The sequence below is a fragment of the Giraffa tippelskirchi genome, chromosome 11, assembly GCF_054371585.1.
Source record: "Giraffa tippelskirchi isolate mGirTip1 chromosome 11, T2T-mGirTip1v1.2.pri, whole genome shotgun sequence".
NCBI lineage: Eukaryota > Metazoa > Chordata > Mammalia > Artiodactyla > Giraffidae > Giraffa > Giraffa tippelskirchi.
In genome coordinates this window covers 28,128,088-28,254,753 of record NC_137285.1, presented here as the reverse complement: position 1 = coordinate 28,254,753, position 126,666 = coordinate 28,128,088, and the positions used below count along the sequence as shown (strand labels likewise).

Genomic DNA, 126,666 nt, shown 5'->3' with positions numbered 1-126,666 from the left:
CCTGTAATCTGCTGTGGAATGTGCCATTTCCTTCTTTCAGTTAGAACTGGGACAACCCCCACCACCCTACTCCACAAACCTCTTGTTCCCATTTTTCTTGCTCAACAGTTAAAGATGGTGGCAGACAAGAAAATAGGGAGTCAAGAATGGAAGTTCTCATGGATAAATGACCCAGCATCCTATTTTTCAGAAGATAATTCTGAAAAGTACCCTGCACCCATTTCAAAACATCCGCAAGGAAACCTCAACTTATCTACCTCCATAAGGAATCTTGGTTTTGGCTTTTCCTCCTTCCCTGCCTGTCTCACCTCCCCCACTCCTCACTACCTCCTCCTAGGACCCAGTTTCCATATAAGCTCCCCTTGCTCAAGCCCTTGCCTCAGGCTCTGCTTTGGAGAAAACCAAAGCAATATGGAGAACTCGTATTCATTATTAGATGCAGAATATTTAGGAACTGAGTAGTTACCTTTTTGTTTGTTAAAATCATTTTCCTTTCCAAGCAAAAAAAGTTCTATAAACATAGCAGCCATTCCACAATCCATTTTCATTGATTTACTGGGTGTGACAAATCGCCACTTGTTATATGAAGCAGTCTATCGTTGGTTGTTCTTGTATTGTTATTGTTGATGTTTTGCTGTAGTCCCATAGATGGAGTCTCAAGAGAATTAAAATGCATTTTAGCTGATATTTAAATTTAGTCATACAAGTAGGAACTATGCAAAGTCTACTTGATAAAACTTGGAAAAGCCATCAATAAGTAAATTTTGCTCAGTTGTAATTATTATGACAGACCCAAGAAAAAACAGAAAAGACACTATTAGAGCACCAATTTAAAGAGAAGGGGTATTCATGTTGCTAATTATGGATCAGTTAAGGAACTATTTCTTCCCTCTGTGTGAATTTGAGATGACTATGACCGCCTAGAAGAGAGCATAGGCAAAACATCCTCTGACATAAACTGTAGCAATGTTTTCTTGGATTGGTCTCCCAAGGCAATAGAAATAAAAATGAAAATAAACAAATAGGACCTAATCAAACTTAGAAGCTGTTGTGCAGCAAGGAAAATGATTAAAAAATGAAAAGACAATCTACGGAATGAGAGAAAATATTTAGATTTAATCTCCAAAATATACAAATAGCTCATATAACTCAACAACAAAAAACTAAAAATTCAATCAAAACGTGGGCAAAGACCTTAATAGACCTTTCTCCAGAGAAGACATACAGATGGCCAGTAGGCATAGGAAAAGATGCTCAACACCACTAACTTTTAGAGAAACACAAATCACAACTACAGTGAGGTACCACCTCACACCAGTCAGAATGGCTGTTATTATAATGTCTACAAATAGCAAATGCTAGAGAGGGTATGGAGAGAGGGGAACACTCCTGCACTATTGATGGGATTGCAAATTGGTACAACCACCATAGAAAACAGTAGGGAGATTCCTTAGAAAACTAAAAATAGAATTTCCATATGATCCAGCAAACTCACTCCTTGGAATTTACCCAGACAAAACTATGATTCAAAAAAATGCGTGCACCCTTGCATTCATAGCAGCACTGCTCACAGCAGCCAAAACATGGAAACAACATAAATGTCCATCAACAGAGGAATGGATAAAGAAGATATATATAGATATATATAAATATATATGAATACTACGCAGCCACAAAAAGGAATGAAATAATGAAAATAATGCAGCAACATGAGTTCAACTAGAGATTATCATACTAAGTGAACCAAGTCAGACAGAGAAAGACAAATACCATATAATTTCATATATGTGTAATCTAATATATGGCACAAATGAACCTATCTGCAAAACAGAAACAGACTCGCAGTCATGGAGATAAGACTTGTGGTTACCAAGAGGAGCAAGAGGGAGAAGGAGGGACTGGGAGTTTGGGGTTGATAGATGCAAACTATTACATTTAGAACGGACATACAAGGTCCTACTGTATAGCACAGGGAACTGTATTCAGTATCCTTTGATAAACCATATAGGTAAAGAATATTAAAAAATAATGTGTATATGTGTATATGTATGTATGTATAACTGAGTCAGTTTGCTGTACAGCAGAGATTGGCACAAGACTGTAAATCAACTATATGTAAATCAACTATACTGTAAATCACTATATCTAATTGGCATAAGACTGTAAATCAATATATATTTATATTTTTTTTATAATCCCATATATGAATATGTTAATCACTCTGTTGTGTCTGACTCTTTGCAGTCTCATGGACTGTAACTTACCAGGCTCCTCTGTCCATGGAATTCTCCAACCAAGAATACTGGAGTGGGTTGCCATTTCCTCCTCCAGGGTATCTTCCCAATCCAGGGATCAAAACTGGGTCTCCTGCCCCACAGGCAGATTCTTTATAGTCTGAGTCATCAAGGAAGCCCTATCTTTTATATATATATATATATATATATATAATAAAGAAATATAGTTCCAGGCCTCATAAAAATCAGTCAACCTCAGTTTTCCTAGAATAAATCATTCAGAAGCTAAACCTATTGCACCCAGGTCTCAACTAAGTGAAACACCTCAAAACACCAGATGGACATAAGGGATTCTCAACATTTAACTGCCCATTATATATGTATGTTCAACCCAATTATTTGTACAAAAAGTAGGTGTTTATGATGGCAAGGAAAATATAAAATTAAGTTGGTAATATTAAAGAAAAGGGTGCAATTAATGTTTCTACCTTCCCTTCCCATCACCCTTTGTTTAGGAGAGTCAAAAACCAATTTAAAAACTTAGCTATTTAGCAGAGAAGGAGCCTATTGATAGTATTTACAAAGGAGAGGCTAAACATGGTTAACCTTAGAAGAAAGTCAATGAACTTGGGTTTCAAATTAGGAATCTCAGGTACAATGACTTGTATATTTTGAGCAAATATTTACATATAGGCAGGTAAGTACATCAACATCTTGCTAAACACCTGCTCAGTAAAAGTTGTTCAGATGCAGTTAACCATGTTCTGTTCATTTTTAATTCTTCTGAGTTCAAAGTTTAAATCAGTCACTCCCAAATAATTGGCCAATCTGTGTGAAATGATTTCCAGGAATGGAGAGAAAATTCAGTAAAGAGAAAGAGAAAATAATTGTGTAGTTTTTGTAATGTCCACTACGCACCAAACACCGTGCTAGGGCTGTACAAAGGTTCATACGTTTTTGGTCCTCTGAGAACTGACGCTGCACATGCTGGTGGTTGACAGAGCCAAAGTATAACCCCGACTCTCACCCTCAGTCCTTGCTGTCTCTCCTACGTAGCCTGCCTTGTGTTTCCCAGCTGGTAGACTTCAGTAACATCTTAGGAGATAACAGGTCCTGGCACAGAGCTCTTGAAACCCTTATAATTTCTTAAGTGATTAGAGTGTTGAGACGGGACTTCCCTGGTGGTCCAGTGGTTAAGACTTCCCCTTCTAGTACAGGGGGCACAGGTTCTATCCCAGGTCAGGGAGCTAAGATCCCACATGCCTTGTAGCCAAAAACACAAAACATAAAACAGAAGCAATATTGTAATGAATTCAATAAAGACTTTAAAAATGGTCCATGTCAAAGGGTGCTGGGAACATATTTTGTTCTAATATTTGGCCTTTGACCCCAGCCCTGACACAGCTCCTGAAAGCCCTGTCATTTGCTGGATGACAGGAGTGTCTTTTGTTCTAATAAGGCAACTCTGGGTGGGTCCTGGCTGAGGAACGGTCACCAGAAAGAATAAGCCATGATTAGATGCTTGGGGTTTTCAGCCCCACCCCCACAATTCTCTTGTGAAGGGAGCATGGCTGAGAATGGGCTTAAAGATGGATCTTGCCGGTGTGATAGAGCCTCCACACACACCGCATTGTATGGCATCAAGTGAGGCTGCAGGTGGGTGACTAAGGGGAGGTGCTGCGAAAGTGGGGGACACTCAGAGGGTGCGAGGGCTCTGCACCCCTCCCCACACACCGTGCCTGACACGCCTCTTCATCTGGCTGTTCATCTGTGTATTTAAACAACCTGTAAATATAAGTAAGTGTGTCTCTGAGTTCTGTGAACTGCTCTAGGGAGCAATTGAACCTGAGGAGGGGGTCGTAGAAGTCTCCAGTTTGTAGCCAAATCAGACAGAAGCTGTGGGTGACCAGAGGAACTATGATTGCAATTGGTGTCTGAGGGGTGGGGAGCAGTCCTGTGGGGCTGAGTCTTAACCTGGGGAATCTGATGTGGTCTCCAGGTAGACAGAGTTAGAATTCAGTTAAGTCATAGGACAGACCCCTGCTGGTGTCCAGCTTTCTTTTTCCTTCCTTTTGGATGCTTTCTGTCCTTGCCCCCCTCACGATTTTTGTGGGGAGCTCTTGGTGGTCTCTGCACCTGTTGCTCTGGCGCAGAGACCCTGCCTGTGAGGACCACCCTCCACAGGAGCCCTGTCTGAGGAAACAGCCCGGCCCCTGGCTGGTCACCTCCCTTCTGCATAGTCTTCAGGTTAATTTGCTGCCCACCTTCTCTCTGCCCTGGCCCCACATCCAAGGTGGCGTTTTAAGTCTGCATTGGTGTAACACCTGTTATCAGTAATTCCAGAGGTAAAGAAGAGAACTGCTTGGGGGGAAAACCTGTACACAGTTGGTGACAGGAAGTAAACTGCTCTGTGAAAAGTAAAAGACACACAACAGGTGAAAAACAGAGTTTTTTCTTTTTATATACCTTTACTGATGTTGAAGCTGAAACTCCAATACTTTGGCCACCTCATGCGAAGAGGTGACTCATTGGAAAAGACCCTGATGCTGGGTAGGATTGGGGGCAGGAGGAGAAGGGGACGACAGAGGATGAGATGGTTGGATGGCATCACTGACTCGATGGACATGGGTTTGGGTAAACTCCGGGAGTTTGGTGATGGACAGAGAGGCCTGGCATGCTGCAATTCACGGGGTCACAAAGAGTCGGACACGACTGAGCGACTGAACTGAACTGAACTGAACTGATTCTCCACTTTATCAAGGATCAGGTCCCATGTTTCTCATTTCTGTAAATCTAGGAATATCTTTAGTTATCTTATACTAGAAAGAAATCAGTTTTCATGATAATGATTTGCTGATTTGACTTTGATTTTTAACCTTGATTATATTAATATTACATGATAAAATTGCAGTATCCAGAGTCTGACCTGTAAGGCAAGTTTATTAGTTTCTCCAGGAAGTAAGCCATGCTATTATTTTCTTTCAGTAGTTCCAAATTTGCTTCAAGGCTTGAGTCTGTCTAAACAGCCAAATTAAAAGTAATGCATCCAAACTGAATAGGATAAAATATCATTAGGACACCCAAAGATTTATAGCTCTGGTGTAAAAACTCATGTGTAGTATTTTCTACACAGAATTTTTATCTCATAAGATACTAGGTATTTAAAATACAGCCTGGGTTTCAGAATTTAAAATCACTTAGTTTATCATCTGTCCAACAGTGAAAAATCCTTTAAAATAGTGTACCAAAATAGAAAAAATCTTGTGTTAACTTAAACTACTTTATTATAAGTTTATTTAAAATTATAATAAAAATTCATTCAATCAGAATAGTGAGCATGGTGACTATGTTATAAACAGTGTTCTAAGCTCAAGAGTTAAAGTGATGAGCAGGACAGAAAATATCTATGTAATAATGTTAATACCCTTAGTAAGAAAAAATGACAATAAAAGTTAAGACAAATTTAGAAAGATGAAAATTTTAGATCACAATGGATAAAATAAAACAGGGTCATGAGACAGGGCTTGGGACACTTGATTGATAAAGCAAGGCCATCCAGGAGGTGTCATCCATGAGCCCAAATGGTACCAAGGTGTCAGCCAGGCCAGGATCTGGGTGGACAAAATAAATGTAAGGACGCTTGACTCTTGTATATTTTAACTCCAAAACAAATCTATAAAAACTTACACACAAGACTGTTCATATCCAAAAAAGTTAAATTCACACAGATAATGTAATATCTGTTGATAGCATGTGCTTGGCCTCAGGGTGACTGCCCACACTTGTTTCAAGGCAGGTCTTCCTGAGTGCTGCTTGTCAACAGTGACGGGGCTGCATGATGCCGCCATCCTGCCAGCACTTCTGTCTGTTCACACAATCGGGAAAGATCTGTTCCAGCAGAGCACGGGGATGGCATTTTTTTTTTTAGCTTTTACTCTTTTATTGGAGTCACACTTCATACATAACTGTGTCTGTTGGCTTTTTCACACCAACGTGGAACAGTGTTCCAGGTGATTAGATGTCCACAGTGTCCAGAAGTACTGTCTCTTACTCCATCACGGCCCTCTGCAGCTACAGATGGTGTTGTAGCGAGCACCTCAACAGTGCCCTGGTCACCAGGTAAGGAGGCTTGGACTCTACGTGCCTGGTGTGAACAAGTAGATACCCATGCAGTTCACCTGCATTCTTGTCTCATTTGCCCAGGACAGATGTAGGGTTATGGGTGATAACATGAATATAAACACGAACGCACTGCTCCCTGTATCATGGGGGAGATGTGAGCAGAGCCTTCCTCTGTTTGCATAGGAAGCATCTTCAAAGCTAGGATGGAAGGGTAAGAAGATTCCTCACAAGACTGACCTATCACAATTGAATGTTCTTTCCATGAGCAGCTGCAAGACAGTTAGCTGGAATTCTGAACAGAAAGAATGCAAAACTATTGCTGTTTAATGAGAATAAATAACTTCCTTTTCATAAACAGATTCTCAATCCTTTGGTATGCTATTTTCTGAGGAATTTAAGATATAAAAACATAATGAAGATGCCATTATAAAAAGAAAACTTCTCTGAAGCAATTTAAAAATCTATTTCAAACTACTCATTCCACTTCAGATGTTGAAACTGAATCATCAGTGAGTCTGTGTTTAGAAACAATAATTCTGATTAAATGAAAATTTCTTCTTAACAGCTCTGTAAGAGACGTCTGTTTAAATGGCCACCACACTGTGAGCTAACTCCAGTTGTCCAGTTTTCTAGCAGCCAATGCAAAGAAGGAAACTAGATAAGTACACGAGTCACAATTTTGTTAAAATAAAGATAAGTCAGTAAGATAAGACTGTTGTGGGAAATCCACAAACAGTCCTGGTAATGAAACAGAGAAACGCCCTTTGTTCTAGTAAACAGAGCTTCCCTGGTATAGGTAGGAAGCTGCTGGGGGAGGGGCTAAGCCAGGACTCATCTCCATTAGGAGATGTTTCATTGAGGGTTCTGAGTCCCTGAACAGCATATGAAGCTGTATTAATACCTTGCAGTTTCAACACATCACTTTAGTGGGAGTCTGAGACAGAACTGCCCTCACTGATTTCATGAGAGTCATCAAAATAAAGGTTTCGGTCATCAAATGCTGGCTGTATGCACGCAGGCTTAGATTCTGCAAGGCTTCTTTTTTTTTTAATCTGGACACACGGTGTGAAGGGAAAGGTGGGATGAACTGGGAGATCAGGTTTGACATAACTGCACTACCATGTGTAAAATATTTAATATATAGCTAGTGGGAAAAGATGCCCCATGTCCGGAGACAAAGAAGAAGGGATGAGCACAATCATGATAAAATCAAATCCCATTCCCACCAGGTGGGTGACACACAAACTATAGAAAAACAATAACAAAGAAGTTCTCCCACCGTTGTGAAGGTTCTGAACCCCATGTCAGGCCTCCCAGCCTGGGGATCTGACAAAGGGACTGAGAATCCCCAGGAAATCTGACCTTGAAGGCCAGCAGGATTTGATTAAAAGACTTCCACAGGACTGGGAAAAACAGACTCCAATCTTGGAGAGCACAAATAAAACCTTGCACACGAAGACTCAAAGGAAGGAGCAGTTACCCAACAGGAGACTGAACCAAAATTACCTGCTAATGTTAGAGAGAGTCTCCTGTGGAGGTGTGGGTCAGCAGGGGCTCACCACGAATGGGGGCCCTGGCAGCAGCAGTCTGGGAAGGTCCCCTTGGCATAAACCCTCTTGGAGGTCACCATTAACCTGATCATAGAGCCCATAGACTCAAGGTCTGGGTCACCTCAGGCCAAAAATCTACCAGGGAGGGAGTGCAACCCACCTGTTGGCAGATAATTGGATTAAAGCCTTACTAAGAAAGGCCCTACCCACCAGAGCATGACTCAGTTTTTCCCACTATAAGGCCCTTCCATCAGGAACTTTACACAAGCTTCTTAGCCTCCTCCATCAGAGGGCAGACAGAAGAAGCAAGAAGAACCACAGTCCTATAACAACTAAAACCAAAACCACGGTACAGAAAGTAAATCAGCACGAAAAAGCAGAAAGTTATGTCCCAGATGAAGGGACAAGATAAAATCCCAGAAACACAGCTAAATGAAGTGGAGATAGGCAATCTTCCAGAAAAGAATTCAGAATAATAATAGTGAAGATGATTCAGGATCTTGGAAAAAGAATGGAGGCAAAGATTGAGAAGATGCAAGAAATGTTTACCAAAGACCTACAAGAACTAAAGAACAAACAAAGAGAGAGAAATAATACACTAGAAGGAATTGATAGCAGAATAACTGAGGCAGAATAATGGATAAATGATCTGGAGGACAGAATGGTGGCAATCACTGCCACAGAACAGAATATAGAAAAAAGAATGAAAAGAAATAAAGACAGCCTAGGAGACCTCTGGGACAGCAATAAATGCACCAATATTCACATTGTAGGGGTCCCAGAAGGAAAAGAGAGAGAGAAAGGACCTGAGAAAATATTTGAAAAGATAATAGCTGAAAAATTCCCTAACATGAGAAGGGAAATAGTCAATGAAGTCCAGGAATCACAGAGAGTCCCAGGCAGAATGAACCCAAGGAGGAACACACCAAGACACATAGTAATCAAAGTGACAAAAATTAAAGACAGAGACAAAATATTAAAAGCAATGAGGGAAAAAAGATAAATAACATACAAGGGAACCTCCATCAGGCTATCAGCTAATTTCTCATCAGAAACTCTACAAGCCAGAAGGGAATGGCATGATATATTTAAAGTGATGAAAGGAAAGAACTTACAACCAAGAATACCCTATCCAGCAAGACTCTCATTCAGATTTGATGGAGAAATCAAAAGCTTTCCAAACAAGCAAAAGTTAAGAGAATTCAGCACCACCAAAGCAGCTTTACAACAAATGGTAAAGGAACTTCTCTAGGCAGGAAACAAGAGAAGGAAAAGACCTACCTATAGAAAATAAACCCAAAACAATTAAGAAAACGTAAGAGGATGATACATGTCAATAGTTACCTTAAATATAAGTGGATTAATGCACCAACCAAAAGAAATAGATTGGCTGAGCAGATGCAAACATATACATGTATGCACTTCCACTTACCACATCATCTGCTTGAATCCCAGAAAACATAATTATTTTACGTTGTTAGAATGATCACATTCCCAGTATGGCTTGCAATTGTTATTACCTTTTATTTTTTGTCTGGCTATTGACTGTGAGGATTCCCTGGTGGCTCAGAGAGGTAAGGAATCTGCCTGCAATGTGGGATACCCGGAAATAATCCCTGGGTCGGGAAGATACCCTGGAGAAGGAAATGGCAACCCACTCCAGTGTTCTTGCCTGGAAAATCCCACGGATGGAAGAGCCTGTCAGGCTATAGTCCATGAGGTTGCAAAGAGTCAGACATGACTGAGCCACTTCACTTTCTATTGACTGTGAAAACTGATAAACATCTTTTACTATTGTGATTATGTAACTATTACTCACTTAATACCACTGTATCATGATTGGTCAACAGAAAAATAATAGAAATCTATATCACCAAAACTACTATTTAACAGAAAAACCTGCAATCACTTTTAAAATCCAGATGCATATCAACATTATCTTGAAATTTTTTGAAAAATATAAATGCTCAGGTATTGATTTTTTTTCCTCCAGAGCTCCAGGTAGTTTTCTAATGAGCAGCCATGTTTAAAAACAACTGGAATACTTTAAAATCTTTTACTTTTATCTAGTTTTTTTCACTTTTTCTATTTCATATTCAGTGCTTCTATTTCATTTAGTTTATTTTTTCCAATTTCTCCATCTCTTTTTTTATGTTCTTTCTCAAGCCTTTATCAAGCATAGTAGAAAAGTTTTTGCATACATATATATAAATAATATGTATTATATATGTATTAGAAAACATATGAATTTTTGGCTAACTAAAAAATTTATGACATTTTGATTCCACTTTGACTTAGTATGAGTAGAATGCTAGCTTTCTAATTTAAAATAATAGATATGCCACAAGCAACAAAGGTTTACTGTATAACACCGGGAACTATAGTCAATATCTTGTGATTGACTATTGAACTATAGTCATACCTTGTAATAACTATAATGGAAAATAATTTCAAAAATGATATATGTGTATATGTATAACTGGATCACACAAAAAAGAATTCTACTTTTTGAAATTTAGTAGTGCTTATCTTTTTCCAGTTTTTGTAAATGTCCTATGGAAATCTAATAACGATCTATGAGATATAAAATTTTAAATATATTTATGTAGGATATAAGATTAATATAATATAAATATATTTAAATTATTAATGACATCATTCATGATATTCCTATTCTTATTTTTTCTGCCCTGATAAAATATTCTCAGGGAAATGTTAATATGTCTCACTATGATTATATTTTTTCCTTATATTTCTTCTGATTTTTGCTTTATATACCTTTGTTTCTTTGCTGTTAGATGCCTAATGGTTTATGAGGTCTATATTCTTTGTTAATTGTACCTTTCATCATTAAAAATATTCATCTGTTACATTTTAAAATAAATTAATTTTTTAAAAAGATACATGTACCCTTACATTCATAGCAGCACTATTCACAATAGCCAAGATATGGAAACAACTTAAATGTCCATCAACAGATGAATGGATAAAGAAGATGTGGTATAAATATATTGTACAGTGGAATATTACGTAGCCATAAGAAGGTATGAAATAAGGTCATATGCAGCAACATCTAGAGAGTATACTAAGTGAAGTAAGTCATATAGAGAAAGACAAACATAATATGATATCTCATATATGGAACCTAAAATATGACACAAATGAACTTATCTACAAAACAGAAATAGATTCACACACAGATGTGTGGTTGCAATGGTGAGGAGGGTTGGGGAGGGATGAATTGGAAGTCTGGGATTAGTGGATGTAAGCTATTACATATATTATATATAGGAGGCATAAACAACAAGATGTTACTCTGTAGCACAGGGAACTATGTTCAATATCCTGTGATGAACCATAATGAAAAGAAAAAATACATTATTTACATTGAAAAAATAATGGCAGCTTTAAACTTTTTGCTAAATTCAAATTATCATACAGACTTAAGCGTGTAGTGGCTCATTTTAAAGCTTTCAGTCACCTCAAGCTTAAAAGGCTATTGTAAAAAGCCATGGGCCCTGCAAACCATGGCTGCTGCCCCCAGCCAAGGGTAGATCTCAGGTCACAGAAGGGAAAGAACCATGGCTGTCTCCTCAATTGTGACATTAATTTAGCACATGGATAGAGACTCCTCAGCAGTCCTGAGAAAACACTGATACCAGCAGAGTACAGCTGTGGTTAGCCACCCGCTTTGGTGTTTTGTCTGTCCTGGTGAAGTCTGATTTAGCTCGTGTACAAAAAATGCTCAGGATTGTTGCATAAGGCTAGAAAAGCATGTTCCTTGACACTTTGAGAGTACCTGGCTGTTTCTGAAAATCAAACTGACAAAGACAGATTAATAGAAGAAAATTACACAAATGTTACAGAATTTATACATGTACACAGGAGCCTTCATAAGGGAGTGAAGACCTGGAAGGAATCACTTGTATTTTTTGGACCAAGAAACAATAAATTTGTGAAGAATTAACAAGACAAAGGGGTTTGGTGTAGTAAAGAGTGAAGAAGTAACTCAGGATAAAAGGGCTAAGGGAAACAGGTTTGTTTGCAGAGTCCTCAGCTGACTTTATCTGGGCTGATAAGAGTCTGACTCCAGCAAAAAGGGAAAATTCCTGCTTTAGGCAGAAAGTGGGGAGCTTTTCCTGCATTTACTGCTTCTTAATTGCCTTCAGCTCAACATAATTTTCATGTCAAAGAAGCATATTTTGGGATGACACAGTCTGGGGTTTCCTTCTTTATTAAATACTTGCTAACTGTGGCTCTCCTTTGTATGTATTATCTAACATGGTATTATACACACACACACAAACACACACAGGACAATGTTATTCAGTTATTTTTTAAAAATCCCATGTTTTCTTCAGGAGAGAGATTATATAAAATTAAAAGAACTCCAAAAAAAATAGGCTTTTGAATTTTTCTTTATTCCTACAAAAATGTACACATTGTGAAACAATATCAATACAAAACAGCAGCAACACAAAAATGAAGGTTACCAGGGCTCCACTTCCCAGAAAGAACCAATCTTTAACTTGAGTCAAATATTGCCGTGTCTAGAAAAATAATTATTTTTAATATTATAAATTTAGTCAAATCTGTTTACCTATGCTGAAAAATGCAAATACGTGTGTATTTGACTAGTTTTATTATGAAATTTTTCAGCCCCAGCAAAAACAAGCTCATCTCTTAAGAGCTGTAAGCAAACCATTGTCTCTTAATTAACTGGTTCATTTCACTGTCCTGAAAATCTCCCCAAAGTTACTCATCCCCAAAGAAGCCCTCTCCAATATGCCTGCTTTTTCTCTCTGCATCTCTTGCACCATGGCCAGGGATAGAAATACTACTCACTTTTTTAAATTTAATTTTTATCTTATATTGTAGACCACAGTTCAAAAGCACCAATTCTTCGGCACTCAGCTTTCTTTATAGTCCAACTCTCACAGCACATCCATACATGACCACTGGAAAAACCATAGCCTTGACTAGATGGACCATTGTTGGCAAAGTAATGTCTCTGCTTTTTAATATGCTGTCTAGGTTGATCATAACTTTCCTTCCAAGGAGTAAGCATGTTTTAATTTCATTTCTGCAATCATCATCTGCAGTGATATTGGAGCCCAGAAAAATAAAGTCAGCCACTGTTTCCACTGTTTCCCCATCTATCTGCCATGAAGTGATGGGACAGATGCCATGATCTTAGTTTTCTGAATGTTGAGCTTTAAGCCAACTTTTTCACTCTCCTCTTTCACTTTCATCAAGAGGCCCTTTAGTTCTTCTTCACTTTCTGCCATAAGGGTGGTGTCATCTGCATGGTATTGGAGAAGACTCTTGAGAGTCCCTTGGACTGCAGGGAGATCCAACCAGTCCATCCTAAAGGAGATCAGTCCTGGGTGTTCATTGGAAGGACTGATGTTGAAGCTTAAACTCCAATATTTTGGGCACCTGATGCAAAGAGCTGACTCATTGGAAAAGACCCTGATGCTGGGAAGGATTGGGGGCAGGAGCAGAAGGGGACGACAGAGGATGAGATGGTTGGATGGCATCACTGACTCAATGGACATGGTTTGGGTAAACTCCGGGAGTTGGTGATGGACAGGGAGGCCTGGCGTGCTGCGATTCATGGGGTCGCAAAGAGTCGGACACGACTGAGCGACAGAACTGAACTGAACTGAACTGAGTTACAATGTTTTGTTAGTTTCAGGTGTATAGCAAACTGAGTTATATATATATATATATATATATATATATATATAAGTTCATAAAACCAATTTCACCTGTTTCTCCTTTTTTAAAGTCTATAAGAAAAATTTTAAAGCTATATACGTGTTTTATTCTTGTGTCATTTTACTGAATTCACTTTAAAATCATCACCATGAACCTCAGCTGGGTTCTTCACATTATTTTCATCTTCTCTCTTCCCCAGCCCTAGAACACAGAGTTAACACAGAAGGAACAGATTCAATATGGAGTCTACTTTATTCTTTCCTGTCACACACTGACTGCCCCAGCATAATCCACACCATCTCCTCAGACTGAGGACCCTTGATCTCTCCTGCATGTGTTACCTCTTTTTCTTCTCTAGCACAGTTCCTTCTCTAACTCATTATGTAATTTACTTGCTGATTAGGTTTACTGTCATCTCCTGCTAAACTAGCACCTCCATAAAATCGGGCATCTCTGTTTTGCCCACGGATGCCTCTTACAGAGCTGAGAGCAGCATCTGAACCACAGCAGGTGTCCAGACTTTGCTGAATGAAGACAACTATCCCCACGGATTTAATGCTAAACCCAAGTATGGTGTAAACGTATTTCTCATTGTTCTTGACTTATTGAAAGGCGTACAGAGATGATTTGGGGCTTTTGCTATGGCATAGTTTTCCTGAAGGATTTCTCGATATCTTTAATAGCTTTCCTGGCATTCATCTGGATTGTCACATTTGTTTGCAAAGAGTTTCATCTCACATACAAACTTACTGTTCACTTCCGAAAACTAGGCTTTGTCATGAGGCTTAATTGCCAAGGAATCTCACAGCTCTTTTACCAATCCAGTGAAAAATCCACCAGATTTCTCTTCATTGTGTGTATGAGTTTGTTGTTGTTGCTCCTGTTTAGTGGCTAAGTCATGTCCAACTTTTTTGTGATTCCATGGACTGTAGCCTGCCAGGCTCCTCTGTCCATATGATTTTCCAGGCAAGAATACTGCAGTGGGTTGCCATTTCTTTCTGCAGGGGATCTTCCTGATCCAGGGATACCCCACATCTCTGCCATAGGCAGGAAGATATTTACCACTGAGCTACCAGGGAAGCCCACAAGTTTTTTAGGACTGCTAAAATAATTTACCACAAATATGGTGGCTTAAAAGAACAGAAATTTATTCTCACTCAGTTCTCCTGGAATCCTAATTTAAGGTGCTGCCAGGATCAGGCTCCCACCAAAGCTCCAGGAAGATTCCTTCCTGCCTCCTCCAGCTGCTGGGGGCTCCCAAAAATCCTCAGCTGAGGCACAGCGTCTCTCCAATCACTGCCTCTATCTCCCATGGCTTCCTCTCTGTGTCTAAAATCCTGATGATTTCATTTTGAGATCCTTAATGAATCACATCTACAAAGACTCTATTTCTCAAAAAGGTCATATTGAAGTTTCCAGTGGACATGAATTTTTCTTTTTTAATTTACCCCACTCTAGTGTGTGAAATTCACATGAGAAAAATTAAATCATTCCTATTATTCCTGACGATCTATGCCTGTTGAATGTTCAATTTTAAAAATTCACCATCTTTGAGTTTGTTTTGCCTTCTTTCTTGAAGATAGTCTAAGCACCCAACTTATAACCTTCTTTTAGAATAGTTGCTAAATGTATGAAAATTGGGAGGAACACTATTTTTCCTCCAAGTAGTTGGAAGACAGGTAAATTTCTCCCAAATATGCCATTGCACAAAGAAATAAGAGATCAGAGTTGAGAAAAGAAACAGGAACATAAAATCCCCAGTAGAATGTTTGGATAAGCTGACCCTATCCAAGTAACCTTGACCCCAACATCATGAACTATATGGACACAGAGTTTCACAACCTCCTGGGCCTGCAGGTTAAGCATTAGTAGAGTCCTTCTCCTACTTTGGCCAATAACGGGAACATGTTCAGTGCTGTGAGGAAAACCCAGAGGTGTTTAAACAGAGACCGTTTCCCTTGTGACGTGGCAGGCGCTGAGTGACAAACAAACCTCCCACAGACTGGGCCAATGGCAGGCTGTGGCAGAGCTGGAGTCCCCAAAGCCTTCCACTTTCAGCAGGTTGAACATACCAGCTGGGAGTGGGCTTTTTCAACATACAAACAATTAGGATATCATCGAGGTACATTTAATACATGTTTATTAATGATGGTATTACAGATATGTGACATTTTCCTGTCTATCTTACTGCTCTGTGTAGAAAACAGTAGCTTCCTATATGTAAAAATTGAAGGATGAGCATTTCATTCAATCTGAGCACGAAAATGCAATTTAGATTCGTTTGGATAACAAGGTCAACATCTTACTAAGTTTTAAGAGATAAAGAAACAGAGTCTGTGATTCAATTTTGTGTAGAGCCAAGAGGCTTTCTAGAAACAAAGGTAAATAAATTTACTTATCTTGATTTGATATAAAATAAAGACAGAAAAGGAAATTGAGTTACGTAAAAGGAACACCCAAAAGTTAGCATGTCTACATGTTACCTTACCACTCTTTTGATAGCCACCCAAATAACTGAGTGCTAAAATAATTACGATCCCTATCTCTTTCCTAAAGCTAAGTATTTTGGTGCTTTAAATTAATTGATCTGAGTAGAAAACATCATAAGTTTTTATTCTCAGATTAACACTTTTTTGTCCAAAGTGTATTTTTTAATTTAATTTTTAATAGATACTTATGGAAGATGAGACAGTAGTAAGTACAGCAAACATATTTCAATTAGTCCTTCCAGAGAAGTCATGAATTTAAAGAAGTTTTTTAAAAGTAGTAACCACAGAAATAAGCTTTAATGCGTACAACAATTCAAAACTAACTTTTTAAAAATAAGGGAAATCAGAAGATAAAGCTCTGCTTTATAGAAGAATGGTGACAAAAAATATAGCAAGAATAAAGAAAGGATCTCATTCTCTAAACACCATAGCTATAATTAATTCAGATGAGACTCACTGATTTATGCTAAAATCACTGGGTGAACTGTCGGGAACAAGAGTCTAACTTCCTTCAGGTTACTTATTAATTACAAAGGGAAAAGGTGCATTTACAAAGGAAGTATATGACTGGTGTCCCTTAACCAGGCGATCAAGCTTCCTGCCATCAACGATGCAAGAGACTGAGGTCACATGCTCCTTGATCTGATGCTTTGTGAGGAACCAATCCCCGAGTGGTTCTCCAGGGACCTTAAGTACCTGTCCTGAGCCTAATTATGAAGAAGAAACTGTACAGCCCCGAGTTGAGAGACATTCTGCAAAACATCTGGAATGAATTCCTCAAAACAGCAATATAATGAGAAGAGAAAAAAATAAACTAGCGGCTAGGGAACTGTTCTGGATTAAAAGTGAATAAATAAAAGTGATAAGGAAATAAAACCCATGATCCTTGAAGGGATTTTGGATTAGGAAATAAAATATTATAAAATTTGACTGGGGAAAAATTTGGAAATGCTCAGTATAGAGTGAGTATTAAATTATACTGCTGCATCAAAATTAAGTTTCCTGAGGGTGATTTTTACATCATATTTACACAGGAGGATGTCCTTTTTCTTAATTAGTTAGAGGATGGTTTATTTAACAAGGAAGATAAAGCAAATGTGAGAAAATGTTAAAAATGAATGGATTGTGGTAGAGTATATAAGTACTCATTGCACAATTTATGCAACTTTAAGTTTGTACTTTTCAAAATAAAAGTACAAAATTAATGACAATAATTTTCTTGTATTATGATAGCATGTTCATAATGAAAAAAGTTCAAGGCTAGGACAGACTTTGTATTCATTCAACATATTTGTTGACTACCTCTTGCTTACCAATTATTTTTCTACCCAGTTGGGTAAACAACAAGAGCAAAAAAAAAAAAAAAGAACCCTGCTATGACGGAGTTTACTTTCCTTCTCTTCTTGTCTGGGTGAGGGTGGGGGTAGAAACGAGGCTTGGACTTGGTGGTAACATAAGTTTCCTTTCTGCGACAAATGCTATCATTTTAAATCTGTGAATTTATTTGCTTTGAATAGATATGATACAGTAGCTAGTTTCTTTCATTTAGTGTTTTATAAATAAACAGTATACTGTAACAAATACAAAAACACTAACCCACAATGCTTACACACAGGGCACAGCATAAAATAGCAGCTCTGTTTTTGTGTTAATACAAACCCAAAGCAAAATAGAATTATTTATTGTTGTTGTTCAGTCATTGAGTCTGATTCTTTGTGACCCCATGGACTGCTGCATGCCAGATTTCCATGAACTTCACCATCTCCCTGAGTTTGCTCAAACTTACATCCACTGAGTTGATGATGTCATCCAACCATCTCATCCTCTATGGCCTCCTTCTCCTCCTGCCCTCAATCTTTCCCAGCACGAGGGTCTTTTCCAATGAGTCAGTTCTTTGCATCAGATGGCCATAGTACTGGAGCTTCAGCTTCAGCATCAGTCCAATCAATATACAGGGTTCATTTTCTTTAGAATTGACTGGTTTGATCTTCTTGCAGTCCAAGGGACTCTCAAGAGTCTTCTTCAACACCGCAGCTTGAAAGCATCAGTTCTTCAGTGCTTAGCCTTCTTTATGGTCCAGCTCTCACATCTGTACATGACTACTGGAAAAACCATAGTTTTGACTAGATGAAACTTTCTTGGCAAAGTGATGTCTCTGCTTTTTAATATGCTGTTAGGATTCTCATAGCTTTTCTTCCAAGGAGCAAGTGTCTTAATGTCATGGCTGCATTAACCATCTGCAGTGATTTTGGAGCCAAAGAAAATGAAACCTGTTTCCATTTTTCCCTGTGTGTTTGCCATGAAGTGCTGGGATCAGATGTCATAATCTTAGTTTTTTGAACGTTGAGTTTTAAGCCAGCTTTTTCACTCTCCTCTTTCACCCTCATCAAGAGGCTCTTTAATTACTCTGCACTTTCTGCCATTAGGGTGGTATCATCTGCATATCTGAGGTTGTTGATATTTCTCCCAGCAATCTTGATTCCAGCTTGTGCTTCATCCAGCCTGGCATTCTACATAATGTACTCTGCTTTTAAGTTAAATAAGCAGGGTGATAATATATAGCCTTGACATACTCTTTCCCAATTTGGAACTTGCCAGTTGTTCCCTGTCTGGTTCGAACTGTTGCTTCTTGACCTATAACCACTTTTGTGAGGAGGCAAGTAAACTGGTCAGGTACTCCTATCTCTTGAAGAATTTTCCAATTTGTTGTGATCCACACAGTCAAAGTCTTTAGTGTAGTCAGTGAAGCAGAAGGCGATGTTTTTCTGGAATTCTTTTGCTTTTTCTGTGATCTAAAGAATGTTGGCAATTCCATCTCCGGTTCCTCTGCCTTTTGTAAATCCAGCTTGTACATCTGGAATTTCTCTCTTTACATACTGCTAAAGCCTACTTTGAAGGATTTTGAGCATTACCTTGCTAGCATGTGAAATGAGTGCAATTATGTGGTAGTTTGAACATTCTTTGGCATTGCCTTTCTTTAGGATTGGAAAGAAAACTGACTTTTTCTAGTCCTGTGGCCACTGATGAGTTTTCCAAATTTCATGGCATATTGAATGCAGCATTTTAACAGCATCACCTTCCAGGATTTTAAATAGCTCAGCTGGAATTCCATCTGCCCCACTAACTTGGTTTATAGTAATGCTTCCTAAGGCCCACTTGACTTCACACTCCAGGTTGTCTGACTCCAGGTGAGTGACAATATCATCATGGTTATCTGGGTCATTAAGACTTTCTTGTATAGTTCTTCTGTGTATTCTTGCCACCTCTTATTAATCTCTTCTGCTTCTGTTAGGTCCTTGCCATTTCTTTTCTTTATTGTGCCCATCTTTGCATGAAATGTTCACTTGTTACCTCCAGTTTTCTTGAAGAGATCTTTAGTCTTTCCCATTCTATTGTTTCCCTCTATTTATTTGCAGTATTCACTTAAGAAAGCTTTCTTATCTCTCCTTGCTATTCTCTGGAACTCCACATTCAGGTGAGTATATCTTTTCCTTTGTCCTTTGCCTTTAGCTTCTCTTCTTTGCTCAGCTATTTGTAAGGACTCCTCAGACAACCACTTTGCCTTCTTGCATTTCTTTTTCTTTGAGAAGGTTTTGGTCACCGCCTCCTGTACTATGTTACAAAGCTCTGTCCATAGTTCTTCTGGCTGGCTGTCTACCAGATCTAATCTCTTGAGTCTATTCTCACCTCCACTGTATAATCATAAAGGATTTCATTAGGTCATACCTGAATGATATTTTCCCTACTTGCTTCAATTTAAGCCCGAATTTTGCAATAAGGAGCTGATGATCTGAGCCATAGTCAGCTCTAGGTCTTATTTTTGCTGACTATATAGAGTTTCTTCATCTTCAGCTGCAAATAATATAATCAATCTGATTTTGGTATCAACCATTTGGTGATGTCAATGTGTAGAGTCATCTCTTGTGTTGTTGAAAGAAGGTGTCTGCTATGACCAGTGTGTTCTCTTGGCAAAACTCTGTTAGCATTTGCCCTGCTTCATTTTGTACTCCAAGGCCAAACTTGCCTTTTACTTCAGGTATCTCTTGAATTCTTACTTTTGCATTCCAATTCCCTATGATGAAAAGAACATCTTTCTTTGGTCTTAATTTTAGAAGAACTGGTAGGTCTTCATAGAACCATTCAACTTCAGCTTCTTTGGCACTAGTGGTTGGGGCATAGACTTGGGCATAGACTTACTATGATGCTGAATGGTTTGCCTTGGAAACGAACAAAGATAATTCTGTCTTTTTTGAGACTGCATCCAAGTACTGCATTTTGGACTCTTTTTTTACTAAGGGGGCTATTCCATTTCTTCTAAGGTATTCTTACCTACAATAATAGATATAATGAGAGAAAGTATTTGTTAAGAAATGCAAAGCTGTGAGTTTGCTTTATTTTTTCCTTTCCAAGATTATTAAGAAGAGTGTATTATTAATACAAGAAAAGGCATCTTTTACACTGTCTTCTTTTGCAGAACATATAGTCATTATCAGATCTGTCTAAATCTAAAAAAGTTGTGCATTACTATTAATGGTTATGCATTTCCCTAAAGAGAAAGTGCCGGGAGAAATATCAATAACCTCAGATATGCAGATGACACCACCCTTATGGCAGAAAGTGAAGAAGAACTAAAGAGCCTCTTGATGAAAGTGAAAGAGGAGAGTGAAAAAGTTGGCTTAAAGCCCAACATTCAGAAAACTAAGATCATGGCATTGGTCCCATCACTTCATGGGAAGTAGACGGGGAAACAGTGGAAACAGTGTCAGACTTTATTTGGGGGGGCTCCAAAATCACTGCTGATTGTGATTGCAGCCATGAAATTAAAATATGCTTACTCCTTGGAAGGAAGGTTATGACCAACCTAGATAGCATATTTAAAAGCAAAGACATTACTCTGCCAACAAACGTCCATCTAGTCAAGGCTATGGTTTTTCCAGTGGTCACGTATGTATGTAAGAGTTGGACAGTGAAGAAAGCTGAGCGGCGAAGAACTGATGCTTTTGAACTGTGGTGTTGGAGAAGACTCTTGAGAGTCCCTTGGACTGCAAGAAGATCCAACCAGTCCATCCTAAAGGAGATCAATCCTGGGTGTTCATTGGAAGGACTGATGTTGAAGCTGAAACTCCAATACTTTGGCTACCTCATGCAAAGAGTTGACTCATTGGAAAAGACCCTGATGCTGGGAAGGATTGGGGGCAGGAGGAGAAGGGGACGACAGAGGATGAGATGGTTGGATGGCATCACTGACTCGATGGACACGGGTTTGGGTAAACTCCGGGAGTTGGTGATGGACAGGGAGGCCTGGCGTGCTGCGATTCATGGGGTCGCAAAGAGTCGGACACGACTGAGCGACTGAACTGAACTGAACTGAAAGAGAAAGTAAAAGTTTTAATTCAAAGGTAAATTTAAAAGTAGTAGCTAAAGATGATCTTTTTGATACATTTAGATGTAGGTTGGTTCAATGGGATCAAAAATTTTATTAAAAACACATAAGATTTTGGGCTTCTCTGGCAGTCCACTGGTTAAGACTCCACGTTTCCCATGCATGGGTTGCAGGTTCAATCCCTGGCCAAGAAACTAAGACCCCACATGCTGTGTGGCCAAAAAACAAGCAGCAGCAACAACAACAAAAACCACACAAGATTTTTTTTTAAAAAAATAGAATAAAAATGTGTCTGTATAACGAATGTGGTGCCAGAATATACTTCTCTAGGCACTGCATAAAATTCTTAATGTTGCTTATGCTCTGAATTCAAATGCAAAGGCAGAGAAAATGCTCCCCACTCCCCACTCTCTTTATCTCACCTTTTGTATTTATCAGTAGTAATGAGTGGTTTTCTGCTGCTGATACATTGGTGCAAGGGTGGTAGATAACAATAATTTAGAAACTTCTGGACTGCCCCTGAATTTGATTTTATCTGTTTGTGAGCATGTTAAGGGGCAGTGATGGGAGAAATCTGGAGATTGATCGTTTGCCAAAGCCCCTTGCTCTGCAAATCAAGGGCAGTGAGCAGGGCAAGCAGAAGGAAGGGAGTGGGAGATTCTGTGTTTTTACTGAGCTGCTTAAAGATGTACATTAATTAACAAAGAAGAAACCAGAGGTACTTGTGAGGTGGATGGTGGGCTTAGATTTCAAACAGGGATGTGGTGAAGCAAATGGGGGCATTTCCTCACCAGACAAAGATGGAGTTCAAATTTACTACCAGCTGCTGATAGAGGAAAGTGACAGTGAAATATTTTTAAAACTGAGCAGAGAAGGAGAAAAGGAAGCAATGTTGGAAGGGCCATCCTAAAGTAGAGGAGAGAGGAGGAGGTGTCAGAGCAGGTGGGCCAGCGCAAACACAGTCATCAACTGTGTCACTTGTCAGGAACACACACAAAAATAAGAGGCTTTTAAAATGCTATTCTCTATCAAGTAAAGGGTAGGCAAGACAGGAGAGGTCTTGCTAACCTTCTTTCCTTGCTATCTGTTTCACTCTTCTTTCCTCTTTGCACTGAGGTCTTATGTGGAAGTAACCAGAAGTTGTGAGGAAGAGGGAGAGGAAGTGAATACCTGAAAGGGACTTTAGGAACGTTCTAGTGGGGATTGCCTTGGTGGTCCAGTGGTTAAGACTGTGTCTTCCAATGCAAGAGGTGAAGGTTTGATCCCTGATCAGGGAACTAAGGTCTCACATGCCTTGGGATCAAAAAAACCAAAACATAAAACGGAAGCAATATTATGAAAAATTCAATAAAGACTTGAAAAAAATGTTCCAAGTCAAAAAATTTTAAAAATCAAAAGAAGTAACATTTCTAGTTATGCCTGCCTGCGTGCGTGCTCAGTCACTTCAGTTCTGTCTGACTCTTTGCTGCCCCATGGATTGTAGCCCCCCAGGCTTCTCGGTCCATGGGATTCTTCACACAAGAATACTGGAGTGGGCTGCCATGCCCTCCTTCAGGGGATCTTCCTGACCCGGGGGTTGAACTCACGGCCCCTGTGCCTCCTGCATTGGCAGGCAGATTCTTTACTGCTGAGCCACCAGGGAAGCCCTGGTTATGCCTGAGTCTTCGTTAAATTATGATGAAGATAAAATGTGGCTTTGGAGGCTCCCTTTCTCTCTCTTGATTTCCCTTCCAGCATTTTCCCCCCAGGGCACCCGCTCCCATTTTTATTACTACCCCCCACCTGGCCTGCCCTTTCCATGTTGGCCCCATCACCTACCAGTCTGTTCCCAAACAGAAATCACCCAGTGAGTCTGCCCCTAAAAGTTCAGACAGTGAGTAACTGACAGGACATGAACAGGTAACCTCCAGGAATGCTGCAGAAAGATGCTCAGAAGAAGAAAAGAAGGAGGACGTGTAGGGGAAGGAAGAGTGATCAGAGAAGTGAGGAGCACCTGGATTTTAACAGACTGTAACTGAAGCTGTCGCTAACCCCAAAGGCAAGCTCTCTAAGGGAGAAATTCATACATTAAGATTGACCCTCTTCCTGAAATCTTTAATTTCATGGTTAGGGAAGTCTTCCCAGGAGTTTCATTTACATCTCTTGAAATTTCTTAGTTTGCTTCCATATAAGAATAGTTTCAACTTAGAGTCCTGAGCTTCCAAGAAAAATACATGTAACACATATCTAACCATGTTAAAGGTTAGTGATCATATGAAATGTTACCATGGCGACTCTAAAAAGCTTTCAGTAGTGATACAGGCAGTTCCCCAGCTCTGTCAAGAGATGGTGCCGTTTAAATACAATAATGCATAGTCTCCAGTTTATTATTTAATATAATAAATTCTTATAATTTCTCAGAATTGTTCCTATGAACAAATAACCAGCCTTTGTGCTCGATTGAGTTTGAATGCTTTCAACAACCATTTCCTCTCAAGGAGATATTTTTCTGGGGTTTTATTTTGTCATTTTCATTTGATTACTATTTCTGTTCAAAACCTTTATCCATTATTTAGAAAGAAAATTCAACAAGGAAAAGACATCATTATCCCCACAAATTTCACTCCAACTGCATTTTAATTCAAAATGATGTAAAGAGAGGAGGAAATAAAGACCAAGGAGACTTTCTCCCAGGTGAGTCTTCAGAGTCACTTAGCCTGTTCAGGGGGATTCTAAGATCACAAATATTTGTAGGGATTGTCCCTTTAGTTCTGAGAAAATGGTTTCCTTAATTATGTTTTTTGGTTTCACTCTGACAGCTTCTCATGAGTCCATGGAGGCCCATAGCTGGTTCTGCCAGTGTGTTCAGTTTGCAGATTAGGCACTTTATGAGGCAAAACATAGCAACACAAACATTTAAATTGCTCCCACGTTTTATAGCCTCAACTGCTGTATTTTATATAAAGGCCACAAAATGAGTATGGTTATTGATGGAAATTGGTTAGACCTCAAGGACTCCTGCTTATTGAAATTGGAGATGGAGCAGTTTGAGAAATCAAACACCCAGGCTAAGAAAGGTGGGTAAGGAGTAAATTCCTCAGAACAGGTAGAATTTTTATCTCTAAAAGCCAAAAATTAACAAATGAAAAGGAGGTTATATTTTCATTGGGGAAATTTGATTACTATAATCAATACAGTTTCTGTTACTTAGGAAAAGTGTTATTTTGTATGCAGGAGTCAAATATATGTGGTTTTAAAATATCCTTGTATACCAGAATCTGTTTTTGTAGTTTTATTTGGTTTGGTTTCTATTTATCATGTGCCTACAATTTTTATATTAAAATACAGCAAAACTTGCTTGATGTTCTTTAGAATGCTTCTGTAAAGATCAATATTCAATGCAAGGGCCACTTGCAATAATTATAGTATCCATTTCAGTGGGAAAGTAAGAAGTTTCTTGCTTTGTAGACTGGTAGACTCCTTATTAAACAAATTATAATCTTCCTCACAGTACTACATGACCTTGTTGCTTCACTATCCATCCAAAAATATTTTTAAGAATTCTTTTTAAACCCTAGCAAATGATGGAGAACACCCCAGGAAAGTCAGAGCGGTTGTCAAGAAGTAGATTTATAATAAATCAGCTGAGTTTTGACAGAGCTACTTAAAACCTGCATTTTTCAGAGTAATGTTTACAACCAAAAACACTGCAGATGGCCAATTACTGATTTCTAGATCACTATTCCCTTGTGGAGGGAAGGGAATCAGGTTCCCTGAGACTGAGCTGTCCTTCTGTCAGAGGCAATTCCCCACATGTATTGTAGCTAATGGATAAACAGTATGTAAACAAGCATTAAGTTTATGTTGCTCATGAATAATAATAACAAAGCTTTTCAAACATTTCTGATTTTGCTCTGGAGCTGTGCAGTTACTCTAAATACACATATGTAGGGACTTCCCTGGCAGTCCAGTAAGCTAAAATTCTGCGGTTCCACTGCAGGTGGCATGAGTTTGATCCCTTTTCAGGAAGCCAATATTCCACATGCAGGAATATATATATACATATAAAGAAAATGTGCTGTGCTCAGTAGCTTCAGTCATGTCCAACTCTTTGCAACCTGTGGACTGTAGCCTGCCAGGCTCCTCTGTCCGTGGGATTCTCCGGGCAAGAACACTGGAGAGTGTTGCTGTGCCCTCCTCCAGGGGATCTTCCCGACCCAAGAATTGAACCCACATCTCCAGCACCTCCTGCACTGCAGGCATGTTCTTTACCCACTGAGCCACCTGGAAACCCCCATATATATATAATAAGTATGTGTTAATATATAACCACATGACAGAATATATACATTATATATGTGTATATATAACCTGTTTAAAATTCAAACAATTTTAAAAAACCAGTCATGGAGATATTATAAAATCTTAGTACAAAGTCAAGCTAATCAGACTAATACATAATTTCCTGCTCAGAGTACAATCTGTGTAAAACAATCATAAAATAATGTGTAATTGTGCCCTAATGTTTTGCAGATGAGATAGAGTCCCTTAGAAAATGTTCATAGGTGTCTTTATGTATCATTGTATATCCCATAACTTAAACTTAGTTAATTGATTAGAGACCTGGGGAATATTAACTAATGATTTAATGAAACCTTTTGGAAGTAAATTAATGCTGATTAGTTAAAAGAAAGAATACTTCCTGAACTGAAACAAAGGATATAAAAGTTAAATCAGCTAATCATGAGCATTTGTGAGCCTTAGAACTCATCTCTCTTTATTTATTTATTTATATTTGGCCGCCCTGGGTCTTGGTTGCTGTCTGGGCTTTTCTCTAGTTGCAGTAAGTGGGCTTCTTGTTGCAGCAGCTTGTCTTGTTGTGGAGCACGGGCTCTAGTGTGCACGAGCTTCAGCAGCATGTTGAGCTCAGTAGTCACATCTCCCAAACTCCAGAGCACAGGCTCAGTAGTTGTGGCACAAGGGCTTAGATGCTCCATGGCATGTAGCCTCTTCCCAGATCAGGAATTGTACCCATGTGTCCTGCATTGACAGGCAGATTCTTTACCACTGAGCCACCAGGGAAGCCCCAGGAACTCATTTCTTAAATGAGAATTTTAGACATGAAATTTTTCCATCTACCATATCACTACCAAATAAATAGAATAACACAAATTGCTAATAGAAATTGAGTACTTATCATGGTCTGGGTGAGGTGCCAAGCTATCCCCAGGTGCTATTTTATTTAATACAACCAATTCATGAGGTAGAGAATGTTTTTCCTGTTTGACTAAAGAGAAACACACTATTAGAGTAAGAAATGAGCTAAAGTAGGTTTGCATTAACTAGAGGCATTCTCTCATGAGAGGCCTCACATTCTTATTAGATCTCTGTAGTAGACACTTTTTGATTCCTGAAGAATCTGTGCAACTCAAGATGAATTTTGAGTCCTTATGTGTACACAAAAAAGGGGAGCATGTTTAAAGTCATGTGAGTTGTGTTTTTCACATACAGCATTAGGTTTTCCTACTTATTGCTTGTTTTGTCTTTGGTTGAATTTAAGGACTCTTGGAAAAGATCAAGCTCTGCCTTTCAAAGAAACCTTTGCCACTTCGCACTGACCGTAGGAAGTTTGACCATGACTTTGCCATCTCCACTTCCTTCCACGGAGTCCACAACATTGTCCGGAATCCGAGTAGGATTCGCAAGGTGGTCTGGTTGCTGGTGGTCCTGGGCTCCATTAGTCTCCTCATCTGGCAGGTGTACAGCCGTCTTGTCAACTATTTCAGGTGGCCCACCACGACATCTATGGAGGTACAGTATGTGGAGAGGATAGAGTTCCCGGCTGTGACCTTCTGCAATTTAAACAGGTAAAAACTACACTTTTAATAACAAGTCTCTGTAACTTTGCTAGGTATAATCTTTCTTGGATAACTGAAATAGTTTATTGTGTGCTATTTAATATACACAAAACCACTCGTGGTCTTAAATTGTCTTAAAAACAGAAATGTTGAGGACTAAGAAGCTTATTGATTTTTTTCTCTATTTTCCTTTTTTTCTCCCTTTTTTCCCTCCACAATTACATGCTAGGCTAAGCACCAAACCCCGTGGTTAAATAGATGTACAAGTCTTTATCTTTGCATTTAAAAATTTTGTTTCAATTATCCAAAAAGAGAGAAACATCAGCAATCACAATGCAATATATATGGTGACTGTAGATTGCATGAAAGGTATGTGCAAGGACTCTGCGAGCACAGAGGACAGGTGATGGTCCCTGTCTAGGTGTCACAGAGTGTGAGTGTCAGAAGGTGGCCAGGCAGTTTGTAGGGGGAGATGAGGAATAACTTGAAGATACAGGAAAGCACTGTGCTAAAGTTGGAGATGTGAAATGTTCCCACGGCATCAGGATGAGACGTTTATTGTAATAGGAACGTGCCCGGCTCCATGGACATGTGACCTGTGCACACACTTTGTTGCTATTGCACCCTTGACCACAACTCCCTCCAGAGATCTGCAAGTCCCTGGCTGTGTGCCAGGTCCCCTGTGGGGAGCAGGGAGGGAACTTCCCCATGAGGCCGTCCATGAAAACCCTCGTTACTGCCTGTGGTCAAGCCTGAAATCCTGTACGTGGGATTTTCACCTAGCGGGTGGGGGAGGTGGTTTCCTTCAGATTTACCACTAATCAGCTATTTGGCCATGGACAAATCCCTTCACCTTTTTAAGTTTCAACTCCTGTATGTACAAAATGATGTAATATCTACTTCATGTATTTTCTGTTACATTAGTTCAGGTAGTATATACACCATTTTGTCTCATCCCAGGAGTGGTTCTTTGGACATGTGTTCAATGTGTGTGTGTTAGGCACTCAGTTGTGTCTGACTCTTTGCAACTCCGTGGACTGTAGTCCACCAGACTCCTCTGTCCGTGGAATTCTCCAGGCACAAATACTGCAGCGAGTTGCCATTGCCTTCTCCACGGGATCTCCCCAACCCAGGGATCGAACCTGGGTCTCCCATTTTGCAGGAAGGTTCTTTACCATCTGAGCCACAAGGGAAGCACAGGGGTTCAATATGTAGTTGATATTACAGCATATATAGTAACCATTACATAATGTGTAATTGTTAGATTTGTTTCAAGATATGTGTCGAGGTTCCAAAGAGTAAAAATAAATAAAATGCCCCACAAAGATATTCAATACAGTTGCACCATACTATTTTAAATGGCATGTGTTCTTTTTTTAAATTTTATTTATTTAAAAAAATTTTAATTTGTCTACTTATTTTTGGCTGCACCAGGTCTTCATTGCTGTGTGTGTGTTTTCCCTAGTTGCAGCCAGTGAGAGACTGTGCACAGACTTCACATTGTTGTGGCTTCTCTTGTTGTGAAGCACAGGCTCTAGGGTGAACCTGCTCAGTAGTTGCATCTTGTGGGCTCCAGAGTGTGGGCTCAGTAGTTGTGACACATGGGCTTGGTCGTTCTGCCCCATGTGGGATCCCGGAGCAAGAATTGAATTCATGTCTTCTGCATTGGCAGGCAGTTTTTTAACCAGTGGACCACCAAGGACCAAATGGTATATGTTCTAACAAAAGCAAAGGCTGGTTGAAGATAGCCATTATTAAAAAGAAATTGCATATATCATTTTGAGTATGCCAGTGTGAGGACCCTCACAGAAATTTTCCCCAGAGAAACAACCATAACTGGTACATTTTACTCAAAAAATCAGCCATTTAGGAGCTAATCACCAAAATATAGAAGGAACCCCTACAACTCAATAAAATATTATTTAGTGGTTAAAAAATAATTATGAGCTATCAAGCCATAAAAAGATGGAGGAAACTTAAATGACAGTCAACAGAAATTGTCCAACTTAGATATCAGACTTAGCAGACATCAAAGCAGCTATTATAAATATAAAGAACTGAAGAAACTGTGATTGAAGACATAAAGGAAGATATAATGTCTCATCAAGCAAACAATATCAATAAGGACAGAAATTATACAAAGAACCAAAGGGACATTCTGGTTTTGAAAAGTGTAATACTTGAAGTGAAAAATTCACTACATCCACTAAAGGGACTCAGCTATAGGTTTGAAGTGGCTGAAGAAAGAATCAGTGAACTTGAAGATAAATTAACAAAGTATGTGATCTGAGAAACATAGAGAAAAACTAACGAAGGAAAATGAAAAGAGCCTCAAAGAATGGGGTATACTAAAAAACATAAAAATATATGTTAAATGTGAGTACCAGAAGAGGAGAGAAAATACAGTAGAAAAATATTTTTTTTAACTATAATGTGTCAAAACTCCCCAAATTTGCACAAAAATGTATCTTTAAAATGAAGATAAAATAAAAACACGCAGAGAGAATTCATTCTAGCAGACCCATTATACAACAAATACTAAAAATTTCTTCAGACTTAAAGCAAGTGAACTCAGAGAGTTTTCAAATCCATATGAAAAACTAAAAGCACCTGTAAATATACTTTTGCAATTTTAAAAGACATTGTAAATGTGTTTATTCTTCTTTATTCTCTCGCTTGTTTTAAAATGCAAGTGTATGATACTTAGGCCCATAATACCTGTCGATCACTCACATAGCAGCAGATTACACGCTCTTCTCATGTGCACATGAAACACTTTCTAGGGCAAGTTGTAGCAAGACCACAAAACAAGCTTCAATACATTTAGAAGATCTGCAATCATTCAGAGTATGTTTATCAACTACAACAGAGTGAAATAAGCAGTCAATCATAGGAAGAAACTTGGGATATTAACTAATATATAAATATTAAACAGCACACACTAAATAACCAGTGAAAGAAAAAAGTCACATAGTGTTAGCACTCTGAGATGAAGGAAAAAACACACAGTGTACCTAAACCTACGTTTGCAACTCAAGCAGTGCAGACAGAAATGCATGGATTAAAAAAGAAGAATGATCTCCAGGAAAATATTTAACACCCTATAATTTAAGTACTTTCATGTTTTTATTAAATTTTTATTTGTATAAAAGTTTATTTTGCATAATTTAAATCTCAAATCAATGATTTAAACTCTGGTGTTGGATGGTGGCATTAAGAAAAAACTGATAGTGTACCCTGCAGTTAGATATAGTTAATATCCAAATGAAAAATGAGATTCAATAGTGTAAAAACTAAAATTGTAGAAGAGGAAAATTATTAATTATAAGAAAATTATTGTTTCTTAGGTAACAACTAATACATCATCAATACTGTGGTGGTTAGAAACATCTTCAACTCTCAAAGTCTGATTTTACAAAGAGATACTTTGAATGTCAGTTCACCAGCATCTCACCAACATTGTTTAGCAAGTGACTGATGGATCAGGAAAAGAACTTAGGCTGTCTACTCCTGTGTTCTCACAGCCAGTAGTCCTCAAACATTTTCCCTTGTGTTCCATATAAAGGAAGTTTGAAAAACTACGTATTTCAGTTGCATATTTTAAATTGGCAGCTAAAATTTTAACCATAGCTTTAAATAACTTTATGTCTTAGTTTTAGGAGATCAAAAATAAATATTATAAGATAAAATATGATAAGGATAGACTATTAGGAATAAATATTTATGATTTTATAAACATTTAATTACTTCACTGATAAAAATCATGTAAATTTTAACCTGTGTACATTCTTTAATTGGAGAAAGAAATGGCAACCCACTCCAGTACTCTTGCCTGGAAAATCCCATGGGTGGAGGAGACTGGTAGGCTACAGTTCAGGGGGTTGCAAAGAGTCGGACACGACTGAGCGTCTTCACTTCACTTCACATTTTTTAATATTGCAATAATCTGGAATTTGCACACAACAACCCAGTTTCATTTAAAATAATGTGCAGGAAATCCAAAAAAGAAGGGGTATATATATACATACAGGTAATTTTCTTTTGTGTACAGTAGAAATTAACAAAATGTTATAAAACAACTATACTCCAATAAAAATTTTAAAACACTATTTTTTAACAACTCAGAAAAAAAAAAATGAAATGACAAACTTTATCATATTACTTTAACTTTTCTCAATTCAGAGGATCCAGTAGGGGCTCAAATACCCTATGTTTAATGCCAAGCTTCACCCTAGCCAGAAATATGTGTGTAACAGGACAAGACAAAGTTTAAGGAGCTTTGATTAATTCTTAGAGGAGTATTCCACTAGTGTTTGCCTTTGCTAGGGGCCTTGAGATTGCTATACACCAGGTGCATGATATGGTATGATTCGTGATGATTGACAGGTAAAAACTCTTTCATAAATTGGAGAAGAATCCTTGTGGGTGTTTCTTTTTAAATGCTGAGTTAGAGCAGAGGATCTGGAAATTGATTCCAACACCATTACACTTGGATCTATTTTGATGGAGGCCAACAAAGGACTGAGTGAGGCATCAACGTGGACTTGAAATGAAGCTTACTCATTTGGGTCATATAATTTGGGGAAATGTACTTAGAGGTACTAATACACCTAAGAAAGAAGGGCTTAGTAATTGGTTATCAGCTATTAACTGTTTAAACATATCAATGTTTATTGTTTTGTTTTACTAGACTTATCATTATAGGAAATGAAAGAGTAAGACAAGCTATCACTAAACAAAGTTTCTGAAAAATTATATTTGGAAGAGTTTTGGAGCTTGAATTAAAGTTGAAAATAAACTTGGAGCAAAACACTTAGATGTTATGCTAAACAAAAATGTCTCACAAAATTTATCACTTCCTTTGTTCCAAATACTGTTGGGCTTTATTCACTAAGTTTAATTCATCCACCTAAATTACCCCATGGTCTAACTGTATAAAAAAAAAAGTTCTAAAGTAATGTTCTAAAATGCTCTCCTCTTTAACCTTTTAATATATTGTGCTCATACCTCCTACACCTGTAATAATTTCTTCATTTCTCCGCATAATCATCATGAAAAGAATCCAGTGAACATTGTATGAGGTGGTGTGGGCTCAATCTGTGTAGGATTCCAAGATTGCAGGGCTTTGGAGCAGACCCTTGGTCCCCTGTTGGTCAAAGAGATAGAAACCTGAAGTCAGCTAAAGGTTCATCCCTCAGTTTAGAGCAAACACTTCTTCACAAAATCTGTTACTAATGTAGGTTTTTAACTCCTCAAAAGATCACTCAAAACACTTTTGCCCAAGAAAATCAAGTTTGTTAAATATATTCTAGTTAGATAAAATACCACGAGGGTGGAGGCTTAATAGTGTCTCTGAAGAAAAAGGAGGTCAAAGAAAATATTTATAGGGCTCTGGGACCTGGGTCTGTGGTTTTAAGAGAGATCTTGCAAGGCTTTGAGCTAGTTACGTAAGGTATTCTTTTAAAAACTGGTCAAAAAAAGCCATTTTGCATCTCTAAAAGGATATGATGTTGGTTTGGTTGTTGTTGTTTCTTTTTCCTGTTTTTGGTTTTGTGTGTGTCCCACCTTGACTGAGAAAGGGTTTAATGTGACTGTCATGAGAATGAAAAATTACATTACAGATAATGCAAAAGGAAAGCGAAACTAAAATATAGGATTTGTGGCATAGAGGAAGTCCAGGAGCAAAGTCACACACAAACCATGAACTGCACGGTCCCGTATGCTCATCAAGAATGAAATGAAAGTCGCTCTTTGTGACCCCATGGATTATACAGTTCATGGAATCCTCCAGGCCAGAATACTGGAGTGGGTAGCTGTTCCCTTCTCCAGGGGATTTTCCCAACCCAGGGATCAAACCCAGGTCTCCCTCATTGCAGGCAGATTCTTTACCAGCTGGGTATGTATTTTATTCTATGTTGCCTGGCATCTGATTTGAGGAGAGGAAGTTTGTTCCATTTCAAATTGTGTAATAATATAATATAACATCCAAAATATGAAAATCACATTTTGAAAGAAGTTAAGGTATAAAAATAAAGAACCATACAGAATGCAAAGCAGAAATTGCTCAGCTAAATAAAAGAATTACAAGGCACTTACTAGGGCAAACACATCACTTCTGCTTTGATGGCCAGCAAGTTGCTTTGACAATAATGAGGCATTTATTTAATAAATATTTACCTTACACTCTTCTAAACATGTTAGGAAAAATAGTTTAATCAGCCAAATGATTGTTTGATATAAGTGGTATTAAAATATGTCAATATATTAACCTTCATCTTTGGTATATTAACAAATACCAATTTCATAAGTGAGGAAACTGTGTGACAGTGAGATGAAAAAATGCACTGTCATAGCCTTAGCTGGCTGTGACAATCAGGGCTCCATCCAAGAAGCAGAACCACCATGAATGACAGAGAACAAGGGATTTATTATAGGGATTCAGCCCGCTGAATCGTAGGGGCTGAGTAAGCCGTCTTTGTAAGTCTGTTGCCTCTGTTTCTGGTGCTGGATCTGAAGTCAGCAGGATCAGTGATTAGAAAGGAAGATAGATTTGAAATGAAGGAAACAAACATGAGCGGGGAATGTGTGTTTCATCTCCGATCCTGGTGGTGCTGGTGACCTGCAGGGGGAGTTGGCATCTTTTTCAGGTTGCACCCTTGCTTGACCCAGGAGCAGAAGCTGTCTGAGGAACCTGGACAGGGCGGGGGGAACTGCCCAGTGCAGACAAGCTGGGGTCACAGATCCACATACACGATGTACAGAACAACCACAACTCCACTCTGCAATGAACTGCAGGTTGTAACCAGATGCAGACAAACGGGAGAGGTTTAGCAATGCAGTTGAGGCAGCCACACGGATTCAGCATAGAGCATAGCGGGGCTTGGAAGTGAACCGTGGAAATCTGGTTCCTATAGTGTTAGCAATTCCTAACACCTTTCTCTCAGTGTTGGGTTGTGAAGATCCATTTGGATGTATTCAGAGCAAGGTCTGGAAGGTATTCTAGGTAAATGAAACTATACGTAGAAATTCAAGGTAGATTACAGCAGATGAAAAAGACCTCTTAGTAATCCAATTTTGCTTGAATGTATTACAAATGAGGGAAAATATAGGAGATAGGAGGAGAAGATGATAGAGTTCAGGTACCATCTTCGAGATAACAACAAGTGTTTATTATTCTAAATAGTGCCTTTATTCCCACAAATAGGTTCCAAGCAGAAGCTGCAGCCACATTTGGCATTATTTTTTTCTTATGGAATATTGTATCCAAAGTCCTTCATCTTCAGGAAATCAGTACCAATTCTACTGGCTTGAAAGAGGCTATTGATTTCCTCGCAAGTGAGCGAAACTTCAGCATTACAGAGTTTGTCAAGGGAAATGGTTTTTATCTCAACAGCAGTACATTATTAGAATGTGAATTTTTTGGAAAGCCATGTGGCCCAGAGGTAATGTTGCAATATTTCTTCGAATTTCTTCAATATAACAAGCTACTTCTTTGTATCATTTTGCATTGAGGTGACGTTTACTCCCATGGGGAATCAGTTTAAATTTGCTCCAAGATCACATGTCCTTAGCTCAGCCTTATGGTATCAGGAGGTGTGAATACACATGGGACATGCCTCCTTTTTCATACAGTTAGATAAGGAAAGATAGAGGACAGAAATCTTTGGTGATATTTCTTGCAGGATTTTCCTTAAAGGGAAACCCCTATCTGTGGTTCCAAGTCCCAGCTAAGGATTCCACCAACCACAGGTTGAGCTGTACTGTGGTGGGTATTTATTTTAAAACGAGTCTATGCAGTTCAAATCCCTGTTGTTCAAGGGTCAACTGCATATGAAAATGTCTCAACTAGATAATCAGATACAAATTGACAAGTGCATTTTACAAAAAAATGAAAACTGTTTTTGGAATACAGACGAAAATCGCCAGATTTCTATTCTTCCTGCTATTTTTGCCTTCTCACTCGGCACTATGATTAAGAAAAGAAAGTTATAGGCATTTAAACTTTGAAAGGACCAAAATACTCACCTGATTGTGTTTTCTTTGGTTTATTTTCACATCGGAGGATTTTGCACATGTCTTCACTGAATATGGAAACTGTTTTACCTTTAATCATGGTGAAAATATCCAAGCGAAGGAAAAAGTGAGTGTTTCTGGAAGAGGCTTACACTTGCTCTTCAATGTCAATCAGGTATTGAATTTCTTTCAACTTCACCAGGGTTCAAGGCAAACAAGAATGCACAGGAGTTTTAGGACACTGTGCCCTGCTGAATTGTTCCCACATTTTTTTTTTTAATTAATTTAGTCAAGACTCCCATGATGAAACTACAGACTTGGAGATTGAAAAGGTACAGTTTAGAGGAATAACTTGGACATTTTTAGCTGTATAACTTACTGTCATTTTTATGACACTGGAAATGTTCATGTCACAAAACAAGGAAACAAAAGATTTCTAAATCTCAATGTATATAGTAATTTAAGAAGAACTATGAATTTTTAATGCTTAGATAATGTTTAAATTTTCATGAAAATAGGCAATATGTTTTAGAAAGAAGCCATACAGAGATATTTGACAAACCATAGAAATCTATAGTCTGAAAAGGTGATGAAAAATATTGCTATGCAAAAATATTGTATCAGTGGGCTTTGCCTAAGCCAGTTTTATAAATTTGTAATTGGTGTAAGTAGATTCTAAGTGTTTAGACCTAGGTGGCAGCTGTCCAGGCTCCTAAGAAATTCAGAGGTGTTCCTTCAAGACTACCTGGTGTAACTCTCACCCAAGGCTGATCCTCACCCTTTGTCTTGCACAATCATTTGCAGTGTAACACACTTAGAGATATTCTACTCTGTTGTTATGATTTTGTAAATGAAGATTTGAAATGCTATTGAATGAAGTATCCAGCATCACACAATTAATAGCAGAGATGAGAAATAAAAGTAGCATCCCTGAATTTCACCAAACTACTCCCCAATCCAAGTGAACAAGGCGGTTGGTTACTTTCCAGCAATTTCTCTTAAGCCATGCTTCTTAGTTTCCCCCGTATTCCATTCAAGAGTCCACAACACTGCACATTGCGATACACACAGCCAGGCTTGTATATCTAGTTTATTGATATTTTCAAGTTATTTAAATATAAGCCATATGTTCACTTCAAATATTATATAATAACTTTTACAAGCTAGAATTTCCCCCAGTGTTTTTAGAGTACAGTTAAAATCTGCAAATTCAGTGCAAAGTTCAATAAGTAAATAGAGCTGAGATATTTCTCCAGACTAGCAGTTAAGTGTTCCTTAGAGAGTTACAGTGAGGCTAGGAGAAATAGGGTCCTGAGTATCAAACGCAAGACTGAGCATGTTTATTGTTGTTATATGTGCAGTTAACCCATTCACAAGAAAAATCATCCTAGTCCCTCATCAAGGCCACCCCTTCTCCTTATAGCCTGAAATTATAACTAATAAAGTCACCAGAAGTTTGATCTTAAATTTCGTGTGCCTCTCTGACAAACTGGCTGCTTTGGGTCCTGCCTTTTGGAAGTGGAACTGTGTCTGGTGCTCATGTCTGCACTGCTGGAGTTACTTCCAGCTGTGCTCGCTGCTGTGAGTTGGTGTAACAGGCTCACTCTTACCCCTCCCTGCGAGTGTGCTCTTCCTGCCTCAGAGTCACAGGAATAAACACAGCATGCCTCCAAAAGCCCTTTCTGATCCTGATCATGAAGAACTACTGGATTCTTAGGAAAAAAAAAAAAAAGAGAAATGATAAATCAGAAATTTTGTTTTATGATAATATATGAAAGCCAACCAAGAAACCCAACCAATAAAGCAAAGCTTGATCTCCTGAAATGTATGCTTTTATGTAATGAACAATTATATGTGTGTGTGTGTGTGTGTGTGTGTGTGTGTGTGTATTTGTTTTCTTGTAAAGAAAAAATTCTTTATCTGACATAAGATTTACAGAAGAAAAGCTCTGGTGCTAATGAAGTAGTATAAGTCTTCACTTTTAGGAGAAAATAAATTTGAATTTTAAGTCAGGTTGAATATTTTAATTGCAAAGAGAAGCAGAAGGCCAAAGGATTTTCTGAGACAAATAAGTAAGGAGAACAGCCAAGGTGAAATAAACTAAAGAAGCAGGTGAGGAGAGGGCCAGGGGAACCAGGAGGGTGACAGGATACGTTCAGATATTTCTATTCAGATTGCCTCAGTCAAGAGGTGACCCGGAGAAAACTGCCCAGGCCTTGATTTGTAGTTTAACCGTGAAAAGTAGGTCTTTAGGTGTTTAATTTTCACAGCTTTTATATAAAAAGAGATCTCATATTGACGTGAAGTATGTGATTTTTAAGTTATTCAAATGCTATCATGAGATGATAAAAATCAGCCTTGAACTCTGCACAAAATTCTGCACAAACTCAATCTTGTGCAGAATTGACATCAGTTTGTAATCTGGGAAGAAATACTTGTTTGTTTCAGGAGGAATTTACAGATGACCCAACCCTTGGCTTTGTCGATGCTGGGATCACCTTTGTTATCCATTCACCCATGAAGGTGCCACAGTTTGATGGTTTGGGCTTGTCCTCACCAGTGGGAATGCACACACGGGCGACCATCCGCCAGGTGAAGGTAAATATCAAATAAAGACATACACATAATCACAAAATTCAGAGTCTGAGGGAACTCAGTGGGGTAATGACCTCATAAATACATAATAACACCTTTCATTAGAAACTCTTTTATCCCCTGCATTTCAAATATTACCAGAAATTCAACAGTTTCAGTTCAGATACTTTTTCTTTACTGGTAGGCTCAAAAACAGCAAATTCACAGATACGATGTAAGTGAGTGCTGGGAAGCCCAGCAAACCCAAGTCAACTCTGAATTTTATTCGAGTTGAAAATGGACATTAAGAAGGAAGTCCATGTGACTGAACCGTGCTTTTTCTCAACAGGACTTTCTAGAAAGGAAAAAGTCAGTGGGCAGAGCGGGTCTTAGAACCCCAGTGTCTGACAGGTTTCCACTTGGCAGCCCCTTGCTCTGTAATTTTCTGGATTAACTTCCTGAATTTCCATCTCCTCTCTGCACGCTGAGGGCCAGCGGCTAATATTTCCATTCACAGTTACTCTGTTGTTGTTCAGTTGCTCAGTCATGTCTGACTCTTTGTGACCTCATGGACTGCAGCATTCCAGGCTGTCCTTCACCATCTCCCAGAGTTTGCTCAAACTCATGTCCATTGAGTTGGTGATGCCATCCAACCATCTCAGCCTCTGATACCATCCAACCATCTTCTCCTTCTGCCCTCAATCTTTTCTGGCATCAGGATCGTTTCCAATGAGTTGGCTCTTCACATCAGGTGGCCAAATCACAGTTACTTTGAGGTTTAAGTGAAATAATGTAAATAAAACATTACCATATTGCCTGGCACATATTAGGTACTCAGTAAAGGATCTTTTCTTAATTGAAGTTTAGTTGATTTACAATGTTGTGCTAATTTCTTCTGTACAGTAAAGTGATTCAGTTATACATATATATCTATATATATACATTATTTTTGCATTCTTTTCCATTATGATATATCATGGGATATTGAATATAGCTCTCTGTGTTGTACAGTGGGACCTTGTTTATCCATCTTATATATACTAGTTTGCATCTGCTAACCCCAAACTCTCCGCCCATTTCCCCCCCAACCTTGGCAACTACAAGTCTATTCTCATGTTTTGATTCTGTTTTAAAGGATCTTTTTGTGTGTGTAATTTTGGTTGCTGTTTTGTGAGTGGGTTGATGAGTATGCTAAAATATGTCAATAAATGATTTTTTTCCTTATAGGAGTTCAGTTTTAGAGCACTTTGTCTGATTTTATTGATTCACTACAGGTACAGGCATCACTGACTCAATTGACATGAGGTTGAGCAGACTCCAGGAGATGGTGAAGGGCATGGAAGTTTGTCATGCTGCAGTTCATGGGGTCGCAAAGAGTCAGACACGACTGAACAACTGAACAACACAGAGCATTTAGGGTGGATATTAAAGGGCAAACAGTAGACTTAACTTCAGGGGTTTTCAGGTTAACAGAGTAGGCATAGTGGACAAATGTAGTCAACGAAAGAATATCAAAGGCTTGAGAGAAAAGGAAAGGGATGTATTGAGTCAGACAGATCTTCTGACCGAGGTGTTTATTTTGTCTTAAGACAGTCCATCAAGAATACCCTTGGGGAGAATGCAATCCCCACATGAAACTACAGAACTTCAGGACCTATAGCACCTCTGGCTGCTTGCAGGAATGCAAAGCTTGGCACATCAAGAAGCAGTGCGGATGTCTGCCTTTCCTTCTTCCTGGTAAATAGAGGCTGTGTCCCATTCTGTAACTCTTTACTTAATCTGAAACATGGAAATAAATGTATCAGAAAGCCGTTTCACATTCTTAAGAAATTCTATGCTGGAAAACCATCCACCTGACAAATAAACCTCCTAGCAGAGATATCTGGAAAAGACAAGAGCCTTGTGTTGTCTGAGCCGGAACCCAAATCTGATTTCAACATTTTCAATTGGGTGCTTTTAAGCTGCTCATCAAGATTTTCTCAGTTTGAAAGAAACAGTAGATCTTCTTACCAATGCTGAATATTTCCTTGCCGAGATCTTTTTGTTGTTGTTAGAAAGACGCTGTAGTTTCCCTTTGCATCCAGTGTGAAATGCTTTCAGAGCCGCGATGTCTAAGCCGAGCCCTGGACAGGGCATTGGAGCAGGGTGAATGGAGCTGGCCTTCCACTTAACTTCTGCAGCTCCTGGAAAGTAAGGAGCAGCACAATATCCAACCTTCATGGCCTGACAAGTTATAACAGGGATGGAGTGAGTATGCAGGTGGTCTCAAAACTTCTTGACACAGAACTCACTCCATGTAACAGCTGGATATTTCTATTCAGATTTCCTTCACCCTGTTCTCCAGTGTATTTATGAAGAAGTGTAGAGTGCTTTAAGGGGTGAAACCAGTCTGGTCCTACAAGTTTACCAGTTTCCCACATGATGGCCCATCACACACCACACACGCACACACACACACAAACACTCACACACACCACACACACACTCACACATGGATATGCTAATGCTGCCCTATAACAAGGGTTGCAACTCAGCAAACCGCTTCTCAGAAATTTTGAGAATCATCACTTCCTTCTTCCTAGAATTTTTATTTTTGGTCTGTGGCTCCTCCAAAACTGGCATTCAATGAAACTGCTAACTCTGGCTCTGATTCTCATTCCTAACTACAGAAAATTCCAAAGTTACAGGAAAGGGTCTAAATTGATATATGAAAAATAATGTTACAGTTTTAAAATGTATAATTTCTGACAAAACAAAACAAAAATGAAATAACTAATAAGAACCAGACACTGGGCAAAATGAAATGTAAAACACAAAGCATGACATTTGCACAAACTTTGGGATGCTTACAGAAATATATCTTATTTGATTTGATCCTTAGTTATCCCTCTAAGTCTGCTTATAGATGAGGAAACTGAGATTTATACACATTAAATGAACTAGCTGAAGGACTCCCACCAGCAAATTGTAGAGGCAATTCTAAAAATCAGCCTTTCAGATGTGGATCATTTCCAAAATTTCATCGTTCTTGATGTGTGTGTGCTCAGTCGCTTCAGTCCCGTCTGACTCTTTGCGACCCTATGGACTGTAGCCCGCCAGGCTCCTCTGTCCATGGGATTCTCCAGGCAAGAATACTGGAGTGGGCTGCTGTGCCTTCCTCCAGGGGATCTTCCCCACCCAGGGATTGAACTCGCATCTCCTGCATCGCAGGCAGACTCTTTACCACTGAGCCACCTGGCAAGCACATTGTTCTTGGTAATGAGAGAAATATCATCCAAGAAGTAAGCCACAGTGTGGTAAGAGAGACTTCTTATAGACTCAGTGTTCAAGGTAGAGTTTCCTTTTTCATTTTCACTTCTTCGCAAAGCACACTTTCCCCTTGTCAGCTGAACTTCTCCACAGGCTGTAAGTGACATTCTCTCTTGTTTGTTTTCTGGACCACTGAATAAATATTGAACTCACCCCAGAGATACAAGGGTTATAGCAAGAGACAAGTGCTGCATTAAGGTGCAAAGACTCAAGTTTTAGAATCAGCCTGGGATGAAACCCAGCTCTGATTGAGATCGATTTTGTCCCAAGGTTCACAGCAGGTGCTCCACCGAGAGTGGCACTTCCCTGCCCCTTCCTACCGCTAGATAGACAGCCCCACCAGGGGTGTGGGGTTATGTATGTTTAAATCAATGGATGAGGGAGCTGGGTAGAAGGTGAAGAGGTAAGTCTAAGCCCCCTAACTGCTTAGGCAAGCCACTTGCTGAAACTTGGTTTCTTCATTTGTAAAATGGTGATTTGCACATCTTACACTTACCGTAGAAAAAAATGAGATGATAAATATAAAAGTGAGTTTAAATTCCAAAGATATGAACAGTTGAAAATTATTGTTCCTACTTTCAGTTCAGTTCAGTTGCTCAGTTCAGTTCAGTTCAGTTCAGTCGCTTAGTCATGTCCAACTCTTTGCGACCCCATGAACCACAGCACGACAGGCCTCCCTGTCCATACCAACTCCTGGAGTTCACCCAAACCCATGTCCATTGAGTCAGTGATGCCATCTAACCATCTCATCCTCTGTCATCCCCTTCTCCTCCTGCCCTTAATCTTTCCCAGCATCAGGGTCTTTTCCAATGAGTCAGCTCTTTGCATGAGGTGGCCAAAGTATTGGAGTTTCAGCTTCAACATCAGTCCTTCCAATGAACACCCAGGACTGATCTCCTTTAGGATGGACTGGTTGGATCTCCTTGCAGTCCAAGGGACTCTCAAGAGTCTTCTCCAACACCACAGTTCAAAAGCATCAATTCTTTGGTGCTCAGCTTTCTTTAGAGTCCAGCTCTCACATCCATACATGACTACTGGAAAAGCCATAGCCTTGACTAGACGGACCTTTGTTGGCAAAGTAATGTTTCTGCTTTTTAATATGCTGTCTAGGTTGGTCATAACCTTCCTTCCAAGGAGTAAGCATCTTTTCATTTCATGGCTGCAATCACCATCAGCAGTGATTTTGGAGACCAGAAAAATAAAGTCTGACACTGTTTCCACTGTTTCCCCATCTACTTGCCATGAAGTGATGGGACCGGATGCCATGATCTTAGTTTTCTGAATGTTGAGCTTTAAGCCAACTTTGTCACTCTCCTCTTTCACTTTCATCAAGAGGCCCTTTAGTTCTTCTTCACTTTCTGCCATAAGGGTGGTGTCATCTGCATATCTGAAGTCATTGATATTTGTCCCGGCAATCTTGATTCCAGCTTGTGCTTCCTCCAGCCCAGAGTTTCTCATGGTATACTTTGCATATAAATTAAATAAGCAGAGTGACAATATACAGCCTTGACGTACTCCTTTTCCTATTTGGAACCACTCTGTTGTTCAGTTTTCAGTCATGTCCAACTCTCTGCAACCCCATGGATTGCAGCACGCCAGGCTTTCCTGCCCATTGCCAACTCCTGGAACTTGTTCAAACTCATGTCCATCGAGTCAGTGATGCCATCCAACCATCTCATCCTCTGTCATCCCCTTCTCTTCCTGCCGTCAATCTTTTCCAGCATCAGGGTCTTAAGATTTTAAATGATATGGACAAATGGAAAGAAATATGGAAGGAAACAAAAACATTATTTTCTTCCTCCCAGTGTGCATTTTCATTGGGTATTGTGTTTTCATACTAGTTTTTGCAAAAGGATAGATGTAGAGGGTTTTTGTCATTATTTCACTCATTTCATAAAATGTAAAGTCTCTATATTTATCCTTTTTATTTTTAAGGAAATGGGATAGAGTGTGACCTACAAAAGTTTTACAACTGTGTGTCTCCTATACTCGGTAAGTGGCTTAATTTATTTCTCTATTTTCAAGATTTTTACGAAAGTTGCTCAGAATCATATAAGACTTTAAATCATACTATAGATAGTTCAGAAATGAAACAAGAGAGACTATAAGAGGTAGTTTTTCAATGTTCTTAAATTTAATAACAATAGCTTACATAGTAAAACACAATGAAAAGCCTTTCTTATTTCAAAATACATCTGAATCAAAGATATGCACTATCAAAGTGACAGTTAAAGAGCTGTGGTTTTTACTTCTAATTTTTTTAAACTGTAAATATTTTTATAATAAAAGTGGCTTTGTTGGTTTTTCTTATTACATACATAAAACACACTTGTTGTGATTAGTTCAAACATTACCGAATAGGAAAGAATCACTTGAAAATCAATAGAAATAGCATCACTTTGAAAATTACTGTCACAATTTGGGTGACCATTCTTTTCCTCATTCATTTCATTATATGTAACTTATATATAAGTGTGAATGGGTAGTTTTTACATAAATAGAATCACAACATACATGACACACATACTGGGGACAACTTCCTCCTAAACAGCAGTTTTCACTTATATATCTCTTACCTTAACTCTCAACCAATGTTAACACTCCATTATGTTCTACCATAATTTTCTCCACGAATATAGTTTTCTATTTATGATTTTAAGTCATTGGTTATTTTATTAAAATGGAATCATACTATATACCCTTCTATGACACTTGCTTATCTAGCCTGTTGCAGAAATATCTCCAGGACTAGATTTCAGAGACTCCTTTTAATGGCTGTAAAATATTTCATGGAATGGGCATGGGTAGAAAAGACCTGATATTTTTAAACAGCTTTACAAGCTGAATATGCAGAAGTCACATTACTAAGTGAGGAGTTAACGTTACATTGTCAAATTTCTTGTCATTTCCTATCCCTGAAAAGGGATGAATGTGAAATTTGGGGAAACATCATGCATGCAGTTACTTCTTGGGGGAGTTTTATGGGAAAATGGGATCAGAAGAGTGCATGTGTGTGTGCATGTGCATGTATGTGTCTGTGCATGTATATGTGTGTGCGTGTGTGTGTTTGTATGTGTGTGTGTGTAGGGAAAACACGGAGGTTATTGCCAGTCATCTTTCAGAACCAGGGGATGCCTACAAAAGTCATGCTCAGAGGAGTATCAATAGGAGAATCTAGAAAACAAGCCCAAAGTTGGTCCTTATTCAAGGTCTTGGTGAACAAAGCGTTCACAGGAAAGAGTTTCAGTAACAAAACCACAAGGAAAACAAGAACTGAAACATTTGCTGAAAGCGAAGAGCAGTGAGATGGGCCCAGGCACTGGTGCCTGTGGGCAAACACCACTCCCCTCCCAAGACACATTCACATGGGTGGTGTGGTTGCTGAGGAGGAGCCAGAGGACAGGGAACTGAGTGAGAAAATCACTGCATCCCCAGACCCAAGGGCCTCAGCCCCCACAGCACATTGCACATCATCTTTATTGAGACAAGCCCAAGAGTACATTTGGTTTAAACCTGTGTCGCTCACTTTCAAGATGATGTTTCTAAGTTCCTCTCAAGGTGACATAAGGTCACAAAAACTTTCCATCTTTTATCCAAATGTCTAATATCTTATGAAAATAAGCCCAGAGACTTTCTGGTAAGAAATTCTTACTTCTAACAAAGATATGAATCCAGTGACACCGTGAATTCAATGTTAATCCCCAATGGTTTATATTGTTTCCTTGCTATATTTGTACTACCATGTAAACAGAATATAAATACCACTTGTTAAGGAAGCAGTGATTGAACTTGTTAACCACTGTTTTAAACATAGGGGTTTCCCTAATGGCTCTGACTGTAAAGAATCCGCCTTCAAGTAGGAGATATAGGTTCATTCCCCTGGTCAGAAAGATCCCCTTGAGAAGGAAATGGCAACCCACCCCAGTATTCTTGCACATTGAAAGTGAAATGATAAAATTTTTAAAAGCTCTGTCCTCCCCACTGTGAAATAATCTTTTTCTCCAAATATCCTGTTCTAATTTCCATCTCAGACCACATTGAAGTTAAGGGGTTGTGTACAGTGGGAACACACAATTCCAGCTGCCCTGTGCCTTGTGAAGAAACAGAATACCCTGCGTCCATTTCTTATTCTACTTTTCCGAGCCAAAAAGCTTTGAAATATCTTTCCAAGAAGTTGAATCAAAGCCAGGAATATATCAGGTATTTGTTTCAGCCTTGTACATTATTTCTAATTAACATACATATTTTCTTTACTTTCAAAGACTCCAGGAGTGAAATTCTGATCAATCACAGGAAGCAAGGGCTGACAGCAGTGAATCATCAATGAAAGCCTAGAATTTTAAAGGTGGACAAGAGCTTGTCTTTCAATCCCTTAACTTAAATGAGTGAAAAGTGAAATGAGGACTGAGTAATTTGCTTATGATCTTACATTTTTGGCCCAACTGGGAAATAATGCTAACATGACTGAAAACATGAAAATCTCTTACCTGTACATTGTAAGGGCTTCCCTGGCAGCTCAGCTGCTAAAGAATCCACCTGCAATGCAGGAGACCCCAATTCAATTCCTAGGTCAGGAAGTTCCCCTGGAGAAGGGATAGGCTACCTAGTCCAGTATTCTTGGGCTTCCCTGGTAGCTCAGATGGTAAAGAATCCATCTGCAATGCAGGAGACCTGGGCTCGATCCCTGGGCTGGGAAGATTCCCTGGAGAAGGGAACAGCTACCCACTCCAGTTTTCTTGTTTGGAGAATCCCCATGGACAGAGGACCCTGGCGGGCTACAGTCCATGGGGTCATAAAGAGTCGGACACGACTGAGCGACTAAGCACAACCACATATATTATAAAGTTTGGGTCTACTAATAACTGTATTAATTAAAGGGAATACAAATTATTCTCATTTTACAGAAGAGGGGACTGCAGTTTCTGCATTTCAAGTCAACTGTCCTATGACGGTCCTTAGTGGCACACAGAGAATTTATGCCCCAAACCTGTAACTCTGGTCTCTGTATATTTTTCACAGAGACACATCACTACAATTTTGATGAACTAAAGATTATATTAGGTCTTCTTCTGCTATATCACTCTCCTATCAGAAATAACAAATCAAAGTTCATAAAAAATATTTTAAATATCAGGCAGCATCATAACATTTATCTGTGTACTTTATTTATATTTTTAAGCTGAGGACCTGAAATATCAATATAGTGCATTTGGTGTTTGTACTTAAGTCTATTATAATAAAATATATTAACTAATTAAAAGTGGATTTACTTTTGAACAGCCAAGTATCTGACGTTGAAAGCATATTTCAGGTTTTAAGCTGGCATGTATTTTAATGAAACAAACAAAAAAGCATTCTCCTAGTATAAAAATTCCTAGACAATAAAATGATCTTTCAAATCAGGAAGAAAAAGTCTTTTCATCAAGATGGGGTTGATAGGGTATCACTTTAAACACTTGGATAAAAAGATAGAAAGCTAGAAAATTTGCAGCTATATCTTTGTCAGCACTTCTGTCTCTAGTATAGATGACTCTATTTCATTTTAATATGGAAAACTGATGTATTTATAATATTATTCCTATTATACTTAGCTGTGCCTGAGAAGAGCACTTCATGTGATTTTTTGGCTGGAAAAAAATCTCCTGGTCTCCCTATTTATCATGCAAAGGATGTAGACATTATTTTAGAGACATATTGGTGAAGTCAGAAAAGAAACCCATTTTCTACAAAATGACTCTAGAGAACATTGTTGTTTTTTCTCCTAAAATTTAAATTATTGTAAGTAGCTATAAAGAAAGCTAAGTGCCAAAGAATTGATGCTTTTGAACTGTGGTGTCGGAAAAGACTCTTGAGAGTCCCTTGGACTACAAGGAGATCCAACCAGTCCATCCTAAAGGAACTCAGTCCTGGGTGTTCATTGGAAGGACTGATGTTGAAGCTGAAACTCCAATACTTTGGCCACCTCATGCGAAGAGCTGACTCATTGGAAAAGACCCTGATGCTGGGAAGGATTGAGGGCAGGAGGAGAAGGGGACGACAGAGGATGAGAAGGTTAGATGGCATCACAGACTCGATGGACATGGGTTTGGGTGAACTCCAGGAGTTGGTGATGGACAGGGAGGCCTGGTGTGCTGCAGTTCATGGGGTCACAAAGAGTCGGACATGATCAAGCAACTGAACTGAACTGAACTGAAGTAGCTACCCATTAACCTCATCCTATAACTGACACATGGGAAACTTGCCGGCTTGTGACTAGCAGAGGCCAGTGCCAGGAGTGCTAAGGCAAGTGGCTGAACAAATACAGCTGGACTCAGGGCTGTCCAAATCCTAGACAGAGCCAGGGGTTAGAAATCACACATATAATTAAAAATTTGCTTTGTGCACAGAGATCAAAAATCGAAGAGTGGTTAATCAGAAAACATGAAGAGTTTGTTGTTGTTGTTTAGTTGCTAAGTTGTGTCCGATTCTTTCGCCACCCCATGAACTGTGGCTCACCAGGTTCCTTTGTTTATGGGATTTCCCAGGCAAGAATACTGGAGTGGGTTGCCATTTCCTTCTCCAGGGGATCTTCCAGATCCAGGGATCGAACCTGCATCTCCTGCATTGGCAGGTGGATTCTTTACCACTGAGTCACCAGGAAAGACCATACAGTTCGTTAGGAAAGCAGATATAAAAGCTTAGCATCAGTAGGACTTAAAGCACTCTTAAATTAATCATGAAGTGTGATGGTGGTGGCACAAACCAGCCCCAAACTATGACCAGCCTAGAGCCTCAAGTGGCAGTTGCTGGCTTCCATCAAGAAGGAGGTGAGAAGATTAGCCTGATTGAAGCAGGCACTATGGACATGAATTGTGGCTGAATTTCATTAGCAAAATAAATTTTTTGTGTTTAATTGAACAAATTTTCAAGCAAAATTTGTGTAAAATGATTTGGTTTATAAAAAAAATTATTCCCCTTAATTAATCCAGCACTAAAACTTAAGCATGTGGAAGCATTTTTTAGTGTTTTATAAATGCAATAAACTATTTTTTCTTTGATCTTCTTACCCTTATTAAAATCCAGATTTTATTTTATAATTGTACCTCTTGACATAAACAAATATTCTTGGATCTAAATTCTGAAAAATTTTCCTATAACCACGAAATGTGGATTCAACAAGACCCAAATTACCGGCAAGTCACTCACTTTGGAGGAGAGGAGTAAACCTTGCTATACTTTTATAGGGGTTGAATTTACCTTCTCTCAGAAACACAAATGGATAATTCTGGAAAATGGCTCTAAGTTGTGTGCTTGGGAAATTCAACAGTATTATCAGTTTACATGCAAATTTGGATCACAAAAAGATTGCAATATTGCTAAAATTTCTCAACTTCCAAAACAACAATTTCCTTCACCTTGGCTGCTGTTTTATTATTTGCAAATATTATGATACCCCTTGCTTAGCTACTTAAACACAGTACATTCCCCTGTTACCCAGGGTTAAACCAATGGAAATTAAGTAAACATATTAATGATATATTTTGAATTAATCCTATTTGGGAATATTGATTTCTAAATGGTAAACAATAAGGAGAGTGATTTACAACCATGCCTCTCAGATATTAAAGATACCACATAATTCCAGGAATCATTGCTAATAGAACCTATTCTTTTTCTTTTTTTTTTTTACTTTTTATTTTATATTGGACTATATAGCTGATTTATAATGTTGTGTTAGTCTCAGATGTACAGCTGTTCCAGTTACATATATACATATATCTATTCTTTTCCAAAATCTTTTCCCATTTACATATTATATTACATAATAGGTTCTTTCTTAATGAAACTATTGTTGCATATGAAAACCATCAGGTAGTTGATTTTTACCTCAGTTTAAAAGACAGAGAGGTTAAATATTTATTTATCTATTCATTCATTTTTTTCTTCTTTGATTTGTTCCCTTATTTGTCCATTTCACAAATTGGAAATGAGTGCCTTTTGTGTGTCAGTATTCCAGAGTGTTCGAAAAACTAGAGATACTTCTGTGCATAAAATACAAACCCCTGCCTTGCTGCATGCGTGCCCTGCAGAGTGAAGATGGACAATAAATATATGGGGCAACCAGCCGTGGTGCTGAGTGCCTGGGAGGGGAAGGGACAGAAAAGAAGGAATCAGAGTCGGGGAGGGCTGGTCTCAGCATAAAGGACTGAGATCAAGTAAGATTGTCCTGGCAGGGTGACAGCTGAGCAAAGAGCCAGTGCTTCTCAAACTTGTCACTGTCAAGGCCCCTTTACAGTCTTCAGAATCACTGAGGAGTCCAATGAGTTCTCCTTCATGTGAATTTTAATTATCAATATTTGCCATATTAGGAAAGTAAGGTGTGACTTCTTAAATTTATTGATTCACTTAAAACAACAATAATGAATGTGCTATACAGTAACATAAGTAAAAGCTTTTATAAAGATTAACTATTTTCAAAAAAAGTTTAGGAAGAGGAGTGGTATTGTTTTAGGATGTGGTAGGTTTCTTCAGTGTCTGACAAGAGAAGACAGCTGGATTATCATTTTTGCATTTAATCTGTTGGGTTATGCTGTTTGGTTGGAGAACATGAAGGAAGCCTTGCAGAAACAGATGTATAGTTAAAAAAGGGAGGCTTATTTTAATAGCCTTTATAGATAATTGTGATGTTTTTCTTTGATGATACATCAAAAATCAACAAGACTGGCTTCTTACATGTTAACAGCAGTATGTGTCTTGTGATTTGCCCAGAGGGACTGAGGTCAACTCTTGACTCAACGTTTGATGGCACTGTTGAGATTCATGCTGCCATACATGCATCAAGAGGGTATGAAAAATGTACTTATTGTTCACATAATGACACTTTCTGTGAACAGAAGGGCAGGCTCCCAGGTAGAAATTTTTCTGGTTTGTGAGAGAACAAGGAAAGGCAGCTGGCTCTACCTGACCTTATGGTTTTGAGGTAGGACTTGGACAAACAATCCGAGATGAGGGCCAGGGTCTGTGTGGTTGAACTTTCCCAGGTGCCAAAGAGGGAAGAGCATGGCTTTCTCATCAGTTTAACTCTTTGAGGACAAGAAAGGGGAGGGGTGGCATTTGAAAGCTGTCAGCTCTGAAATGTCAAAACATATCAGTGAATTTTTCATATCCAATTCTATTTATATTCACTGAACTTGCACTTTGAATGGGTCTTTTGTTTGTGCACAGTTTGGAACGTCATTTATTGGGTGTTAGAAAAATTCTTTCAGCTATGCACATTTTCCAAATATCGATCCACTTTATTATAACACATTGCAATGTAATATCATTACTTTTCCTATCATAAAAGTCTTTAAAAATTGAATTATCAAGCTCATCATAGCAGATATAAATTTTCCAAAATTTTAACTTTAGCATAAAAGTTAAAAGCTTAAGATTTATTATTGACCTCAAGTCTTATCAGTTATTCTCCTTGATGCAACAGGCTCATTTTGTTTATTATTGTGAAAATCTCTGCCAAACTTCACATTCTTAAGAACCATAGTTTGTCAGCCATTCCTTCAAGTGAAAATGATGTTCCATATCAAAAGTGGCTACTGCAGCTTTCTTAAAATAATAATCATAGTGGAAATATTAAATAACATGTCAGTATTTTATGAAAATAATTTTGACTTTGTGAATTTCCAAAAGAGATAGCAGGGACCCCTAGGGGTCTGTGTGGGCTTCCCTGATGGCTCAAGAATCCACCTGCAATCCATGAGGTATGGGTTCCATCCCTCGGTCAGGAAGACCCCCTGTAGGATGGCATGGCAACCTATTCCAGTATTCTGGCCTGGAGATTCCCATGGACAGAGGAGCCTGGCAGGCTACAGTTTATGAGATTGCAAAGAGTCTGATACAACCGAGAGACTAAGCAGGCACGCACGCTAGGTGTCTATGACCACACTTTGAAAATTGCTAGGCTTTAAGGTGATATAAGAGCTGGTCTCAATATTAATGGGGAAAAGGCACTTCAGGAAGGAAAACCACATACCAAGAAAAGTCCTAGACTGACAGCGCACCTTGTACATGGGTAGAATAGCCTGGAAATTGGTGTGGCAGGAAGCAGAGTAGATGATAGCCAAGGATGACCAAGCATCAGTCACTATGAACAGGTCAGTGGTAGACAGAAATCTCATAATGCCACAGAGGGTGATTCTCTGGGGAGCTCTTAGCAGGAAAGTGATATGATTTACAAGTTGCAGAAGTATTACCTTGGTTCTTGTGTGAACAGCAGAGGGTGAGTATCTGTTGAGATGGAGTACACTAGAGTCAGAAGCAGAAGGAGAAACCAGAAAGCGATTGGAAAAATCCAAGTGAGAGATGATAGAGGTTTAGGCAAAGCTGGTCTCAGTGGATGGGTGAGAAGTTGGATTCTGGGTATATTTGAAGGTAAAGCAAATACTTACTGTTGGATTAGTTGTGCAGTGTTATTGCATTAAAAATGAGGAAATATCTAAAGTCTGACTTGAAATATCTGAAATATCTGTTGAACATCAAGTAGACTACCAAGAGGCAATTTGATGTATTAATGAAGTTCAAGGTGGTGTCTGGGCTGAAGATGGTGAGGGTACATAAGAATTATCTCAAAATAGTTATTTAGCCATTCTGGCCACATATAAAGATTTCCAGAAAACTCTGAGAAAACAGTCTCTGCCCAAAATACTAATGATGTAAGAGGTAAATGACTACCATTTACTAAAAGCACAATATATGCAGGTTCAGCCAATTCTTTGCATGTATTATTTAATTGCTTCTTGCCACAGCACTGAAATCCTGACTACAGAAGAAGCAACCAAGACTCGGGAAAAGCAGGTGGTTTTTCCAGGACCACATAAGTCACCAAGAACAGGACCCAGATTTGAGTTAAAGTTAGACACGCACTCAAGCATTTGTAAATCATATACTCAGCAGATATTTACTTTTAATGTCTTTTTCCAGTTTCTCAGGAATGAAGCACAGAAAAGTTATTAGGTCAGGAGAAAAATTATTTTCCCTAAATACCAACATGACATTAATGCGTTCAAAATGAAGCTATTGTGATTAGCACTGAACACGATACCATGTCTAATTCAATACTAAACAACCTCTGATCCAAAAATAAATACTTACCTTTGTCAAATGGGAATTAAAAGACCATTTGCCAAACCTTCTGTCTGTGCCTGTGAGGGCTACCATGTCAGAATAAAGGCTGAGAATAGAAGAAGTCAGCTAAGACTGTCACAAAAGGTGATCAGAACCTCTCCTAACATGGGGGTAGCCCAGGGCAACAGAGGGCAACATACCTTAGGTCTAAATATTTTAAAGATACAAAATAAGATACCAAACTGATAAAATATGCTTGCCCACCTTCTTTAAGTACATGGTCAAAATGACAAAGTCAAAAGTATCAGTGGAAACCATAGGTTTCTTTTCATATGATTGCAAGATGGCAAATATCAAAGATAGATAGATTCAATTATCTTGCACGTTTGAGTGTGGACAATGTTTATATGAGTAACCAAAAAAGAGGAAGTAATTCAAAAGCTGAAAAAAAAAAACAATTGTGCTGACAATCTTGAGCTCAATTAACTCTGTTTTATCCCCAGGGAGAATCTTGTGAACATTGAAATAAACTATAGTGACTTAAACTATAAGATAACCCAGCAGCAAAAAGCAGTGAGTGTCTCTGAGTTACTTGGTAAGTATTATCTAGCTGTTCCTCAATTTTTTTAAATTTATCTATCTTAATTGGAGGTTAATTACTTTACAGTATTGTGGTGGTTTTTGCCATACATTGACATGAATCAGCCATGGGTGTACATGTGTCCCCCATCCTGAACCCCCCTCCCACCTCCCTCCCCCTCCCATCCCTCAGGGTTGTCCCAGCGCACCGGCTTTGAGTGCCCTGTTTCATGCATCAAACTTGGACTGGTGATCTATTTCACATATGGTAATATACATGTTTCAATGCTTTTCTCTCAAATCATCCCACCCTCACCTTCTCCCACAGAGTCCAAAAGTCTGTTCTTTATATCTGTATCTCTTTTGTTGTCTTGCATATAGGGTCATCGTTACCATCTTTCTAATTTCCATATATATGCGTTAATATACTGTATTGGTGTTTTTCTTTCTGACTGACTTCAATCTGTATAATAGGCTCCAGTTTCATCCACCTCATTAGAACTGACTCAAATGCATTCTTTTTAATAGCTGAGTAATATTCCATTGTGTATATGTACCACAGCTTCCTTATCCATTCATCAGCCGATAGACATCTAGGTGGCTTCCATATCCTAGCTATTGTAAACAGTGCTGCAATGAACATTGGGGTACACGCGTCTCTTTCAATTCTGGTTTCCTCGGTGTGTATGCCCAGTAGTGGGATTGCTGTGTCATATGGCAGTTCTATTTCCAGTTTTTTTAAGGAATCTCCACACTGTCCTCCATAGTGGCTGTACTAGTTTGCATTCCCACCTACAGTGTAAGAGGGTTTCCCTTTTCTCCACACCCTCTCCAGCATTTATTGTTTGCAGACTTTTTGATGGCTGCCATTCTGACCAGCATGAGATGGTACCTCATTGTGGTTTTGATTTGCATTTCTCTGATAATGAGTGATGTTGAGCATCTTTTCATATGTTTGTTAGCCATCTGCATGTCTTCTTTGGAGAGATGTCTGTTACTTAATTTTTAAAAAATTTCTATCAGTTTATTTTCCTTTCATATTTAAGGTTTAGCTTATCACTGGAGAAAAATAATCCATGGTGCTTGTCGTTCACTTGTCATGTAAATCTGACACTTTTCCAGTCCCTGGACATTTCTCCAGCAAATGCAGCGGGGTGCTCACAAATAAGGCAGGGCTCATGGACTTCCCAGGTGGCGCAGTGGTAAAGAATCGACTGCTAATGTAGGAGACTCAAGAGACATGAGTTCCATTCCTGGGTCCGAACGATCCCCTGGAGAAGGAAATGGCAACCCACTCCAGTATTTTTGCCTGGAAAACTCTGTGGACAATAGAGGAACCTGACAGGCTACAGTCTATGGGGTCTTAGGATGTGCACAGGATGGTGCACAGTGCACGGTCTCATGGTCACTCAGCATCTTCCTTCACTCAGATGTATCTAACCCCAAGTCTGGGTCGAACATCAATGTCACCGACCTCTGCACCAAATTCCACCCAGACTGGGCTGCAAAGAATTTGAATAAGTAAAATCAGCATTTAAGTTACAACCTCCACCTGTTCATGTTCCTCCATCATTCAGTCCTCAGCAAACTTAACTGCTGAGTTCCAGATCTCACTGTCTCTCAGAGGAGGTTGTGGAACAGACAGAACAGAAATCAGAGTCAGGTTAAGTGACCATGATCAAACCCTGGTGGCTGAGCCAATCTCCTCAACACAATGCAGCATCCTCAACGCTCTTGATGGGCTTCCCTCGTAGCTCAGCTGGTAAAGAATCCGCCTACAATGTCGGAGACCTGGGTTCAATCCCTGGGTTGGGAAGATCCCTTGGCGAAGGGAAGGGCTACCCACTCCAGTATTCTGGCCTGGAGAATTGCAAGGACTGTATAGTCCATGGAGTTGCATAGAGTCAGACTCGACTGAGCAACTTTCACTTTCACTTTCATACTCAATCCATCTCCAGGCCTTACAAAAATAACATTGTCCTAAGAATGGCTCAGAGCAAGGAGGAAAAGATTAGTAATGTAATATATTTACAAAGGCAGTGCTTGAGGAGTCAGATTCACAGAGACAAAAAATAGGGCTGTGGGTGCAAGGGACTGGGGAAGGGGGCAGTGATGAGTCAGTATTTAATGAGGACAGAGTTTCTGCTGAGGAAGATGAGAAAGCTCTGGAGACAGAAGCTGGTGATGATTTTATGACAATGGGAATATACTTAATGCCACAAATTGTACACTTAAAACAGACTAACTTGGCTAATTTTATTCTATATACATTTTACCACAAAAAAAAGCACAAGCAATAAAGACTTACAGATGCTTAAAAACTTGTTAAAAAGAAGGCAATACTGTGTTCATACATCTTAGTTCAATGAAATACTGCAAATGCTTACAAAGAAATTGTTTGGACACTTGAGGTCATAAGCTGCTTGGAAATTTGTTTCTGGAAAATATCATTAACCAGTAAAGCTGTCCTAGTGTCCAATTTCTGTTCTCCATTCCGTTCTCCACTTAGAAATGAATTTATGACGTCTAGGATGTTTTATGAATTTACTGAGATTTAATACCTTCCAAAGTCCTTGAGTTATATTTTTGGAAGTAGAATTTATGTTTTCTTTCACTCTCTTTTTTTGAGATAATTATGTGACTGTTACTTTAAGGTATTATTTATTGCTACTGCATTATTTATGCTAAACTTAATACCATTAGCTCATATTCATATATCAGCTATTATTAACTTTTTAGCTTCAAATAATTTAAAATCTAGTAATGTTTAATTTGCTTTTTATGGAATAAGCATGATTTATTCACTTTCTTTATTGGCTTTATTACAGCAGATGTTGGTGGTCAGCTGGGCCTATTTTGTGGGGCCAGTGTGATTACAATTATAGAAATTATTGAGTATATATTCACCAATTTCTACTGGATATGCATTTTGTTCTTGCTGAAGATCCCTGAAATGGCCCAGGGCACTCCTGCACCTCAGAATCACCTGGAGAATAAAGACAGCATCGAGTTATGCTGATGTCCACTTAGGACAAAAGCATTTGTTCTTCTCTTCATGATACCTTCAGATTTACTCATGGCTTATTCACTGCTTTGTAACTTTATGTTCTGGTCCTGGGGATATCTATCTTTTTACGCATACTTCATCTCTGTCTGTATCTTTAATTACACATACATATTGATTTATATATTAAAAAAAGAAACAGACATTGTCTTGGGTTTTTTTCCACCATAGAATTAATTGATTAATTCCCAGCACCCAGAACAGTAGAGATTACATAGTAGGCATTTCAGAAATACTTCTTAATGATTGAAAGCTTGTGCAATAGAAAAAGACACTGTTTATGGTTAACTACATAAGTTAGACATGATAGATAAACTGTATTTGAGGAGACAAGATACTTCTTTATTCAGGAAACAGCACATGTAATTTGTGCTTTATAAAATTTCTGAGAGATTTTATTTTGGGGAAAGTTTCAACATGATTTCTTTTCTTTTGTCTGGAAAGTCCTATTATATAAATGACCTTTGGAGGGACAGTATCTATGTCTATTTCCTGTACAGGTGGATACTTACAACAAACCTATTTGAAAGTAAATTTGTAGTATATTGGGAGAACACAGTGTTTATCTCTAATACCTGTGTATACTTCTTTAATCTCAGGAGGAAATTCAAGATTTGCTGTGCTGTCATCACCCCTCGGGCAGTTAGTCTACTCTTCTCTTTGTGACTTTGTTACTAAATGCACCATCTAAACAGCATGTGTCGGGGGGTGGGGGGTGGGGGACACCCCTGGAGGCCCATTGGTAAAGAATCTACCTGCCAAGGCGGGAGACATGGGTTTGATCCCTGGTCCAAGAAATTCCCACATACTGTGTAGCAACTAAGCCAGTGCACCACAACAATTGAGCCTGTGCTCCAGAGCCCGGGAGTTGCAACAACTGAGTCCCAGAACCACAACTACTAAAGCCCACACACCCTAGAGCCCCTACTCTGCAGCAAAAGAAGCTACCGCAATGAAAAGCCTGCCCCCTGCAACTAGAGAGTAACCCCTGTTCACCGCAACTAGAGAAAAGCCCAAGCAGCAGAGAAGATCCAGCACAGCCAAAAGTAACTAACTAACTAAATTAAAATTTTCAAAAATAAACAAACAAACAGCACATGGTAATAGGCCAGGTAAGAGTTGGACCATGTGGCTGAAAGGTACCATCACCCATCTGGGAATCTGTTTTCTTCATTTCTTTGCTTAAATAATCAAGGGCAAATAGAGAGTAAACGCAATGGAATGGAGAAGAGAATGAAATGGAGAAGAGTCCTTAAGGTGAGTATTCATTTATGAGTGTTACTTCTTTGGGGACTGATGAAGGTAGCCACATAGAGATTTTTTGCTTTGAAAGTCAAAATTGCAACTCTACCCCTTGCCAAAAAAAAAGAAAAAAAGGACTAGTCCTTCTGAAGCATTTTAAATATTGTGGAAACAAGCAAACCCATGTTTGTGACATGACAGCCAGTGATGGGTCACCCTCAAGTGATATAACACTGAAGAGAGTGATGGTGGATGTGGATAAATGTTTGAGTCCCTAATACAAACTTCCTCTTGAGAAGGGATGAAGCCATAAAGCTGAAGCTGCAGAAGGCAATATCCTAAAGTTTGAAAGGACAGCTTGGAGGATGTAGTGCTGCTGCAGTGGAAGGCATTAGAGTGAACAAGAAACTGTGGGTTGGGAAACAAGAAAGAAAAAGCCATCTCATGATGCATTTATCACATAAGATAGAGGGCTTCGCCATAGTGGCTTATCACTTAAGTCAGTTTCACCTTTTGCTCCATTTTGATTTGAGAACCTCTAGAGTTGCCCAGTTGCCATCCACAGTGACTACTGTAACTTTAATTAAAGCAAGAATCTTTTTGGAAGTATCAGAAAATCGATGTATGCAGATTAGAGTCTTTGGTAGAAATCTAATATCGAATATCAGCATAAAATACTGAAAATTTAGGACTGTCAGTCACCAGATGCAGCAACTACTTAGATTATTAAATAAAATAAAAAACTGAAAAATTTAAGAAAATAAGATAAACAGCCATATTTATTTAACTAATAACAAATTTGACTAATATCACATTTTGCCCTATTTCCTTCAGGTTTTACATGTGTTAAATCATGCTATATGTGTCAGTCTAAGGCCTGCTTTCTTATTTTACATGTTTACTATGTGTCCATGTCAATATATGAAGATCTAGTTTATTTGTTGCACAAAATTACCAATAAATATATCATGATTTATTTTTCCCCAACTAATTTATATTCACATAACTTCAGTATTTTATCTATAGCAAAGATATTGCAATGAAAGTCTGTACATCCCTTTTGGTTATTTTTTAATTTAATTTTTATTTTATTTTATAGCTGATTTACAATGTTATATTAGTTTTGGGTGCAGAGCAAAGTGATTCATTTGTACATATACATATATCCAGGTTATGTTATTAAAAGTGAAATTTCTGGGATTTTCTGGAACACACTTCTCCACCTTGACTGTCTCCTGTCAAATTGCTGTCTGATGTTGCTGTAACAATCTACACAGGCAGCAACAGTAAGAGAATTCAGAGTTTCCCTTATGCTGTATTTACCATCAAATTATAATGTGAGCCTTAGCAAGAATAAAAATGAACTCACTGGAATGTCTATATTCAAAATCAGAACAAAGAATGGCGAATAGCAGGGGTACAAGTCATATAAAAAGGGACTTCAATCTACAAATCCTATTAGAGATGGACCTAGAGATTGTCATACTGAATGAAGTAAGTCAGACAGAAAAGGACAAACATCACATGATATCCCTTATATGTGGAATCTAAAAATATGGTACAAATGAACTTATCTATAAAGCAGAAATAGAGTCACAGATGTAGAAAGCAAACTTATGGTTACCAAAGGTGAAAAGAGAGGGGTAAACTGGGAGATTGGGATTGACATATACACACTACTATACATAAACTAGACAACTAAAAACTAATGATACTATGCGTTAGTCCCCTTATAGCATAGGAAACTCTACTCAGTACTCTGTAATGACCTATATGGGAAAAAAAAATTCTTAAAAAGAGTGGATATATTTATATGTATAACTGATTCACTTTTTGTTGCACACCTAACTAACACGACATTGTATATCAACTTTACTTTACTAAAAGTTAAAAAGAAAAAAGAACCCATTGACACAAACTTTTCAAGAGCTAGAGGTTTTGAGTAAATGAAAATTGAGCATCACCAAAGTTGCTCAACAATTTTTACAATATGGTGAGTTATTATCCACACAACGCCAACTTTTATGCAAATTCATTATTCCATGTTCTCACACATTTGCATTAAGTTAATACCTGTAGAAAGAAGCAGAGGAGCTCAGATAACTCAAATGTAATCTTCAGATGACAATCAATTTCTTTCACGTGCTAACAAACCAAAGTATTTGTGTTTGCTGTTGTTTGGTTCCTAAGTTGTGTCTGACTCTTTTGGGGTCCATGGACTGTATCCTGCCAGGCTTCTCTGTCCATGGGATTTCCCATGCAAGCATACTACAGTGCATTGCCATTGCCTTCTCCAAGGGTTCTTCCTGACCTAGGGATCGAACCCACATTTCCTGCATTGCAGGCAGATTCTTTACCACTGAGCCACCTGGAAAGCCCCAAACCACAGTAAACTATCAATTAAATGTGACTTCTACAGTGACTAATCAAATATTCTGAGTAAATGAGTTCATCTTTCTAAAGTGCTGGCAAAGTTTTTGTCTCTATTAAGAACAAGTGATTATCACCTTGGAGCTATTCCCCTTATCCTCTTGAGGCCAAAAGGAGCTTTCTTACAATAAAATGTCTTATATTATTTTTGTTTTAAGAGGGAGGGAGGAGCGAGAGGGAGCAGGAAGGAGAGAGAGAGAGAAGGAAGGGGGGATGGAGTGAGGGAAGAATAAAAGAAAGAAAGAAAAAAAGAAAGGAGTGAAAAAGGAAAGGAAAGGCGGTACCTACCCCTGTGACACAGGGACTGCATAATTCTAATCTCAGGCTTGATTCTTTTAAAGATATCTACAGCACTCATTTTAAAATACAATTTAGAAAAAGAAAGGGTTTCCCTGGTAGCTCAGCTGGTAAAGAATCCACCTGCATTGCAGGAGACCTCGGTTCAGATTTCTGGGCTGGGAAGATCCACTACAGAAGGGATAGGATACCCACTCCAGTATTCTTGGGCCTACCTGGTAGCTCAGCTGGTGAAGAATCTGCCTGCAGTGTGGCAGATCTAGGTTTGATCTCTGGATTGGGAAGATCCCCTGGAGAGGGGAAAAGCTACCCACTCCAGTGTTCTGGCCTGGAGAATTCAATGGACTGTATAGTCCATGGGGTCACAGAGAGTCGAACACGACTGAGTGACTCACTTTCAGAGAAGGAAAGGGCACACAGCTGCATGCACACTGGGGATGTGTGGTTTTATAAGCATGGTTTAGACAACTGTAAAAGAAAGCAATCTCTGTGAACTGTGCATTCCAGAGACAAAAACTGCACATAAAATACTCCTGCTACACAGATCTATGACTCTACAAGTTCAGTGGTGTCATGATGTCTAAGGACAAGGAAGAGAAATCCACCTCAGGGTACTAAGCTGAACTAAAACCAACATCACATGAGGAAATGAAAATTAGAGGGAAGTATTGTGGGAATTAACATAGTCCTAATATCTCTGTTGCACAGTGCTCCAAAGTACCCATAAAAACAAACATCCTATCCATAAACACGTCAAAGAATACAAATATACCCTTCCCCAAGAAAGAGACTTGTAAGAATGCCAGAAAATAATATATATACTAAAATTCACTGCATAATCGTTAGATAGAATTCAGGGCCAGAAGATTTAATGAGTGGAAAAACACTAATAGCACCATTTGTCATGGACAGGAAAATAGACACTCTCCTAAAGCACTCTCATCCAAACAAGATGTCCTTTTCATTACAGGGGACTGGAATGCAAAAGTAGGAAGTCAGGAAACATCTGGGGTAACAGGCAAATTTGGCCTTGGAGTACAGAATGAAGCAGGACAAAGGCTACTAGAGTTTTGCCAAGAGAACGCACTAGTCATAGCAAACACTCTCTTCCAACAACACAAGAGAAGACTCTACACATGGACATCACCAGATGGTCAAGATTGAAATCAGACTGATTATATTCTTTGCAGCCATAGATGGAGAAGCTCTATACAGTCAGCAAAAACAAGACCAGGAGCTGACTGTGGCTCAGATCATGAACTCCTTATTGCCAAATTCAGACTTAAATTGAAGAAAGTAGGGAAAACCACTAGACCATTCAGGTATGACCTAAATCAAATCCCTTATGATTATACAGAGGAAGTGACAAATAGATTTAAGGGACTAGATCTGATAGACACAGTGCCTGATGAACTATGGACAGAGGTTCGTGACATTGTACAGGAGACAGGGATCAAGACCATCCCCATGGAAAAGAAATGCAAAAAAGCAAAATAGCTGTGAAAAAAAGAAAAGCGAACAGCAAAGGAGAAAAGGAAAGATATTCCCATCTGAATTCAGAGTTCCAAAGAATAGCAAGGAGAGATAAGAAAGCCTTCCTCAGCAATCAATGCAAAGAAATAGAGGAAAACAATAGAATGAGAAAGACTAGAGATCTCTTCCAGAAAATTAGAGATGCCAAGGGAACATTTCATGCAAAGATGGGCTCGATAAAGGACAGAAATGGTATGGATCTAACAGAAGCAGAAGATATTAAGAAGAGGTGGCAAGAATACACAAAAGAACTATACAAAAAATATCTTCACTACCCAGATAATCATGATGGTGTGACCACTCACCTAGAGCCAGACATCCTGGAATGTGAAGTCAAGTGGGCCTTAGAAAGCATCACTACGAACAAAGCTCGTGGAGATGATGGAATTCTAGTTGAGCTATTTCAAATCCTGAAAGATGATGCTATGAAAGTGCTACACTCAATATGTCAGCAAATCTGGAAAACTCAGCAGTGGCCACAGGACTGGAAAAGGTCAGTTTTCATTCCAATCCCAAAGAAAGGCAATGCCAAAGAATGCTCGAACTACCACACAGTTGCACTCATTTCACACGCAAGTAAAGTAATGCCCAAAATTCTCCTAGCCAGGCTTCAGCAATATGTGAACCGTGAACTTCCAGATGTTCAAGCTGGTTTTAGAAAAGGCAGAGGAACCAGAGATCAAATTTCCAACAACCACTGGATCATCGAAAAAGCAAGAGAGTTCCAAAAACATCTATTTCTGCTTTATTGACTATGCCAAAGCCTTTGATTGTGTGGATCACAATAAACTGTGGAAAATTCTGAAAGAGATGGGAATACCAGACCATCTAATCTGTCTCTTGAGAAACCTGTATGCAGGTCAGGAAGCAACAGTTAGAACTGGACATGGAACAACAGACTGGTTCCAAATAGGAAAAGGAGTACATCAAGGCTGTATATTGTCACCTTGCTTCTTTAACTTATATGCAGAGTAAAAACGCTGGGCTGGAAGAAACACAAGCTGGAATTAAGATTGCTGGGAGAAATATCAATAACCTCAGATATGCAGATGACACCACCCTTATGGCAGAAAGTGAAGAACTAAAGAGCCTCTTGATGAAAGTGAAAGAGGAGAGTGAAAAAGTTGGCTTAAAGCTCAACATTCAGAAAACTAAGATCATAGCATCTGGTCCCATTTCTTCATGGCAAATAGATGGGGAAACAGTGTCAGACTTTACTTTTGGGGGCTCCAAAATCTCTGCAGATGGTGATTACAGCCATGAAATTAAAAGACGCTTACTCCTTGGAAGGAAGGTTATGATCAACCTAGATAGCATATTTAAAAGCAGAGACATTACTTTGGAGACAAAGGTCCATCTAGTCAAGGCTATGGTTTTTCCAGTAGTCATGTATGAATGTGAGAGTTGGACGGTGAAGAAAGCTGAGCACCAAAGAATTGATGCTTTTGAACTGTGGTGTTGGAGAAGACTCTTGAGGGTCCCTTGGACTGCAAGAAGATCCAACCAGTCCATTCCAAAGGAGATAAGTCCTGGGTGTTCATTGGAAGGACTAATGTTGAAGCTGAAACTCCAATACTTTGGCCACCTCATGCGAAGAGTTGACTCATTGGAAAAGACCCTAATGCTGGGAAGGATTAGGGGCAGGAGGAGAAGGGGACGACAGAGGATGAGATGGCTGGATGGCATCACTGACTCGATGGACATGGGTTTGGGTAGACTCCAGGAGTTGGTGATGGACAGGGAGGCCTGGCGTGCTGTGGTTCATGGGGTCACAAAAAGTCGGACACGACTGAGCGACTGAACTGAACTGAAAGCACTCTCTGTCTGATGAGTAACTTGGAATACATTAGGAAACATTATTTATTATCAAGAAATTGTTCTTCTTGACTTATGCTCTGAAAATAATAAGAAATGAACACAAAAATTTACGAGGCTAAGACATTATTTGTTTATAATGGCTAAAAATGGAAATAAACTTATTTAAAATTTTGTTAAATCGAATTGATGATATATCTCTGTATTTTTTAAAGATAAGGGAAAGTTCTCAAACATTTAAATAGTGTATATAATATTTGGGTCTTCCCTGGTGGAAGCAGTAAAGAATTCTTTGGTGGTAAAGAATCTGCCTGCCAATGCAGGAGATGCAGGAGACTTGGGTTCGATTCCTAGATCAGGAAGATCCCCTGGAGAAAGAAATGGCAACCCACTCCTGTATTCTTGCTGGGAAATCCCATGGACAGAAGAACCTGGCAGGCTACAGTCCGTGCGGTCAAAAAGAATCGGACATGACTTAGCAGCTAAACAACAATAGCAATACAATATTCAAATTTTGTGAAAGAATATATGAAATGTTATTATACAATGGCTTAGTGAGAAGATAAACTTGGGTATCTGTTAAGCATATAGAATATGCAAAACAGAACATAGGGACTCAACATCTGATCATTTTAGCCAACAAGCTAGAGAAGTCTCTTGAACAAATATACAATACGTTAGACACAGCATTGTGTAATATTTGATACAAAGATATATAACAATAAAAGGGACATATACTATAAATACATGTATAGTGTTTTTCCCTGAGCATATTTTGAGAAAAATGAAATTTCCTATTATGCTAAGCAGAGTATATTACAGTGAGTTATTTTTAAGTACTCCAACTACCTTTTACAGCTAAGCAAAATTCCTAGCCAAAAATATGGAATAGCTTAGCTTTGGGTACCTACTAGTTAATTTGATTTCATTTTACATCTATTACTCAGACTCACCAGATTTTTCACTTTCATCCCCAAGTAGCTGCTTAATTCATAATTATTTCTGTTGGAATTACTTCATAACAAACAGCTGTCCTCTCTCCCTCATTTATTTATTTTTTCAATCATTTATTTAAATCAGCATGAATTCAGAAAGTTTTTTTTTAATCCTTTGGGTTACAACCTGATATTATCATTACTTATGTTATTACTAAATAAAATTCATCATTAGAAACACTGAAGAAGTTAGGTCCTCTTTTATCTGGAGATTGATTAGATTTTACATTTCAGTGTCATGGAGGTATTTGTTTTTAGTCACCAACATTATAACAAGTAGAAGAATGGGAATGGATTGTATCTGTATACAGGAGAAACACAGATCTAACTTTAGTATGGGAAACCAGGAAAATGTCTTTCTATATTTTTGAGAGACCTTCTTCACAGCTTAAGAAATGAAAAGCAAAAGAGTTTCCCTCGTAGCAGTCCCCACCAATAAAGAGAAAACACTAATGACGGAGATAGGCACAGGGGTCCAATGTGCCCATCCCCTGGAGGACGTCCTGTAGGTCCCTGGAAGCTGCACTCTGCACGCTGAGCAGGTGCCTTCGTGAAGCATGCAGCTAACGATGCTATTTCTCTACTCCCACAGCTCACCACAGCTCACTCTTGGAACTAGTCAATCTCACAACCTGAAAGCTCCAGGGCCAATCTGGTTTTCAGGCAGAGAGGGGCCCATCACTAGTAGGACATTTCTCCTGGTGCACATCATATGAATTCTCTTATTCTATCCCTTGATTGCTGCCTTGTGCCCCTTCTCTAGACCTGTCTGTTCCCTTGCCTGTGCCACAGGCCTCCAAATCCTGTTCTGCAGTGCTCGTCATCAGATTTGGGGCTGATGTCCCAAAACCACCTGTCACATCTCACACTCCTTGTCCATCTGACCAACAATCATCTAACTCTAAGACACACTCTGAAAACTCATCACTTGCCAGCTTCTCTGCTCACCTGTAATCTGGACTATGTCAGAGGACACTGGTTGGAAGCTCAGGCTCTGTGTCTGCTGAGAGTGTATAATTACTGGCTTTCTCTCACTATTTTCTGACCTCAGGAGAGGAACTCAAACTTTATGTGCCCTTGTTTCCTTCTAAATAAAAGGGAGGCAATAACAAGGATATTTACTTAATGAATTGCTACAAGGATTCAACACATGCAAGATGTTCCAAACAATGCTGGGGACAAGGGTGCTCTGTGGTGACTGTAGTGTTGCCCCGATTGCCACCTGGTGGTGTAAGCTTTGTTGTGAGCTTCAAGAACAGCAGGAGTTATGATCACCCCCACCTCAGCTTGTTCCTGTCTTCTAAGTTCAATTAGTGGTTATAGTATGGACAACATTTCAAGAAATGCCATTTTAAAAATGAGTTTGTAACTTTTATTATAGTGTTGACACTATTTTTTAAAAGAACTCCTTTTAAAAAGGCTTTACATGTTAGGAAATGCAAAGAGCTGTATTTAAGGAGTTTCTCAACCTCAAAAACTCATACACCAAGGGCAACTGTTTGACAAAAATCCCAAAGAAGGGCTTGTGGTCAGTGTGGTAGAGACATTTACTCCCACTAGAATCTGAAGAGACCCTATGGTTCTGGGACAATTTGCTGAGCACAAGCAAAGTAAAAACTGTTCATGTACATATGTGTGCAAAACATCTATTAGCTGTCTTTTGCATGATTCATTTTTAGTTAATACTTGGGTAATATTCTTGTCAGTGCAAAAATAGCAGTTTTGGGGAGTTTGAGATCGGCAGGGAAAGAACAATCTTTAACAGGAATACAAATGAACAGGAGAAATGGAGTGTGGGTGGTTCCCGAGTGATGAACTCGATCTTTATAAAGAGGCTTAGATTTGTCAAAAGACAATAGGTGCTGCTTTGTGCCTCATAATTGCTTCTTATGCAAAAATTTCAAAAGAATGATCATGTGAAAATGAAAGGTCCTTTATCATCTCAAAACATTAAGTTACTAAATGTTAGTAACTTATAAAAAGGTCCAATTTCTTATTGCTTAAATATTTTCCTAAAAATCTCTCAGACAGAACTAACTTTTCTCATTTTATGTGGAATCTTAAAAAATGATACAAATGAATCTATCTATGAAACAGAAGCAAAATCAAGGACATAGAGAATGGACTGATGGTTGCCAAAAGGGAGGGATACGGGGGAAGGATGGATTGAGAGTTTGGGGTTAGCAGATCCAAGCTGTTACACATAGAACGAATAAGCAAGGTCTTACCGTATAGCACAGTTCAGTTCAGTCAATCAATCATGTCTGACTCTTTGAGACCCCATGGACTGCAGCACGCCAGGCTTCCCTGTCCATCACCAACTTCCAGAGCCTGCTCAAATTCAGGTCCATCAAGTTGGTGATGCCATCCAACCATCTCATCCTCTGTTACCCCGTCTCTTCTTGCCTTCAATCTTTCCAAGCATCAGGGTCTTTTCCAATGAGTCAGTTCTTTGCATCAGGTGGCCAATGTATTGGAGCTTCAGCTTTAGCATCAGTCCTTCCACTGAATGTTCAGGACTGATTTCCTTTAGGATTGACTGGTTTCATCTCCTTGCTGTCCAAGGGACTCTCAAGAGTCTTCTCCAACACCACAGTTCAAAAGCATCAATTCTTTCGTGCTCAGCTTTCTTTAGAGTCCAGCTCTCACATCCATACATGACTACTGGAAAAACCATAGCTTTGACTAGATGGACTTTTGTTGGCAAAGTAATGTCTCTGCTTTTTAATATGCTGTCTAGTTTGGTCATAACTTTTCTTCCAAGGAGCAAGCATCTTTTAATTTCATGGCTGAAGTCACCATCTGCAGTGATTTTGGAGCCCAAGCAAATAGTCTGTCACTGTTGCCATTGTTTCCCCATCTATTTGCCATAAAGTGATGGGACTGGATGCCAAGATCTTAGCTTTTTGAACGGTGAGTTTTAAGTCAGCTTTTTCACTCTCCTCGTTCCCTTTCATCAAGAGGCTCTTTAGTTCCTCTTCACTTTCTGCCATAAGGGTGGTGTCATCTGCATATCTGAGGTTATTGATATTTCTCCCTGCAATCTTGATTCCAACTTGTACTTCATCCAGCTGGGCATTTCTCCATGATGTACTCTGCATATAAGTTAAATAAGCAAGGTGATAATATACAGCCTTGACATACTCCCTTCTCAATTTGGAACCAGTCCGTTGTTCCATGTCCAGTTCTAACTGTTGCTTTTTAACCTGCATACAGATTTCTCAGGAGGCAGGTCAGCTGGTCTGGTATTCCCATCTCTTTAAGAATTTTCCACGGTTTGTTGTGATCCACACAGTCAAAGACTTTAGCATAGTCAATCAAGTAGATGTTTTTCTGGAATTCTCTTGCTTTTTCTGTGACTCAACAGATTTTGGCAGTTTGATCTCTGATTCCTCTGCCTTTTCTAAATCCAGCTTGAAAATATGAAAGTTCTTGGTTCACGTACCTTTGAAGCCTCACTTGGAGAATTTTGTGCATTACTTTGCTAGTGTGTGAGAGATGAGTACAATTATGTGGTAGTTTGAACATTCTTTGGCATTGCCTTTCTTTGGGATTGGAATAAAAACTGACCTTTTCCATTTCTGTGGTCACTGATGAGTTTTCCAAATTTCATGGCATATTGAGTGCAGCATTTTAACAGCATGATCTTTTAGGATTTTAAATAGCTCAGCTGAGATTCCATCCCCTCCACTAGCTTCGTCTGCAGTGATGTTTTCTAAGGCCCACTTGACTTTGCACTCCAGGATGTCTGGCTCTAGTTGAGTGATCATGCCACTGTGGTTATCTGGGTCATTAAGATATTTTTTGTACAGTTCTTCTGTGTATTCTTGCCACCTCTTCTCAACATCATCTGCTTCTGTTAGGTCCATACCATTTCTGTCCTTTATCTCTGCATTAAATATTCCCTTGGTATCTCTAATTTTCTTGAAGAGATCTCTAGTCTTTCCCATTCTATTGTTTTCCTCTATTTCTTTGCATTGGTCAGTGAGGAAGGTTTTCTTGGCTACGGATTTATTTTTTTACTGGGGAATGTTTTGTAAATTAGTACAAAATGGGCAGTAAATATTATTGGTAATAATAAAAACCTCTATATATACCACTTATTGACACTTCTTGTCTTTAATTTTTAAGAGGTTTTCTTCTATTCAAAAGGATTTCTGCATGAAATAGAGGTACATTTTCTTCCCTTATATTTAAAGAATCAAAAGTCCAACTCTTTATTAAAGAATTTGAACCTGATTAGGTAAATATTATAGGGCTAGCTTATAATAGAAACACATGCATTAATACAAATACACTAATATGACCTAGTCATTGTGATTTTAGCTTGGAGTTAAGTCTCCAGCAGGTGTTTTCCAGAGAGCTGTTTATTTCTTAGAAATCAGCTTTAAAGCCCCCTAGTTGATCTCCTCATTGTTCCTTGACTATTAAAAAGAGTTCAGTTAAGAATTTGGATTGTTTTTCTGAGAATTACCCAGCGGTCAGGCCAAAATCACAGCATCCCTGCTCTGGAACTTTTACCAAAGAAATGTTGGAATTTCAGAGCAAGCATTTACTTTAGATATCATCTTGACCAGCTCTTTCCACAGATTAGGAATTTAAGAAGTTAGAGAATGTGGCAAGATTACACGGTTAGCCTTGCCATAACTGGATATGGGCTCTCAACTCTCTGTACAGTGATTTTTGTTTTGCTTTGGTTTTTAAAATCTACCCTATGCCGTCTCTCCAATATGGTAGAAGTAGCGAGAAGCAATCATTTTAACACGAGCTACATGCAACTTAGTTCACCTAAAATGATTCTGTACGAAATTATAGTTTCTAGAACAAATTGCTTGTTTTAACAAATTTTCACACCTTCCTACAGAATTAGCATGAAAATTATGAGTGAAATTTCTGACCACGATACGTGTGAATAGATTTCAAGCTACACGAATGGTCATAATGGGGTAGAAACAATTAGTTTTATGATGTACTTTTGACTGTCGGTAAGGGACGGTGGGAGGGAAAAATTCGTGGATGCACACAGGAAGTGCCCTTCAGTGCAGAGCCAAGAGGGTGAGCGAGCAGCACTTCCTGTGAGAGACCCTGTGTCCTCACTCCCCAATCCGGCCCTTAGATTCTAAACAGCATCCTCTGCTGCCCTCTAGCGGTTCTGAGAGCCATTAGCGAGGTTGCAAAGGGAAATCTTGGAGGTGAGCCGAGAATTGGTTCCTTTTTCCCCTTCAAGAATCTGCACTCATTTATAATGTGGGGTGTGTTTTCTTCCCACACTACAGAGCAATTCTCAGAATCCAGCTGGATGTCCTACACTTCAACTCAGCTCTGACACCGTCGACCCAAAGATCACATCCAATTCCCCAGGCTAAGGGCTCAGTCCTGCAAGAACATCCCCCACTTCAGAGACCAAGGCAAAGTCACGCTGTCACCTGTGATTCTTACTAACTGGCTATAGGGCCAAGGTTCCCACACTCTCTATTTGGGTCTGATTATTCTGCTAGAGAGAAACAAACTCAGGCAACCATTTTACTAACTAGATGACTGGTTTATCATGAAAGGATGTGATTCAGAAAGAGACACAGAGCTTCATACCCACCAGAAATTCCCCTTGCCCACCAGCCCAAAAGCTCTCCAGCCTTTGAGGTTTATGGAGGCTTCATCACAGAAGCCAGGCAAGGATTTAACCTCCAAACCTGCTCCCTTCACAGGGAGAGAGGAGCGTGACAGGCTACATTCCATGGGGTCCTAAAAGAGTAGGACAAGACTTAGCAACTAAATGACAACAACCCTCTCCACTCCCAGAAGATGGAGATCAGGGTCGGATTCCTAGTCGGCTCACTTGGCAACAACCACCTTCAACCCCCACCCCAGTGAAGTCCCAGTGTCACTTCATTAACATAACAAGAGGTGTCTTTGTCATTTTCATCACTTAAGAATTTCCTGGGGTTTTTGGAGCTCTGAGCCAGAAGTGAGGATAGGGACTAGGACCAATCATATACAATTTTTATTACAAATCAAAACTTTACACCCTTCAATGACAAAGAAACAGAACACATCATCTGGTGAATCATAGATGCAAATAAAATGGAATAATGAATTGGTTCCAAAATATATTTGTGTATGCTTAGTCCATGGGGTCACAAAGAGTCGGACACGACCCAGAGACTGAACTGACTGAGTCACTCAGTCGTGTCCAACTCTTTGTGACCCAATGAACATTAACCCACCAGGCTCCTCTCTCCGTGGAATTCTCCAGGCAAGAATACTGCAGTGGGTTGCCATTTCTTCCTCCAGGAGATCTTCCTGATTCAAAGATGGAACCCAAGTCTCCTGCATCTCCTGCATTGGCAAGGAGAATTCTTTACCATTGAGCCACCTGGTAAGCTCCCCCCAAAAAACACAGGCATATATCCCCAATTCAAAGTGAGGAATTCCTACCTTTACATAACATTTTTTTTTTCTGGTGGTATGCAAGAGGGCTGAACAGAAGGAAACCACAGAGAAGGGATGAATTCATTCAGCTTTAGACAAAACCATCACAAAATCCAGCTGGTTCCCTCCTCCTCCCTCTGATCCCTCTTGGTTCTCATTCTCTAAGTATTCTTCCTGTGTATTGAATATGTTTTATCAATATGAATCACAGACTCAGTGGATATGAGTTTGAGCAAACTCTGAGAGATGGTAAAGGACAAGGAAGCCTGGTGTGCTGCAGTCCATGGCGTCACAAAGAGTTGGACATGACTGAGCGACTGAACAATAAAATCACTATGAATGTCAAACAGTTTAGTTACTTAGATACATATCTTTCACTCCCAAAATGTGGGGAGCTCTTCAAGAGCGGATGTCACTTCACATTATCTGTGTTTCCACTCCCCCACCACCCAGTCCTGGTCTTGCTGCTGTCACTGTGTTGATCCTAAAGAAAAATATCATATAGGAATAGTCCTGAGGAATAGGAGCCACTCAGCTTTACCATAACAGCAGGGAATCAAAATGAAAGTCTACCAGAGGCAAAATGATAAGACATATTTCCAAAAATGGCACTAGTCAAAAGACCGATAAGAGCATTCACATCATTTTTATTGAATCAAAAACTGTCTAGAGACAAGTGGAAAAAATAATTTATTACAGGTTCTCTTACACATGAACATGGAACATTTATACAAGTTATCAACGTGCTGATAGGAAATGCTAAATTTAAAGACAAACATTTTTACACAAAAGTAGTGGTCCTGTATTTTATAAAGATAGATATTAATAAATTATCAGAGATAATGAAGAACAACAGGTGATGACTCCAACAAGAATGCATTCTGTGTTGAAATTAAAGTAACTTTTCTCAACATGGCACCCTGGATAGAATCAAGTTCTTGTGAGCTAAGACAAAGGAGGTCATTTCTGGGAAGAGAGGGCCAAGAGGGGCTCTGACCAACCGAAACACCCCAGCTGTGCTTCCAGCTTCATCCTTGGATGTAGTTAGAGCCCCTAACATTTACTCCAAACTAATGCAATAGCTCATTGTGAAACAGTGCTGACTTCACCAACAGCTGCATGGGGTTAATGAGATTTATCACACAAAGGATACAATGCAAAGGATAGCATTTTAGAGGAACTGTAATTGCCACATGATCTGAATGAATAACCTGATAGTTTAATAGCAAAGAAGTATATTCTCTATTTCTGAAGGGAAATTAACATAATTCTAAATAGACACTATTTTCTTAGCATGATATATTCTTATTTGGGGAGTCTGAAAATAAATTGCATTTTTCCCCTAAAATTCTGAATTCACTCCTTTAGAAAACGATTTCTATAATGATATGCACCAACACGATAAAACCTTTTTATATGTTATGGTCATTAAAATATACACATATAGAGACACTGAACAGATGTGGAAAACCATGACATATATACACACATGGCCAAATACTGTTTGGTTTCATTTAATTAAATTCACCAAATATTTATTGGGTGCCCACTACTTGAAAATCACCATGCCAACTGATGCATAGTCGATCTGAAGACACGTGAAGCTCACATCAGCCGCACAAAGCCAAACTTCAGATATCATATTAAACCTCAAAAATAATCAAAAGCAGAGCTAAAGTTGAATGAATAAGGAAAGACATACACAAGAGAAAGGCTTGGGGAAACGTGAAAAGGACCGAGGGAATCACTGGTCCCGGGCACGGCATCTGTTAGGGGGAGACTGGACCTCACCCTGCGATCTTAACCCCACAGTCCAGGATTCAACTTTCATCCTGCTCTGTTTCCTTCAAAAAGCGAAGTAAATAGGGGATTAGTTTTCAGTGATAAGAAAGCTTGTAGGATTCCTCAAAATACTTTCTTTTTTTTAAAATAAAATTTGATCTGCATTCATATCTACCGCTTTTTTAAGTCATTCGCACCATCAGGTTGGCTGAAGCAGAGCCACCCAAATAAAAGGAACAATGCTTCAGGCAAACTAACTTATCAGAAGAACATCAGGAAGCATGCTAGTGCCAGAAGTAAATTATTTAAAGTGAAAACAGTGAAAAGAAGATAAGGATAAATATTTTACAACTTGGGATTTCATTCCTTTTACGACTTCTATTCTCAAAGCATTTTTCGGGAATGTGCATATCCAGGAAAATACGTATAGTCAAAGAGTTTCTCCCCCTCTACGGAACCAGTACATCAACAGGGAACAGAGCATCAGGCTTGTTTCTGATGCAGCCCACTGAGAGAGGGGCAAGGCTGGTGGAACCTTGGTGTCGTGGGCCACAGGACCCCCGAGCAAACCCCAGTGCTCTAGGCCCCCCAGCACACGGGTTCTGGCTGGAGTACAGCCATGGCATGAGCACGAACCTATAGCTTCCCTGAGGCATTATTTAGATTCTGGACATGCACAGATCACTCTTCTCTCCAGGAAAGACACAACAGGGGAGAGAATGTCCAAAGATCCCCAAACATTCCACGAGGCGATGGCGTGGCCTTAGAAGGATCTGGAGCATCGTGGTTAAGCAACCACCCTTGAAGATGGTCATGTCTCAGCCCTGGCGGTGACCACATGGCAACCCAGGGCCCTGGGGAGGGGGCCAGGGACGCCCCTCACCCCCCACTCACTTGCGGGGTTCCAGCCAGATTACGGCAGAAGAATCAAAACCAGGGCTTCTCTCTCCAGTGCTTTTGGTTTTAATTTCATTACAGGACAACACTGTCAGCCATTAGATCTCCCCTAGAAGCTGCATTGTTCTAACCAGCTCACTAATGGGTCAGTGTTTCCGCTGCTGTACTTACAAGTTCATGTAAGCAAGAATTCTTTGCAAATGAAACATATTTTCAGAGATTATGATTTAGCTCCCCATATTCATACCCGGTCTTAAAAAAGGAATTATACTCTGATGAGTCATACCTCTGTTCCTGTATTTTTTCTGGATAGAAACCAAACTTGCATTGGCTCCTTTTTGCCCTTCATGGACACGGGGCCTCTGTGCTCCAAATGGAATTGTGGGTCTGAATTTTCTGGTGTCATGAGACATCTAAAAGGGGACAGGGAACAGGCAGAAAAGCTTGGTGTATGGTCACACAGAGAAAGTAACATACATCAAAGTTATAAACGGAGACAGGAATGACACACAGTAAATTATTTAAAGGCACCTCAAAGCTTTAGTAACAATACCATAGCAGAAATTCCTAAGAGTATGTAGAATCATTTAAAATGGAAATAATGACACAATCTTCTCAAATAAAAAATAAATCATCCCAAGACTTCCCTGGTGGTCCAGTGATTAAGACTCCATACTCCCAATGCTGGGACTCCAGGTTCGGTGCCTGGTTGGGGAACTAAGATCCCACATACCATGGTGTGACCAAAAAAAGAAAAACACACCAGTTTTTTTTGTTTTTAAATTGAAAAACAATAGTAATCCTAAAAGCAGAGTTGATAACTGTAAAAGGTAATAAAATCACCCAGGGAATTAAAGCAGCTGCAAAGAGACATTTTTCAAGTCAGTAGATACCTAGATGTGTTCTCTGACCTGTATGTATATTCAGACACATTTATTTTCCCTTTTTCTCCAGTGGTTTCTGTTCGGCTTGTGAGGTTGACAGTGTTTCCAAAAAGACAGTAGCGAGGCATCCTCTGTCCTATGACTCCAGTAACTACCTCCCCTGTGTGGATCCCAATCGTTATCTGCAGAATCAAAGCTCTGGTTCAATACATTCAATAATAGGAATTATTGCTCACGCTATACTAAAGAATTCAGAGTCATCATATAAAAATCATAAGAATTCTCTAGAACTCCAAATATATTACAGACAAAAACCCTCACAAAATCTGGCTTTCAAGGGAAACATTCTTTGAAGCTTTCAAAAGTATGAATCTGGCCACTTACATTAGATTTAGGAAAGAGATTTTTAAAAATAAATCAGAAGGGGCAGGGGTTTTTTCTCATCCTCAAGACTTTCAGCACATGGAATAAAGAAGGTAATTTCAAATAGGTGGACAGATTTCCCATTTCTATGGAAGAATGTAATATAATAGGTTCAATAAAATATTAGTCTTTGTTCATACAGATGCCACAAGGCACATGAAACGATGCTCAACATCACGAATAATTAGAGAAATGCAAATCAAAACTACAATGAAGTATCACTTCACACTGGTCAGAACAGCCATCATTAAAAAGTCTACAAATAACAAATGCTGGAGAGGGTGTGGAGAAAATGGAACTCTCCTACACTCTTGCTGGGAATATTAGCTGGTGCAGCCCCTACAGAGAACAGTATGGAGGTTCCTTAAAAAACTAAAAATAGAACTGCCATATGATCCAGCCATCCCACTGCGGGGCACACATCCAGAGAAAACTTTAATTCAAAAATACACATGCACCCCAATGTTCACAGCAGCACTGTTTACAATAACCAGGACACAGAAGCAACTTGTGTCCACTGAGAGATGACTGGATAGGGAAGATGTAGTACATATATACAGTACAATATTACTCAGCCATAAGAAGAATGAAATAATACCATTTGCAGCAACATGGAGGGACTGAGCATAGTAAGTGAAGTAAGTCAGACAAAGACAAATATCATATGATACCGTTTATATGTGGAATCTAAAATTTGACACAAATGAACTTATCCATGAAATAGATACAGACTCAGACATAGAGAAGAGACCCGTGGTTACCAAAGAGGAAAGGGAGTGGAGGAGGGATAAAATAGGAGTTTGGGATTAGCAGATACACACTACTGTATATGAAATAGATAAACAACAAGGACCCACTGTATAGCACAAACTCTACTCAATATCCTACATTAAACCATAATGGAAAATAATATGAAAAAAACGCACATATACATGTATATAACTGAATCATATTGCTGTACAGTAGAAACTAACACAACATTGTAAAATATACTTCAATTTAAAAAAAATTAAAAATATTTAATCTTTGTTGTCAAGATGCAATTCCTTATGCATAACTAATGATTAGCTGGTCATGAATATAAATCAGTTGTACAAAAGGCCTACTACTACCATTACAATATGTGTTTTACCTACTAACCTGAACAGATTCACCATCTACTTGGACCTGGCCAGCAATCTCCATCATATCCAAAGCCAGGTGGCAGATGGACCGTGCGTGGTGGATGCACGGCTCTGGCAGCCCGCTCACCGTCATGTACTTGTCCCCGACAGTCTCCACCTGATCGGGTGCAGACTGGTTAGTACAAACATGACTGACTCATGTGCCACCCTTATATAATACATGCTTTTCCAATTGCTATCAATAACTTTCAACTTTCCTCCCCTGTACCTCTTAAAATTCTAATATATTAAATTCCAACAAGAAGAAAACTGGTCAGTGTTTAAAATGTACACACCTGGCACTTGAAGTCTGATTATAGGCAGGGACAGACACAGTATTATTTTTCTTCTAGTAAGTCCTAGTTTCTCACCTTAGACAGCCTTATAACCCAGTAGAATAATTCACGACCCTATTTCCCCTTAAAACAGTGATGGTTTGATGGGCCAAAGCGCCACTTCCATAAGTTCAGTGGTTCACCCTGGTCATTAACCATTTATTTTCATGATGTGCTCACACCATGTTACATTGTTCCTCAGGAAATGACCATAAAAATAAATAGTCCCTGTGGTACTGCTATGACTCCAGATGCCTAGGGATGGTTTAGATCACATTCTTGCCTTTACCAAGCAATATTCCACTGACTTCATTTTTCCAATATTACAATTTTTTTCTAATTGGAACCATGGGCAAAAATGCCTTATGAAAGTTTATTTCCAGCTGATGTTAACTAAAAGCAGGTGTGAGTCCCTGGCACCCCTCCTGTGCTCCATGACTTCTCTACTGTGCAAATCATTTATACCTTTCAGTAAAAATATCTCTTGCAGAGCACTGAAACAAATGCTACGTTTATATTATGTGTGATAAACCACGTGTACAGATTTATTCACGTAAGTGCAAATAAGTTGGTAAACATTTTAACTAGGGAAGCATCTGCTCCATTCATTTGAGTTACAGGGAAGAGACTATTTTAGAACAAGAGGTAATTATTTAAGAAAATGGTAAACAATGAATGCATGAGAGCTGACTGTACCCAGGCTGCAGGGCTGCAGTTAGGGACTGTGACTGCTGTGCCATTGGAAGACAGCGTCTGAAAATTCAGAGTAATGAATGGCACTGCATTCAGACACGGCGTGGACTTGCCTTATAAACAAATGGATTTTTCCGGGAGTCCGTCAGAGTGTCAAATCTAGTGTAGAGGTCGTTGAGGAGGTTGACAATCTTCATGGCCCCTTCCCCAGATGCGTGCTTGCTGCAGAAGGCATTGAAGCCCACAATGCCGCTGAAGAGGATGGTCACGTTGTCATATCTCTTCGCTGGCACTGGACGCTTGTGTCTCAGCTCGTTGGCCACAGACGGAGGAAGCACAGAATACAGTAACCTGTCCAGAGGGGTCAGGACACAGTCATCATGAGAGATGCTGAGAGCTGCTTTAGCGTTTCTACTGCCCACTTTAGAGACTTTGATGCCATGTGCACAGTGAAGGCTCTGCTAGGACACTCATCATTAGCCACATTTATAAGTCAAAGCTAGAAAATATAAATCATTGGCTTGTTTTAAACCAATCCAAACATCTCCCAATCCAAACCAATTCAAACTATATCAAAATAAGCCAAACAAAACAAACAGACAAAACAAAGGACACCAGGAAGCTGAAGTTGTTCTAAGTGCCTTGTGTTTCGACGCTCCGACTGTGATATTCACGGGATGAAAGAAGTCATTCCAGCACTTAGCTCTGTGGTGTGGTGGTGGTGGTGTAGTTGCTAAGTCGTGTCTGACTCTTGCAACGCTATGGGCTCCCAGGGACACATTCGCCTCTCAGGGGCAAGCTGTCTGCCTCAACATTTGTCACCTGACATGAAAAGAAACAGATTTCCCCAACAAGGACCTACTGTACAGCACAGGGAACTATACTCAACATTTTGTAATAACCTACAAGGAAAGAGAATCTGAAAATACTATATACGTATAAATGAATCATTGGGTTGTACACCCGAAGCTAACACAACAATGCAAATCAACTAGACTTCAATAAAAGAAAGGAAGGACAGAAGGAAGAAAGAAAGGAAAACAGATTTTCCTTCCTGCTTCACTTCTCTGGAAGAAACTGGTCTAGAAAAGCAAAGATCTCATTTTCATTCACAATCCTGCGACCAGGCCGATGGCACGAGAAGACACTGGCGTGGGGAGGAGAGGAGCAAGCAGACGGGAGGCGAGAGCCGAGACCTGAGGGTCTCCTGGAGCAGACAACCAGAGGAGCAAAAGACACCGCCCAGCCTATCTCTCCCCGAAGCCAGCTGTCATTCAGGGCTAGGTTTAAGAAGGTGAGGTCTCATTTTTTTCCTAGCTTCAGTGGAATTTCTTCAGTCTTTCATTTTCACTCTCAAACATAGAACATCTTATAAAATGCTTTAAGGCTATTTTGAATATTACATGTGAACAGTAGCATGACTTTGTTTCAAAGAAAATTAGTAGTCAACGTTCATAATTAACTCACTTTGAAAATCAAATATCAACAAAGAGAGAAACCTAGGTGATTTTCCAATTTAACAGCCGAGCAGGATCTGAGCAACTCAAACTTAACAAATCCAGATGACTTTGAGCCTCAGTTCTAAGCGCTTTCTCACAATGTATTATTTTTCATGAAGGAAGCCGTTCCACATACTAATAAAATATACAATTTTGAGTTGTTTCTTGAGCAGTAGGAGGGATTTGAGTACCTGCCTCATCCTGTGTACTTCTGGAGATTTGCTAAATACCCGGAAAGACTAAGGGGTTAGGGCCTCAAGGAAAGTAAAGTGATCTCAAATAAACTATCATTTTCATCTTCATTATACAGAGTAGGAGAAGTGAAGGAAGAGGCTAAGGATGAAGATAGACATTCACCTGGATTCTCGAGCCATCTAGGCTGTTGACAAACAGTTGACATGTTTACCTTGCATCCATCCATGGGTAACAACACTTGTATCAGTGCATGAAAGTCTGATTAGACATCAGACATCACAGGAAGTGATTCCGCTACCAATGCTATGGTGTCAAGTAGAGTGAAATAGTCCTACAGGAAGGAAGGCCAGGTCAATTCTCTAAGATTGCTCCCTATTATACAAATGTTAAAAATGAACACATAAGACCCTGGGTAAAATTCTCTTATGGAAGTCAGTGATTTCATGCTTTTAATTAACTTTAATTAATATACCTCTAATATATCTCTATTCCTCAAGAAAGGCCAAGTGGTATGCACAATGTATATTTGTTTAAATAAATTACTTGAAAACGAAATACTATCTTAAATGCCACTTGCCCACTACTTCAAAATTCAAAGCCCTGTTCATAGTTTTGTATAGTTTTGTATTTTGATACTTTTGTTCATAAATCAAATTACAGATGTAATCGTTGTCCCCATAGACACTACAGTCTGTCAGATTCATATCTGTCAAATCCTAAAATAATTTGGCATTCAAGAACGCTTTGAAAATATAATGGCCAAATCTAAGCTCAGTGTTCAGCGTACCCCAGCACCTGGCAGCCCTGGCACAGAGAAGACGCTCGGTACACACTCCTGCGTGAAGAAATGGATGAATGGGCAGTCAGACTTGAAACATGTACTTGAGTTATTCTGATGATTTGCAGAGACATGATTTGCCGTATATTCTTTCAGCTTGGTTTGTAAAATCAGAAGACATATCCCTATTACTATTATGACTGATTTCTTTCTGTGTACCTGACATATTTAAGTGACGTGGAAGAGTTTATTTAGGACTCCATAACTGCAACAGGTTCCACAACTTGGAGTCTTTGTACAGAGAAGAACCCTTGCATTCTATTAATATTTAATCACTAACGTGATGTTGCCTCAAAGCCTAAATTTTATATAATGTCCCATCTCTGGGCACCTTGCCTCCCAGATGATAAGCATTAAGCTAAAATATCTTTATTCAGCTCACAGGAAATGTCCTGACAAAGCCCACCTGTGAGTGGCTGCAGGAAAGAAGAAATTAACACATCCCCTCCGGAGGCTGCTGGGATCCAGGAAATGCTTGGCTTGAGTCCCTCCCCTTTCAATTAAAAGAGCCTGAATTCTAACTCGGGCAAGACGGGTCTTTTGGACATGAGTTCACCATCTCCTCCATCCGCTGGCTTTCATAATGAAGCCTCTATTCCTTGCCCCCATCTCTGGAAGTCCCCATCTCTGGATTTACTGGCCAGTCATGTGGCGAGTAATCTGAACTTGGACCCAGTCACAGTCTGTCAGCCTTAACCACAGGCAAGCCACCGACTCCACCACACAGGACAGCCCCGCCTGTCATCTGTAACCACAGGTTACATTCTTACGTGTCCGTCTTTTTCTTTTCATCCTCCAGGGCTCGTAAAGTGAGCTGCAGCCTATCCGTGAGGATTTCCAGTTCCTGGGTCAGCTTGTACTCCTCCCTGAACTGCTCTCCCAGGAGCACGAGGTCCCGGGTGGCATCATGCAGAGGGATGTCACTCAGGTACAGCCCTCGCCGGGTCAGGTCGTCCAGGTTCATGACACTGTCACAAGGAGAAGGACACGCAGTCAGACCCCACGCTCCCACGGTAACACCACCCTGGTTTCTGTCGAGGAGTCTAATCCTGCCACTGCCTGCCATTCAAAAGGTCAGGCTGAAGAAAATCGGAGAAAAGCAAGAGGAATATGACTTCATTCTTCTTAATATGCTAACATCTATCAAAGAGAAGTGATCTTGAAATGCAGTTTTGCCAAACTGCATTTTTTTTATGCCATCAGCCTAAATTAAAAGATAATGTGAAAAAGTTGCCTTATGAAACCCACTCAGGTTTTTAACTCAGGGCTGTTACTTATTATTGCCAGAGGTTTTCCTCACTATAAAGAGATGAAGAAAAAGTTATCTTGGGACTTCCCTGGCGGTCCAGTGGTGAAGACTTCGCCTTCCAGTGCAGGGGGTGTGGGTTTGATCCCTGGTTGGGAAGCTAAGATCCCACATGCTTTGAGGCCAAAAAAACAAAACATAAAACAGAAGCAATGTTTTAACAAATTCAACAAAGACTTTAAAAATGGTCCACATCAAAAAAAAAAAAAATCTTTAAAAAAAGTTATCTTTACTCTCTTTTACAAGGATAATAATGCTTCTTCTACAAAACTAGTTGATTGTCATCTTATGGGATCTACGACTCTTGTAACTAGCTGTTTTCTCTTTCAGACACGACTGAAGGTTGACACCAGATTTGTGACCCATTTTCAACATGAATATGTATTTTTACACACTACTCTAATTTCTGGCTCCAATTTCTTCTGTTACTCTTATTTTCTTTGGCTAATTCATCTCATCTATTTATTTTTGCTGAATTTTATGCATCTTTGTAACCTGTCATTTTTAGAACAATGTAATATTTATTGATTCAATGAAGATCTGGTAAATAAAAAGTTGACTGTTTTTAAAAAATTTAGTCTTTGTTTAAAATATCTTAAGGTTACATTATTGGTTTTAATTATTTAAATGTCAAATAATTATTTCCAGTCATTCATCACAATAATTTCTATAAACTGACGTAATTGTGCTGTGACTTTACTGAAGAATTTTGGATTAATAAAATGTCTCCCTGCAATATATTCTCAGAATGTCCATTAAAAAAGCAAAAATGAGCACACCGATAAAGGAAAGTAAAACAATCGAAGAGTTTACTGTTGACACACACCCCTCAGGAAAGAAGCCAGATCATCCACCAGTGGTTTCAAGACTGGCCAATTAGTAGAGAAAAAAAAGTCTATAAGCTTAAACTGAAAATGAATCATTAAAATGCTCATATTGAGAGAGAAAATCAAATCATGTCATTGTTCAAAAAACTTTTTTATTGTTATTTTAATGAGCTCTGTGCTTAGTCACTCAGTTGTGTCCAACTCTTTGCAACCCCGTGGACTGTGTGTAGCCTGCCAGGCTCCTCTGTCCATGGGATTCTCCAGGCAAGAATACTGGGGTGGGTTGCCATGTCCTCCTCCAGGGCATCTTTCTGACCCAGGAATCAAACCCGAGTCTCCTGCATTGGAGGTGGATTCTTTATCAGCTGAGCTACCAGGGAAGTCCCAAACTATCTTATCCTCTTGGAGCTATACATTTCATAAGTTAAACTGCTTTTAGTTGATCTCTTATGGAATGTGAGTACCAATTTTTTTAAACACATGAGCAGGTCCCACATAAGAAGGCTTCTCAGGTGGCTCAGTGGTAAAGACTACAACTGCCAATGCAGGAGACTCAAGAGACTCAGGTTCAATCCCTGGGTCAGGAAAATCCCCTGGAGGAGAAAATGGCAACCTACTCAAGAATCCCATGAACAGAGGAACCTGGCAGGCTACAGTCCACAGGGTAGGAGTCAGACACAACTAAGTGAGCACACACACACACACAAGTCCCATATAACAATTGGTGATTATGTTACTATGTATCCTATTTCTGCATATGGTAATTAGCAAGTAGACTCCAAATTTCTGCCTGTACTTTCAAAGAAACTGTTCTATCCATGAATAGGAACTGTCTCTATTTAGAAGTTATCTTTCTACCAATACTCAACTTGGAAAAAGGCAGAAGGAAAAGACATTTATTGATAGCAGATGCAAATACAGTTTGATCAATGGAGGTTATTAAGAAATAATATGAGTTTATATACCCTAATTTTGTCTCTCTTATTTTCATAATATATCTTCTCAGGGGAAAATCCCCATCATTAGTCTTATATAGTCTTTAATACCAGATTTTTTATTATTATAATAATAATTATTATATTATATTAATATATTGATTATTATTATTAAAATTTTAATAATTTTAAAGAAGACTGTTAATAAAATTCATTAAATTTTTCAGAAATTTTGAAACAATATTTTCAAGCAAAAAGTGACCATTTGGACTTCAAATTTTTAATCAATAGCCCTCCAAAATATGATTTGTCAAGTGTTACTAAATAATATGCATACATTTTGGCTATGCAAATTAAAAATGTAAAAAATATCACCTAACAGCAAGTGTTGTAATTATCTATTTCTACTGTTCTAACATAAATTTAGACACACATTATTTACTCTGAATTTCCATGCATCTTTTAGAAAAGCGCTTTGTCAAGCTGTAAAAATGCCAGCCTGTAGTTGTACTTCCCTCTGATGTTTATTATGTCACATAATTCACATAAATTTTAACTTAATACTGCATTGTGCATAGTGTATCTCAGTTAAAGTAGAAAAATGTTTTTAACATAAAATAGTTTAAATCCAGAAATCATTAGAAAAGTAATTTCTTGGTGCCAAATACACCTGTGTATTTATGCCATCGTATTATTAATAAATGCTTTGTAGGCTTGTTTTCTCCATGATGCCTCTCTGGAAGGTACAAAACTACAGAATTAGCTAACTTCAGATTACATATCCACTAACCTAAAGGCATAAACACTCAACAGATTGATTATGATGTGGCAAATAAAAGGGAATACATGATTTTTTCTGAGTTATTATACAAGTTTAACGAAATTATCCTTGTTATAGAGATGTCTAAGAAGAGTTGTAAAATCTAAGTATACTTTGTAGAAACAATTGAATAAAATGTTATTGAATTTCCTTTCAGCAAAAGATGGGTGCTTATATCCATTATAATTTATCTAAAAGTGATTACCTTGGTGAGCACAGGAAAAGTATACTATCTGCTTCAGGCAAGTAGATCATCTGACCCTTGAGCCGTAAGCAGCTGATTTCAGTGCCCGTCAGCTCATCCTCACACTCTGATTTCTCTACATCCAACAAACCTTCCTGGAAAAGGCAAGACACAGCAGTCAACATGTGCATCTCTCCCAAGAAGGCCACAGGGACCTCATTCCCACCAAACCATAAGGGAGAACAGGGACCCAGGCAGAACAGAAGAGGCCTTTCACCACAGTCTGCCAGGTAACAACCAGACAACCTGACATCACTGCAGAAATGCAAACTGAACCCAGGAAGACAGGAGCTGTGCTACTCTGACATCCTTGTGGAAAGCTTCTGTGACTCTCATTTCTGATTTTCCCCACGGTAAAGAATCCGCCTGCAATGCGGGAGACCTGGGTTCGATCCCTGGGTTAAGAAGATCCCCTGGAGAAGGACATGGCACCCCACTCCAGTATTCTTGCCTGAAAAGTCCCATGGACAGAGGAGCCCGGCAGGCTACTGTTCATGGGGTCACAAACAGTTGGGCACAACTGAGCAACTAAGCATGACTGGTTCATCACGTGTGACTGGCCCATCCAGGCAAGGTATTTTCAAAATTCACTTCTGTTCATTTTAATCCGTGGATAGAATCCCACTACTCCTCAGACAACCCCCAAATTAGCACCATTGCTTTTGAAACAGGACTCCCTTCGGGGTCTGGTTTTGCTCTCTCTACACCTTCTGAATCTCACAGAATGTTTGTGTAGCTAATTATCCCTCTGGAACATTTCTAATCTGTAACAGACCTTACTTCCTCACATTAAGTGAAATAACATCTTGATTACCTTGCTTCTCAACACGAAGACTGTATTGATGTGTGAGAGGATTCCATGGAAACTGATGTCAATGTGAGGACGGACCAGGGAGAAGACAGACAGGAGGCTGCAGTTCCCAGGCTGGAGCTAAAATGCAGATAGATGAAAAGAAAAGGGCACTTAATTAGCACTTTGGTGTATTTTAAAATCCTTTCTTTTGCCTAAAAGTGTCAATGGTTGATTCTGAACATTATTTTCAGACAGCAGACAAACAATGACTATTTGCTCAATGATGAATAAATTAAGCGAAAGCTGATTGTTACTGGAAAGTCATTTTCTCATGAAAACAAGTCCACAATTCCTGCAAAATTCTCCCACTGCTCTTGTGATTAAAAGAGAAAAAAAAAACTAGCTGTCCTAGGCAAAGTTGCAGTATGCTCAAACATACCGAGTTTACAGTTACAGGACTTCTGTGATGTACCAAGTGCTCCATGTTCCCTGACAGATAAACAAAGGTTAAGTGAATGAGTGGCCACGTGTAACAGTAGCATTTCTGTGGCCTTTCATCTCAGGCTCCCAGGGAATGTAATGTCCTTTACCTGGGGAAGGACTCTGTAGATGGCATTGCCACACTGAGTGACCACAAGATCCCTGTCAAATATGATGTGAAAGGGAAAAGCTTTGCAGAACGTATACGGGCTGATGCGTGATTCCTGGGTACCGTTTTCTTCAAATCTGTCAAGATCTTCATAAAAATCCTCTTCTTTTGACTCTTTTTCTTCAATCAAAAATTGAGTATGATCACATTCTTCATTTCTTTGTTGAATAACCTGGATGCCAAAGAGGTAAACGGCGTTAACTGTCTGGCATTTCCATTTGGTTACAATATCTAAATACCTAAGAAACTAGTAATGAGAACCACATTTAGAAGGTTAATTTTAAAAACTTAAAATATGCAAATACTATATATGCCTAATATAGAAAACTATTTTTGGACATTGATTTAGGGAATTTGAAGACAATAATTATTCACAGTAAAACTGCAAAATGTGGTACGAGTCCCCTAGTGGTCCATGCAGCCTCTTTAGTAGAATCTGGAGTAAAGCATCCCCTGTCCCAATAAGCTTAACGCCCCCTCAAGCCAGGCACACACGTATGGTAAACGACCTACATATCAGACAGCGCAGTACTGTTTAATATGATAAAAAATGCTGTGTAGAAACAGAGGAAAATTAAATGACAGAAATATATATCTTAAAATATATGTGATGTCTTTTTTATCTATCAACTGGCAAGTATATAAAACTGCAGTGCCATATTAGGTAGGATACAGAAAAAAAAGAGTCATTTCATATACCACTAATGGAAGGGTATTTTGATTAATCTTTCTGAAGGACAGATTGACAATATGCATAAAAATCCCCCTCCCCAAATTATATTCTTTGATTTAATTCCAAATCTAGAAGTTTATTCTATGGGAGTAATCCTGATTATGAGTGAAGCTCTCTAATTTAAAAAAAATAACTACATTTCTAAATATTATTCACAAGCAAATACATGCCTAAGGTATAAAAAAGATTTTTTCTTTTGAGTTTAAGAAACTGCAACCAACATGTCCTCTTAAAAAGGGAAAAACATATCTCGAGTTGCAGCCAGATCAAAATGGGAGGCAGCTGGGAGAGTATTTCTTCAGTTGCAGCTAAATAAGAAATAAGTATTTCTTCAGTTGCAGCATTGCTTTTTTCCCCTTTTTTCCTTAGTTCACTACACCAAACTCTGACACTAAGGAACAAATAGCAATTAATATGGACTCTTGTATACATATTCCCACATATTGTTTCATGAGGAAATCAGGGTATTACTATTAAAACTTCCACACCAATCTACTACACTGGTTAAAGATCAGTATTCTCATTTACTATGGGAATATTTTGCCCCAAGAAGACTCATTTCCTAAAGTCTCCAAAGCAACACAAAGCAATCTAAAAATGTTGATGTTTTGGTCTTTCCATTTCACCTAGAAGAACTGAATTATATGTAAGCCAAGTTTACCAATTCCTCAGTTCTACTCTTCTGCTTTGCTTAAATTTGCAAAACGGCTTTTCTGATTATATTTGTAACCTCTGCTTCATTTATCACTTCATGACATGGTCTACTATTTCTTAAGTAGTTAAACTGTCTGGTAGCTCCAGACTTATGAGACTTACGGACGTAAGCATACCTCAGGATAGTGGATGAACCTATTTTACAGAGTGAAGTGACTCAGAAAGGGAAAGATAAATACCACATTCTAACACATACATACGGAATCTAGAAAAATGGTACTGAAGAATTTATTTACAGGACAACAGTGGAGAAACAGACATAGAGAATAGACTTACGGACATGGGGAGAGGGGAGGGGAGGGTGAGATGTATGGAAAGAGTAACATGGAAACTTACATTACCATATGTAAAATAGATAGCCAAGGGGAATTTGCTGTATGGCTCAGGAAACTCAAACAGGGGCTCTGTATCAACCTAGAGGGGTGGGATGGGTAGGGAGATGGGAGGGAGTTTCAAAAGGGAGGGGATACATGTATACCGATGGCTGATTCGTGTTGAGGTTTGACAGAAAACAGCAAAATTCTGTAAAGCAATTATCCTTCAATAAAAAATTAATTAATTAAAAAAAGAATACCTCAGGAAATTAAAACATTGCCCTTGAAAAAACTAAATATACCAAATATAAATACCAAATACAAATATTTCAGACATTTATTTTGGAGTACTTGAATCAATGAACAACCCATATTGTATAAAGTGTATATAAGTGATTACCACAACTAAGTAAAAACTTGAATTGTATATAGAGTGCTACTGCTGTCAACCTCCCAAGCAAAGACTCTAATCACCATGGCAACTGCAGTTTCCAAGTGTGCCCCAGTTAATTTTTCTTTCCTGAAGTTTCTATGTACCTGCTTCTTGCTTGCCTTGGCTAAGTAATTAACAAACCAAGAGCAGACCAGTGTTTACAACCCCCTTGGCACAGGCTCCCTCACTCGAGATGAGGTGTTAGTTTGGTGTTAGAATCCAAAGTTGGAAATGAAAGGCATATTGAATTTTAATTGATTTCCAGTGAGATTCCTAATCATGGATGAATTTCAATCCTTTACCTAAGTTTTTAATTTTTAAATGTCTCTGGATTTGATAACATCATGTTCCACGTTGCCCACTTTCTAATACAGAAAAACAAAGGATGTACTTGGGGATCATGTCAGAATTAACAGAAGCTCCAGAAAAGAAAAAAAACTGAAATGTAATGCAACATTACTAGATTAAAAGTGCAGGATGCTTTCCTAATATAATCAACCTAAATGCTACAAGTTTTACTTGTGTAATACTGTACTTCAAGTTTGGGCTTCTGACGTATGTTAGAATGTAACTGTATATGTAAGAAAGCATACTGCCTATTAGATTTTCCATAAAGAAAGAAAGACAGTTAAAAAAAAGTAAGGAAGCTAGAAGAAAGTAGCTGGATTTACTGCATGATGTGCAGCAGTCAGTATTATCTTGAACTAGTGTACACAGGTCTATGAAAACACTGTGGAGTAAGCCCAGGAAGGATGGCTAGTATTCCAGGAGGTCCTTTGGTGAATAAACACAACCAGAGCACAGGCTTTAAATTGTCAGAGTGTGATGGGCAGCCTTTACCAAGTAAAAGTCAAGAGAAAGTTAAGAATCAGTCTCAGTGATTTATGCTTGTCACTGCTTGCCATCATTTCGAAACTGTTCGACTGGGCATAGTTCAGAAAGTGAGCCTGAAGCCTCTACAGGAGCTGGAGTCGCATCTGTGCTCTGGTGAGACCACCCCTGCAGGAGAACATGACATTTCTCTAAAAAGCAAAAGGCTCGTAGGTTTTGCCTGTTCACTTTGTATTTATGTTTAAAGTTACACTTGCTCACCTACCAGTGTTTATAAAATCCTGTATTTGGGATGCTTTTTCTATAAGAAAATGCTACCATTTGTGAAAAAACTAACAGTAGTAGGGCACCCCTCTCCCCACTTTTGTCAAATTTAGGGCCACTAAAAAATGGCTCTTGTGTTTAAATATGAAGACACAAAACACAGTTGCCTGGGAGCAGCTCTCTGGGTCAGAAATACGGAAAAACTTTCCTTTTACCGCACAGTTATTGTATCAATACCTTAAAATCATCACTCAAAACAGTGGGTTTATCATCAATAACAAAGCAAGTATGAGACCAGGCTTAATTTTAACAGTCTAATTTAAAAAAAAAAAAGCAAAACTTTTGGCTCACAAAATGAGATATTCTAACCACATTTCAGGGATAGACCCCAAAAAAATCCACAAAGAAGCCATGAACAGTGACATAATACTCCATATTATTTTAGAATGTGTCCATGGGTTTTTGTATTCTGAAGGCCACAGCTAAGCCAGTCACAGATTCTCCTGCTTCCAACAAGTGTGACTCCCAGGAAATGCAAATTAAATTTCCCATTGCCTTGAGCAATATATAAAGGGAAAGAAAATCTGCTTCCACAAAGAAAACTCTCCTGTATAATGCCTTCCAAGGCCAAGCATAGCAGATGGCCAGTGTCACCACTGTTATGGCTGATCTATATCTCTACTGAGGTCCACTAACAGCAATGTCCAAGGGCAAATTGGGAGCCTCTCTAACACTCTACATGTCACCTGCGTTCAGAGGAGACCCTGTTACTGCCCGTTACCTTCATGTCTATTTCCGTGCCATGTATCTGCTGAGCTACTGTCTTGATGATTCCGATGACAATATCCTGCAGCCCTTCTCTCTCTGAGTAGTAGTGCAGGATGAGTCCTTTGCCCTTTTCTGCATCGGTGCACCGGAAGGAAGGTGCCCGCATGCCTGGGTAGATGGTAGCAAGGTGGTCGTGCAGAGCATCAAGGTTCTGCAGGGAAGAAGAAATGGTGATGAGTAAATCCTGTTTCTGCACAGCAGTCACTCTCAGAAGAGAGGCTGAGAGAGCAGACTCAGAGCTGAGTCTGGAGACAGACAGATGGGCCACATGAATGCTCCCAGGGTACACCCTTCCCTGGATGCATCCTGACAAGGCCAGAACCCAGAAAGCATGAAACTAAGGTAATGCAATTAAGAAAAGCATCTGTGTGAATGAATGAAGATGATGGGGTACATATGTACAATGGAATACTACTCAGCCTTTGTAGCAGCATGGATCGACATAGAGATGGTCACACTAACTGAAGTAAGATACACAGAAAGACAAATATATGATTTCACTTAAATGTGGAATCCAATCTATGTCACAAACTAACTTATCTACGAAACAAAGACAGACATAGAGACATAGAGAACAGCCCTAGAGAAGAGATTTGTGGTTAACAAGGGGGAAGTGAGTGGGGGAGAGATGAGTTGGGAATTTGGGATTAGCAAATTATTATATACAGAATGGATAACCAACAAAGTCCTACTATATAATAGCACAGGGAACTATGCTCAATATCCTGTGATAAACCATTATGAAAAAGAATATACATATATGTATAACAGAATCACTTTACTGTACAGCAGAAATTAACACATTGTGAATCAACTATACTTCAATAAAGTAGATTTTAAAAAAAGAAAAACATCTTGATTGTTACAGTAGAAATATTTTAAGGAAGGGTAAACAAACAAGGGGGATATAAAAGGATGCCTGAAGCAGAAAAAAGAAACACAGTTATAAGTTAAAGCAAAGATATGCATATTTACAGGAGTTTGGGCAGCTGTATATTTATGTTATGATAAATAGTATGGAATTCCCAAAGTGATCACATATTACCACTTGTTTCTCTAACAATACTAAACCTTAACTATTAATTCAAAAAACTATATCAGAATTATAAGCATATGAAAATGTCAGTATATTCTTTTGTGAAATAATATTTTAGTAATTAAAATCACTTTGGAAATTAAATCAGTCTAATTTCTTCTGAGTTTCCAATCAAGGTACAGCCTCACAGTGAACCTGTGAAATTGAACCTTTCGGAACTGAAGTCTTGGAAAACTAATAAATTTGCAAATAAATATTTTCTGTTCTTATAGCTTAGTGATAAATTCAGAACATACCAAATTCCCACTATCTAGTATCACCCTCTAATATTAAAAAAAAAACAGATATGTTTAAAGATCACCAGAAGAAATGATGCAAACTATACTTTTGACTTGGCTTTTCAGCACATTTGTAACTTCTTTGTGTGTGTGTGCATGCTACACATATATAGTACACACACACACAGCACAGCACAGTGTTGGAGTCACGGGGAAGGTGGCTTTAGAATCAAGCAGACTTGGATTTAAATCATGCCACTGTCATCTCAGTAGTCATATACAGATGTGAGCATTGAACCATAAAGAAGGCCGAGTGCCGAAGAATTGATGCTTTTGAACTTTGGTACTGGAGAAGACGCTTGAGAGTCCCTTGGACTGCAAGGAGATCCAACCAATCCATCCTAAAGGAAATCAACCCTGAGCATTCATTGGAAGGACTGATGCTGAAGCTGAAGCTCCAATACTTCAGCCACCTGATGCGAAGAGCTGACTCACTGGAAAAAACCCCAATGCTGGGAAAGATTGAGGGCAGGAAGAGAAGGAGGCAACAGAGGATGACATGGTTGGATGGCATCATCTAATCAATGGAGATGAGTTTGAGCAAACTCTGGGAGATAGTGAAGGACAGGGAAGCCTGGAGTGCTGCAGTCCATGGAGTCGCAGAGTCGGACACGACTGAGCGACTGAACAAGTGTCACCTCATGATAATGTGGCCAATTTACCCAACTCTAAGACTAGATTTCCTCTGATAAAATAGAAATAACTAAAATGATGTATATAAAACATTAGCACACCCAGGTGTAGTAGGCAAAATAATGTTGGCCCAAAGATTTCCAGACCTACTCTCTGAATACGTTACCTCATGTGGCAAAGTGGGGTTGGGAAATTGGGAAGATTATCCTGGATTACCAGGGTGGACCCAGCCTAATTCCATGAGTGACTGAGTCTTCGATGCCAAGAACGTTTCCTGGTTACAAGGAGGGATGAAAGCTGAGAAGGAAGCAGGATTTGAGATGCAGGACACCCTGTGCAGGGCCTTGGGGGGTGGCGCTCTGGGGCCCTACTCAGCCTCCAGTGACAGCCAGTAAGAAAACTGGTCCACGGGTCTGTGTGTGGCCACATGGAGCTGAATTCTGCCAACCCCTGAAGAAGCAAGGCCCTCCCTGAGTCCTGCTGGTATCTACATTACAATCCAGGGAGACCCCTTGTAGACTCCCAACCTAGGAAACTATAGGATAATAAATTTGTGTTCTTTTAAGCACTTAGGCATGTGGTAATTTGTTACTGTAACAATAAAAAAGCTAATTCGCCGATCAAATAGTAATCTGTCAACAACTGGTGGTTATTGCTAAAGAGAATGTGAAAAGCAAATGATCTCAGAATACCAAAGGCCTCAGGAGCACATCTGATACACCAACAGACTCCTCTCACCTTTGCAGGAGGCCAGTTCAGAGGGAAATACTGAGACAGGATTCTGTGCTGGGGTCCTTCAGAGTTATCCTCCCTCTGAGTTACAGCTTGAAAATGATTTTTCAATAAGAAATAAAATATCAAATTTTCAGATTTTCTCTTAAAAAGATAGAACAATTTTAAAATGAAAAGGTATTTAAAACTAGGATTAAATGCCAGAAATAAAGATAAAGAACATGTTTGGGAAAAATAATATCATTTCATATATATTTCACATATAAGTATTACTCAGTATGCAGAGATTTCAAATTCATATTTAAATGGTTTGTAAATTTCATAATAGAGTTGATTTCAGTAAGAAATGTGATACTTAATTTAAGTACAATTTTGCAATAAAGATTTGTTATGGTGTTCTTGGGGACGCATCCCAGGTGGCACTAGTGGTAAAGAACCCGGCTGCCAATACAGGAGACATAAGAGACTCAGGTTAGATCCCTGGGTGGGGTAGATCACCTGGAGAAGGGCATGGCAACCCACTGCAGTATTCTTGCCTGGAGAATCCCATGGACAGAGGAGCTTGGTGGGCTACAGTCCACAGGTCAGAAAGAGTCAGACGCAACTGCAGCAACTTAGCATGCATGCATGCATGGTGTTCTTGGGGGAGAAAAAGGAGCACTTCTGAAAAGGAGGTGCTGGGGATGGGATAAAACTGAAGGCTGGTTTGCATTTTGAACACCTCAAAGGGGCCAGGTGAGGGAAACAGGATCCAGTAAGACATCAGAAAGGAGATGGAGCGAGTATGGTACAAGGTGACTCCATCAGGGCACTGCAGCCTGGCCCCCGCCACGTGCTCATCCCATCTACTCACTGTATGCGCATTGTATGTGCACCACAGGTCCACTGTATAAAGCACATGCATGCATGTCTCGCAGGGTGTGCGGTGCAGGCGGGGGCAGGGTACAGAGCTGGATCAGATCCACATGACGCAGACCCTGACTGTAAGCAGTTCGTGGTTTAAATCACCCAACAATTCAGAGTGGCTTTGGGTGCATGAAAGGGAGCAACATCTCAGAGTGAAGCCGGGGTCCAAAGACGCAGAGCACAGGGGAGAGCTGAGGCCTCAGAGACTGGCATTCTGACTCAGATAAACATCTTGTCTCCTCAACTGGTGGCCCTGGTTTCTTTTTGAAATGCATTCATGCTTAGTGCTAAGATCTTGTTTTCTTCCCTCAATTTACACCACTTCTAATCAAGCCAGGCCAATTCTTAACTCAAACAGCAAGTGGTCCTGACTCCTCCAGAGGCTGCTGTTGCCATACGAAAGGGACTCCACGTGGCAGGCGCTGAGGATGGTCAGTTTATAGAAGCCTCAAGCCACTTTACTTGGTAAGTAACACGGCGGGTTTTCCTATGACGAGTTCTTCCCCTGGGAATCCTTTCCTGGAAAGGGAAGACGTGAGGCCTACTCCTCATAATCCTGCCAGACCCCTCACACCCCTCTGCTGATGCTGCAAAAAATGCTGTCAGAGAAAATCTGGTGAGAAAGGAAATCACCAGAAAGGTTTTATATTTATTTCTGTTTCCCACAAAGTCAAAATTCAGCTTGTTGCTGCTAAATTGAACTGTTGTTCTTGTTCCTTAAAAAATTTCCTAATGTAGTCAGGCCCAGGTACTGGATTGTGGCTCATTTTACCGAAAAAAAAATTTTAAATGAGTCAAACACTAACTTGAAATATACATTTTAATTCTTTTCTACTTTTTCTTCTATGAAATGTTCAAATACAGTATATCTTAGGTCAATATGCCCATATCACTTTCACACTTATCTATTTTCAACTTCTGTCATATTGTATGTGCACATTTCTGTGTGCAGCTAAGCAGACGGCAGGAGGCGGTAACCATGGTACCATTTACTTTCTCTGCATCACTGATGCTAAAGAAAGTGAGAGATGGGCCAGAACAGCCCAGAACTCAGGCCAGGAGTCACATAGGGACAGGCGCTGCTCCCTTAATGTGGAGCCATTTTAATTTAAATAATTTAATTACATAAAGCCTTTTCAATTTAACATTTACATTAAATAAAGTTATTGATGGTACTGAGATATTAATAATGAAACGTTGCTTAAATTTATCAATTCAAAGCAAATGGGAAACCAAAACGTATGAAGTCAAATGTTAATCTTTTAAGTCTTTGTGGTAACCAATTCTCCAGAGATTGACTGTTTTGTTGAATTTGCTATTAATTAAATGGACAACTAAAGTGCTTTCTTGGAGCATAAAAGATTTAACACCACTTAATGTAATATTGATTTTCTTTAGATAGTATCTAACCATAAAAATACTCTTGGGATTTCTTTAGTTACAGCTTCCCTTACGGGGTTTTAATCTCTCAAAATTAAAGCTATTACCACTGCCTGTCTATTATGAAAAATAGAATTCATGATTAAAAATTAAATTATTTCCAACTGAGTACATTAGTATTGCCAAAAATGTGCTTTCTTCACAGACTCCAATTGTTTGCAGCAACCTCAAAAGTCACAGTAAAAACACTCAAAATAGCCAAGAGAAAACCTTGTCTGTCTACACTTTATAATACCATCCGTACAAAGCTAATTATTCATCCACATGGGTGTAGCAATATATTCTGAAGATCATGATTTCATATTGAAACTGGTATTCTTTAATTTCTAAATATACCCATGGAGGTGGGTATACAAAGAAAAGAGTTGAATGGCAACACGTGTATTTCAGCACAAGTAGATTCCCAGCAAACAGTAAAGCCAACTTCAAATATGCTTTCACATCATTCTTCTTAGCTTTATGACACTAGAAAACAGGAAGGGAATGAAGAGGAGTTTTGTTCGTCTATTTTGCCTCAATATATTAAAAGACTGGTCTGAGGTTTCCATTTCATTTCTCTTAATGTTCTAATATCATTTTACCATTTTTTTCTACATGCAAGATGAAAGAACTGTTTCTCAGGAATTCTGCTACTCTTAAGTCTCCTAGCTTTGTCATTTATAGAAGAAAAACCAATGCAAGCATCCTAGGAAACAAGTTCTACATTTAGCACACACCACAGATTTAGGACACAAGAGAGACTTACTAGTCCTTTGAGAAATACTCCAAAGATTCACACATGTATACACACACACACACACACACACACACACACACACACACAGGAAAGTTTCTGAGAATTAAATACCTCATTCCCCTGCGTCCAGGGTATCTAATTAAAAATTCCTAAATGATGCACATAAATAGGTATAGTAAGGCCTTGTCTTAAAAGTTTTGAGAAAGAGATTTTTCAGTCTTCAGAAACCCTTAGGACTTCCCTGGTGGTGCAGAGGTTAAGAATCCGCCTGCTAATGCAGGAGAGAGGGTTCAATTCCTGGTCTGGGAAGATTCCACTTGCAACTAAGCCCATGAACCACAACTACTGAAGCCCACGAGCCCTATAGAGACTGTGCTGTGTGAGAAGAGAAGCCGCTACAATGAGAAGCCCACCACCGCAACAAAAGAGTAGCCCCTGCTTGCCACAACTAGAGAAAGCTGTTGCAGTAACAGCCAAAGATAAAAATAAATACGTCAATAATTTTTTTAAAGAATCCTTATTCTAAGGAGTTCCCTTAGTGGTGGTTAGGCTCAGCCTAGCGGTTAGGATTCCAGGCTTTAACTGCTGTGGCCCCAGGTTGAATCCTGGTCAGGAAACTGAGATCCACAAGCCAAGCAGCACAGCCCCTCCCCAAATTAATTAATTTTTTAAAATGAACCTTTACTCTAGTGGATGGAGAGAAGGGAGCCATCTGTGTCATTTGAGAGTGTTACTGACATTTATACCAGGAAAAAGCCTTAAAAATCAATCATTGCAAATCTCTCTCCGCTTAAGGAAAGGAATGAGGCACAGTATTTCCTTTGATTCTTCACACTTCTGAAAAGCAAGACCAACAACATTATTTACTTGTGAGAGTCACATAATTTGAAAATCATTTTTTAAGTTTTTAAGAAAGATGTCATGTCAGAATTTTAAAGTGAAAAACCAAAACAAGGAGGACCTAGGTAAAGCAGAAACTCACCCCCATATTATGAGAAACGCCAAGGTCAGGGTGTGAGTAGTATGAGGTCAGAACAAGTAAGAGTCAATGTTTAATGATACTTTCGTCTTTTCTACTTCAAGCAACTCCTTGAGAAGTAGCTCTCCAACTGAAAAGATACAGAGACTCTTCTCTAAAATAAATAATGTAAAGGTGGCGCTAGTGGTAAAGAACTCGCCTGCCAGTACCGGAGATGTAAGAGTCGCAGGTTTGATCCCTGGGTTGGGAAGATCCCCTGGAGGAGGGCAAAGCAACTCACTCCAGTATTCGCGCCAGGAGAATCCCGTGGGGCATGGTGGGCTACAGTCCGTGGCAAAGCAACTCACTCCAGTATTCATGCCGGGAGAATCCCATGGGGCGTGGTGGGCTACAGTCCGGGGGTTCACAGAGTCTGACATGACTGAATCAACTTAGCACAAGGATTTATTTAAAAAAGAAATTATCCTTGAGTCACTAAAATTATTTAAATGGTATTTTTAAAACTACCTATTATTACCATCATCTCAAGAGAAATTTTAATTAAAGAAAAAAATGAAAATAGTCATAAAATTACCTGGGTAAACTATTTCACTTATTATACTGCTTTTAAATTCATGTTAAAAAAATTTCATTTATTTTCATTTGACTATATTTTGCAAAACTGTGAAAACATATACATTATTCAAAGAAAAATTCTTAAAATTCTAAAATATTATCTTCCTTTAAAAATTCTAACTTATCAAATTTTAAAATTTCAGGTGCCAACTAAGGAATGTCACTTGCCACCGTGTTCTGTAAGAATTTAGTCCCTGAGCCCTTGTAGCCGCTGACCTTCAACACCCCCAGGAAAGAAGTCAGGGTGAGGATGAAGAATGAGGGGAACTGCTAGAACAGGCCCTCAGATATTTTCAGGAGAAAATTTTCATGAACCTGGCTTCTTGCATCTTCCACACTGAGAGAAGCACTAAAAACATTAACTATGATACCTGCTCTTTGTGACCAGCAGCAGCTTTGTACGGAGATGTGTGCTTGACTGCATGCCCCTCTCCGCCCACAGCACACACACACGGACCTCCACCCTCAGGTCTTTGGGATAATTTCTCAGAGGCTCCTGAAACACTGTCTCCCCAGCCATAGTCCTCCGTAAGACACCGATTAAACTCAACTCTTGGCTCTCACACTGTGAATTTTCTTCAAGTAGATACAGATTACAGAAATTGGCATTTGGATGCTGAGAAAAGTTCCTTTTGAAATTCAAAAGTTAAAAATAAAATGAATGGTGCATTTTTTTCTAAAAAATATTATAAATAATTTAGGGAAGTATTAGAATTTCACAGCTGTTCAGGAAAAAACCTCAGCTTTCCCAAAATAACACTTTGCACAAACATTTAAGAATTTTAGATGGGCCATCAATCCCAGATTGCTCCTGGCAGGCTGGCCAAATTACAGTGCTGTCTGTTAGAAGCCAAAACCTAGAGCCAACACAGATTTAAGGAAATCCCATTACAAGCTGAACACAGGCCCTGCCAGAAGACTCTGATATATATGAATTGGGAGAGTGAGTGAAACAGCCCCAAACTCACAGTAAAAGTGGAAGAAGCTGAGGTTTCCAGCTAATGATTAGAGAGTATTTGCTTGCTTTTCTACTGAGATTCCTATGCCTATTTAAGCAGGTTCATGATTTAAATCCTAACTGGCCTCTAAGATTTTATATGACTCCTTTATTTTTCAGTAGTCAGCCTGACAGCCTTCCATGCTCATCTAGACTTCATTTTATATCTGTAAAATTACTGGGGAGGTAAAGAATATATTACATGATAATAACATAACACCACCAAAAGTGGATCAGTAGCCCAGCTGTGAACTGACTTCGATTCCAGTCCCAGAGGCCATATACAATCTTACCTTTTGAAACCCAGATTAATCAAAGCTCAACTTCTCTGTAAATATGTGTACATATGTACACATACCTACTAACACAGACACAAAAAATAAAGGGGAAAACAGCACACAGAATTCTGCTCCAATTATCCATAAATCAAAGCACCTCAGACTTATTTGTGTAACACAATGATATTATTCTCATGTTTTTGTGGGTTATCTGGACTCGGTGGGAAGTTCTCAGAGTGGGGTGAGATGGAAGTTTGCCATGGAGTCACCATAATGCTCCACCAGGCTGATTCCCAGGATGGATCACCCAGACACCCGAGGGCTCAGCCAGCAGCACCGCTGCTGTGGTTGAAGCATCTCATTTCACAGTGGGTACCTCCAGGGAACAGTCCAAGAGCAAGTGCTTCAAGATACTCACGGAAATTCCAAGAGTTCTTATGAACTAGCCTAGGAAGTATTAAGAATGTTCCTTCTGCTATACTCTTCTGATCAAATAATCACTAAAGTCACCCCAGATCCAAGGGATGGGAGCTCTACCTTGTCATGGGGGAGAAGTAAAATCATATTGCAGCAATTTTGGGAAAAGACAACCTGCAATTATGCAGTAGGATATCAAAAGTCAAGGTGAGCGTGGATTAGGGTGGAATACCATCAGATTGGACATTCCTTACCAGTAGTTTTATTGAGCTTTCAAATCTGATATATTCTCTGCACTATTTTAATCAATACACTAGATGTGAAACATAGAAATTTACTACAGCAGCAGCATGAAACCACATTTTATTCCTAATTCAAGAATAAAAAGTGGCAAAATAGAGAAAAAAATTCTTGTGAAGTACAGTCTAACCTTTAAGAAAAGAAATCCAGAAAAAAAAAAATCTATAAAATACAAAAACCTAAATCAAAATGTCTTCCTACTTTTGTTTATCTTTTTATAATAAATCATATTTCTGGTTACTAAATCAGGAAAAGGATAATAATTAATTGCAAGGATTATCTAGTTTTATCAACAGTCCACAAACTTATTGTTTCACAGAACATTTAGGAAAAATCAATTCCAAATTGTGTAATGTCTAGAGAAGAGTAATTTTCTAAAAAGCATCCTATAAAAATGTTTCTTACATTTTATTACTTTATCTACTTAGAATTTTTAGCTATTTTTTTGTAAAAGTCTTGAGGTAGATTAAAAATAGACATGATGTAAAAATTCTTAAATTGACTTTGAAAACACAGGGAGATTGAATAAACAGAACCAGGAATTTTATATTGGCAGCAAAACCTTTCAAAGGAGAATTGTCCATTATTTAAGCTGTTTAAATTGTCAAATTGTTTAAATACACAAATCAAAGGAAACGACAAAAGCTAAGTGAGAAACAAATATTTTTCTGGAACTGAACTACAGATACTATCTACAGAGTATATCCTTGATTATAAAATTTTTATAAAGGAATAGCGTTGTTAACCAGATAAAATAGCATATTAAATAAAAATATATAAATGGCCAAATAAAAAATATATACATATAACTCAGAATTAACTAATTCTATCATTCAAAGACTCTTTATTGATTGTTATATACTGTGCCTGGTACTCAGAAAACATAAAAATTATTTCAATAAAAGCAAAAATATACATTTTAATACAGTAATTCTTAATAATGTATCCAACCGAGAGGCTGGGAGAGACACCCCCAAGGAAGTCCCCCTCAGAAGGATGCAAGTGAACAGAGGTGCCCAGGCCAAGGCATGGCCAGTGGTCTCCCATGTTAGAATTTCAGTAGCTATTTTATTGCTACCTGAGAGCTTCAGATGGAAATGTCAGGGTAAACATTTTGAAAATTTCAATAGATATAAGTAATGTCAGTTGCATATTAATTAATAAACAGTAATTTGCCATGTCCATATGAAAAGGAAATTGGTCTAGAGCATGTCTACTCTTCTATATTTCAATCTATAATCAATCTCTTAGTAAAGTTATATAGCCTCACTCAAGGAGAAGGCAATGGCAACCCACTCCAGTACTCTTGCCTGGAAAATCCCATGGATGGAGAAGCCTGGTGGGCTGCAGTCCATGGGGTCGCTAGGAGTTGGACACAACTGAGCAACTTCACTTTCACTTTTCCCTTTCATGCACTGGAGAAGGAAATGGCAACCCACTCCAGTGTTCTTGCCTGGAGAATCCTAGGGACAGGGGAGCCTGGTGGGCTGCCATCTATGGGGTCACACAGAGTCGGACACGACTGAAGCGACTCAGCAGCAGCAGAGAAGCAGCCTTACTCAAAATGAATTTTTTTTACCCTTAATAGAATTAACCTTGAGCTACTGGGGTATTTGCTTCCTATTTTTGTATAAACAGCACCTATTCATTTTTAAAATATGTTTTTTCATTCCCAGATAGTATCTGTGATGATACCATCATTAAGGGACTACACACAACCCCCAGCCTCATGGGATTTACATTCCAGTCCCAAACAGGAAATGATCTACAGTGAGAACTCCTGTGGGTAGGGAGATACAGGTGCTGTGAAAACATGAGAAATGTCAGTTCCCTGACTCCAACAGGGTAGAACCTTAAGAGAGGAGTGGAACCTTCCCGGAAGAAGTATTCTGACCAGCAGGATGAAGAAGATCAGTCTAGGTGAAAAGGAGTGGGAAGACTGTCCAGACAAAGGGAAGAGCAGGTGCAAAAGCTCAGAACATGGAGAAAGCTAGTTAGAAAAAATATGGTCTGAAAGAAATTCTGTTTGGCTGGGCTGCAGGAGAGGAAGAGAGATAGACGGGGGTGTAAGTAGTTTCAATTATTTTAATTGCTTTTTACATTTCCAAGGAGCAACTGGGAATCACTGAAGGGTTTAAGCAAGTCAATGATGGAATGAGATATATTTGCTTTTAAGAAAAATCACTAGTTACAGAATGACGAGGAGATGGAGGAGTCACACAGAGAGATGAGGAAACCTATGCATTCTGTACAGCATGGTGGACTGTTCCACCGAAGGCTAGGGGAATGAAGACAAGTGGGAGGATTCTGAAAAATTCAGTGTTTAGGAAACAGACTCTAAGGATTTAATGATTAGTTAAGGTCAAGTGGAGAAAGACACAAAAAAATCTTTTAAATATCTTTAAAATAAGGCCTAGTTTATCCTACTCTTTTACAAAGGATTGATGTCAACCATAAAGAATGTTTTATTATTTTATGTAATGAAAAGTGTCAATTTTTATATATGAGCTAGAATCTTAAAAAACTTTATGAAAATCAGTTGCTTTATTTCATAGGCACTTTTTTTTTAAAAGTCCATTCAATTTATTTGAAATTAGCCTACTCATACCATAAATATCTACTTTTCAGGAAAGCAATATGTTGATACAACCAGTTTGCCATCAAGATATTCAATTTCAAAACCAGGAAGAAATTCAAGCATAAACAATATTGATGAAAACTTTATAGTATTCTAACTTTCCAGTTTCCTCAATGTTCATACTTGTACCAAAAATAATAATAATAATAATAATAATAAAATAAAATTGTGTGCAATTTTAAAACTGCCTATTGACTTTGATGAAAATGGACTCAGAGCTATTTAAAACAATGTTGTCCAGTGAAAATAAAAGGCTTTAGGAGCCATTAAAACAAGTCACAAACATCAGTCATATGTGTTAAAGTTTCCAGTAGCCACATTTAAAAAAGGAAAAAGAACCAGGTGAAATTGATGCTTATGATACATTTTCACATAACTCAGTATTCCCAAAATGTTATCATTTTACCATGTAATCAATATGAAACAGGCCTGAGCTATTTGCATTCTCTTTGAAGCCCAGTGTGCCTTCTAGCCTAGTTACATAGAGGCGAGCCTGCAGGCAGGACAACTCTAGAACCAGGAGAAACCACCAGGAGTCGCCAGTCCTCAAATGAGGCACTGGACACTTAGCAGACAGTCACAATGAGTAAAGGTAGAAGTGAACTATTTGCATGATTGTTTTGTCAACACAGATGTGACCATTGAGAGAGAAAGATAAAATTAAGAGAAAGGAGCTGCAACTGGAACTTAGTTGAGAAAGCGACCAGGAGTCAACAGAAATATTAAAAATGGGAATGTATTCTAACCCCCCAAGTCTCAAAATATTTTTAAATCTCAAACTTTAATCCATGTAAAATAATTCATTTAAATACAGCCTGTTAAAGGTTAATTTAAGTGTCTCCTGGCAGCGACTTCATTTGGAAGTGGCAGCTTTTTTGGCCACCAGTAGTTTGGTAAATCCATGGCAGAGACTGGAAACCTGTTTCCATCTTGATTTAATGCTGTTTTAAGTTTATAAGAAAAATGTCACTATGTAAACAACAGACATTTTGATTAAACACTCAAGTTCTTATTTTGGCTGTTAAATCAATAACGCAGCTGGACTGAAAGTCGTTTACATTCCCTCCAAGCTGGGCTCCAGTTCAGCTGGTCTTGCACTGACATCATTTTCCAGCAAGATCTGGCTGCTCTCAGCGGCCAGTTAAGAAATATCCTTTACAAACAACCACGTAATGTTCAATGCTAGCACATTTTAAGATGAGAGTCTCAAAAATGCCTGTGCTTAAAATAGGACAGTTGATCCCAAAATAGTCTCCCACCTGATGTGTCATTCACTAGTAAAAAGAAAAAAATTAAGTAGTTTTAACAAGAAAACAAAAGCCTTTGGTGACATTATTTATCTTGACTTCACCTGAGACGGACTCCGGAAGAGTTCCTATTCTCCTCTCCAGAGTAGATGAACTAATATGTAACTCAGAGCAATGATTCTCAAACGTGTTTTGGTGGCAGGCTCTTTCCCTGAAACAATGAGCTTCAGGTAGAACTTCACAGATACTGATGAATTATTTAATTACTTAAAGTCAGAATGACTTAGAAACAGAAAATAAGCCCAGGTTATATACATAAAAGCACAACTACTAGCACAAAGACTTATTTTTTAAAAGGCAGTTGAATGGATCGCAACACGTTGAGTCTTTCAGAGACCGCTAGCTTAGAACTTGAATGTTTAGTGTCAGAACCAAAAATTAAAGAAAAAATATGAAGGAAAAATGCTAAAATGTACTCAAGACCATCTAATAATTATTATTTTATGTGAATTAGGGAAAATGCCCCTATGATTGCATTTCAGCCTCTAGACACTCATCCAGCCAACTGAACGAAGGCATTCTAGAGCTCACGGGGGAGAATAACAAAATCAGAACTTTTGGACCAGGGCCTCAAACTGCTCACCTGCAGAAATTCTCTGACGTTAGATCCCAGGACGCGCAGGATTGTATCATAACCAGATTCTTGACAGAAGACGAAGAACATCTTCCCAAACATTTGTAGGATTTCTCCAGCATTGAGATCTAGTTTGTAGAGTTGAGAGGAACAACAGAAACAAAATGTATTAGAGGTAGAAAATCATTAGAGGCAGGAATAAAGATAAGTGCATGACAAAAATGTTAAATATCCTCAATTTCTTTGCACAGTGAACAGATCATTGGAAAAACATCTGGCCAGGAAAATACAATGAAATCTGAGAAGACAGCATATTGACATGTTAACAGTTTAAGTCTGTACTTAAAAGCAAAGCAACCAGTTTCTCAGGTTCTGTGACAAAATTTTGAGCCTTTTCAAACTTATATGTAAGGTATAACTTACTTTTTCTGAAAAATAAGAGAAAGATCTTTAAAAATCATCAAGAATGCACATGAAGATGAAAAGCAAAAGTGTTAGTCACTCAGTTGTATCTTTTTGTGACCCCATGGACTATAGCCCACCAGGCTCCTCTGTCCACGGACTTCTCCAGGCAAGAATACTGAGGTGTGAAGCCATTCTCTTCTCCAGCCTATCTTTCCAACCTAGGGATCAAACTCAAATCTTCCACATTGACAGGCAGATTCTTTACTGTCTGAGCCACCAGGCAGATGTTTGGGTGCAAAATAATTTTTCTTTATAAAAATATGCATATTTAATAACCAGGTTACAAATAATATATAGCCTAAGATTCTGCCTTTTTCTTAATATTCAATTACTGTTATTTCCTAAAATTAAAATTTTTCTTAGTATGAATTTTAATCAGTCTTATTTAACACAGATATGCAACAATTCATTTCACCAATGTCCACTTGCTCAAAGTGCAGGCTTTTCCAGCTTTTGATAATATAAGTAACTCAGAAATGAAAATACACGTACATCTTAAAGCAAATAAATCTAATTATTTATGAAAATTTTCTAAATATTTCTAACATTTGAACATTTTTAAACAGGCTTTGACAGATGATGCAAAATTATTCTCCAAGACAGTTTATTTTCCCATCAGATTTTAAATGTGTATGATTTCCCCTTTAACTCTACCCTTGACTACACTAGATTTTTAATTTGTTAATTGCCAAATTTATATAAAAATTATTTCATATTTTTGTCAATTTTGATTATTAGTGATGCTGGATATTTTTCTTCTTATTATTAACAATTTACCATACTTTTATGGTAATTCTTGTATTTTACAAAAGGTAGCATCTTCTCTTCTAGCTGTATTTGACAAAGCTAAAAAGCATCCATCTAGTCTATGCAAACTGTAGCCTTGCTATAAATTAAGTACTACAATGATAAGAGATACTACCTTGAGAACAACTTTTTTCAATGAAGCTTTTTTTTATTTTGTTTTCTTTGCATGAGTTTTGTCTCATGTAGACCTCAGTTTCTTGTTTCTTTTACCATTACCTAACAAAACTTGTGATTACAAAAGAGATTTCGAGATAAGATTTTCTACATATTATATTTTTGTAATTACTGTGACATTGACACTGCAACATTAAGTTATTATTACATTCATTATTAACTTATTACATTAAGTATCAACAATTTTTTACTTCCTCAACACATGGCTTTTTGTGGGGAGGGGCAGAGAGCCCCTCTATTCTCCAAAGAGTTTGTAAAAAGAATAACATGACTTAGTGTAGCCTGAGCCTAATACTATATGTGACTGTGCTCCCACCAGAGTTGTGCAGTGTACAACCTGTGCAACTATACAATGTGACCTTGGACCATGCATGCCCTTGGACATCGATGTACAGCTTAGCCAAAGAAAGAAAGTCACATTCAACTTACTGAGGACCTTGCTTGCAGCAGCAACCAAATCATATGTTTTAGAATCATCATAAATTATTCGGACAAGAAACTGTCCTTCTTCATCTAATTGTGCCTCTTTTCTAGAAAACAGAAACAAGGCAGACAGGGTGAAAAGTTGAAAGGAAAGAACAGATGCTACACCTACAATGATCACATAAAAATGATTTTTTATTTGAAAGAGAATTCACTTTTGGCAAATTTGTTTAAATCAATGACACATACCTATCAAAAAAAAATCTTATTTCACATCTCCCTCCCCAAATTAAAAATGATATATTTAAGTAATTTTAATAAGAATAACATTTGTATAGTACTCTAATGCCCAAAACTATACCTGATAATGAGTATAATCAAGAAATAGCTTTTGATTAAGTAAACAGTCAGCAAATATGTGTTGAGTCCCTATGTGTCCCAGGCACAGTTAGAGGACCTAGAGATTCACCCTTTAGTGGGATGAAGTAGGGAGCTCTTGGGACAAAAGTATTCTAGAACAGGGGACAGAAGAGGCATAAAGCTAAGATATGTATTAGATAGATAAATAGGTCCAGTTTCAGTTCAGTTGCTCAGTTGTGTCCGACTCTTTGAGACCCTGAGCTGTAGATGGACAGATACACAGATGATAGATGGATAGATGATAGATAGACAGATAGATATATAGATGGTAGATAATGGTAACTAGTTTGGAGAAAAGTAAAGCTGGGCAAGGTGGTGGGGGGCGGGGGGGCTCAAGCACGAAACCAGAAGCATCATGGAAAAGCTGGCAGTGGAGTCAGGTGTGAAGCATCTCTGCAGGGAGCCCTGAGAGGACTGGGAAGCTCGCAGGTGCAAAGTACTGGCAGGGTGTGGGAGGAACAACGGAGGCCTCAATGAGGGGATGAACCCTCCAGCTGCACTGGGCATGGACTGAAGGCATATAAAATGGAGCAAGGTCATAGCAATGTCATAACAAGGTCAGAGAAGGACAGGGCAAGGTCATATCAGAGACAGAGCGAGGTCATAGCAAGGTTAGTGCAAGACACAGTAAGGTCATAACAAGGTCATAGCAATGTAATAGCAAAGACAGAGCAAGGTCAGAGAAAGGACAGAGCAAGAACAGAGCAGAGACAGAGGAGGAGACCAGCTAGGAGGCCACTGGGACATTCAAGTGAGAAAGGCTGATGACGGGACTCAGGGTGAAAGCAGTGGAGGGAGCAAGTGGCCCCGATCCCAGCAAATCTGAAGACAGGTTCCACACATTCCTGATGAACTGGACACAGGACGAAAGGGAAGGACACCAGAGGACACAGGTTTTGGCCGGAGCAGCTGAAGATTGCAGTCACCAGGAGCTCAAATGGGACAGACAGTGGGATGCAGACCAAGAGATAAGATCCAGAGCTTCGTATTAAACATGTGAGTCTGAGGTGCCCGGTGGAGAGATAATATCTTCCATCACATCCGTCGCATAATAAATGCAGCAGCTCAAAATGCACATGGGGTTAGCGAAAGGAAATCAGAATTATCATTTGAATAGTGGTCATGATTATATATTTATTTTGATAGGGTTGGGATTATTTTTCTCAAGTGAAGTGAAGTGTTAGTCACTCAGTCGTGTTTGACCCTTTTCAATCCCATAGACTGTAGCCAACCAGGCTCCTCTGTCCATGGGATTCTCCAGGCAAGGATAGTGGAGTGGGTTCCCATTTCCTACTCCATAGGATCTTCCCGACCCAGGGATCAAACCCAGGTCTTCTGCATTGCAGGAGGATTCTTTACCATCTAAGTCACCAGGGAAGCCCATTTTTCTCAAACCAGCATCTAAAGAGGAGGAAAAAACCATCATTCAAGGTGTCCTGAGGTGTCAGACACCTTGTCTGGGTGAGGCACACAAACACAGGCAGAGCATGCATCTGCATCTCTGATTCCCAACTCAGCTGTCTCAGCCCCTGAAGCTCTGGGAGAAGGAAACTGGGGGGGCTGTCACCTCAGGAGCTGGGACGGCTCCTCCATGTCACCCCGCAGCCTCACTGCCTTCTCCTCCTCGAAGCAGGGCTGTCCCAGCAGCCCCTGTGGCCATGACACAGCATGTGCTCCAAACAGTAGGACAGCTGATGTTCAGGTGGGATGGAGATCCCTCAGACACTCTGTGTTCTGCAGAGCGGACCATGTATAACCCACAGTTCCACATAACAGTACGTGCAGGGGAAATGCATGATTTTGGTGGGCACATAGATGTGAATTTCAGAGCCCGGGATTCACCTGCCAAATGAACTTGGACAAATCACAGAAAGCACGTGAGTATCTCTCTCCAGGGAAGGATGGAGTAGGAGTTTGGGGTTAGCAGATGCAAACTATTTTATACAGAATGGATAAACAACAAGGTCCTATTGTACAGCACAGTTAGCTGTACTCAAGAGCTTGTGACAAACCAGAATGGAAATTATATATATATATAACTGAATCACTCTGCTGTATAGAAGAAATTAACACAACACTGTAACTCAACTATACTTCAATATAATAAATTTTTTAAAAACCATCTCTGCTAAAATGGAACCAATAACATAAGCCTCCTTCCACAGCTGTAGAGAGAGGACGAAAGTATGTTCTAAGCTACTGAAGCATTATGTGTCTACATTGCCAATACTGAAGAAGGAAATGGCAACCTACTCCAGTGTTCTTGCCTGGGGAATCCCATGGACACAGGAGCCTGGCAGGTTACACTCTATGGGGTCACAGTGTTGCACACAACTGAGCAAGTATCACTGACTCACTCACTGCTAATATTATATTCGAGTTGTTTATGCTTGAAAATAATTGTATATAACACATACCAGATCACACAGTTTTTAAACCTCCTTTTTGACTTACCATTTGATGGCCATCCTTTCATGTCAATAAATATATTTCTATATTTTAACCACATAAAACTGCATTGGTTAGGCATGTTGAAGTTTTAGTCGATATTAAATACTTTTTTTTCACAAGTCCAAACAAAATCTTGCAATCAGCAACTTTGTAGCTAATACTTCTACTTCTCTGTAAAAAGTATAGGTTTAGAATTAAATGAAATTCTAATTTATTCTAGAATAAATTCCTAGAAATGGAATTGCTGATTTGCAGGATATATAGAGTCTAACTTTTCTCATTTTACAACTATCATTTTATTATGAAACAGCATTGGTCAACACACTGGAATTCTCAAGACTCTAAATTTAGGGTATTCTAATAAAATATAAAAATTTTTAAATTAAATAGATAATAAAGAACAAATTAACTCATGCTCTCACTATGCCCTATTTTTTTTCTTCCAACTGGAATAAATCAAACAACATAAATTTTTGTAATGCACTTAGATTTTCCGAAATAGTCATCAATTCATAATTGTTAAACAGAATACAAAATTCTTCGGCCTAAAGCAGAGAAATGGCCATTTCCCTAGAAACCCCCTAACCATGAGTCAATGCATCCCTCTTCTTTCTCTTGCTTTAATAAAATAAGCACCCTTATCTTTTAAGCTTTACTTTCTGGAATAATCAGCCCAATATGCTCCCTGGAGGGAGCCTAAAGTATAAAGAGTAGTACATGAAAGGAAATAATCACCTTTTCAAAAATTTCACACTGAATTCCGATAAATCATTCAATATTCTCAGAAATCTTTGGGTCACCTTTTAATTATTCTTTTTTTTCCCCTGGGGGAGAAGTCTTGCCACAAATAACTGAGTACCTATTATGCTCCAAGCACTCTTCTGAGCATGTTTAATATATCAATGAATGAAACATAAAGATCTCTGCCCTCCTAGACTTTACACTTTAGCTGGTGGAAACAAACAATAAGCATAGGTTATTAAGGTCGTATATTACTACAGTCTGTATAAAGTATTATGTTTACATGATATATATGCAAATTTTATGATTTATTATGAGATCAGGATGAAGGGACAAGTGGGGATGTAGGAGGAGGGGTGGGATGCAAGGGTATGTAGTGACCATGCGAGGCATCCTGAAGTTATGTCCGAGCAGAGGCTCCAGGAGGCCATATACGTCTAAGACCTAATCTCTTTGAACCCAACTCAATTCTTTCTGTAGCTCATTCTTCAAATTCTTCCCTTTTCGGAGTAAATGCTAATCGAGGATATTAGAAACGTTCATTGATAATTGGTTTCCTCCATTAAACTGAGCAGGAGAATTTACAGGGCAAAAGAAGTAAATATCCAAAAAATTACTCTCCAGCAACTTGGCCACTGGAGCCAGTAGATATTTTGAGAGAACGTCTCAATTCCCAACACTGCTTTTCTTTTAACTTAAAGGTAAATTTAGGCTTGTTCAGACTCTATTCTGCCAAATATTTTGGCCTCCAGAGAGCACAGATGTGACAACAACAATCCCTCAGATGCACCTGATCTCTGAGGGAAGAAAACGTGTTTTCACCAGCTACCCAGAATCACAGAGGGTGACCAACAAATGTAGGAAAAGTTGGGATGTGAGCTACTATTCGGATCACATAAATGCTGTCCATAATCCAGGTAACATCACCTTATCATTCTCTGTCCTTCACTTTCGCATCCCACAACTTTCAAGTGTTTTTCTCATTAAAAGCAAAGGATCAATCAAATATACAGATACATCATTTCTAACAATATTTGATTTATTTTTTACACATAGAGTTCCTTTTGTGCTTAAATTACCCAAATTCAGCCATATACCTCGACCAAATTTTCTAGACTCATTCATTATTCAGAATATATTTTTGAGCACTGATTTTTTTTAATATGTTGATACATTTTAAAGCATACATTTTTTACATGTGAGGAAAACACAGGCTTCTCTGAGAAATATGATAGAAAAGTTTCCTGAAAATGAAAGACTTTTTCCTCCAATGATTTTTAGGTGACAAAAAAATACCATATCAAGCCATAAGCAAACTGGATTAAAATGTATTCAATACTGTTCATCTATCAAATGGAAACCAATGAAATTGCTATCATCAAATGATCTGGGTTTGTGTGATTACATTCTGTTGTTTCCCATTATAATTATAAAAATCCCTTGGATAAACCCAAACAAATATAGGTTTCCACAATTTCCAGTGTGACTGACAGCAGGGTGTGTTATCTTTACCTGTATACTTAACAATTGTTTGGGGGTTAAGCATTAGCTCTTTCTGGTTGGTGCATTATTCTATGAAAGAAATCTGCAGACAGTGATAAATATTTAGAGCAAGTTTTGTTTTAAGTTGGCCTAAGTGAGTCTGGATGAGGTAAACGGGCATTCTCTTTAACCAAATAAACCCAGATAGAAAGATGCTGACCTGGTTTCATCCACATCCCAGGTCACAGCCTTCCCTTGCACAGCAGGGGGAAGAAGGACCAGGCTCACCCCACAACCCCAGAGATTGCGCAAGCTCACCCCTCATAGACAGAACCGAGCAACAGCAGCACAACCAATCTAAGGAGAGGGCTCTTCACACACTCAGTGCCCCAAACATCTAACTGGCAAGAGTCAGTAGGTGGGGAAGACGGAGTGGGGAGCAGGAGGAGGACAAGGAAATGGTGAGTGGAAGAAGGGGGGAGGGTCCACTCAGCATCTAAACCATTAAACCAAAGCTGTTCGCAATCTGTCACTAGCTGACAGAATGCATGACTTCAGGCAGCCAAAACAAAGCAAGCTCCATCTCTCCAAAGAGCTTTAAAAATAAAGTCCTGACTTTCACCTGGAGACAAAACAGGAAATAATTCTATTCTATACATTTGTGGCCATAAAAAGTATTTGAAAATTGAGCCTGTACTCATGACAAATTTTCACAGTAGCAACTGATTTCCTACTTACTTTTAGAAATGGCTATTTGCTGCAACTTAAATTGATCATTTACTTAACACAAATTACCTTTTCCCACAGGGCATGTTTATTATGGTAGGATTTTTTTGGTTTCGTGATTTTGGTTTTGTTTCTTCATCACTAATGCCTAAACACCCGTGCCTAGATTACAGCACGCACTCAGTGAATGTGTGCATGTTTTAAAAGAAATGAATTAATTAAACATCCTCCACGTTTCCAAACTTCCTACCAAAAATCAAACAATCAAACATTACTGGCAGAAGTCCAGTTTATTCTCAAACTGAAGAATGTCTTTACTATTTATCTTTTTTTAAGTAGGTATACAAGCTGTGAGAAATATCCAGGCAGTATTTCTCATAACTCATACTCAAGGGAGTTTCCTTGCCTAAGGGATGCATATTTAAAAGCAGAGACATTACTTTGCCAACAAAAGTCCGTCTAGTCAAGGCTATGGTTTTTCCAGTGGTCATGTATGGATGTGAGAGTTGGATGGTGAAGAAAGCTGAGCACTGCAGAATTGATGCTTTTGAACTGTGGTGTTGGAGAAGACTCTTGAGAGTCCCTTGGACTGCAAGGAGATCCAATCAATCCATCCTAAAGGAGATCAATCTTGGGTGTTCATTGGAAGGACTGATGCTGAAGCTGAAACTCCAATACTTTGGCCACCTCATGCGAAGAGGTGACTCATTGGAAAAGACCCTAATGCTGGGTAGGATTGGGGGCAGGAGGAGAAGGGGACGACAGAGGATGAGATGGTTGGATGGCATCACTGACTCAATGGACATGGGTTTGGGTAGACTCTGGGAGTTGGTGATGGACAGAGAGGCCTGGCATGCTGCAATTCATGGGGTCGCAAAGAGTTGTACACGACTGAGCGACTGAACTGAACTGAAGGGATGTGAATGGACAGAAACTGAATTCATATTCCGACACTGAGTTCCTGCTATTATAAACCTTTCAGGTAAGTTGAGTATACTACAGAAACTGCTGGCTAGTAGGTAAAGAAGCTTCCTAGGGAGGTGTGAGAACAGGAATTCTAATACGGGAGAGGCTAAACACAGGCGTTTTGATTGAATACAGGAGTCTCAAAGTCTGGTCTCAGGCAAAAAAATCAGCTCATATCAATCAACCCAACTCATGACAGCTCCCAGGGCTGCTGATCCTGTAAACACTGTTACCCCACCACAAGCTGTATTTGAAGACAGTATGCAAAGTCTTGACAATAAATCCCAGGATGGTCTGTCTAATTTACTGAGAGGTAAGGACATCCTCAAGGTTGGGTTGTGTCCAATCATTAAAATTAAAACCTACCACCATGAAGCACAGAAAATAACTACTTATGACATTTACAAATTAAAAATCTACATTGCTTTTTTGGGAGCGGTTGTGAAGCATTAACGGCCCCTCAATTTTCAACAGCACGATCTGAAGATTCCCAGAAAGTCTGAGTCCCTGAAGAAGACACTAATGTGGGGGGATTTGGGGGAGAGAGGCCTTCTGCTCTGACCACTCACCAGATGGTGAAGGTCAGTCCTCCAAGGCCAGTGTCTTCATTCATCCAAGTCCTGTAAGTGGTGACAGTCATCCTTCACAGGTAACACGGGTTTAACCAAAGACCTACTTTGGATACATAACGGTATTTTTTCTGTGTCCAGTGGTGGCACAAGACAATCTTATAAGTAAATTGTCCCAGTTCTGAAAACATAATCTCAAACATTTCAAAGGAGCCCTGTTCAGCAGCTTCATAAGACAAATGAAGCCCTGTGTGTCCTTCATCCTGAACTCTCCTCACAAGCACTACAGCTCAGAGTGTTTCCAAAACCGCATAAGCTGCTCAAAAGTCCTGAGTGTCTGATTTTCTTTGTAGATGTAGATGTTCTATTTCTGACTAAGTGCTAAGTCGCTTTAGTCATGTCCGACTCTTTGGGACCCTATGGACTGTAGCCCGCCAGGCTCCTCTGTCCATGAGTATTCTTCAGGCAAGAATATTGGAGTGGGTTGCCATGCCCTCCTCCAGAAGATCTTCCCGACCCAGGGATCAAACCCAAGTCTCTTATGTCTCCTGCATAGGCAGGTTCTTTACCACTAGTGCCACCTGGGAAGCCCTATTTCTGAGTAATACCACCTTTAAAAATGTAACAGCCACATGCACCTGGACAAGCATGTAAAAAATACAGGAAAATAAAAACGAAGATGGTAGTAGTAACACACATGTATGCTGCCCATCCTCACGCTAAATCGTCTTTGGAAGAGAAGCTTGTTGAGTCCTTCGTGTTTATGGGAAAGCACATCCCAATCTCTGCTCTGATGATTAAGACATAGGTGGCTTGAGGTAGGAGTTAGCCATGAAGCCTCAGTTCCCTTATTTCTAAAATAAGAATAAAGAACAAATCTGTCCTCTAGGGTGGGCGTGAGGATTATGTGAGTTAACAAATACAAAACCTAAAAAGGACGACTGCGGAACACAAGGTGAGTGTCCTACATACATGAGCTGTAACAGTCAATACTGCAGGTCCTGGGAAGCATCCTCATCTGGTTTCAAAATTTACTTTCAGCATCATAAACATCTACCTACAGTCTGAAAGTGAAAGTGAAAGTCGCTCAGTCGTGTCCAACTCTTTGTGACCCCATGGACTATACAGTCCATGGAATTCTCCAGGCCAGAATACTGGAGTGGGTAACCTTTCCCTTCTCCAGGGGATCTTCCCAACCTAGGGATCGAACCCAGGTCTCCCGCATTGCAGGAGGATTCTTTACTAGCTGAGCCACCAGTGAAACCCACCTACAGTCTATATGCGGCCTTTAAATAGCACCACACAGGCCTGCCTTTGAGACACTTGCTAAAGGAATCAGTCTTGTCCTGAATCCAACCCAGTGTCTTGGGGGTTTATCCAATTGGTAATCCAAAAGCAGTGTTCTTAATCCTTTTATTATATCCATGTGTGAACTCTGACCCTTCCAAACAGAGATGTTATAATTTACTGCTATATCTTCTGCCATTGCTTATATAAGAAATGCCCACTTCAACAGAGCTTATATTTTATTAAATAGAAGCTGAAGATGTCACCATTCTGACATAATAAATCCTTGTTACAGGAAAGAAATATGTGTGATACATACAGACGTGCTCTATTCTGTGGAAATCAGAAAGATAATTCATGCACATATATCATACACACACATACACATAGAGGCCTTCTGCTAGCTATAGATGCTACAGTTACACATAGAGGCCTTCTGCTAGCTATAGATGCTACAGTTTAGTGAGACAAGACAGAGAGCAATCAAATAACAGTACAAATAAGTAATTATAAACTTGTGCATGTACTATGAAGGAAAAGTACAGTTTTGGAGGTGAAAGAAGCCGTACCTTAAGTAAGATTTGTAGAGCTGGTGCTAGTGGTAAAGAATCTGCCTGCAATGTGGGAGACCCAGGTTCAATCCCTGGGTCGGGAAGATCCCCTGAAATAGAAAATGGCAACCGACTCCAGTATTCTTGCCTGGAAAATCCCATGGACAGAGAAGCCTGGCGGGCTACAGTCCATGGGATCCAAAAGGGTCGGACACGACTGAGCACACACACAGACATATAGAACAGACATGTGGACATGGGTTGGGGGTGATGGACGAATTGAACAGTAGGATTGACATATCTACACCAATATATGTAAACCACAGCCAGTGGGAAGCTGCTGTATAACACAGGGAGCCCAGCCTGGCACTCTGTGACAAGATGGCAGGGGTCGGGGAGGGAAGGAGGCTCAAGAGGGAGGGGATATATGTATATATATGGCTGATTCACTTTGTTGCACAGCAGAAACTAACACAACATTGTAAAGCAACTATACCTCAATTTTAAAAATAAAAATGCAAAAAATAAAAAAGTAAGATTTTTTTCTCACCTTCTTAAGGCTGGGAAATATTTTCATTTGGAGGCAGTAGTGGGGAGCATGGAGTGAGACCCTTCTGAGCACAGGTGCCACCCTCCCTGGATGAGAAAGGTCAGCCTGGCTGAGGAACTTGAAAACGGGCTTGAAAACTTGCCCACGAGGCTAGGGTGCTGAGAGCAAGTGGGGCTTGAGGGCTGAACGTTCCCATGTTTGGGTGATTTGAAGACTGACCTCAAAGAATCTCAAGAGAGGAACAACGTAGTGTTTCATGACTCAACGATAAGTGGCAACAGATCAGAATCCCCACAACCAAAGGCACAGTAACAAAAAGGAACAATAAACAGGTCCGAATGTTTCCCTTTCCAGTTTATAAAGGACAACATGAGGGATCCTTGTGGTGATGGAAATGTTCTGTATCTTGACTGTGGTTGTGGATATGTGAACCTGTGCATGTGATAAAATAAAATAGACACACATAAAGGATTTTAGGTAAAACTGAAAAATATGAATAAGATGGTTGGATGTATTACTGTCATTATACTACAGTTTGAAACACACTAGGGGAAAGAAGGTCAAGGTTCACAGCTTCTGTCTGCATCAATTCTTAGTGCTCCATTTGAATCTATAATTATCTCAGTAAAATTTTCAATGAAAAAAATCTGTTGGACCTTTCAAGCAATACTGATCCATTTCCTTTTAAAATGCCTGTCAGATCACCTCTTCCTTTTTGTCTCTTATATTTCTCTGAAACACCTTTTAAAACCATTATACAAATAAGCAGTTCTCTATCTTTGATGAGTTTCACTGTTTCTACTATTTTGCTATTATAAGGGGCTGTGTTCAATATCCTTCTGGTTAAATCCTATATATCTTAAATTACTCTTCAAGCTACATTCCTATAAGAAAAATTTCTGTATCACAATAAAATTTCTTACACATTAAAAAAAAATGTTCCCCTTTTTCACAGACACCTCTAATCTTGGTATCAACATAGAAAAAGCCACTCCACTTGGCCAGACATAAACAGAGACACTGTTTCCCCTGTTTTCTGTTGAATGAGCAAAGAAACAAAGCAATGATGGAAAAGCCCCCCGGCCCTATGCCCTGGCAGTCATCAGCCTCTGAGTGGGGCCAGTTCTAGAGTTTTCCTTAAGTGTGCTTTCCTTGTGATGTCTGCACAGTATCAACTATGACCATCACTTTCTGACACACTGACGAGAAACATTTGCAAGACCTCACTTTGGAGAGCAGCAAAGGCAGGAAGGACACTGTTTGTGGGGACCAGGTCCAAGGTCCAGTCAATGTTCGTCTATGCAGGTCTGGGAATGAGAGGGGAATACAGATCCTCAGGCCACTCCTCAGCCACTCATGTTGATGGACAAACCTCCTCCTCTGACACGTAATTAAGTAATATGCATCTATGATTTTTTTTTAATTTCACAAAGATAACAGATGTAAGGAAAACAAAGACCCAGCTTGTTTGGCTGGGGGATACTTTAGAACATCAAAGAAAAGCCCTGAGATAAGGACCTCGGGTTCCCTAGGGTGTCATGAGAAGGGGACTGCCTTGAGCACCCACTTCCACAGGCACAGGTGGCTTCTAGTGGATGCACTGGGCCTCCCTCCACCTTCCAGGTTGACCAGCAGGTCTTTCTAAAGAAAAAGGTCCTGATTGTAACAATTATCTAGTTCATCTATTTTTTAAATCAATGTATGCATTTGTTTGTACCGAGGAAGTTTCTGGGAATGAAATGAATATGGCTTCATTATTGTATGTCACTTCATTAGCTCCTACTTTGGTATTGTGCTCATGGCTCAGACAGTAAAGAATCTACCTTCGAAGCAGGACACCCGGGTTCGATCCCTGGGTTGAGAAGATCCGCTGAAGAAGGAAATGGCAACTCGCTCCAGTATTCTTGCCTAGAGAATTCCATGGACAGAGGAGACTGGTGGGCTACAGTCCATGGGGTCACAAAGAGTCAGACACGACTGAGCAACTAACATTTTCACACTTTCTATCTTAAAAGGAGCAGCAGATCTGCCATCAGAAGTGCAGAGCCTGGTCTGAGTCTACAGCTTTTTGATGTCATTCCTTAGACAGTCATTCCACCTCCTGAGGCTCAACTTTATCATTAAACAAAGAGCACCGAGCTCACTTATATATGTAGAAAGTAAAACAGACAAACTCGGAGAAACAGTGTAGAGTGGTCAGTAGGATTGGAGGTGGGGAAACGGGGAGGTGTTGCTCCAAGAGTACAGATGACCGGTTACAAGAAGAACAGGTCTAGGGATCAGTGCACAGCTTGGTGATTACAGCTAACACTGTATCACAGACTTAAATGCTGCTAAGAGAGTAGGTTTTAAACCTTCTCACCACAAAAAACAGTCACTATGCTACAGGATGGAAGTTTTAGTAATATTATGGTGGGAATCGTTCTGCAATCTACAAATGTGTCTAAACCATACATGAAACACCTTAAACTTACACAATGTTATGTGCCAATTATATCTCAATAAAGTTGGAAAAAATGAGCTAGAAAGGCCTTTCTTACTTCAAATGGGTATTGTGGCACTCATGTGAAATTAGTGAGGAAAGGACTTCAGAAATTTTAAACAGCTTTTATAATAAAACGGACTTAATATTTTAAAACCCACTTGAGCAAGAATACAGGAAGGTATAGAAATTTAATTATATTGCCACGGGAATATGAAAATCTGATTAAAACAAGGCAAAATGTGGTACTCGATTTGGTTTTGTTTTGATAAAATGAATATTAAGAGCATACGAGGACTTCCTCAGCAGTCCACACCCTCAATGCAGAGGACACAGGTTCAATCCCTGGTAGGGAAACTAAGATCCTGCACGCTGCATGGTACAGCCTAAAATGCAAAACAAAACCAAAAAAGAGCATATGGAAGCAACCTAAGTGTCTATCAACAGATGAATGGATAAAGAAGATGCAATATATATACAATGGGATATTACTAGCCATAAAAATGAATAAAATTCTGCCATTTGCAATAACATGGATGAACTGGAGGGTATTATGCTCAGTGAAATGTCAGACAAAGTCATATACTGTGTGTTATGACTTACACATGGGATCCAAAATATTAAAAACTAATGAATTTTAAAAAAAAGAAAAAGAACATACACTGCATCTTCAAATAACAGATAGAGACTGGGAGGTGGAAGAATATAATGTAGGACTGATTCCAAAGTAAAGCTTCAGCAGAAAAACAGCATTGTGAAAGTAAGCCTTCCCATAATGTGCAGGAGAGGGAGAACTGGGACCAGTCAGATGCAGAAAACTTGATGGGGGCCATCACAGTAAGAAGGGAAAGTGCTCAGAGCTGGGAAGGAGAAGATGAGCATTTCAGAGCACCTCAAATCCAAAGGACAGGTACCAGCTGCATGAGATGGAGAAAGGGAAAGAGAAAGTGAAATGACAAGAAGTCACTACCTGTCCTAGAGCAAGGAGTGCACACTTAAAAAGCTATAGTATGCAGAATCAATCAATTACTGTCATGTAAGGGTGCTTCTTATCTTTCAGGGGAGCTGGGAAGGGAAAACCTGAAAACTCTGGTTCTAGAGTAACACAAGTAACAGCTACCATTTACTAAGCACTTATTTATCAAGAACTGTGTTAAGCACTTTGCAGACATCATTCAATATAAAACCCCAGGAAGTAGTTATTATCTGTTTCCTTACAGAGTTTAGTCTTGGGAAGTTTATGCAACCAGGAAAGTCACATATAACTAGCCTACAGCTAAGCATCTGCTTACATGAACCATAATGATTAATTCGTGATTAGCAAATTCACCAAGGAGCATTATTTTCAAAACTGGAAGATCAGAATATACTATCAAACAGCCGAATGTCTCCACATTTAAGTTACAGGCAAAAAAAATCAAGATATAATAAGATTAGAAACAGTCTGATATCTCTAGACTGTATTTGAAAGCAAGGATTATATCATTCACATTTTTGGGGAAGCTTTCCAAATCAACATGGTTTTACCTTGTAAAAAAAAGAAGATGAAAAAGAAAGATAGAGCACAGGAAACTATACTCAGGATTTTGTCATAACTTGTAAGAAAAAAAGAATCTGAAAATGAATATATACATGCACATATATCTATATGTATAAATGAATTACTGTGCTATACACCTGAAATCAACATGACACTGTAAATCAACTATACTTCAATTTAAAAATGCTAAAAAAGAAAAGAAAAACCAAAATAAACAAAAACTAATACATAAGACATGGAAGTCCTGCCACTCTTTGTTCTCAATTGCTACTTGGAGGTGATGCTACTCAGTCTTTTTTTTTAATTAATTTGTATTGGAATATAAATGATCCTGTTTGCAAAGCAGAAATAGACAGATGTACAGAACAAATGTATGAATACCAAGGGAGAAAGGGAGGGTGGAAATAATTGGGAGATTGGGATTGACATATATACACTATTGATAGTGTGCACAGAATAGATAACTAATGAAAACTACTGTGTAGCACCGGGAACTCTACTCAGTGCCCTGTGGTGACCTAAATGGAAAGGAAATCCAAAAAAGAGGGGATATATGTATATATATAGCTAATTCACTTTGCTGTACAGTAGAAGCTAACATATCATAAACTTTCTACCCTCGTTACTCAAACACTTGACTATGCTCCTTAAAAATAAGCTTAACTAGAGAATGACAGAAGACTTGAGTCAATGAATGAAAAAAGTATACTGCCCTGTATAGGTAAAGCACATAAAAACCTACCAAATACATATGCATTCTTTACACAGGGGAGTCATCTTCCTGAGAGGCTTCTAGAGGAACTCACTCCAATGTTTATCAACTAACAGAACCATTAGTTCATTTCCAAATCTCATACCAAGATTCTGAACCCAGTAGTCTGAATCAATGTTAGTCTAGCCAGGGCCAATAGCAGGGTGACAGAAACAGTTATTAAATTACATATTTAGGTGCTTTTCTAACATATACATATATATATTAGATATATACACACATATATACACACATATATCCTGGCTTCATGTTTGCCTAAAACAATGATTGATACTTCTCATCATTTAGGAACCACGGCTTCCAGAAAGGGCCATCTCAAAACTGAAAGGAAACCAACAAAACAGGATCTGAGGTAGATTCAGAAGTCTCTTTGCCTTTTTTACATGCAGTTATGATCTATCTAGATCAGAGGGGCAAACAACAATCTGTGAGTCAAGTCCCACCCACTGCCAGTTTTTGCCACTTTGGGATCTAAGAATGGCTTTTATATTTTTTAATGGTTACATTTTAAAGATGATACACATAATATCTTCAAAATTGACTCTTGGCCTACAACACCTATAATATTTACTATCCAGTCCTTTAAGAGAAAGTTTGCTGACCCTCAGTCTTGACAATCTTTCTTTTTCTTTAACAGTGGAATTTAAAACTCTTGTGAAATGGTTATATTGTTGGTAAGACTGTAAGTGGATAGGGAGTTTACAATGAAGCATTTCTGGCTCTTACCATTTAGGATTTTCTGTCTGGAATCTGTTACTTTGGATTTTACTTGTCATTAAATGTTTGGCATCCTTTCTGACGAAGGATGGATCGCCATTTCCTCCTAAACCAAAAGAGTATGATATGAAATTTTATAAACATCAATTTAGATAGTTTTTCATAGTGCAAAAAGGAAGCTAGAGGAGTTTGTATTTACTGAGATGAAAAAAATGTTTTTCATATATTCAGTTTTCATAAAAAAGGTACAACTGAAAGTATCTTGGACCCATGACTACAGAGATCCTCCCTTGAGTAGGTGGTGAAGTCAGAGGAGAACTCAGAATCTCCTAGGGAGCACTTCAAAGTTAAATCCTGCCAAAGTCTCCCATCCTGGCTCGGGCAGTAAGGATCTCTGAGGCTCTAAGCAAATACTCTTCCAGGGATCCCTCAGGGGTCCCAAAAGTGAACTGTTCTAAGGCCCTCCATGCAGAAAACTCAGCAAGCTTCTCTCATCCAGATACTAAATTGTATCCAAGACAAAATGGGCTCTACCAGGAGGGATGCTGAAACCAAAAAAAAAGTCAAACTTAATACCTGAATTGCAAACACTAGTAAAACTAATAGCATTTCTCTTTCAGGGGCACATAATCCTTGAAAAAGATTCATATGATTTGCTCCATTTTACCAGAAAAAAAAAATGTTTCATCTGATTTAAATTATTAGCACTTAAAGAGATGAAGAATACTGTTTGATGCAACTTAAAAATAAATTCATGAGTTAGAAGATATTGATGTTTAACTAAAATTAATACGTTTGTAAAAAGAATGCAACAACATTCTTACTGTGATTTGGTAGAGTTAAGGTTTCAAATCAAGGGAATTTGTAAATCGTTAGATATTTCTGACCTTCTCTGTGGAAAATATGGCCAGTATAAATGAAGCACTTGATAATTTCATTTCTAAATTTCCTACACTTTTCTCTATGAGGTGCAATTTTTCATTTCTGTATTTGACATCATCGAAATCTATAATGGGGAAGACACATGTTCTAAAACCATTTATGCATGAGACTGTTTAACCACATGAGCCATCTTGTGCTCTGAAAATTCTGAATATATTCATTGTCATCACACATCCACTAGGAAATTTGGGAATTTCTATCTTATGGATGAGAAATTACCACATGGTTGGTATACATGATGCCTTCATAAATTCACAAAGAAAATGGCTTTAAAATAGTCTTATACATAGGCTACACTGTTAAAAATCTTTCTCTTGATGCCTGCCTCTCTGTAACTATCTGCCAAGCAAAATAAAAATTATGAAGGTATTAATAAGGTAGATAGAGAATTCAAGTCCCAAAGTAAGCTTTAGTGCCTAGATTCTTATTTGATTAAACCCCATAATCACAAAACCCCTACTTCTCTTTATAGCTTGCAGATGTACTCCGTGGTAACATAAACGGCTCGGGGAACACGAAATAATGCTCAAGGATACTGATCCAAGGGAAGGAAAAGTTGCAGCCTACTGTTCTATATTTAATTCTGGTAATTTCCATGGAAACAGATCTGTGTAAGAAATCACTGTCGTGGAACTTCATAATAGAGCCTGTTAGAATTCACTACCACTAACTGTAATATATTTAGGAACAAACAGCATGAAAGTATCACCTACTTGATACAACAAAATGAAATCAGTGAGCACAGGAAATGAGAGTAAATAATAACAATGTGTTCTCTGTCCATCCCGGTACCACTCTCTGTCCCTCTAATTGAACGTGACAGTTACAGTGTTGCCCCAGAATGCCAGTCCACATAATGGTGGCTTTTGATGTGGCTGCTTGGTTGTGGTCAACTGTACAAGTGAAAGGCAAATTCTACCAGAGTGAAAGAGAGAAGAAGAGATCTCTGTTGGACTGAAATGCTCAAGGTGTTCGGAGAGCTGGTGACCGTCACTGCAGCAGGTTGAAACCCCCAGTGGCTGCGGTATTTCCGTTCACATCCCAGCACTGGGCTCACAGCTCCAGACGAAAACTAGGATACCCTCCTGCCTCTCACAGTCTGCACCACAGTAATAGAAACCAAATATAAACGGGGCGGGGGATTCACTTTATTTCAGACGAATAAACGAGGTCGATTCACAGTTGCTCGGTAGGCAGTCTCAAAAGTGAGTTTCAGCAGACCGAAAAGGCTTCCCTATTTATCGTACAAGTCTGCAAAGTGTGTGAACGACCAGCGAGCCGTCTTCATTGGTTTCTGCGGAGGCCTCTGCGGTCCCCGGGGCCCCTCCGCGTGGGAGCCTCCCGGGCTCGGAGCCTGAGAGCCGCCAGGGCGCAGGCAGCGCGTTCCCACGCTCGGCCGGGTTGAGAGGCCGAGGTGACCCTGGGGATCCTTCCCCCAGAGCCGCCCCGCCCCGCCCTGCCACCCCCGGCCGGGCTCGGGAGCGTGGGAGCGCGGCTGCGCCGAGGATGCGCGCCTCGGGCAGGAAGTGGGGGCGCGACGGGGCGCTGGGACCCTACACTTACTTGATGTCTTCCCACACCTCAGGGCCGTAGTTGCGGATCACCAGCAGCTCCAGCGCGTGATTCACGAATCCATACTGCGGGACAGGAAGACCCGAGCGTCAGGGACTGGCTGCGGTGGGAAGGGGCTTGGGGGCCAGGCCGCCACAGCTGCCGCCACGGCGCCGGGGAACCTAGTACCCTGCCCCCTGCTTCCGCTCTATTTGGGGTCCGAGTGCTAAGGAGGGGTAGTACAGGGGCGCAACCTCCGCCCCATTCAGGGGCAGCTCGTCTCCGTCACTGTCCGCCCCATCCCAGTCCACCCCATCCCATGCTCACCTGTCCCCGGGCCAAGGCAGGTTGCGCCCCAGGAGAGACAGGCGGAGGGGACGCGAGCCCGACGCCTCTCCGGCCGCAGCGCCCAGACCCACACACGCGGGCCGGCCCTGACCGGGCGCCCCTGTGCCTCGGCCGCTAGTTCGCTTCCCGAGCTCGGGAAGGCGCGCGCCGTGCGGACACCCGGGAAGCCAGTCATCAACCGCCCCCGCAGCTAACCCGCGACGTTCCCGTCTCCCCGCTCCGGATGCAGGCGAAACGCGAGTCCGCCCCGCGGCCAGCGCTGCGCTCCCCGGGCCCCCAGCGCGCTTCCTCGGCGCTCGGCTGGTTCCCTCGGGCAGCCAGGCCCGCTGGCGGGAGGCGCGGTCCAAGCGGCCGAGACCACTCACCATGGTGTCAGAGCCGGCTCGGCCGAGGGACCCAGGCGGCGGCGGCGACCCCGCACCCAGCCCGCGCCCCCGGCCCGGCGCGCCCTGATGGCCACCTCCCTGCAGCTACCGCGAGCGGAGCCGAGGGGCTGCCGCCGCCTCCCGGCTCCTGACCAATCGGCGACAGCGGAGGGAATTCGGATGCTCCGGGTGCAGCCGCGCTCCCGCGCCTGCCCGCCCCCGCCCCCGCCTCGGTGACGAGGATTGAGGCCGCAGCAGTGACGGTGGAGAGGCTGCAGCCGGGCTCGGGCACCGATTCTGGGGCGGGGAGAAAGCAGCTGCTGTGGTCTCACCAGATGTATTGTTATGCAAAGATATGCCCTCGGGGAAGGACATACTAAGGAGGGGTGTGTGCGTGTGTGTGTGACGTTTGCAACGTGTGTGTGTCGTTTGCAACGTGTGTATGTGCGCCTGTGTCGTTTGCAACGCACAAGCCTTAAAAGGCATACGCCCTCGTGGTCGGCATCCTCCTGTTTATCATCTTGCTGCAGATGAACATTTCCTTTGTGGCTTGTTCCCTCAACAGTTTACGGCAAGCTGAAAGCTAATAATACTCCCCTTAGCACATTTCACTTTTCGTCAATGAGATGAGCTGAGTGAGCCAACTAAAATTTTCAGTACTATTGTTTGGGTGAGCTCCTGTCTAAGTCAGCTCTGCCGCTCACTCAACTGCCTGCCAGGGCCAGGGGCTCCATCCTGATGGGACACCTGACCCCACTCCACAGCGGGGAGCCGCGACTCAGGGAGTCTGTATTTGGCCAGTCATTATTTGGCCTTTGTTGCTGTTTCTCAGAGGGAACTGCCGAACTGGAAAAGGCCCAGTACAGAAGGAACAGACTTTTAATTATATAGCTCGCCGTCTCCTTTCTACCAGGTACTTGGGTTAGTTAATGCCCTGAGCCCCACTGCACGGAAAAGATGAGCCAGCAGGAACTGTCTGCTGATGAGAACTCGGTGCCAGAAGTGCGTGGACACGGTTGACTGGGGTTAGGTCAAGAGTGGGGAAGGAAAGACAAGCCTTGCTTCCAGTCACCAGTGTCAGTGGAGCCAGGATGCAATTCTATGATGAGAAAAGAGAAAAATGTCACAGCAATAAAGTTGTACTGGTTTCTGTTACCAGAGGCCTACGTTGAAACATAATTGATAGAGAAATACTAAACAGCAAACAAGACAAAGAATAACCTGTAAAATACTCATTTCTATTACTAATGGTGGAATTTTTATAAATCAGAGGCTTTCATACATACAAGCTTTCATACTTATATAATTATTAAAATGTTGAACCGTTTTTTAATATTAATTTTTAACCATTAAAATAGACCATTACTCCATACAGTCATGAAAAAGCTAGATACATAATGACACAGAAAGATGCACTGCTGAATAAACAAGTGACACATGTATGTGATCACCTTCAATTTTTGTATATGAAATCTTTGTATAGAGTAAGGTGCAATTTGTATAATAAGAGCACACATATTGATATAAAGGTAACTTCCGGGGAAAATGCATAGAAAAGCTTTGCAATGTCTATTGTCTGTTATTAGAACCAGTGGTTAAAGGAAAAAAGATTTTAACTTTTTGTATCATGACCTTCTGTACCTTTTTATTTTTTCTATGAAGATATAATACTTTTTAAAAATGTTTATTGGAGTATAGTTGATTTACAGTATTGTGTCAGTTTCAGGTATACAGCAAAGTGAATTGGTTATACATATATCTGCTCTTTTTTAAGATTCTTTTCCTAAATAGGCCATTGCAGAATATTGAGTAGACTTCCCTGCGCTATACAGTAGGTCCTTAACAGTTGTCTATTTTATATATAGTAGTGTGTATATATCAATCCCAATCTTCCAATATATCCCTCCCCAATCCCTTATCCCCTGTTAACTATAAGTTTATTTTCTATATCTGTAACTCTATTTCTGTCTCATAGATAAATTCATTTGTTTCTCTTTTTTCACGATTCCACATATAAGCTATATCATATGATATTTGTCTGTCTGTTTGACTTACCTCACTCACTATGACAATCTCTGGTTCCGTTCATGTTGCTGCAAATGGCATTCTTTCATTCTCTTTTAATGACTGAGTAATATTCCATTGTGGGCTTCCCAGCTGGCCCTAGTGGTAAAGAACCTGCCTGCCAAAGCAGAAGACAAAGGAGACGCAAGTTTTATTCCTGGGTTGAGAGGATCCCCTGGGGATCATCCCCTAGAGCATTCCAGTATTCACGCCTGGAGAATCCCTTGGACAGAGGAGCCTGGTAGGCTACGGTCCATAGGGTCACAAAGAGTCAGACATGACTGAACCAACTTAACATACATACGTACACACAGTATTCCATTATATATCTCACATCTTCTTTATCCATTCCTTTGTTGATGGACATTTAGGTTGCTTCCATGTCCTGACTGTTATAAATAGTGCTGCAGTGAATACTGGAATTCATGTGTCTTTTCAAATTATGGAGAAAAAAAGTCTCTTCAATAAGTGGTGCTGGGAAAACTGGATACCCACATGTAAAAAATGAAATTAGGACACTCCCTAACACCATACACAAAAATAAACTCTAAATGGATTAAAAACCTAAATATAAGGCCAGATACTATAAAATTCTTAGAGAAAAATATAGGCAGAACATTCTTTGACATAAATTGCAGCAAGATCCTCTTTGACTCACCTCCTAGTGTGATGAAAATAAAAACAAAATAACCAAATGAGACCTAATTAAGCTTAAAAGCTTTTGTATAGCAAAGGAAATCATAAGCAAAATGAAGACAACCCTCAGAATGGGAGAAAATATTTGCAAACAAAGCAACTGACAAGGAATTAATCTCCAAATATGCAAACAGCTCATTCAGCTCAATATCCAAAAAATAAACAGCCCCATCAAAAAATGGGCAGAATATCTAAACACACATAAGAAGACATATAGATGGCCAAAAAGCACATGAAAATTACTGAACATTACTAATTACTAGAGAAATGCAAATCAAAACTACAATGAGGTACCACTTCACGCGGTCAGAATGGCCACCCTCAAAGTATGCAGATGTAATAGTTTTGTAACTTGTTAAAAAGACTTTTTGTTATCTGTCAACCTGTCTTCTGAACAAAAGTTGGGTCTCAGTCCAGAGCATGCTGCAGTGCAGTGGCCTATACCTTAGACTTTGCAAGTGAAAGGGAGAGAATATAGCACTGTTGTGATGGAAAATGAGGGAAGTCCACCTAAACAAAGATATGAGAAGAAGTG

At 39.3% G+C, this 126,666-nt stretch overlaps 2 protein-coding genes across 10 annotated transcripts; one reads left to right on the top strand and one right to left on the bottom strand.

The window, feature by feature from the left end:
* Window positions 1-24,515: 24,515 nt before the first annotated feature.
* ASIC5 (acid sensing ion channel subunit family member 5) lies at window positions 24,516-55,948 on the top strand. The gene is made up of 10 exons (XM_081544532.1): window positions 24,516-24,555; window positions 27,039-27,345; window positions 34,541-34,778; window positions 35,399-35,524; window positions 37,798-37,947; window positions 39,513-39,660; window positions 43,168-43,224; window positions 45,264-45,432; window positions 52,836-52,927; window positions 55,740-55,948. The coding sequence occupies exons 1-10, from the start codon at window positions 24,516-24,518 to the stop codon at window positions 55,928-55,930; spliced, it is 1,518 nt and encodes a 505-aa protein (XP_081400658.1). The 3' UTR covers window positions 55,931-55,948.
* Window positions 31,247-123,720, bottom strand: GUCY1B1 (guanylate cyclase 1 soluble subunit beta 1). Of its 9 annotated transcripts, none has more exons than XM_081544524.1 (16): window positions 122,986-123,493; window positions 122,671-122,744; window positions 120,175-120,271; window positions 107,786-107,953; window positions 104,918-105,018; window positions 103,052-103,170; window positions 89,070-89,267; window positions 84,941-85,171; window positions 84,372-84,488; window positions 83,519-83,652; window positions 80,196-80,393; window positions 77,007-77,244; window positions 75,843-75,983; window positions 74,307-74,461; window positions 73,682-73,808; window positions 31,247-32,482 (listed from the first exon to the last, which is right to left on the bottom strand). In XM_081544524.1, exons 6-16 carry the CDS (start codon window positions 103,142-103,144, stop codon window positions 32,429-32,431), a joined length of 1,686 nt encoding a protein of 561 aa, XP_081400650.1. In that variant the 5' UTR covers window positions 103,145-103,170; window positions 104,918-105,018; window positions 107,786-107,953; window positions 120,175-120,271; window positions 122,671-122,744; window positions 122,986-123,493; the 3' UTR covers window positions 31,247-32,428. The 9 variants fall into 9 exon arrangements, with proteins under 9 accessions (XP_081400650.1, XP_081400648.1, XP_081400656.1 ...); XM_081544530.1 differs by lacking the exon at window positions 31,247-32,482 and adding an exon at window positions 71,344-72,560 and having other exon boundaries at window positions 123,372-123,493; XM_081544526.1 differs by lacking the exons at window positions 31,247-32,482; window positions 107,786-107,953 and adding an exon at window positions 71,344-72,560 and having other exon boundaries at window positions 123,372-123,720.
* Window positions 123,721-126,666: the final 2,946 nt, after the last annotated feature.

What these genes read in the sequence shown, in the direction of transcription:
- ASIC5 (XM_081544532.1), top strand. Translation starts at nt 24,516, where the DNA reads ATGGAGCAGTTTGAGAAATCAAACACCCAGGCTAAGAAAG. An exon ending in GAAAGCCATGTGGCCCAGAG is followed by an intron (nt 34,779 to 35,398) that starts GTAATGTTGCAA and finishes TTCACATCGGAG; the next exon opens with GATTTTGCACATGTCTTCAC. An exon ending in GAGTGTCTCTGAGTTACTTG is followed by an intron (nt 52,928 to 55,739) that starts GTAAGTATTATC and finishes GCTTTATTACAG; the next exon opens with CAGATGTTGGTGGTCAGCTG.
- GUCY1B1 (XM_081544522.1), bottom strand. An exon ending in TGCTGCAAGCAAGGTCCTCA is followed by an intron (nt 103,171 to 104,917) that starts GTAAGTTGAATG and finishes TCTACAAACTAG; the next exon opens with ATCTCAATGCTGGAGAAATC. An exon ending in CTTTTCCTGTGCTCACCAAG is followed by an intron (nt 80,394 to 83,518) that starts GTAATCACTTTT and finishes TCCTTGTGACAG; the next exon opens with TGTCATGAACCTGGACGACC.